This window comes from Nansenia antarctica (genome assembly GCF_963989245.1).
Source record: "Nansenia antarctica genome assembly, chromosome: 12".
Classification (NCBI taxonomy): Eukaryota; Metazoa; Chordata; class Actinopteri; order Argentiniformes; family Microstomatidae; genus Nansenia; species Nansenia antarctica.
In genome coordinates, this window is record NC_137682.1 from 25238194 (window position 1) to 25382372 (window position 144179).

Genomic DNA, 144179 nt, shown 5'->3' on the forward strand with positions numbered 1-144179 from the left:
ACATTGAGGAGCGTATTTCTTCATGAAAACGCCAGGAATTCTTCCAGGAAGCCATGGTCGTCGTTGCATGCTCTGTCCCTGGCTGCGCTTTCGGAACTGAAAACGTGTCCGAAGCACTCGCCATTGCCCTGTTGACTAATCATGGATTTGCCCATCAACGCACATCGCCTGTCACAGCCGCGCCGACCCCCCGAGGCCCGAAACTGGATCGGCCTAAAGTCGACGTAGGCGTATCGATTGAGGAATGGAACGTGTTCATCCGTCGTTGGGACGTCTTCTGCACTGGCTCAGGCATAGGAGCCGCCGAGGCCCCTTTCCAGTTGTTTCAGTGCGCTGGGCCTGAACTTGGTGACAGCCTGTTGAAAGTCAACCCCAACGCCGCTTCCGAACCTTTGCCACACCTAATTGCCGCCTTACGTTCACTAGCAGTCATCCCAGTCGCCACATGTGTCCTGCGCACCGAGCTGCTCCAGCTACGCCAGGAGCGTGATGAGACATTCCGCGCCTTCACTGCCAGAGTACGGGGGAAAGCGGAGACATGCGCCTATGTTACAGTATGTGGGTGTGGCGAGGATGTGGACTATACCGACCACATCATCCGCGACGTTCTAGTCAATGGCATCTCTGATTCGGACATTCGCCGAGAGGTACTAGGGACGCCAGACATCCTTAAAATGCCAGTGAATGACGTGGTTGCACTCGTCGAAAATAAAGAGATGGCCCGCAACGCTTTCCCGTGATCCGCCCTTTCGGCCATGTCGTCACTCCAGCGCTTGACAAAGAGTCCACAGGCGAGCCCCACCCCGACCCCAGGCCCAGCGGACGTGGCTAAACGAGCCCCGTGCCCAGAGTGTAAGAGAACCTTTAATGTCTTCACAGAGGGATCCCGCGGATGGAATACCAAGCCCCACCAGCTTTGTATCGACTGTTATAGGGCCCGCCGACGCAAGGGGCGACCGCAGCCATCTGCCAGCAGTCAACAGGCCGCCGTGGAGTCAGAACCGATCTCCCAGATCTCGTCGGTTCAGTCTGATGCCCGCCCTGGCCAACGTCGTGGGAGTCACCACCAACGCCACGCCCCCACGCCCATCAGACTTGAGCACCACATTTTCTCCAAGGGCGAATGGAGAAGGGCCAGGCTGAGAGACCATCCCCGAGCGCTGATCACTATCTCGGTTGACATGCCTGTCGGACCGAGTGCAGGCACCGGCGACCGTAGCTCGGTCAACGGGGCGAGGGTATCCGCCATCGCGGACACTGGTGCACAGTCGGACCTTTGGTCCCTAGAGGAGTTCATTGCCTGCGGATTCTCACGTGACGACCTGCGTCCCGTCCATCTCAGCATGTCGGCCGCCAACCGCTCCCCCATAGCTGTCGAAGGCGCATTCTTCGCTAGACTCTCGACAGCCTCCAGCAGCGGTGGAGTGGCGTCCTGCCGCTCCATGGTGTACGTGAGCAGCTCAGTCCGGGCCATGTACCTATCCTACGAGTCGCTGCTCAACCTCTGCCTCTTGTCTATGGACTTCCCATCAGGTGACATCGTAGGGGGGCCCAACGACGAGCGTGGGTCTTACACGCCAAACCAGCCCCTGTCCGTCAATGCTACGAGGTCCACCAACGGCGGCTGCGGCGACCCAAGTAACCCCCACAGCGCCCAGTGCTCATGTCCCCAGCGTACGGTCCCTCCGGAACGCCCTACGGCGCTACCTTTCCCTGTCACACCAGAGAACAACAGCCGGATGAAGGATTGGCTATTCGGGAGATACGCCTCATCCACATTCAACACTTGCCCTCATCGGGCGCTGCCGTGCATGGAAGGGCCACCCATTGAAATGCATGTGGACCCCGCAGCCACGCCGAGAGCATGCCACACCGCGGCCGTTGTGCCTCTACACTGGCAGCAGAGAGTCCACGATGACCTTCTCCGGGATGAGGCCCTCGGTGTCATTGAACGTGTGCCATACGGCGAACCAGTGACATGGTGCCATCGTATGGTGGTCACTCGGAAGCACAATGGCTCCCCCCGCAGGACCGTGGACCTCTCACCTCAACAAGTTCTGCCTACGTGAGACTTTCGCCATCGAGTCCCCATTCCACCTCGCACGTCGTATCCCAAAGGACACCTGGAAGACTGTCACGGACGCCTGGAATGGCTACCACAGTGTGCCCCTGCGTGAATCGGATCGTCATCTGACCACATTCATCACGCCCTTTGGCCGCTGGCGTTACACCAGGGCGCCACAAGGTTTCCTATCGTCGGGGGATGGCTACAACCGCCGTTTCGATGCGGTCCTCTCGGACTATGAGCGTAAGGAACGTTGTGTGGATGACACCATCCACTATGACACCGACCTGGAGCAGCACTGGTGGAGGACCATCGACTTCCTTACTCGTGTCGGCCGGGCAGGCATCGTGTTGAACCCGGACAAGTTCCAGTTTGCGGAGAGGAACGTCGAGTTCGCTGGCTTCAGGGTGTCGGACACTACTATCGAGCCACTCCCCAAGTACTTGGACGCTATCCGAGACTTCCCCACCCCGGACTCCACGACGGATGTCAGGAGCTGGTTCGGCCTTGTCAACCAGGTGTCGAACTATGCCCAGCTGCGCGACACGATGGCTCCATTCAAGCCATTCCTCAGCCCACGCTGTAAATTCTCATGGTCACCCGAACTGGAGGAAGCCTTCCAAACGTCCAAAAGTGCTATTGTCGGGGCTATCCGTGAGGGCGTGGAGATCTACGACATGCAGAAGCGCACCTGCCTCCGCCCTGACTGGTCCAAGCGCGGTATTGGTTACTTCCTGCTCCAACAACATTGTAGCTGCGCCTCGGGCATACCAGACTGCTGCCCGGGAGGATGGAGGATCACCCTCGCTGGTTCACGCTTCCTGTCCCCGGCCGAACAGCGCTATGCGGCCATCGAAGGAGAGGCCCTAGCCGTGGCCTGGGGTCTGGAGTAAGCACGGTACTTCACGCAGGGGAGCGACAACCTCGTCGTAGTTACAGACCATAAGCCCCTGGTGAAGATCTTTGGCGACCGTACGCTAGATGAGATAACGAACTCACGCCTGTTTAGACTCAAGCAGCGTACCCTCCCATGGCGCTTCGACATTGTGCACCTGCCTGGAAAGAGCAACTATGCCGCTGACGCAACCTCAAGACATCCGTCTCCATCAGGCTCAGCGAACGGCCTCTCACTGGGATTGCCGGGCGTGCCTGACGCCGTGGAGTCAGCACTTATGGCTTCCATCCGCGCCGATGCACAAGAGCTCGGAGCCGTCTCTTGGACCGTCCTTGCACGTGAAACAGCAAGTGATGCTTGCCTCAGCCACCTTCTGCACCTGATCGAACATGGGGACAGGGTTGATATGAACGACCCCGCCCTGGCGAGTCTATCACCAGTCTGTGAGTCCATTTACGCACAGGACGGCGTCCTGCTATATCATGACCGCGTCGTGGTCCCTCCATCCCTCCGCGACAGCGTCCTTCGACACCTCCATGCCGCCCACCAAGGGATCTCGGCAATGGGGCAACAGGCCCGTGCCATAGTCTACTGGCCAGGGATGTCAGAGGACATCCGAGCCGCCAGGTACGGATGTGCGGACTGTAACCGGAACGCTCCGTCACAAGCAGCCACGCCCCCCCTACCATCCTCGCCACCGTCCACCCCATTCGAGGCGGTGTTTGCTGACTTCTTTGACTATGGAGGTCGTCACTTCCTAGTTATCGGAGATCGACTATCGGGCTGGGTGGAGGTCCTATGCTCCACAGCAGGCACTGATATGGGAGGCTCAGCTGGGCTGGTTCGCCACCTCCGTGCGTTCTTTGGCTCCTTTGGCGTGCCGGAGGAACTTTCGAGCGACGGTGGTCCGGAGTTCACAGCAGGCCAGACACAGGACTTCCTCCGTTTGTGGGGCGTCAAACACCGTGTGTCCTCTGTTGCTTTCCCACAGTCAAACGGAAGAGCGGAAGTTGCAGTGAAGTCTGCGAAGCGCCTCCTGATGTCCAACACTGGCCCGACTGGCAGTCTCGATCATGACCGCTTTCTGCGTGCCATGATACAGTTACGCAACACGCCTGACCCCGACTGCAACCTCTCACCGGCGCAGATTATCTTCGGTCACCCCCTTCGAGGTTCGCTTTCCTTCGTCAACAGGCTTGAGAAGTTCTCGAACCCACATATCCGACCGCTCTGGCGCCAAGCATGGGCGGCAAAGGAGGATGCCCTTCGGACCCGGATGTCCCGTCCCACTGAGTCCCTGCAGGCTCACTCGAAGCCACTCCGCCCATTGGCACTTGGTGAGAGGGTGTTCCTCCAGAACCAGCAGGGCCCTAGCCCTAACAAGTGGGACAGGTCAGGGGTGGTGTTGGAGTCACGTGATCACGATCAGTATCGGGTTAAGGTTGATGGGTCTGGACGCCTGACTTTACGCAACCGGCGGTTCCTCCGTGGCTACACCCCCTATGCTCCTCAGCAGCCAGCTGCTATGTCCCCTCCACCTGCGCCCCTGGTACACCGCTCCCTACCTGTCCAACCGTGCCCGGTGGTGCCCCAGGGGATCGTCCAGCAGCTGGCGGATGGACCCTGTGGCGCGGCCCTGGGTTCCTCCTTGCCGGCGTCTGCTGGTGAGGCGGCCCCTGGCCTCGGGTCCCAGGGCGACCCTGTACCCACTGATGCCACCCCGAACGCTTCGCTTCTAGTGTCGCAGTCGCCTATGTCGCTGCCCCGTCCTACGCGGCCTAGCCGTACAAGGGAGCCACCCAAGCACTACGAGCCCGAAACAGGCCGCTGGACGCGGGACTGAGTCCGGTTACCTATTTCAGTTTATAGCTTTCCGGACTGGGGGGGATGAAGGGTATACCGCCTGTCCACTAGGTGGCAGTATCTCGTTTGCTATGCTGTCCGGCTCAGTCAGGAGTCGGCCATGTTTATTTGTTTAGTGTCAGTCAGACGTTCATGTTACGGTGGCCGTCTATCGAGCTGTCCACCTAATTCCTGTAAGTTGGTTATTCTAATGTTTCTGGTTAAGTTATATATTTACAGTTACCCTGCTTATACTTTATCTCAATTCATGCTTCTATTGTTTGTATATTTGCAGGGCGTTTTCATCTTTGTCATTAAACACTTCATTGACATTGAGGAGCGTATTTCTTCAAACACTAACAATTTAATTGATGTATGGAGGGGAATCCATGATAAACAAAGACAATACACTTGGGCTCATTGCAGAGAGAGTCGTTTTTCTATGGCCAGATTAGATAGGTTTTATTGTTTTAAACATCACTTTAGTACTGTGAAAGAGTGCAGGATAATACCTGTAGGTTTTTCTGATCATTCAATGGTAACATGCAGGGCCGCTTTAAGGGGGGGCTAGCTGGGGCGGTGGCACAGGGCCTCGCGCTTTGGAGGGCCTCGCGTGAGGCAGGCAAAAATAATAATAATTTTTAAAAAAAACGTTTTTATTTTTTTTTGTATCCTGGCTGGCGAGGCCCTCCAAAGCGCCAGGCAAGGGACCATATTATTATTTTTGCCTTTAATACATTTCTAAATGTTCACACATGTGATAATCATAGTCAATCATATATCTAAAATCTAGCATACCTATAGACTGTGAGGACAGGGAGATTCTTAGCAACAGAAAAAAAAATTAAAAAAATCCCCCTATGACACCTTGACGTTGACCTTACGTGAAACGTGAATTTTGGGCGTGCGTTGACACTTGTTGTGCATAGTGACTGCTTAGTGCGACGTACAAAATGTCGAGGGAACGAGACCGAGGAAGAAAATTTGAATCGGGTGCTGAAAAAATAAATAAAAATAAAAGAAAGGAAGGCTTCAGGGCCTCCCTTAGAGGTTCGTTCGAAAGATTTCTAAAAACAAGTGAGGCTCCCGTTAGCACCGAAGAAGCTAACGTTACTGCTAGTACTAGCAATGCTAGTAGTAGCACGGCACAGCCCCCCCTGAGAGGCAAAGATGATGTCCCGGAGGTGGAGGAGGACAACTGCTACACCGGCAGCAGTGGGGCTGCCCAGCCCCAGGTGATGATGGTCAGGAGTGGCGAAGTAGAGGATACGGAGGCGGTAGATGGAGCTACTCAGAGCAGCAGCAGCAGCAGGGCTGAGAGTGAAATTGACATGGACGCAGCCACAGGTGATGGAACGCAAGACGAGCCTACGGTGTCAGATGTCATGTATGATGATCCTGGTAATTGGCCGGTACATATGGACTCTACAGTTACAGATGTGATCATTAGAAGAGGTCCCCCAAAGATGAAACCTGGATTTAGTTATCCTAAAAATAATGAGAACAGAAACTTTAGTGAAACTTTATTTCTCCGAAAACTACCGAATGGGGTAAAAATAGAAAGAAAGTGGCTTGTGTACTCTCAAAAACGGGACATGTCTTTTTGCTTTTGCTGTAAGCTTTTCAACATAAAGGATAGGCCTACATCACAACTAGTTGATAAAGGGAGCAACGATTGGCGTAATTTAAGTGACAAGTTGAAATCACACGAAACTTCCCCAGAGCATCTTTCAAATGCGTGCAAATGGATAGAAGCAACGGAAAGACTTGAGACTAATACGGGCATAGATGCGCTGCAACAGAAGGAAATGGAGAGGGAGAAAGCGCATTGGCAGGCCGTGTTAACCCGTATTGTCGCAGCCGTTCAATATCTGGCAGAACATAATCTGGCATTTAGAGGAACCAGTAATAAGATCAACAAGGAAAACAATGGTAACTTTTTAGGCCTTATAGAAATGATAGCGAAATTAGACCCAACCATGCAAGAGCATCTCAGACGGATACAAAGTAAAGACACCCATCAACATTATCTGGGGTATAATATTCAGAACGAAATCATTGGTATCCTGGCTTCAAACGTGAAAAACTCCATCCTAAATGACACGAAGACTGCGAAGTATTTTTCGATTATTCTCGACTGCACTCCAGATATGAGCCATCAAGAGCAGACGTCGCTTGTACTGCGTTTTGTGAATATGAACTCCCTTGAGGTGAGCATCGAGGAACATTTTGTTGGTTTTATTGAGACAAGTGATCAGACTGGAAAAGGACTGACAGATTCTGTTCTCGCTGAACTGGTGCGGCTTGGTCTCGATATAAGCGACTGTAGAGGACAAGGGTACGATAATGGTTCGAATATGAAAGGACAGCAGCAAGGCGTGCAGGCTCGCATACTCCGTCTGAATCCCCGTGCCTACTTCATGCCATGCGGTTGTCACAGCCTGAATCTGATGTTGGGAGACATGGCAAAATGTTGCCCAAAAGTAATGACTTTCTTTGGTGTTGTACAACGTATATACACACTATTTGCCGCTTCAATTAATCGTTGGGAAATATTGAAAGCAAATGCTCCATCTCTCACTGTTAAACCGCTATCTGAGACGAGGTGGGAATGCCGGATAGAGAGTGTGAAAGCAATCCGCTACCAAACAAATAATATTAAGGATGCTTTGCTTGAAGTGGCAGAGAGCAGTAATGACCCTAAAGTTAAAAGTGAGGCCCTGTCCCTGGTCAACTATGAGCTGCAAAACTTTGAATTCATTCTTGCTATGGTCATATGGTATGGTATGTTGTTCGCCGTGAACACTGTGAGTAAGAGTCTTCAGTCTAAGGATATGCAGCTGGATGTAGCCCTGTCTCAGATTAAGGGACTAATTCAGTTCATGGAGAAATACAGAGAGACCGGATTTACCTCTGCAAAAATAACAGCAATTGAGATTGCTTCAGAGATGGATGTTGATGCAGTATTCAGGGAATCACGCGTGAAACGGAGAAGAGTAGATGCTCAAAATACCCCACTAACCCCAGAGCGGGTATTTGAAACAGAATATTTTATTGCAATTGTGGACCAGGCCCTCACAGCACTAAGCTCCAGATTTAAACAATTGCAACAATTCAAGGACACATTTGGATTTCTTTTTGAACTGTCAAAACTTTGCGCACTAGATGACACTGAACTGCAAAGAAAGTGTCAGGCCCTGAGCGCGTCTTTGAGTCACGGAGGATCTGCGGACATAAACGGAGAGGACCTGTTCTCCGAGCTGCGCGTCCTGCGTGAAATGGTCCCAGGGGAAACCAAGACATCACTGGAAACACTGCGCTTCCTCAAAAGGAATGATGGAACTTTCCCAAACTGTGAAGTTGCTCTAAGGATTTTACTGACCATCCCTGTCACAGTTGCGTCTGAAGAGCGCAGTTTTTCAAAGTTAAAGCTAATTAAGAACTACTTACGGACCACCATGTCCCAGGAGAGACTGTGTGGACTTGCTATCATTGCAATTGAAAAGAACGTCTTATCAAAGCTGGATTACACAGACATTATTTCGGAGTTTGCGGGAAGGAAATCGAGGAGAAGATTCTGACATAATTATGCTGCTGGTGGTGAGTAACATCTCTATTTATGTCAATAATGGCTTGTGCGTATTTAATGTTGGGTATGATGACTGCTTTATCCTAAATCCTAATCCTTTACGAGTATAAAAGGTTTGAAATGAAACAAACATGGTTGTAAACTATCTAAATAAGTAGATATTCTATTGTCTATCAGCACAGCATGTGAGCACATTTCTTGCAATATATCGGTGCGTGCGTGTCGCGCGGTTAGAATAGTAGCCTACATCATTATAAAAGGCCTCGCAAATCTGACTTTGCACAGGGCCTCGCATATCTCCCAAGCGGCCCTGGTAACATGTAATGTTTTTATTGCCAATGTAAAGCACAAGTCTGCATATTGGCATTGTAACACGGCTTTGCTTTTAGATGTGAATTTTAAGGAAACGTTTGGGGTTTTTTGGAAAGTTTTTAGAACTAGGAAAGGAGAGTTTGCATCCTTGAAACAGTGGTGGGATTGTGGAAAGTAGAGATTCGACAGCTTTGTCAACAGTACGCTCTCAGTGTTTCTTTTAACATCACCAAATCGATGAGAGATCTGGAGATTGAAATAGTGGAGATGCAAGCTTCTGCAGAGTCCACAGGAAATCGAGGGTATAATGAAGACCTCAAATTCAAAAAAGCTGTACTGGCAGACTTGTTGGGCACTAGAACACAGGGGGCGCTGGTCCGGTCACGTTTTCAGAATGTCGCGCTGATGGATTCGCCAACAAAGTTCTTTTTCAGTTTGGAAAAAAGAAATGGACAGAGCAGGTGTATCCATGCTCTCCGTTCGGATACAGGGCAGGTTCTAACTGAAGCCAGGGATATCCGGCGGAGGGCTGTTGATTTTTATGCTCACTTGTTTAAAAGTGAATATGAGGAGGATGAATCTGCGTTTGAATCTTTCTGCAGTGGTTTACCTATTGTTTCAAAGGAGAGCAATAAGGAGTTGGAGGAACCTTTGACTGCAGAGGAGGTGGATGTAGCATTGCAGAGCATGCAGGGGGGAAAGGCTCCTGGGATAGATGGGCTCCCACCAGAGTTCTATAGAGCATTCTGGAACGAATTGAAGGAGGATGTGTTGGAGGTTTTTAATGAGAGTTTTGAGGACTCATTGCTGCCTCAGAGTTGCAGGAGAGCAGTTCTAGCTCTGTTGCCCAAAAAAGGAGACCTCCAAGAAATAAAGAACTGGAGACCAGTGTCGCTTTTATGTTGCGAATATAAGTTGCTGTCTAAAGTCCTGGCCAACAGACTGAAAAAGGTGATGGACCAGGTCATCCATAGGACACAAACATACTGTGTGCCTGGCAGGTCCATTGTTGACAATGTGTCATTAATTCGAGATCTTTTGGAAGTCTCTGGTTCAGCGCGTTTTGAAGCGGGTCTGGTTTCTTTGGACCAGGAAAAGGCTTTTGATCGGGTTGAGCACCAATACCTGTGGAAAGTGTTAAAAAGGTTTGGCCTCAGCCCTGGATTTATTGCCAAGATTAAGGTGATGTATGAAGACATTGAGAGCGTGCTGAAAATTAATGGTGTTTTAAGTAAACCTTTTAAAGCAACGAGAGGTGTAAGACAGGGTTGCTCCATGTCTGGTATGCTGTATGCTTTTTCCATTGAACCTATGTTGCACAATGTTCGTTTTAACATAAATGGCCTGTTTTTACCTGATTTTAATACACATTTTATTTTATCTGCATATGCAGATGCTATTGTTGTGATCATTAAAAATCAGCAAGATGTGACGGTTTTGGGCAAAATTGTTGCAACTTTTGGAAAGTTGTCAGCTGCGAAAGTGAATTGGGCAAAAAGCAGCGAGGCTGTAGCAGTTGGGAGGTGGTCGACAGGTCTTCCTCAGTTGCCAGGAGGTTTAAGCTGGAAGAGGGGAGGATTAAAGTACCTGGGGGTTCACTTAGGTGATGATAAGACGGTACAGAGGAACTGGGAAGGAGTGGTAGAAAAGGTGGAGGGGAAGTTGAACAAGTGGAGGTGGCTGTTACCCCAAATGTCATACAGAGGGAGGGCTCTGATCATAAATAACTTAGTTGCATCAACTCTCTGGCACAAGTTAAAATGTCTAGAGCCCCCTGTTGGATTATTAAGAAATGGTTGGGTTTTTCTGGGATAACTTACATTGGGTGCAACAGAGTGTACTGTATCTGCCGAAGGTCAGGGTTTAGTGCACCTGGAGAGTAGAAAGGCAGCTTTTAGATTGCAGCATATCCAGCGGTTTTTAATAGGAGGGGACAATGTTGTATGGAAACATGTAATGAGTGCCATTTTAAGGAGAGTGGAAGGGGTGGGTTTGGATGCATCTCTGTTTTTAACTAACTGTAATTTTGCACATTGGTGTGGAATGCCTCCCTTTTATCAGAGTCTTTTTAGAGCATGGGTTTTATTCAAATGGAACAGACTGGAGCTGGAAACCTCACTGTTCTGGCTGCTAGAGGAACCTTTGATTTATGGGGCCCGGCTAGACATTCAGGACAATGGTAGACCTGGGCTTGTCCAGCGTTTGTGCTCAGTGGGGGCAGTAAAACTGAGGCATGTAGTGGATGTAGCTGGGCCCGGACTTCACAACACAGAGGCAGTGGCTTCTCTACTGGGTCTGAGGTCATCCCGGCATACCAGAGACATTTTAAATGCATGGACTGAAAAACTGAGCAGCGAGGAACAAGTCATGTTACGGGAATACTCCAGTGGAACAAAAAGTCCTGACGAGGGAGATCCGTTCCCTGAGCTGGGAATTGAAATTGACCAAACAGGACTGACAGGACCCATGTTGGGTTGTTCATATGGTGTACCTACAAACCTGTATATGTTAAATGGGAAAAATATGTACAAGTATTGTGTCAAAGCGTTGCATAAATCTCAATTGAGTGGAAGAACAGACACTGTGTGGAGAAAGAGACTGAAGGTCCAAGATAAACGTACACCAGTGTGGAGAGTGCTGTATAAGCCACCGCTAAACAAGAGGACAGGTGACCTTCAGTGGAGGATTTTGAAAGGGGCAGTAGCAGTAAATTATGTTGTTGCTAAACTAAACCCCACTGTAACAATTTGTTGGCCTTTTTGTCAAGAGCCAGAAACAATTTTTCATGTTTTTTTAGAATGCAAAAGACTTGAAGGCCTGTTCGAAACATTGAACAATGTGTTTTTGAAGTGTGGTGAAAGTTGGAGTGAAGTAGCTTTTGTGTTTGGGGCTGGTTACAAAAGACAATGCAATGAAGTGGCAAATGTTGAATTTTATTGTGGGTCAAGCCAAAATGCCATCTATAAGAGCAGGAAAATAAAAATGGAGAATGGCTTAGGTGGTGAGCTGATGCCAATGTTTAAAGCATTGGTAAGAGCCAGGGTCAGAGTGGATTTTAGATTTTACTCCCTAATGATGAATTTGTGTTTCGGTGGAGTTTTAAGGAAGTTATTTGTTGTCTTGTAGAGGAGCAGCTGTGTTTTAACATTGACTTTATGTGAAGTCTCATGTGTTTTTTGAGTGCTAAATGGTACACGTGTACACGTTCCATGTCTCTGAGGTTCTTGTTTGTTTCTGGGTGGCAGAGTGAAGGAGCTGAACGAGGCGTCCAAGGCCAAGGCAGCGGAATCTAAGAAGACAGGAGGGTTTGCTGCGGAGGAGATGGAGACCAGCAGCTCCTCTGAGGAGGTAGGGACCACGGAGCAGACCTCTGGGCAAACGGGCTGGTCTAGCTACTGGAGAAGTAGAGGGTATCGCAAATGAGGAGGAAATGGAACTTGAGGATGATAGTATCAAAATTGCCCAAAAAAGGAAAACTGAGGTCAGTCAATCTGACTCTAGAGCAAAAAAAGAGTGCCAACCAGAGCAGGAGGCAGTCAATGACAGTGGAGACTCTGACGTCAGTGATGATGCGGAGTCTCTGCCTACCACTCAGTCTCAGGCTGACAGGAGGGATGGTTATTCTTTAAGTAGAATACAACGTTTTCTACAGGATACTAAAGGCTCAAGGGCAGTTAAGGTGGAAAGTTTTTTTCCTGACGTAAAGTTATTTGTTGAGTCCGCTAAGTGGCTAATGAAGCGTAATGACATGAGCGATGAAGGTTTCTCTGATCAGGAGATTTATCGTTTAAAGAAACTTGTCCAAAAGTCAAGATCAAAAATCTTCAATGATGGTTAAGTTATCTGGTCTCTTTTTAGTATTTTATGTCCTGCAGTTTGGATATTTTCTCATGGCAGGATTTAAAATAGGTACCCTAAATCTAAATGGTGCAAGGGACGATGCAAAGAGGGCATCTCTTTATCAATTAATGGACTTAGAGTATTGATGTGATGCTTATCCAAGAGACACACAGCACTGAGGATAACACAGTGGCTTGGAAAAGAGAATGGAAGGGAGAAATAGTTTTAAGCCATAACACCAGTAATAGTGGTGGAGTGGGGATTTTATTTTCCAGTAATTTTTTTACCACAGTCATGTGAGATTGAGGAGGTTGTAAAGGGACGTCTTTTAAAAGAAAGAGTTTTATATGAGAAGGTGAAAATTGTATTTATTGTTGTTTATGCCCCAAATGTTGGTTTGGAAAGAGTGTGTCTTTTAGATTATTTGGCTGATGTTATTAAGGGTTGTGATAATGAAGAATTGTTATTTAAAGAAACACTTTAATCCCCCACACACTGGGGATTCCATTAAGGCAGCCATGGAGGAGATGCTGCTCGAATGGAAGATTAACAAAAGTAAAGTCCATGTCGTTTTAAGAGACAATGCTAAAAATATGAAGGGCATGGACCAACTTGGAGTGGCGAGTCTGGGATGCTTTGCGCACACTATGCAGCTTATCGTGCATGAGGGACTGTTGTCGCAGCGCAGCGTGAGTGACGCACTGGCTAACGGGCGGAAAATGGTAGGCCATTTCAAGCACTCGCCCTTGGCATATTCACGGCTACAGGACATACAAGTAGAACTTCATATGCCGCCTAAGCGTCTGCAGCAGGACGTTCAGACTCGGTGGAACAGCACCCACTACATGATTGAAAGCCTCATCGCGCAGAAACGGTCACTCTCGGCGTATGTGGCTGAACATGACCTGCCAGCGACGCTAACAGCAAACCAGTGGGGGCTGTTGGAGAGGACTGTCACGGTTTTGGCCCCTTTCGAGGAGATGACAAGAGAAGTGAGTGCCTCATCGGCATCACTAGCTGATGTCATCCCCATCGTGTGTGTCCTGAGACGTGTCCTCAGTCGGGAAAACGACACTGACCAGGGGATTAAAACGATGAAAAGCACCCTCCTCGACGCACTCAACAGGCGTTTTGACAACTTGGAGTCTGAACCGTTATACTCGGTTGCAACCCTGCTTGATCCACGGTACAAAGACAGGTAAGGGAATTTCTGTTAACTTTATTTAGCCTAATCTGATTCAACGTTGTGTGTGTGTGTGTGTGTGTGTGTGTGTGTGTGTGCCTCCTTTGCTGGACAGAGCCACCAGCTAACATCTAGAGGGGCCAGACGGACTCTCATGGACCTTCATCAACATCAACAACACTGGACTGGTCTGAAACTCCAGGGAAAACTGGCATGTCTTCCCACAGCTGATCACTCTGTTTCTCATTCTTTTCTAAAAAAAACACTGCACTCGATGAGGACATTGTCATATTCACAACCAAGGCCAGATTACAAGTCCTTCCTACCAGACTCAACCTCTCTATTTGGTTTCCTTCCACTCAGGTTCCTCAATGCTTGCACCACACCACAGAACAGGTTACAGAAACACTATCACACATATTGAATGGCTGTTATGTTTACAAAGGAATGTATATAGCACGTCATGACAGAATTGTGATCCTTATAGTAAAGGACATATCACTCCACTTCCCAGTTACAGTGAAAATGTATACACATGCTTGTGTCAATGCATCTATGTTCAATTTCTGTAATGACCAATGTCACTTTTCACAGCTGTCTGCTAACACACCAGATGTTGTTATTGTTAATGAAGAGTCCAGAGAGGTGTCTGTATTAGAGGTAGCATGCACCTTTGATATAAGCCTAGAGGAAGCCTTCATGACTAAGGTCATGAAATACCAGCAGCTTGTAGATACCATCTCAGAGCTAGGCTATAGGTGTACGCTATTAGTCTTTATATTTGGCAGTCTTGGACATGTGCACAGATTGGTTGTCAGAGGACTACATCTACTAGGAATGTCCAAGGGAGAAGCAAAAAGGCTCAGCAAGTATTGCTCTGTCTCTGCGATTATTGGCAGCCGCCATATATGGCGGAGACGGTGTTACTTGTACCCGTGAGTCTTGTCCTGTTGTATGTGAAAGACATTGTCCATGTCTGTTTGTGAATGCATCCCATCTGTGCCTTCAGTATTTGCGTCCCTGTATAATTCTATGTGGACATAAATAAATGATTAAAATGAGACAAGTAACTTGATTACTGAAATTATTTGACTAATATGAGCTATTTTATTATACAGGTACTTCACAAATGCAGACAGTGTGAGGCTTGCAAAGACAGCACTAATGGCAGAGGTAGGGAAGATGGAGGAAGTGTTGGAGGAGGGAACTACAGCCTCTGAGCCAGCAGACAAGACTCCACGGTTGGAGGCGACAGGCACCAGTACCAGCAGCAGCAGCCTTGGCAACATATTTGATGAAATCCTGGAGGAACGCACAGTAGGCCTACCTGATCCTGGGATAACCACAAGTGTACAAATTCAAGTGCAGACCTACCTCAGTGAGGCACCTATTCCACGGTCAGACAATCCCTTGCTTTTCTGGAAAGTCAACCAACCTCGACTGCCCTCCCTGGCAGCCACAGCAGCTACATTTCTCTGTGCTCCTTGTACAAGTGTAGAGTGAGAGGCTCTTTAGCACAGCCTCAATTATTATTGATGACAGAAGGAACAGGTTGACTGCACAGAATGCTGAAAAGCTAATCTTCCTGAAGAAGAATCTCTCCCTCATGCTTAAGTGAACAATATGTTAAATAACTTTGTTACAAAGAAACGGCATATAAGAAACGTTTGTTGTTGTTGTTGTTTTTTGTTGTTGTTTTGTTTACAATTGTCAAAGCAGCTGTTATTCTTATTTATTTGGAATACTTTACATATTTATTTGGGAAGTTATATTTAACTTATGTTTTACAGCCATTTTGTTTTTACTGTTAGTTGCTAGGCTACACTTGAAAAAAGATTTTGATTTGCCATTTGTAAGAGAAGATAAATACCTGAAGGCACTAAAATAGATATCAGACATAACCATTTTTTCTACAATGCTGAATGCTGCTGTTTAAATTGTTTTAACTTTAAACCAGTTACTGAGTACTGGTCACTGAGTACTGCAGAGTACTGTTTTTGTTGCTTTAATAAAGGCTGGCAGTCTTTAATTTAACTGTTGTTGGTGTGGACTATATACTGGGGAGGTATTTGTTATTATTCAGGGGTCAAAACATTTATACAAATATCGGATCGGTATCGCAGATACCCGAAGCCCAGGTATCGGTATTGAAAAAGTGGGATCGGGACATCCCTAGTTAGTGGTAAATGTACTGTATGTACAGACTGTTTGTTGTGGATCTCGCTTCGGCTCCACTCGCTTCCACCTCGTGTTTAGTCGTCTCGCTCCCTCGTTTGTCTCCTGTGAACTCTAGATCCTTAATTACTTGTTTATTTTCCCAGTCGTTTTATTTATTTTGTTTGTTTGTTTTCTTTCCTCCACCAGTCCACTCCTGCCTGCCTGCCTACCTGCCCTGCCTACCCTCCTGCCTGCCTATCGACTACTCCTCCTGCCTAAGCCCCTGCCTGCCCAACGACTACTCCTCCTGCCGAAGCCCCTGCCTGCCTAACGACTACTCCGCCTGCCTAAGCCCCTGCCTGCCTGCCGACTACCCCCTCCTGCCTAAAGCCCCCTGCCTGCCTGCCGACTACCCCCTCCTGCCTAAGTACCCCTGCTTACCTGCCGACTATTCCCCCCTGCCTGACCCCCGCTTGTCCTACGACCATTCTCTGCCTAGCCCCTTTTAATAAATACTATTATAATTACCCTAGCCTCTGTGTCTGTCTGTTCTGGGGTACTACGACATTTGAACACTTGATCCAGTCCGTAACACTGTTGGTCAAGGTTCTCCACAAGGAGAAGCTCAACGGGAGAGGTGACACTCTCTGGAGAGCACACTTTGGTCTCAGTGATGAGGTGAAACCAGAGTGGCGAGCACTGTACAAACCACCATTATTCAAAAGAATTGGCGATCTGCAGTGGAGGGTTTTACATGGCGTAGTGGCTATCAATGCTTTTATTTCCCTATTGAACCCTAATGTCTCACATGACTGTCCTTATTGTGCGCAAAGGGAGACAGTGTTTCACTGTTTTCTGGATTGTCCCAGGCTGTTGCCTCTGTTAGAGAGACTTTTCCAGTCTGGTGAAGAGGTGTTCTCGAAAGAGAGGTACATTTTGGGTTTCAAATACAGTAGAAAAGAAAAAAACAAGTGTCATCTGTTTAATTTCATTTTAGGGAGAGCAAAGATGGCTGTGTATCTCAGTAGGAGGAATAAGATAAAACAGGTCTCGGATCATGATGCTGTATGTCTTTTCAGAAAGATGATCAAGGCCAGACTGGGCATAGATTTTAATTATTATAGAGCTTTGAACAATTTAGATCAGTTCACCGATATATGGGCACATGAAGGAGTGTTGTGCTCTGTAATAGTAGATGAGCTGGTATTGGCAACTGAGCTGATTTGAGTTTTTGTTTTGTTGTGTTTTTAAAAATTGTTTATCAAATTGTTTGTAGTTTTTCTTGAAAGGAAGACGAGTGTTATGGACAGTTAATTGTGTAATGCTTTTTGCTGTAATGCCAGAATGATTTATAAATAAAGTGTCGTTAAAATTCTCTCTCTCTCTCTGCATGCTGGGAAGTTTGGTGAGTGTGTTTGGTGACTTTTGCAAGGTTTTCTCTTTGATCTTTTTCTTATGTAGTTTTTCAGTATATGGTATAGATCGTATATTATTTAGTTTGTGCGGGGTTGGGGTTAGGGTTTAGGTTTTTGTTAGTTTTTTTGTTTGTTAGTGCGCTAATGGCGTCTGTTAGAGCAAATGATCAATAAAGCAGCCTGTTTCGTTTCAAGATGTATAAGAAGACCATCTGGTAGGCCTACCTAAAATTACTAAATTGGGACAGCTGGGTTAGGTTGAATGTGTGTGATTAACTAGTGGAACCATTTACACGGGCCCCATATATTTCTGACTCTTGACCACTATACATTAGGCTACTGCTTATTTGTTTTAGGGTATACAGACAATTTATTTGAATATCTGGACATCCAAGCTATGTGATGTGTGTTTGTTAGGTGTGGTTTCTCTTTTTTCCTTTATTTTATTTTACTTCATTTATTTTTTACGTCCTTTTTTGTTGTTGTTGTTGTTGTTGTTGTTGTTGTTGTATGCATCTGTGGGTATATATGGATGCTGTATCATTTGATTACCTCTCTGGCTGCTCATGCATTTGTATGACCCACTATTTTATGTTTTGGAAAATGATCAATAAATAATAAATCACCCAGCAGCTCACCTGAACAATCACCACTCCCTTTAGTCTGCAGTCCCACAGTGGAGGATTCAGTTCAACAAACACACTGTGGTAGGAACATGTGCTATTGCAGTGCTGTGCTCAACCAACTGTTTGCAGAGACCAGAGTGGCTGACGGTGAGATGACTCTCTCTCCCTTTCTCTCTTCCCCCCTCTCTCTCTCCTTCTCTCTTTTTCTCTCTCCCTCTCTCTCTCCCCCTCTCTCTCTCACTCTCATTTTGGTTAATTGAAAAACAATAAACAAATATAAAATAAAAAAAAAGGAGTGGAGTGGGGTTTAATGTGGAGGGGTCAGTATTTTTTAAGCCATGGTACTAATACAAGTGCTGGGGTGGCTGTGTTGTTCGCACCTGGAATGGCTGTAAAAGTAACTTCCAGTGTTGAAATAGTAATTAATGGGTAGGGTTCAGATGGTCAGGGCTGAGATTGGTGAGGTCAGTTTTTGTTTTATTAATATTTATGCTCCCAATCAGGGCTCAGAGAGACTGGACCTTTTTAAAAAATTGAAGGACGCCTTACAGCAGTGTGGGCGGGAGGAATGCATCATTTTAGGAGGGGATTGGAACTGTACGGTGGATTTCACACTAGATAGGATCAGTGAGGAACCCCATCTACAGTCTTCCACACAGTTGTCTAGGATCATTAAACAGGCAGACTTAGTGGATGTATGGAGAATAAAGAATACACAAGTTAGACAGTACACATGGGTGAGGATAAACGATGGGATCATTAGTGCAGCTAGATTAGATGTATTTTATGTATCACGTGTTTTTAGCCCTAAATTATTGAACAGTTTTATCTACCCTGGTTGGTTTTACGGATCATCACCTCGTCACCATAGACTTTTATCTTTCCCCCAACACAAAGTGTAGTTTTTATTGGCATTTTAATGTTAAATTATTACAAGATAATGTATTTTGTGAAAAATGTAAAATGTTTTGGGAGATATGGAAGGGCAGGAAGGAAGAGTTTGACTCTTTAAGCCAGTGGTGGGAGGTAGGGAAAACAAACATCCGGGTTTTTTGTCAGCAGTACACTGCTCACTCAACCAGTAGGGTCAAGGCAGCCATTCAGACGCTAGAGCAGGAGATCAGAGACATTGAGGGTGGTCTCAGGGGGGGCTTTTATACTGCCCTCTACAGGGCGGAGGACTCCGATGCAGGAGCTTCAGCAGAGCTTCTGCAGGGGTTGCCCCAGTTGGGGAGGGAGGAGGTCTCTGCCTTGGATACCACGATCAGCCTGGAGGAGCTCACTGCTGCTGTGGGACAGTTAGCACCTGGTCGCGCTCCAGCGCATAGATGGGTTGCCTGCAGACTTTTATAAACACTTCTGGAGCTGGTTGAGGACAGACTTTTTGGAGGTACTGCAGGAATGTGTTGTGGGGGGTGTCTTACCGGTGTTCTGCCGGCGGGCAGCACTCTCTCTACTTCCCAAAAAAGGAGACTTGGCCCTGATTAAAAACTGGAGACCCGTGGCACTTTTATGCACAGATTATAAATTGCTGTCGAAGGTGTTGGCGAACAGACTAAAAGTCTATCTGGGAATACTGGTGCAGAAAGACCAGTCATATTGCATCCCGGATAGGACCGGATCCTTCAGTATATCCAGACAGATCGGACAACTAATAGAGTCCACTATTCCCTGTGGACACAACTACTGTATGGGCCCTATAATGGACAATCTGTTTTTAATGAGAGATGTTTTAGATGTGTGTAAAATGTATGATTTGGATGTTGGTGTTTTATCTCTTGATCAAGAGAAGGCCTTTGATCGTGTTGACCATGTTTTTTTATTTTCCACACTGAGGGCTTTTGGATTTGGGGAGGGTTTTTTAGCATTTATAAAATAATTGTATAAGGACGCGTCTTGTATGGTTACGGTGGGGGGCGGGCTGAGCTGTCCTATTCCTGTGGAGAGGGGGATCAGACAGGGCTGCCCCCTCTCTGGGATGTTATACTCCCTGGTAATTGAACCATTTTAAAATAAACTCAGGAATGGTCTCACAGGGCTCTCCCTACCGGGGCTACCACAGAGCCCACCCTTAGTGGTGTCAGCGTATGCTGATGATGTGAGTGTTTTTATAAAGGAGCAGAGGGACGTAGAGTTTTTAGTTGAGGTTTTAGGTTTTTATGAAAAGGCCTCCTCTGCAAAAGTAAACTGGGAGAAGAGTGAGGCCTTGCAGGTAGGACAATGGCGGGATAGGGCAGCTCCCAGTCTGCCGGGGGGTCTTAAATGGGGAAGAGCAGGTATGAGGGTTTTAGGTTTGTTTTTAGGTACGGAGGAGTTTCAGAGGCAGAACTGGGAAGGTGTTGTGGAGAAGGTGTGCACCAGATTGTCTAGGTGGAAATGGCTGTTACCACAGCTGTCATATAGGGGGAGAGTTCTGGTCGTTAACAACTTGGTCGCCTCGACCTTATGGCACAGACTGATCGTTCTAACTCCACCAAGGGGCCTAGTCGAGGAGATACAGAGGACGGTGGTGAGTTTTTTCTGGTCAGGCCAGCATTGGATTAAGGCCCCTGCATTGTACCTTCCAGTGGAGGAAGGGGGGCAGGGCCTTATAGACTGAGAATGAGCTGGCGAGATACAGCCCGTCTTCTGATGAGGAGGGCTGGTCGCCTTGGCTATGATTACCAGCTGTTCCTGCTCCAGCTTGAGCTAGTGGACCTTACTGGGCTGACGTCCTTCTATACGTCGGTCCTGCAGGCTTGGCAAGTTTTTAAGGTCCACAGAGGTACAGCAATAACACCTGGGATGTGGTTGTTTGAGGAGCCATTGCTGTATAATGCCCTCATAAGAACACCCATCTTGGCTTCTGCCAGCCTGCGGTCCAGCCTGAGGGAGGCCGGTGTTGTGAAACTGGGCCACTTGGTGACCTTATCCATACAACAGCTGGCAGAGAAAACTCACATCAGATCCGTCAGAGTACTCGAGAGGTTGGTGGAGGAGGTCTGTGCATCCCTGCCGGAGCCCCTAAGAGCATTTGCTGAAAACCGTACTTTATCTGACCAATGGGATGATGAGTGGGAGTATGTGTTTCCGCCTTTGTTTGTCTCCCCTGCTGTTGGCGAGTGGCAGGAAGGAGGGGGGCTACTGTCTTTTACAACCCCGGAGTTGGGGGAATTTGAGACGTTAAGCAACAAGGCGGTATATTACAGCTGTGTGAAGGTCTCTCACTTGGGTTCCTTGGCGGGGATCGAGGCATCGAGGTGGACTGAGTTCTTCGCTCCAGACTCTTCCCCGAAAGGCTGCTGGAGGTCCCTGTACAAGTCCCCCTGTGAAAAACGGACAGGTGACCTCCAGTGGAGGATTATACATGGGGCCATAGCCACCAATAGACATCTGGTGCACTTGAACCCAGACATAGTTGAGGACTGCCCGTTTTGCTCAGCAGGGGAGTCCTTACAGCATCTTTTTATCCAGTGTCCAAGACTGAGGGGCATTTTTAGTCAGCTGGAGGAGTTTGGGGTTGGGAACTGTTTTTTCTTTTAAACTTTTTATCTATGGTCCACGATATTCGGCGGCAAAAAGGTTTTTACATTATTAAATTATTTATCAGGAGTGGCGAAACTGGCCATATGGAAAACAAGGAAGAATTGTATCCAGGGTCAGGGGTCAGTAGACCCACTCCTGATGATGTGTGGATTGCAGGCGGCACCCCTCAGGCTGGAGTTTGTTTTTTTACCAGTTAACTGATAATTTAGATGCTTTTATGAGTATGTGGGGATATTGGGGAAGTTTTATGTTCTTTGCAACAAGGGCTGCTGGTGCTTCATTTTAAAGTTTTTTTTCTTTTCTTTTCTATATTTTGAAATGTGGTCCTTTTTTTTATTTTGATGGTTGTGCTTTTCTTATGAAGTAAATGAAATAACCTGTATGTTTTGAAAGGTGAATAAAGACAATTTTATCTCTCTCTCTCTCTCTCCAGGATCTCCCCCACCGTTTTCACTGCCCCGGGGGAACAAACACACACAGGTTAAAAAGACCAGCTGGATGATGAGCCTGACACCTGTTCGCAATCAGCCCCGTCATCCACCCGCCACCACAGTCTGGCTCCACCTGCAGGCCAGAACACGCCATGCTCCCCACAATAGCACTTTAAAACTGGGGTCATTAACTGGGGAAGGTTAATCCCCAATGCATTTTCGTATTTACGCAATGTATATCAGGCCATAATTAGGTGACTGGTAACTTCATAATATCATAGTTTAGTATATCATAATACCTATCTGTCAATCTACAACCTGTCTGTAGGTCCCGTGTCTGTCAATCTCACCCCATTGCTGCTTGTGGTTATTTGTTGATTTTGTATTCTGCTGCAATGCCAATGTTGAAGAACCTGAACCTAAGAATTTTACTGTGTACCCATAACTCAGATGTAACAAAAGCAATTCTGATTCTTCTAGTCTGGGGTACAAAGTTGTACCTGGGCTAGTGGCAGTGGAATTACCAGTGGAAAACAGACTTGGGCCAGATATCTAGGTTGCAATTTCTCTGCTCATGTCTTGTGAATTATGTGAATTATGGGGTACCAGGATCACTATGATCTCTGTTCAAACAGAGGTAGAGAGAAATGGAGAGAGAACAGACAGAGAAAAGTGGTGTGTGAAAGGGGGATGGCAAAGAGAACAGGTACAATGACTGAACAAGTGAGAAAGTGAAAGATGAGAGTATGGTCTTCTCTCCAATAAAATCAGAAGGTATGAATAGAAACATTTACACCTGGAGAGGGGAAACAGCTACGCGAGACTGCTCTTTGTGGACTTCAGCTCCGCCTTCAACACCATCCTTCCAGACAGGCTAGTGACCAAACTACTAGACCTGGGTCTATCACACTCTATATGTGCATGGATCAAGGACTTCCTGACCGACCGCCCCCAGAGGGTGCGGGTGGGCCCCCACACCTCCACAGCCCTCAGACTCAGCACTGGGTCCCCCCAGGGCTGCGTGCTAAGCCCCATCCTCTACACCTACGACTTCACCCCCGTCCACCCCAGCAACTCCATCGTAAAGTTTGCAGACGACACCACCGTGGTGGGATGCATCTCGGGGGACGGACGAGGTGGCGTACAGGGATGAGGTAGAGCAACTGAGCAAGCTGTGCAAGGTTAACAACCTGCTGCTGAACAAGTCAAAGACCCAGGAAATCATCGTAGACTTCAGGAGGAAAAAGTCCGAGATCCAGCCCCTGCTCATCGACGGAGAGAGCGTGGAGAGAGTCTCAACCCTCCGATTCCTGGGGGTGCACATGCAGGATGACCTGACCTGGAAGGACAACACAAAAGCCACCATCAAGAAGGCACAACAGCGGCTATACATCCTGAGAGTCCTCAGGAAGGAACTCAGCAAGCAGGAGATACTGGTGACCTTCTACCGCGGCGCAGTGGAGAGCATCCTCACCTACGGCATCTGCAACTGGTTCTCCAGCTGCACAACCGCGGAGAGAAATGCGCTACAGAGTCGTGAGAACAGCCCAGAAGATCACCGGCGCCCCACTCCCCTCTCTGGAAGAGCTGTACAACACACGCTGTCTCAGGAAGGCCTCCAAGATCTCCAGGGACCCAACCCACCCTGGGTACGAACACTTTACCCGGCTGCCCTCGAAAAGGCGGTTCAGGACCATGGCCGCAAGGACAAACAGACTGAAGAACAGCTTCTACCCCAGGGCCGTCCAGGCCCTGAACACAGCAAAGACCTAGGTTCTGGGCCCTGGACAGTCTGGACGGATTGATGGCAGCTGCTGGACTGAAAAAATCAGGTGTAGTGCTGAGGCACAAATATGTACATTTCAAGCCTGCAAACTGCGACACTTTAAATAAATGTGCAATAACACTATGTGCAATATGACAACCCTAGTCGTCTATCTGTACAGTATAGTATAGTGGATAGTGTACATAGCCTTTATTTATGTAAACCAGCTCCTTCCCTTCTTGTGTTTTTTTAAAGTGTTTTTTTTAACGTTTTTTTCTTTCCTAACACCAGGGGAGCCACCCCTCCTAAATTTCGTTGTTTGGTACCTGTACTGTAGCAATGACAATAAAGACCATTCATTCATTCATTTATTTTCCCCATGAGTACCATTATAGCTTTAATTAATTGGTATTGTTAAAAATGGCACTAGCATTTCTTTTCTCTCTCACTAGTGTCTCTCTCTTTTTGGCTGAAAATCCCTGTCACTCTTCACTAAGCAATGACTCTTCAGTTTAGAGGATGACATTGAATAAAGTACATGAGAAATTATAATGTGTCTTTCAAAGGAGGATTCTCCTCCTTCTCTTTGTTAGACAGTGAGACTAACTGTGTACTTAACGTAGCAAGAAAAGATCAAGTGGCATACAACTTGAATGAAATTACCACATGGCTTTGATCACTGCAATGTGTGTGTGTGTGTGTGTGTGTGTGTGTGTGTGTGTGTGTGTGTGTGTGTGCCTGTGTTAATATAAAGTCTGGGGTTCCTTTGGAAATGAAACATTTTTTTCCAAGTTTTTGCAACACCATGGAAGTTAGGTAAGTAGCTCAGGCATGTGGCACTGGCAGGTTAGGTAAGGGGAATGTTGCCAGCCCAAAGGCTGGCCAAAGCACGGGCTCACAAACATCCTGGTTTTTTGGGGAACTAACTTCACCTCTTCCATCTAGGCTTTAGATCCACACCAGGACTCCCTCCACCACCCTTCCACTGGTAAGTATCCACAGGTAGGTATCCTCATTTCCTATTGTTATTGTTTAATTTTTCAATTCCTTTCTTTTTCAAAATTCGGTTCCAGGTGAGGTGATAGATAAATGTTCTACTTTTCCTCTATTAGGTCTGTGATACAGGTAAGCATTCCGGTTCCAGGTAAGTAGTAGGTAAGTATTCTACAATCCTCTTTATTTCATATCCGATATACAGGAACATATTAACTGTAACTTCTCACACTGTTTTAAGAACATTGTTAATGTTCCTGTTGTTGAGGTGTTAAATGTAAAGAGAGCTCGCAACACTTTTGTTGTATGTAGTGTAACCATGTAACCAATGTTGTATGTAGGCCTACACCTTTAAGTTGTTGTTTTTTTACTGAAAAGGCAGCTCAATTAATATTACCTTGTAAATAACAAGAGACTTTATTTTACATTTTTATTGTAGTTTGTTTATGTTACTTTAAAAGAAGACTGCTGTCAGTCCTGTGGACTGTAAATTGTGTTCAATAAACAATATGAAAAAAGAAAACAGCCTACATCAACTTCAGTATAAACAAAATAAAAAAGCATATAGAAGAACAGTCAACAATATGAAAAAAATAAAACAGCCTACATCAACTTCAGTATAAACAAAATAAAAAAGCATATAGAAGAACAGTCCATTTTACGGATCAAGGAATTCAGTAAGGACTCTCCTAACCCTCTTTCCTTCTGTTGCAATGCAATCGGCTCTGAAATCACTCTGTGTGGCTGGCTGCTTGTCTTTGTCATGCTGAATAGCCTCGACGACTCTGCTCTCCTCCATTGTCTCCTTGGTAGCCTCACAGTAGTTATGGAGCACGAAACAGGCATATATCACAAAGGGAAGGTCGTTCAGGTTAATGTCCATAGCCCTCCTCAAAGCTCCAAATCGTGCTTTCAGTCTTCCAAATGCACATTCGATTACCATTCTTGCTCGACATAAGGACAGTCCAAAATACTGCTCTTGGACAGTGCTTCCCCCACTTGCATACTCCTTCATTAGGTAGGGAAGGAGAGGGTATGCTGGGTCCCCAAGGAGGAAAACTGGAATCGGCTCTTCATGTTCTAAAATTCGCTTTTTTGAGGAGGGGATGGTGCCATTTTTTTTAAAAGTGTGTTGAGCGTAGAATTAGCAAACATACGGGCGTCATGGACGCTACCCGGACTTCATTTCCCCTCCCCCAACCATGTGCAAAGGCAATTTGTTTGTACACAATTATTTGTGCAAACTGCTGACAGGAATAATTAATTTAAAATGTAGATATGGGTTCTGTCCCAACCTATCAATAATGTTTTTTTTAAAAAGTCAAGCAAGACTGATATCATAAAAGGCTTAAAAGAAAGAAAAAGCTCCACCGTTTACAGCACACTGTGCCTATCGGGGAGAATTGAAGAGTGAACCAGAGGAAGTTTAAATAGAAAAAGGAAGGGGAGGAGTTAAAAAAAGGGGGGGGGGGGGAATCCACACCTGAAAACCAAGTAGCGACTAATTATAGCGTGATTTTGACTAATAGAGTGATTTTGTCTAATAGAGTGATTTTGTCTAAGAGTGATTTTGTCTAATAGAGTGGGGAAATGAAATGATAATTCGAAAAAAATCAAATAATGATGTTAAGGGGTCCCAGGTCCATAAACCAAAATGTTTTACTACACTCCTATACTATCCCCAAAATAGTGTAGCTTTTCCATGATACTCCAGACCTCTGATTCCAACAGCTTAAAGAAAAGCTGTTGTCCCATAATGACCTGTGACCTAATCCTGAGCACGCTGACCATTGCAGACACGTTTATTCACCAAGCAACAAGCGTCGTTAGCAAACACTACTTGAATTATCGCGGGGTTTGATATAGAAGTGGCACTCCAGAGGCTGCCTAAAAGCTCCTGGGTCCTAAACCCGCCCACTACATATCCATCTTTAATATTGTGCACTTTTATTGTGTTCATTATTTGTCACATTTCCTCAGGGTTCACCAAGTAGTTGTAGGTAGGTTTACAGTAGTTTACTACAGGTGTGAACGTTTATTGTTTCATTGTAAGGACAGTGGAAGGACATCCCGTTTGGGGGTTGCTTTGTGGGTGGGTGGGTGGTGGGGTATGTGTATTTTTGTTTTTCCATCAATCAGGCATCTGTTTTGACTGCAGATCACTATTGTTTTTATATAACACTCTCAATTCCTAGCTATGACCCAACCTAATTTAACAGCATTGCCTAATGTTAAATTCACCACTTTTAATCGTAAAGGGCTCAATAACCCTATAAAACGTAGCAAGGTATTACATCATCTCTGCCACCTGGGTTCCCATAACGTCTTTCTACAAGAGACTCATCTTAAATCATTTAAAATTGAAGAGGGGTTGGGTAGGTCAGATTTGGGTAGGTCAGGGGTTGGGTAGGTCAAGAGGTGCGGCTATTCTGCTGTATAAATCTATTCCAATTGTACACTCAACTCACTCGGACCCTAATGGTATATTCAATATAGTTATTGGCCATATTCATAACACTCTAGCTAATGTTTATGCTCCCAACTGTGATGATGACATCTTTTTTAAACATCTTTTCTCAACAGTCCCTGATATGTCTTCACACTACTTAATATTAGGGGGAGACTTTAACTGCTGGCTTAATCCTCAGTTGGATCGTTCTTCTTCCAAAGACTGCATACTCTCGAAGTCTGCCAGGGTAATCCAGTCCTTCATGAAGGAGTTTGCTGTTTCTGATGTCTGCCGCTGTTTTTAACCCTTCTAAAAGGGAATATTCTTTTTTCCCCATGTTCATCATACCTTTACCTGTATTGACTTTTTCCTGGTCGATGACAGTCTACTTCCATCAGTGTCTGCATGTACATATGACGCTATTGTTGTATCTGATCATGCTCCAATTTCTACGAATATCTATCTTAAAGACTTACTAGTAGCAGTGGCGTAGCGGACGGGCCCGCAAGCGACGCACCGCAGGGGGGCCCCAGCCACTAGGGGGCCCCCTAACATTGGATACAAACACTTTTTTTGGGGGGGGGGGGGGGAAACTTCGAAAAATGTCATCTTTTCTTTTAGCCAATGCAGCTTCTGAGACTAACACGGGTAGGGATGCGATGAGCACTAGGTCAGGGACAAACGTCGTTGATGTACCTGTTGCTAGCAGCACCACTGTGGAGGCCAGTGTTACTACAGCTGGCATGCGAACGCGAACCGGCACGGTTCTTTGCCGGTGTGAAAGCCCTATATGAGGGGTTCAGTGTCAGTTCGCTTCGGTGCACCTTGCTGCCTGATCAGGGACGCGGGAAGGGGGGTGCTGAGGGTGCTGCAGCACCCCCTAGCGGCAGGCAGAAGGAGCTCCTCCTGCCTGAATTTAAAAAATAAAAATATTATTCAAACAATAAGTTAAAACAATATAATAACTATTGTTGCTTTTGGGAATAAAAATAAATGTGTTTTTTGTAATAAATGTAAAAATGTGTTTGTTAGTTTTAATGTTAGTGATCACATGGTCATATCTTGCTAGGGAATCTCTGAGTTCTTTAGCAAAAATGCTAAATCAGCCAGAACAATTGAAGTGGAGTTGGAAGAAGATGCTGATGCAGTTGCTTGCTTCGCTTAACAACACTCCCATTAATGCTCTACTGTCGGACGTTGTTGAGAAAGAGCAACAGACGGCCAGAAACGTATTAGAACTGATATTCAGATCCATCCGATTCTTCGGCAGCGAAGGGCTTCCAAGAGGCAATAACAATCGACATGGAATGCTGTCTGTAATAATGGTCAACATCATGTTTGTGGACATTGTGGGACACTGTGAGCTGAGTGGAAATTACTGTAAATTCCAACACATTGTTGGTAAAATATTTAACGTTACGTCGTTGTAGTGTGTGGGTGCGTGCGTGCTTAACTATTATTGCCCGTGCGTTGGGGCCCGTCGTTATGCCACTGTGTGCGTGTGAGCGAACGAGCAATCAGCGAGAGGGAGGGAGGGAGAGAAATCGTTATAATGTTTTCCCTGGCAATTTTTTTCCCTGTAGCGTATATAGACAGCACCTCAGCACCCCCAGTCAAAATACCTTCCCGCGTGCCTGTGCCTGATTGTCTGTCCCTGTGTCATTCACTCTCAACATGGATACAAGTACAATAAGCATTCTTTAGGTGGTGGTAGATTCTCTATTCGGACATTATAACCGCTATATGTGGGACTGTCGGTCCGATATTGTAAAAAAAAAAAAAAAATTTACGGAAGTAGGCCTACATGTCTCAAGTATTATCTCGGCGGTTAGTCGAGTGAAAGAAAAACAACATACAGATGATAATTCACACAATATAATACCACGAAAGCACTAAACAATAACATTCATTTGGGCAGCATCATACTCAAACTCAGGCAGAAGGTCCGGCCAGGTTCACACAGTCACAGACTGTCATGCATCATACAGGTACATCATTCAGCTGGTTATAGCGGTTTCTTTTTCTATTCTACTATTCTATTCTACTTCTGCTGTCTGCGTCTCCCTGGGTATTCCTAGACCAGATGGCAAACAGTAAAGAAATGCCACAATATACCAGGACTTAAGAAACGAGATGTCCAACAAAGGATTTGACAAACCCTGGCCTATTTTGCGCAACAAGTAGACTCTGATGCAGTGGAGACAGGGTTGCCAGATTGGCTGGTTTTTGGTGGATTTAGAAGTTTTTAGATTGGTTAGGTTGGAAATTCTCAATCCCATCTGGCAACCCTTAGCGGAGAGTCTACAGGTTGTATGTTTACAGATATCGCACTGCTCTGCACACCACACTTTGTTAAAAGAAATAAAGCTTGTACTTTTCTACTTATAATACATTCTACTGATGTGGTCTACCATTTGGTTTTAGTCATAGGCTATTGCTCTCACTTGTTTGTACCTTTTGCTAAGTCAAGCATTTAGAATGTAGAGTGCATATTGCGAAATTTCACAACGTCAATAACGCATCGGACTCTAAAAAACGCATGGTTTTTTTAACCTCCGTTGCGAAAGGGCCCCCGCCGCCACCTTGCGGGGGGGGCCCGGGATTTTGCGGTACGCCACTGACTAGTAGTGCACCATGGTGTCTTAATACATGTTTACTCTCAAATGAGGATTTTGTTAACTTTGTTTCAAGGCAAAACGCAAATGTGTCTGCTGCAGCTCCAGTGCTGAGGGAAACATTAAAGGGATAATGGAGATAATCTCCTACACAGGACATGAGAGACAACTATGAAAAGTTGGCGCAACACATCTCAACTTGAAATGTGACGGCAGCTGATGTTTGGTGCTACCAGGCGCAAAATAGAAAGTGGTCGAATCGGTTGTCAAACTATTTCTGGCCTAAAAGTCAGATTTTTTTTACAACACATGTAAAGGTCTCTAGGTACAGAGGGAGGTCGACACAGAGGAACGGTGTATTCAATTCGTTTTTATTGTCCTGGCAGATTCAGCCCCGCCACTGACGGGCTGAAGAGGTTCCTAAATAATAACTGTCACTTAAAGCAACAAGCACTACGTGCGCTCGTCCGCGCCCGTGGCTGCTCCCCCTTTCGGGCTAATCTCAGCTCTCGCCGATGCTTGCTTTAGCACTCTCTCTCTTTCTCTCTCTTTCTCTTTTTCTCTCTCTTTCTCTTTTCCTCTCTCTTTCTCTCTTCCTCTCTCAGTGGCCGCGTGTCTCTGCCTCCTACTACCGGGGGAACAAACACACACAGGTTAAATAGACCAGTAGGATAACGAGTCTGATCACTGACACCTGTCCGTAATCAGACCATCATCCCCCTCCACCAACAGTCTGGCTCCCTCTACAGGCCAGAACGCGCCATGCTCCCCACAACACAACTTTAAGTTTTGAAGTACCCACTCAATATTTTTGCAAACAGTTTTACAATAATGAAATATGTGTACTTGATCAGAAAAATAAGCTTGTTTTGGCCTGATTTCTCCCGCCTTGGGGGAGGGGGCTAATGGTTTCATTGTTTTTTTTTCATTGGTCGATCGATGTGCGTATGGCTGAACTAGGGGGAGGATTCACATACAGCATGGTCTTTGTTTACATACAGCTGTGTTTAGGCTGTTACAGCTCAACAATCTGTGGACACCGATTACGCAAAAATAAATGAAGATGCTTTGGGAACTACACTGACATATATGATAGGGCTTTCACACCGGCAAGGAACAGTTACGGTTCGCATTCGCGAACCAAGCAGTGGCGGCTGGTGCTAAACATTTTGGGTGGGGCACAGGTTATGGGGGCATGCTCCACGGGGAAGAATATCAACTTTAAAATCTGGATTTACAGTCGATTTTAGCATGAGAATAGCTCTACCCCCCTGTACAGACCTCGCCATCCCCTCTACCCCCCTGTACAGACCTCTTCATCCCCTCTACCCACCTCTACAGACCTCTTCATCCCCTCTACCCCCCTGTACAGACCTCTTCATCCCCTCTACCCACCTCTACAGACCTCTTCATCACCTCTACCCACCTCTACATCCCCTCTACCCACCTCTACAGACCTCTCCATCCCCTCTACCCCCTGTACAGACCTCTCCATCCCCTCTACCCTCCTCTACAGACCTCTTCATCCCCTCTACCCCCCTGTACATACCTCCTCATCCCCCCTACCCCCCTGTACAGACCTCTTCATCCCCTCTACCCCCCTGTACATACCTCCTCATCCCCCCTACCCCCCTGTACAGACCTCTCCATCCCCTCTACCCCCCTGTACAGACCTCTTCATCCCCTCTACCCCCCTGTACATACCTCCTCATCCCCCCTACCCCCCTGTACAGACCTCTCCATCCCCTCTACGCTCTACCCCCCTGTACAGACCTCTTCATCCCCTCTACCCCCCTGTACAGACCTCTTCATCCCCTCTACCCCCCTGTACAGACCTCTTCATCCCCCCTACCCACCTCTACAGACCTCTTCATCCCCTCTACCCCCCTGTACAGACCTCTTCATCCCCCCTACCCACCTCTACATACCTCCTCATCCCCCCTACCCCCCTGTACAGACCTCTTCATCCCCCCTACCCCCCTGTACAGACCTCTTCATCCCCTCTACCCCCCTGTACAGACCTCTTCATCCCCTCTACCCCCCTGTACAGACCTCTTTATCCCCTCTACCCCCCTGTACAGACCTCTTCATCCCCCCTACCCCCCTGTACAGACCTCTTCATCCCCTCTAGTGAGTGTGTGAGTGTGAGTGTGAGTGTGTGTGTGTGTGTGTGTGTGTGTGTGTGTGTGCGTGTGCTGAATACATAAACAAACAAGCTAAAAGACGACAATAGAAAACGTACCATGCTGACGATATTACTAAATGTTTGAAGTAGCTTTTATCTTAGCTGACTCTCTTACCTTCAGGTCGAGTTTGTGTATTCTGGCTTCGCAAAACACCAACAGTAGCAGGCTAAACACAGCCGGTGCGGAGATTGCGACCACAAACGAAGTTTGACTTCGGTAATAGGTCCAGTTGTAATATCCTCAAGTTGGGAACAAAAGATGCCTCCTTCTAATCCATTTGTTCAATTTGTTTACAGAAAGAAATCCTCCTAAATCCTCGGTTATACGATTTTCCCATTTTCCCTGCCTTTGTATAAACTTGCTTTATAATTAAATTTGGTCTGGGTGGTCCTAATTCCTTTACTGTTAATTTCTCCTGGTTGCTACGACGGCTGAACGGTGTTTCTAGCCGCCATAGCGATGGTGAAGCTAGCTCGTCTAAAGCTACGCCGGACATGACGTAAGCACGTACGATTCTTTGTGCATGTCCCAAAACTCCATAGACAATTGACCGAATGGCCTGAAGTTACCAAAATAGATTTTACATGCAAGTCTACGAGAACAGCCTAATGCAATTTCGAGTAGACTGAAAGTTGCCCCGAAAGGGGCGGGACTTGAAGCTGATTGGAACATACTCCACAGAACACTAGCTGATTGGACTATGATATACTCCACAGAACACTAGCTGATTGGACTATGATATTCAGAAGCAACACTGTCTAGAAGTCATAGAAAAAAATCTCTCTCTTCTCCCTTTGGTGGGGCATTGTCCAATTGCCCCTAATGAACCAGCCTCCCCTGGAACCAAGTCTGGAAGACCGGCGTGTTCTGACCGAAAATAAATTGGTTCGGAGCCTGAAAAGTTGGTTCCCACCGGGAACCAGAAAATAGTGGTTCTCAAGCGGGACTAAAACGTAGAACAGTCACGTCGTCAGTGGGTGTGTCATATTCTAGGCTGCAAAGACCAGCAAGAAGGAAGGAGACAAAATGTAATGTAATCTAAATCTAATCATTAGTGATAAAAAAAAATGTTTCATCATTCTCTCTATCTTCCTCACATGCTCAGCAAACACACATTTCGTAAGCCATTTCTATTGCAGTAATGGAGCAGCTGGTTAGTAAGAGAATGCGTGTAGAAAGTGTATTTTGTTTTGTTTCATAGAAAATAGTGTTTATTTCAGATACTGTAGTGGAAGATATTATCCTCAATTCCAGTGAAGTAGCTGCCATCTAGTTGTGACATTTTTGTTTATCCCACCCCTTCATCACCCATCGTTGATGTCGCGGATGGGTCTGGTTACACTGGTATGAACGCAGGCTGGTTCGCCAGACAGCACCAAGGTTCGGAGGTTTCAGAACGGGAATGGGAACGGTTCCATGGCGGTGTGAAAGCCCTATGAGTGACTCAGAAATGACTCCACAAAGAAAGTCTCTATGAACGTCAATCTTGTAAAGCAAGGTCTCTACATACTGTATCTACATAAGGCAGATAGCGCCTTTGTTAGTTAGTTAAAACCAGTGTGTTCGTGTATTTAGACCATGTCTTTATTATTTACCCACTAGCAACTAACTTTTTAGTTAATTAGCTAGCTAGCTAGCTTTGTGAGTGTGAGCTGAATACATTAGCCTACCGGTATGTGCTCACACACCGCATCAGCCAGGATAGCGGTTGAACACAGATGCAGTATCAAACGTGTCACACATCGTATCTCACACATCGTATCTCACACACCGTATCGTGCAAGATAGCGGCTAAATACAGACGCAGTACCTACAGTCTCACACGCCATATCGGGAAGAGCAGCGCTTGAATACAGTTACAGTTGCATTAATAACACTTTTATCTGTATCTTTTCATTCATTGTCTTATTAGGTTGTTAAATGTTTATCTATTCTTGCCAATTTTATTTTAAAAAATTCTTACTATCCTTTTTCTGTATTTGTTAATTCTATATGTAAAGCACTTTGAATTGCCCCTGTTGTATGAAATGTGCTATACAAATAAACTTGCCTTGCCTTCACTATCTTCCGAGTCCGAAGCGGAGCTATTCCCATGCATGTATTCATCGATGAACAAGCTCATAAATTCTCCACTGTCGATCCTTGTACCAGCAGCTGAAATTCTGTTGATCGCCTCGGCAAGTGTCTGCGAGTGATTAGACACAGTGAGTAAACAAAATGTAAACACAAAATGTCATCACTGAAGCATGCATCCTTTTCTGATACAGTGTGTGAGATTATTTGCAGTGAATTTATAGCGCTTGGATTATGGATCATAAAACTCATAACTGCTGCAGGTATAAGAAGTAAAAACATAAAATGATTAAATACAAGCTAATAGAACATAAAGGCTTTTAGCTTATTTTAAAATATTTTAGGGGTTTGGGCCTATTTGATTTCTTCAGGGATTTTGTTCCAGGAGCATGAAGCAGAGTGAATGCTGCTTTACCTTGTTTTATGTTCACTCTTGGAATGATTAGCTGATTAGTGGGAGAAAATCTGATATATATTTTGGTCCAAGACCATTTTGTGATTTGTATGTAATTAGGATATTTTTTTTTTCAATTCTCTGAGAGACTGGTAGCCAGTGTAGAGATCTCAGGATTGGTGTAATGTGTTCAAACTTCTTTGTTTTTGTTAGGACCCTAGCAGCGGCATTTTGGATGAGCTGCAATTTACGAACAGCTCCTTTAGATAGGCCTGTTAGTAGACCATTACAATAATCAAGTCTACTCGAAACAAATGCATGCATGAGTTTCTAAAGGTCTTGCTTGGACATGAAGCCTCTTATTCTTGTTATGTTTTTCAGGTGATAGTAGGCTGATTTCGTTTATGTGGCTGTTGAAGTTTAGATCGGAGTCTAGAATTACACCAAGATTTCTGACCTGTGTTTTAGTTTGAAGAGAGAGAGAGTCAAGTTTTGCACTGACTTTCGATCTTTTGTCAGGTGCACCGAATACAATTATCTCTGTTTTGTCCTTGTTTAGTTAGAGGAAGTTTTGTGTCATCCAAGCGTTTATTTGCTCAATGCAATTGTAGGGATTGTCAATGGGACTATAGTCGTTTGGGATTTTGTTCTTTTTTATGATGTGTCTCTGGTCTCACATCTCCATGGACTTCATCACTGCTGTAACGGGTTCAGTGTACAGAGGGAGCCGGACACAGTACTGATGTATATACACGGCGGGCGGAGCCCAGTTTATTTAAGCAAGAGTCTTTTCCGCAGAGCCTTGCTCAGTGGTTCGCGGCGGTGCGCTGCTCCCTGCCCGACCCTTTCGGTCGCAGCTCACTGGAGTTTTACGCCGCACCCTCTTCCGCGTTCTCTCTCTCTCGCTTTTCCTCGTGGGATTCTCTTTCTGGGGTACCACTTGGGGCGGGTGGAGGTGCGACCCCCTGGCTGGGACCGGGACCGCGGCGGGGCCCGCCGCCCCCCAGGTTGGGAGAGGGCAGGTGATTTTCGTGAGGTCGGCGGGCCGGTGGTAGGCCACCCAGGCAGAGGTCCGCGCCGGCAGGCCCCCCATGAACCTCTCTAGGGCGACCTGCTCCACCACCTCCGCCGCCGACCTCTCCTCTGGCAGCAGCCACCGCCGGGCCTGGTCTAGTAGCCGCTGGCCGTATAGAAAGGGTCTCCCGACGGCCTCCAGGGTCAGGGCGCGGAACCGGCGCCGGTGTTCCTCAGGGCTCAGTCCAAGCCGGTCCAGGATGGCCCTGACCACCATCCCGTAATCGGCTTGGCCGACCGCCGGGAGGCTATGCAGCGCCAGCTGTGCTTCCCCCGTCAGCAAAGGCCGGAGCTGGTGGGCCCACTCCTCCTCCGGCCACCCGCTGCTCCGGGCCACCCCCTCGAAGGTCTCGAGGTAGGCCTCTGGGTCATCCCCCTCCGTCATTCTCTGCAGACGGATCCGGGTCCCGCCGTCTGCCACGCCGCGGTCCCCGTTCCTCTCCTGTGCTCGGAGGAGGGCCCGGAGGTCTGCCCGATCCTCTGCTTGGGACCGCGCCAAGGTTGACGTGGTTGACGCGCTGCATCGCGGCCTGCTGCTCCTGTAACTGGGCCAGGTGGGCAGGTCAGCCCTACAGAAGGCTTCTCAGAACCAGCAGATCCAAGCCAACAGGCGACTGTTGAAATCCAGATACATTTGTGATTTATGAGACAGATGAGAGACACATTTGCTATCTTTAATATCATGTATACACACCGAGCTATGACAAGATAGTGGTCTGATCATCTCTATTGGATAACAAAAGTCAGTTGTTAATCCCAGGGTTTTTGGACTGAAGAGAATAGGTCTGGAAAACTCCAATAGCAGAGCTGTTTACAGTTGGTTAGGGGAAATAAAACCGAAACCGTGTGTGTGCATGAGAGTGCATGTGTATGTGTGTATGCACAAGTGTTTTTGTGTGCGTCCTTTGATGTGGAACTCTAAGGGCCATCTACAGGGCCATCTTCTGTGAAACAGAATTTGTGCAAGTGACAGGTGCTGAATCAGGGGCCAATTTGGCTTCTGATACCAGAGCAGCTGTATGTGTGTGTGTGTGTGTGTGTGTGTGTGTGTGTGTGTGTGTGTGTGTGTGTGTGTGTGTGTGTATGTATGTGTTGCTCTCATTAGTGATCTGTTTCAGTCTGCAGAGGAGAGTTAAAGGTCCAAGGATCAAACGCAGCCCAGACCAATCAACAGCTGCTGACTTCATCTCACCCTCCCCCCGCCCACACACACACACACACACACACACACACACACACACACACACACACACACACACACACACACACACACACACACACACACACACACACTTAAGTATACACACACGCATAAGTACACACGCACGCACAGACACACTCTCTGTTGGTGTTGCTCTGTTGCATCAGACACAACTCAATAGCTAATAACTCTGCAGGACATGAAAGGCTATTACATGAATCACTTCAGTTTTATTGAATTAACTTTATAGCTTCTATTAGCCTTCTCAAACACCAAACAACATTTAGTTTTACAAATTCATAAAGAACCTCACCCAATGATGCGGGGCTGTGTATTGTATGTCATATTGATGAAATGCTATCTCATATTAGTATATCTTTAATATTTGTATACCTTTAGCACGTTGGGCAGAACAGATTTATGTGGTCTGTAATTTCCAACCGTAAGCAGGTTTACATGAGTGATACCTCACGTACAACTCCATAAAGACACTCCAGTGATGCAATATGGTGTTTCATCATGATGACCCACAAGAAAACCCTGATTCAGCTATGCTATAGAATCTGACCATGTTTGTGTGTGTGTGTGTGTGTGTGTGAGAGAGAGAAAGAAGACCCACACTGAATTAAACAGAACAAAAAAGGCCCCTTACCCCCCTCCATGCACATACCTCTATACTGGCAAGGAAAGAAAGATGGCTGCCTCTCTCCCCCTCTGTGCCTAGTGGAAAAAGCCTATGCGTGGAAGCAGGGGGTGGTAATATTGCCATTGCACAGCATTGAATAAGCCTCTGATAGAGAGAGAAACACACACTCTGTGTGTGTGTGTGTGTGTGTGTGTGTGTGTGTGTGTGTGTGTGTGTGTATCGATTGGCCATTGTGGGGCCAATAGTGGTTTAATCACAGATGGCATGACAAATCGGTCACACTCAGCAAAACCTGTCACACCAGCAAACTCATCCTGTCATTGCCATAAGAATGATTTGAGTGACAGTTTAAGAAGAAGTGACAACAGAAGATAAGGATTATAGCACGGGCATCTTCTCTTTTTTTTCCATCTCCCCTTCTCTAATATGAATATTTTCTCTCGGTCTCTCCATGTCTTGCTGCCTTTCCTCTCCAACTCTTTCCCATACTCTCTCTTCTCTCTTTCTCTTTCTCTCTCTCTCTCTCTCTACATCTTTCTTTGTCCTACCTCTTATTCCTGTTTACCTCTTTCTCTGTCTCTCCCTCCCTCTTTAGTTCATCATTTTCATAGCCACAATCTCTTTATATCCATTTTCCTTCCACTCTCCTTTGCTATTTTCTTACCCTCCATCTTTGACTCGCTCTGCCTCTCTCCTTCCCTCTCTCTCTCTGGGCAGTATTCCAGGCAGACTGGGCTAGGCTGTCTGTAGTTGTAATTCGGGCTGACAGGACATTAATCAATAGCCTATAACATGAGCCTTTAACGTGACTGAAAACCTATTTGTAGAAAGGAGGGGAGAAAGAAAAAGTGTTGGTGCGTGTGTGTGTTTGTTTATGGGTGGGTGTGTGAGTGAGTGAGTCAGGGAGTGAGTGAGGGACTGAGTGGGTGCATATGTGCGTGTGTGTGTGTGTGTAAAATGCACATAAAATGCTGTTCATTAACAAATACCTAACCTTGTCCCCAGGCTATTGCACACAACACAGATAAGCTTGGAATATCAATCACTCAAAGTTGGCCTTAGTGGGAGTGGTCATATAATTCTATGGCAGTGACCTTATGAGTAAAGTATTTGTCATCATCTAATTTGACCACATCCCACTACTGTGAGGTGTGGCTCCAAATGGAGGCAGAACCAGGGCAGTGTGAGATTTGATCAATATACTGTATATTCTGGCTATGTCTGAGTTTTCATATGACAGTGTGTGTGAGGGTAATGTTTTCCAATTCAGGAATGTGATGTTGATAGACTTTGGCTCCAGTCAAGGCACTCTATACGCAGCTCCTCGCTCCTATTTTGAGTAAGGAGGGGTGAGTGGGGTCGAGTTGACCGATAAGGTACAGTATGATAAACAACTACGGGGAATCTATAAAGCCTTTTGTTGTGAATGCTGAAGTGCATGTGGAGCACATTTGGATAATCTCTCCTCTGTAAAGATTGGAAACAGCTGCCGCATATCCGTATTGATAGTTAATTGGAGAATTAACTTGCATTCATCTTTCTCAAGGTTGTAGAAACTTATTTTAATTGTTGGTACTAAACACAATGCAGTCGACTGGAATCCGAGAGGTTTCCCTGGACTGGGCCGATGGAGGGGGGAGACTCCAGCTGCCAGCCATATCTTTGAGCTTTGAGACCTTGTCAGTGAGCCAATTGCTGATAAGCCTCGGGGTGAGTTTGTAAAATTCAAAAATTATCCCATTAAAGAACCCAGAAAAGCAGTGCAAACAACAAGTAAATAAGCTGTAAATAAAATCTGTGTATATAATGCTAGGATTTTAGGCTGAAACATGCTAAATGGTTCATAAAGAGCTGTGGATTCACTGTAAATACAGAATGAAGGTGTTTGGAAACGTGTCATGTTACACTGCGATCTCACAAGCTGTATCGAACAGGGATACAGATGGAGTCTCTGCAATCTGACATGACATATCAGTTAGGATAGCGGTTGGATACAGATGCAGTATAATAATAACTTGTTATTGACTGAATCATAGTCATTGAAGAATATCAGGGTCAGAGGTGACGACGTGCATACTTTCCATAGACTCTCATGAAGAGTACTGTACTTGTTGAAGTCATCCTGTACTGTAAGAAGTATATTAGTGAAATAATTTCAATCCACAGTATTATTCTACAGCAAATCTACAAATCAATGAATAAATCATTATTTTTGATTCCACACAGCATTACCGTTCATTACAAAAGCATTTACCTTTTCTGTAATCTATTATATCTCTAACAAAGCTAGCTAGCTAACAAGCTAACACTTGTTTGGCTAGGGTAGTAAACACACACACACACACACACACACACACACACCATAACTTGTGTACATTCCTACACAACAAACAAAACCACTAAGTCAGCCAACAAAAACAAACAAACATACAAGCTTCTAACAAAGATAGCTAGCTAGCTAACAAGCTAACACCTGTGTGGCTAGTAAACTAGTTAACAAGCTAACACCTGTGTGGCTAGCCTAGTAAACATTCACTTACACACAGTAGTAAATAACGCGTAACTCACTACCCTCAAACATCACACTAACATTTGGCTATGGGATGTAACTCACTCTTGGTGTGTCGGCAACAAACATACAAACTTGTTTGGTTAGCCTAGTGAACACACAGCTTAGTAGCTTAGTAGCATGTAACTCACTTACCCCCCAAAAAAGCAGAAGGTGTATTGACAGACCACAGTCCTGTGAATAGTATGTTGATCGACAAAACTCTCTCTGTGGATACAGTCATTGATGGCAATGTCAACAAACAGACACACACGCACATGGCTATTTATGAGGGCGTGGTATGTGGCTGAAAGAGAAGTGATTACGCACCAACACAAATAGGAATAATACCCCCCACTCAAGTTTGCTAACAAAGTGTAGGTATTTAGTGAATGTAAAACTGTCATCGAGTGGGTTCTTCATCGCTTAAATTTTCGTCCTATGCCAAAAAACTGATTATGTTTTCCCCCAACAAGACTTGTTTGGCTCGATTGCAAGCTTTCACAATTCCCGACATGTGGACCTTTTCACCAAGCCGTGACACATATCTTCTTCAACTGCTTTCCGATTTCAATGTATGACACATCATTTGAAAGCTTACAATATGTCCTTTGAAAAATTACTCTGGCTACAGGTCGCACTTTTCACCAGTAGCTGTCACATTTAGAATATATGGGGAAGATAAAAGGTGCTGGGGATTGAAAGTATCAGGGAGTTGACCAGGGACAAGGGAAGATAGCTTGGATAGTGGTAGTTATCTAGGTCAGAGGGGTCACCAATGTTATGGAGAACCTTGAGCATAGCACCTGAGATAACTGTCAGATTAAAAATATGTGTCAATGACTCCATAATCAGGGGGGCTGGAGGAGGAGGAGAAAGAGGAAGAGGAAGGCGAGCCAATATGAGGAGCTGCAAGATAATAGCAAAAATGTCGGGTAAGATGGCAATGTTTGAATGTTGAGTCTACACCGTTCTCACTAGTGTAAAGTCAATCAGATATAATTCACAAGGAACATTCTTGTCAGTCCGTAAAAGCAATCACAGCTCTCTGTAAACCACTGTGGGGAGCATGGCGCGTTCTGGCCTGCAGAGGGAGCCAGACTGCCGTTGTGAGGGGGTTAATGAGCTGATTACGGACAGGTGTCAGTGATCAGACTCGTTATCCCACTGGTCTATTTAACCTGTGTGTGTTTGTTCCCTCGAGAGAAGGAAGGAGGCAGGAAGTACCTGCCGCTCGGAGACACACCATGAGACGCGGGAGAGAGAGGGCCAGGCAAACTGAACGAGTCCCGAAAGGGGACGCAGCGGCGCAGTTTCCAGTGCGCTGTGTTATTATTTGAAAAGACTCGCTCAGCGCGTCAGTGACGTTGCTGAGCTGTGCAAGGCAGAATACATACCTATTCTGCAACAGTTCCTCTGTGTCGACCTCCCTCTGTGCTTAGAGACCTTTACAACCACTCAGTAAGCAAAAAGGCAATGCTATTAGGGAAAAAACGTACAAATGGTCAAGCCAAACAATGATCACCACAGTAACAATAAATATCAATAACAACAAGTATTATAGAGATATAGAAAAGCAGCAGCCAACAAGTTAGATAGCATACTGTCACAATGTGTAAGACTTGTTAGCGAAACGTGGATAATGCCTGTTTGGTTTGAATATGGTTATAATAATAATAATAATAATAATTCATTACATTTATATAGCGCTTTTCCGAGGCTCAAAGACGCTGGTTACTTCCTCAATTCTGTCTCACCCCATAGAGAGAGGCATGGCCAAGGTCACCTTATATTAAATGTGAGAAAAAAATGCATCGCTCTCTCCCTCCCTCTGCCCAAGCTACTTATACTGGGCCTGAGCCAAGGGATGACGCACACGCACGCACACACACACACACACACACACACACACACACACACACACACACACACACACACACGTGTTGCCTCTGTTCCATCCAGTACCCAGGGACAGATTAGCTATGACACAGTGTTGCCCTATCACCTCTCACCTTCTGGAAAGTTCTTGGAGGGTACTGGAATCCAATTACCCAGCCAAGTGTGTGTCTTTCATCCCTCACTTCTCCAGTTATAAGCAGCTTAAGATGAGTACAGTTCAGAGTTTAACAATGAACATCAGGGTTCAAACAGTATCTACAGTTATGTGAAAAAGAAGACACTCCATGAAAACCTTTGTCTTTTTCAACATTTCTAAACATATGGATATCTGATCTTCATATTTAACAATATTGAAATCAAACAGAAAAGAAAATGTTTTAAAAATGATTTGTAAAATATAATAGAAATGCAATTTTTGTGTGAAGAAAAAGTTAGGATACCCCCACATTTATTACTACTTAAAATGCCTACAATTAGAAACAAGTGCATTTCCAGAATTTTGGAAGAGCCTGTCTTATTTAAACCTCAGTCATTTAGTTTGGTTTGCTCTTGATTGTTGAAGTGAGCGGTAACACTGTGACAATCAAAATAGCTATCTTCATCTTCTTCGGCGTATGGGTAGTTGTTTTCCTCTCCACTCCACCAGGCTCGGGGCCGAGGGGCTACCCTTTTACCACCCCGAGACCTGGTTGAGGGGCTCACCCGGGCTATATTTCTGGACACCCCTCCAGAAGCCACGTCATCGTCTCGTCATCTAATACCGACAGACCATGCATCCCGTTGGGTGGGTGGTACACCGGGCAATCCAGGATAACATGGTCTGCGGTTTGGTCCTCTGCGCCACACTCGCACGATGCATTTGGGGCCAAGCCCCATCTGTGCATTGATGAGCGGAAACGCCCGTCGCCGGTCCGGAGACGATTGAGCCTCACCCAGGATAGCCTTGGCAAGTCCATCCCGAGGGGCTCAGGGCCGGCGACTGGGATGTGGTCGCGGAGTTTGGAGGTGTTAGCCTCCCACTCCGCGCGCCACATATAATCCGCCCATCCTGCCGCACTGATATTAAGATCTCTGCATTGCTGCCTGAGATCCTGTGTGGCAGGCACAAATGGGTGTCTCGACTTGAGACGCCGGGAGGGCTCCGCTGTTATAGTGAGCCTATCATGGAGCAGATGGTTATTAAGCTCCACGGCCTGGCAGGCGAGACGTGCTGTGGCTCCCATGCGGCGGAGGCCTGTGGGCTGGATGCCTGCTAGGATGGGAAGGTTGTCCACGGGGGTAGGACGCAGGCATCCTGTCACAATGCTCCTTTGCTCTCCTATTCTGCATCCAGGGTCGGGGCGTATGCACTGATTAGGGTGACGTAGCGGATCTTGGTGGAATGTGCCATGACATGATTCTTTCACTGATGCCTCCTGGGGATTATGGAATGTTTTTGGAGCAGGCTCATCTTGACAGCAAACCCTCCTCCGTCGAGGCTCCGGGAGCCCTTTCAGAATCAAGTGTGTCCTCCTCCCTCCTCCTTCTCTTCCACGCTCGATAGAAATGGGATTGGCTTAGCGGTTATGTCCATGTTGTCTCTCTCAGATCACGTGCCTCCAACTTCTTTGAAGGCAACAGGGTCAACAGGGGTGATCGTCTGCATCGGGTAGGGACATTCCAAGTTGCTATTCTAAGTTCCTATTCTAGAACTATTCTGTTCAGGGTTCCTATTCTAGAACTATTCTATTCAGGGTTCCTATTCTAGAACTATTCTAGAACTATTCTGTTCAGGGTTCCTATTCTTGAACTATTCTCCTAAAATAAAGTAACACTTGAAATGATGAAATTAACAAAGTAGACAAAATCGTCTAGACATAGCCTAGACCAATATGCAAAGATACATCTATGGCTTTTTGTGGAAATGAACTTACCAGCGCTTGTGCGTCACTTTTCTTTTTCTTGACGAGTTGACCGTGTCCTGTGAAACGCGACTGATGACGCTTAATTTCTTTAACAAGCAAACTAGATTGGTTTGATTAGACTAGTTTACTGTACTTTAAAATACGTCCTTTTGGTCAATTTGCTGCATTACTCTCTCCACTATGCAACATTACTTCCCGTTCGCAGAAAATACTTTTGAGCCCCTCCTTCTAAACCACATTGGGTTCGGAGTGGAAAACCTCCCCCCGCACGCAGGATCTGGATGACTAGAGAATGTGTTGTTGATGATTAGACAGACGTGTGTGACGGAGAACAGCAGACAGTCTGACACGTGTGGCCAGTTGATGATGGTTACAATCATGATTGGTGATGAGCTTGTGACAATGCGCAAGGCTTCGTTTATAGGCGAGTCGATGCTCGAGTCGAATAGCTATCTGAGACCTTCAGAAAGAAGGTGGTAGATGTGTATGAGTCTGCTCACTTACTTACTTAGGCATTTAACTTCCCTAGGGAGCACAGGCCATCGATGAAACACCTCCATCCTCTCCGGTATTGTACTCTCCGATCCAGTTGTTGCCATGACAGCTCTTCTGCCTTCATCTCCTGTTCAGTGGTTCTTAGGTGGTTCGAGGTCTTCCTCTCTTCCTCCTGCCTTGTGGGTTCCATGTTAGAGCCAGCTTTGTGATTGATTTGTTTTGTCTTCTGAGTGTGTGGCCTATCCAGTTCTATTTTCTCCTCCTTATTTGGATTTCTATTGTTTCTTGTTTGGTGAGTTCCCTCAGGTTGCTGCTTGAGATGGTGTTGGGCCAGTAGATTCCCAGGAGGCATCGGAGGTTAAATGAATGTCTGTGGTTTGTTGAGTATGTTGGTGGTTGACTTCCAGGTGTCAGATCCGTAAAGTAGAGTGGATTTGTCATTTGAGTTGAAGATTTTTTGTTTGGTCTTGAGTGATAGGCTTTTTGTTTTCCAGATGTTGTTTAAGATGTTAAATGTTGTCCTTGCTTTTCCAATTCTGACTTTGACATCCTCCATCCACAGCCATTATATTCCTGAGGTATGTGAAACTAACTACATCCTCTAGCTGGTTTTGGTCCATGATTATTGGTGTGTTGTTCTTGTTGGTGTTGTGCACTACTTTGGTTCATGATGAGTTGATGTTGAGCCCAAGTGAAGCAGCTGTTATTTCTAGTTTGTGTGATGTTTCCTGCATCTGTTGGTGGGTGTGCGCTGGTAGTACCAAATCATCAGCAAAAACATCTGCTCTTCGTCAGCTGTCCGGTCAACAGTCAGTCAGGCTCCACAGGCTGCCAGTTCGGCTGTTGCTGCTTACCTGTTCCATAGTCCAATTTATGCAGAGGAGAAAGAGGAAGGATGAGAGCAAGCATCCCTGGACCACCACGCATCCCTGGACCACCACGCATCCCTGGACCAGCAAGCATCCCTGGACCACCACGCATCCCTGGACCACCACGCATCCCTGGACCACCACGCATCCCTGGACCACCACGCATCCCTGGTCCAGTCAGGACCTCAAAGGTCTCTGATATGAATCCTTCATGGAGAACTTTGCATTGCATCCCTTGGTAGGTGCTCTTGATGATGCTGATAAACTTTGGTGGGATGCCATAATACGCCATCAATTTCCACAGTATCTCCCGATCCACACTGTCAAAAGCCTTTTCAAAAATGTCATTGACATAGACAGGAGAGTTCCATTCGATGGACTGCTCCATGATAATCCTGAGGGTGGCTATTTGGTCTCCACAGGATCTACTATTGCTGATTTCCCTCGGTTTCTCATCAACCACCATCTTAAGCCTCTCCAGTAGAATGAGATTCAGCACCTTCCCTGGTGTTGAAAGCAACAGTATTCCTCTGTAGTTGTTGTACTCCCTAAGTAGTCCAGTCAGTGGTTTAACCCTAAGTAGTCAGTGGTTTAACCCAGGGTCAATTGCAATAGTAATCATGATCCCTAGGTACATCCAAATACCATATTAAAAGTCTTAGTCTTAATACTTTTTTTTTTTGGGCCATCCAATTTTCAGCGCTCCAATCCAACAGGACATTTTCTTCCTCCCAGATGATTCCTCCCCAACCACATCAGACAGGCCAACACCCTCCCAACATTTAAACCCTCAGGCCCTCAAAACCCACCTCTTCAAGCTCGCCATCACCAGTTAACCCTCTCCCCCTCCCCTTCCCATGTGTCCCCAGCACTACCTATTTACCTTTTGTTTCCTTTTATTATTACTACTCGATATTTTCAGTTTGTAAAGCGTCTTTGAGTGTCTAGAAAAGCGCTATATAAGTCTAATGTATTATTATTATTATTATTATTCTCATCAGATGGTGAAGCATGTTGGTGGAGGTTTCGATGTCTGCCTTGAGGGCTGGTATCTCGTCCGGCCCCTCTGCCTTGCCTCCTCACAAGGCCTTAACGGCCTTCTTACCTTCTGTCTTGGTGGGGGGGGGGTGGCAGTTTATCTCCAACAGGTTTGAGGCTGGTGGGATCTCTGCTGTCAGTTGAAGAGGCTGCCTGTTGAGCAGTGCTCTAAAGTGTTCCCTCTACCTCTTAAGTTGGTCTTCCTTGGTTGTGAGAAGTGTACACTGTGAGTTTTTAATGTGTACTTGTGTTTGTTTGAACTTGCCTGTGAGTTTTTTTGTGGTTAAGTAGAGTTCCTTCATAGTTTTTTTCCTGCTGCTTCCTCTGCCTGTTGTGCTAAATCCTCGCTGTACTTATTTTTGTTGCTTCTGAAACTGAGTTTGCTGCTACATATTCCTTCTGTGCTATCACCTTTTTTGTTTTACTTCTGTTTACTACCTCCTTTTCCCCCTTCTCTCGTTCACTTTATTGTACGTTTCCGTGAATAGCCAGGGTTTGTTGTTTGTCTTCCTTTGCCATACCACTTCCTCGCATGTCTCTTTCCATATGGTTTCCAGACCTCTCCATGTATCCTCCAGTGATCTTGGGGTTTCTGTTTCTTGGTTTTGTAGTATTTGTAGTGCTTGGAACTGGTTGTTTAATGTGGCTTGGTAGAGTTCTGATTTGCCTATATACTGGATTACAAGTGGAGAACATTTAAAGCAACTGTCAACATGGCCAGGTCAGGCCATCCCAGCAAGTTCAGCCCTTAAAATGTCATCACAGGACGTACAGGTAGCACTTGGCACAGTTGATGTCAAAGTACATGGATCTACCATCAGAAAGACACTACACACTGTGGTGACCCGCACGCAGGCCTGGGTAAACCTGGCCTTCAGCACCCTGGACAGCGGCCGCATAGACAGAGGGGCAGAGTAATTGACGGGGTCTACGTCCGACACACCCGGCTGGTGCGCATTACTCCATCAGGTCGAGGGCTCGTTTCGGCAATACAGAACACCTGCGACGCGAACAGGTGGAGGAGTGAAAAGCAGAGGCGGAAGCATCAGAGAGAAAGAGAGCGACTACGCGACCAGACGCGTATGGGTGAGGGCCGTGGTACGGCGGAGTATGTTAATGCCTGGTGGGGTTAATCCTTTGTCTTATTCCCCACAGTGAGGAGAGAGCCGGGAGCAAGATTGATGCGCGAGTCCGCCTACCGCTAGCGGAGCGACCAGCCCCTCTTCCCAAATACCCGTCTTAGTTCGGAAACAGGACACCGGAGTGTCCCCCCGACAGGATAACTAAGTCCACCCTTTTGCCCTAGAGGCACCTTAAGTTATACTGTTAGCCGCCAGGAGGCGAGTTTTAGTTGGACCTTTTTTGCTTTCTTCATAACTCTCTTCTTTTTACTAAATAAATGCGTCCAGTGGGCGGTTTTGTAACTTGTTACTTAGCGCTGTGTTGTCTCCTGTCTGGGTGGTGTGTTTACCGGGTCTACGTGGTGGTCACCACAACACGTTTTATTTTCATGGGAGGTGTGCAAGGAGGAAACCCTTGCAGTAAAAAAAACTAAACATCAGGGCAACACTAACGTTTGCCAGAGAACACCTAGACAAACATCCAGACTTCTGGAACAATGTGTTTTGGACAGATCAATCCAAAGTTGAATTATTTGGGCACGGTAACAGAATACATGCGCAAACCAAAGAGAGCATTTGAGCACAAGAACCTCATACCAACAGTGGAGCATGGGGGTGAACATTTTATGGTTTGGGGCTGCTTTGCTAGCCAGCTCACCAACATACAATAAATAATTAATTCATAGTGGATTCTATCAGAGTGTGCTTGAGAAAAATGTGAGACCATGGCCCAATCCTGATTCTCTTTTCTACCACTTCGGCTCGTTTTGGAGTCACTCCGAACAGAGCCACAAGCCGTAGTGGTTCCCTGGGGGAAATGGGACAACCCTTCACGACTAATACGTCACCGTAGTGTAATGAATGGGTTAATTCATAGTCAGGACGGCGCATGCGCCTTAGAGAGAGTTCATGATATACCAGTAGGTGACTGACAGGTGTCGAGAGAACCGAAGTAAACTGGTTATACCTTTGTTGAACCCAGACTCAAGTGTCTTATTATTCTATGTCCAAGTGACATTACACGTAGTATCGTAGAAAAGCATTGAGGCTCGCAATTCATTCACAACTTGAACTTGAACGCTATCAATCGATCAAACAAGTCATCAAATAAAACAGAACAATGCTTCATTATCAGACCATGACAGAATAAGCTCTAACCTGTATGAAACCTGTGCTCCAGTGGTGTAGTCTAGGTGATACGCAGGACTACGCCGTATACCCACTAGGAAAGGCAAAGGATTTCCGTATACCCACTTAAAAATGTGTGAGGATACGTAACGGTGTTTTGTGACAGAACTTTCACTTTCATTCATAAAATTCACCCCGTCTGTGTTACGAAGCGCTTGACTTTTGGACCATTGGGACTGACTATAGCGTCATATACCATCAACGGGCGGAAACATGAAATATGTCAAAATGCAGCACTATCATGCGCAGATCAGCCTTATAACATGTAATTTATATATATATATATAACAGCACAGATATATTTTTATGGCGTTACGACATCCGATGTGACAGGAACGCTGGAGAAACAGCCGCTGTTATTAATGAACTACATGTCCTTGATGAGTCTCCCACTCACTGCCCTCCATCAGAAATGGCACATCCATCAATAATATTAGGCTACATAATAACAACTGCTCGGATTAGATTGCCGGTTGTTTTGGTATAATAACAACTATAGCGTCATATACCACCAAGTGGGGGGGATTCACGCCTATCATGCTGTCAAACACCACAGGTAATAATTTATTTCAAAATAAACATGATTGTACATCTCTGAAATGTGAATCGCGCACCGATTTATTTATATTGGGAAGGCTGTGCTTGACACTTCCATGGGACTGACGCCGGGGCAGCGTCAGCCTGTTACAAACGCGCTCCGGTGTCCTGCCCGCTGTCCCAAGCGCGCTGGACTGTGGAACTTTCTATGTTAAGCACCTCGGCATAACAGCAATTTCTTTAGTTATGCTTGTTATAAAGAAAAGGTCTATAATGCATTGAAATAACATTCAATTATGTAACCCATCAACAATATTACATAATAACAACTGCTCGGATAGGATTGCGGGTTGTTTTGGTTTAATACGTGCCATAGCTGTAAATAAAACATGGACATAGGTCATGCGCGTCTATCATGCACACATCAGCCTAACGTTAGATAGATAACTTCACATTAAATATGTCTATTGAAATGACATTAAACTAAGATAATACGATGGTTATCATAATTTTTCAAGTCTTTAATTACAAGTAATTCCAGAAAAAGTAAATTACATTTCAGGCTCGCTTCCGTATTACGAGAGCGAAAAGAACATTTCTGTAGATGTTTCGCAATGCATGCCGGAAGGGAGTCTCATGGCTCCGAATCGATCGAGGGTCAAGATTTGCTCCAAATGGAGCCATGGAAAACCCTAACCCTAACCCTAACCCTAAATGAGTAATGAATTGGGACGCCACTACGGCTACACGTGAACGCGCAAAACGGAGTCGTAGGGGTGAAAACGGAGCCGGAGTGGTGAATTGGGATTCACCCCATCTGTCCAGAAATGTCCATAAATCCACCAAGGAATGGCTCAAAAGGAAGAAATGGAGAGTTCTGGAATTGCCATGTCAATGGCCGGCTCTTAATCCCATTGAGATAGTGTGCAGTGATTTGAAACGGGCTGTGCATGCAAGACACCCCTCAAACATCACACAGCTGAAAGAATTCTGCATGGAGAGGGAAAAATGTTCTCCCAGTCGATGTCAGAGACTGGTAGACAGCCATAGGGGGCAATATCAGCTATTAGGGCATACTGTAGGGTGTCCTAACTTTTTCCTCAGTAAGAATTGGCATCGTTGTTCCTTTTTTGTTAAATAAATGATGACAAAGTTACATTTTCATTGTTTTTGGTTCAATTACATCACCTTGTTTGAAAGAAGATCAAATATTGATATGTCCATATTTCTTAACTAAATATTAGATGTGTGTGCGTGTCCCGAGGCTACCGTTTCCCCGAGGGCAGTAGTTCGAACAGTTTGGATGAGAGTTTTTCACGAGACGGAAGAGACCTACCGGTGCAAACAGGTTTGATACAGGTCGAAAACAACTGTTGACTTCAGTGAATTAATCGGTCCTTCAACTGTTAGTTAGCATGGCTGATTCTGAACCAGCTATGACGGGAGAGAGTGTTGCCGATTCTGAAGATCTGTCCTTAAAGATCACAGCGGTTTGTAAAGGGATGGCTTCGGACGCCGAGCGAACTGCTGTACATCCTGAGCTGCAGTCTTTTGAGGATATTAGAAATGATCTTTTGAAACGCCGAACTCTGCTCTGCTCAAACCTGGCCGATATTGACACAACTGTGGCTGGGGAGTTGAAGCTGGACGACGAGCAGAAACAATCATATCCTTGTACTCGTGTAGAAGTGTGGACATATAGATAGTAGTTAGCTGTGACCTACATTATACAGAGGTATATTGATATGTACATTTACATTTTTTGTATTCAGTAGAAGCTTTTATCCAGTGACTCAACGTCATTGTTTTCAACACACGCTCCCGTATCCCCGACCACATGACACCAAATACGATATGGAAACACCCTCACATGAGTTTTCGTATCTTCGCCGTCTCTGCTCTCAAATTTGGTGGAGTCATGTAGCCGTTAGGTGCAAACAATATCAGATAATCGCTGTTTCAACCAAATCCAGCACCTTATTTTGTGGTTAGAAATGATTTCATAAGTGACAAGTGATTACAATATGGTTTCTTTTACTATGAGAGATAGTTATGACTATGGGACTTCATTCAACTTCAGCTGGGTGATCTCTTAGTGATTTCAGAAGGGTGGGATAGAGAGCCACAGACAGGGTTTTCCGCTGTCTTCTATGAATTCAAACTTACACTTGAATATCTAACAGAATAATGTAGACAGCTTTTGTGGAGACAGTAATGTGATCGTCTGATCTTCCAGTGTGAATGATGACCAATGTCCCCCCTCTCTCGGAACACTTATTTACTGTCGAATGAGTATGCCTGGTGGACGTCCTGAGGATATCACACTTCGACTGTTGTCAATTCCTTTGCTATTGTAATGTATAGTATAGGCCTCTCCTATCAATGTATGTGATGTTCTATTGCTAGGATGATATTTAAGCAGAAAAATATGAGCAACTCATTATCAATCATAACATATACTTTGAAGTCAGATATAACGTAATGTTAACTTGTGTTAGTTGGTCTTGTGACCACTTGTGTGTAGAGTCCACCATATCATGCCTCTCATTCTTGTGACCACTTGTGTGTAGAGTCCACCATATCATGCCTCTCATTCTTCTAATCCTTCAGTTTTTTTCCACTTCTTCATTAGCTGTTCCTCAATTTTCCTCAAATTTCAGCAACTTTTTGGATGCTAGCAAATGTAATTCTGCACACAGCTGATGATTATCACCCATTGTTCTCCTCATTATCTCTTGCATCCTGCAGTAATATTAGCCACCTAGCGATTTTAAGTTGGCTCTTGCCAAATATCTATCTTGACATTAAATTAGGTACATTATGGCTCTACATTGCAGGAAAAGGCTGTTTCATGTGTTCAAAAAATGAGGGGGGATCTTCCCTGTCCTTCCTCACGTGCCCCCTCAAAAATAATGGGTGCATAACACCCCTGTGTGTGTGAGTGTGTATAAATGTGTGTGTGTGTGAGGGTGTTTGTTTGCTAGCACGTTTTTAAGCATCCACCGACCAAAACATACATGCTCATGAAATATGTTTGAGGTTGGGACTTGAGGCTAAAAAAAGGGAGAGAGAGATGATACAGAGAGGTATTCCAGGTACAGGGGGTATTCCACCTACGTTGATTAGTATATCGGCGATTAAAATAAATGCCACGTTCAGGCAACTCGTGATTGGGTTAGCTTCAAGCCTAATTAGATTCAAGCCTCAGGTGATTCCTCGAACGAGGATCAGCCTTGTGTCATCAGTGTTCACAGAACACCGGTTTAGAAATCCTCGATATGGGCGCGTGCACGCAGACATAAAGAGTCGAACTGTCGAAATGAAGATACTACACTCCGCAGCGGTCCTACTCATTGCACAGCACTCCTACTTATTGATCTTTATGAAGATCATGTAAAATAGTGCAATACTGCCGCAATTAACAAGGCGAGGGAAATGGAGGAAGATCCTGCCAATGATAAAAGTGCTAAAAATAAGTGCTGGTCAAGTGCAACAACTCAAGTATTAATGGGGGGGTCTCAATCCATAACGCCTCCACCTCATAAATGATCCTAAAACATCACACATACACATACAATATAAAATATAAATAAGGGCGTTCCCCCTCTTTCAGTATCCCTCCCGTTCAAGTTCCCCACTTCTCCTCTCATCATTTTAATGATCCAATTGGTTCAACCCCCCAGGATCGACAGTACCTAATTTTCGAATCCACTGTCTCTCTCTGGCGAGCCTTTGTGCTCTGGACCACCTCGTACCCGACTCCAATCCCGCTATGAGCAAGTTGGTGCTCCCATGGCTCCTAAAGTGCGTGTATAGTACAGTCTGTTTATCCGTTTTCTCAATTGTATACAGGTGTTGTTTGAGTCTCTGTAAGAGGCTGTTCTTTGTCTGTCCAATATACAGTCTCCCACATGTTCCACACTGGATACTGTAAACCAGATTAGAAGACTCAGGCCCCACGGTCTGCCACACCGGTGCGCCCAGGTCAGTATACAGATTTTTTAGAAACTTCAACTGTTTGAAATGTGATTTATATTTATCTTTAACACTCCGACTTAAGGAGGCATGTACCTTCAGATTTTTATTTCTTCTATATGCTGCTATAACTTTAAAAAAAGTTTAAGGGTTCCATAACGTCCTGTACCCTTAAAAAAATGTTTTTGATGTTACAGTTTAGTCTACGAGAGGCGGGGGAGAAGGTGGAGACGAAAGGGACCAGATGTTGTGGGCCATCCTTTCTCGCCGGTCTGAATTCCTGCCTAGGGCTCCCTCTTGCCTCAGTCCTGATGTTACGGAGAAAAGTTCTCCCATAACCCCTGGATCTGAGGACCTTGAAGAGGGTCCAAGTGGCTGACTCCGCGTCCTCCTCTGCTGTGCAAATTCGCTTAAATCTAATAAGCTGCGATTTCACTATTCCCATAAAGGTATGTTTGGGGTGATAGCTGGACTTGTGCAACAGCGCATGGGTATCTGTGGGTTTAAAATATACTCTTGTGCCCAGACTATAACCCCCCTCTCCTCTCTTAATAAACACTTCTGTGTCTAAACTCGATTTTCTCAGGTTAAAGATTGAATTTCACAGTGATTGCCTGGTGATGCGTGTTCAGGACATTGATCAAAACCTGGAAGTCCTCCCTTGTGTGGCTCCAGATGCCAAAAATATCATCCAAATAACGGACATACAGTGCTGGGAGTTTCGGGCATTTGGGGAAGACAGTTCGCTCCCAATCAGCCATATAAATGTTGGCGTACTCAGGAGCGAACTTCTTCCCCATGGCCGTCCCATGTACCTGAAGAAAACATCTGGAATCAAAGATAAAATCGTTTCTGGTTAACCCTAACTCTAAAAGATGGAGAAGAGCCTCATCTGGTCTAAAAGGGTCTGGATGGTCGTTAAAAAGCTCCCGCACCGCTTTGAGCCCCAATGGGGTCTCTATATTAGTGTACAGGGAGTCAATGTCGACCGAGAAGAGCATCGAACCAGTAGGAACCTGGATGTTTTTAAGTTTCTCCACAAATTCATATGTATCTTTAATGTAACTTTCATGTGTCACGGCCAGGCTCATGACCATGACAAAAGACGGGAGACACACACACAATCTTAAAGTAATGATAAGAAATGTTTTATTATAAACTAAATGAGGCCAATAATAAGATGAGGTGTGGTAGTCAGTAAATCAGTGGTGTAATGTGAGTGTAGTGGAAAGTGGTGAGGTGAGTGTTGCATGGTGTGAAACAAGGAACAAACAAATAGAATAGAAAATAATGGTGCCTAGAAGGGGCCTCCATACTGAGGCCTGCATGGGTCTTTTATTCCCTAGATCCTGGAACCAGGTGGGGCACAATCAGCTGTCCACCAGCTGACCTGCCTTTCACTGATTGGTAACCCTGTCCAGCAGGAGTACTCTCTGCAGACAGGGAAACAGATGTTAGTAAAGGCCAGGACAATATATGGGGCCAGGGCCGTCACACCCCCTCCCATAGAAACAGGGTCCCAAAGGGAACACTGAACAGGGAAACACACCACAGTAAAATAATATATAATCACCTGTATTCAGGACCAACCACCATTACTCCAACCTCGGCAACAGGTACCTATGAAGCCATAATTAAGAGGAGCAGGAACAGTAGAAGGGTAAAAACAGGAAATTAGTTAACACAAAAACAATCTTAACAAGGGGCCCTGGACAATGCATCTGCCACTACATTGTCCTTCCCTTTTATGTGACGTATGTCCAGAGTATATGATTGTAAAAACAATGACCAGCGAATCAGTCTCTGGTTAGGGCACTTTAAAGAATTGAGAAAGATCAATGGATTGTGATCCGTGAAGACAATGGAGCGAGACCGGACATGATGTACACATCAAAATGATGGAGAGCCCAGACCAAGGCAAGGGCTTCCTTTTCAATCACTGAATAATTGAGCTGACAAGAGTTGAACTTTTTGGAAAAAAAACTAACAGGTCTGTCAATGCCAAATTCATCGATCTGTAGAAGCACCGCCCCTGCTCCCACGTGACTGGCATCGACCTGTAACTTGAAGGGTTCATCCATAAGAGGAGCAGCACAAAGAAGAGCTCTAACATTAACAAAGGCCTGTTGACATTCTGTACTCCAAACGTACATTGCGTCACCTCTCAGGAGGTTAGTAAGTGGAGTGACTACCGTTGAAAAATTGCGACAGAAGCTGCGATAATAGCCTACCAGCCCTAAGAAACGCTGCAGCTCTTTCTTAGTGGTAGGTCTGGGGTACTGCTCTATAGCCTGCACCTTAGCCTGGACCAGAGAGACTTTACCATGACCAACCACTCGACCGAGGTACCTCACCGATGCCCTGGCAAACTCACACTTTGCCTGGTTGACGGTGAGGCACGCACCAGCCAAGCGGTCGAACAAGGCACGCACACGCTGAAGATGGGTGGACCACGAGTCAGAATAGATGACGACGTCGTCTAGATATACAGCGCACCCCTCCAAACCACCTACAACCATGTTCATCAGCCGTTGGAATGTGGCTGGAGCATTTCTAAGACCGAAGGGCATGACAGTATACTCATAAAGACCAGAGGGGGTTATAAACGCAGATATTTCACGAGCCCTCTTAGATAAAGGCACCTGCCAAAATCCTTTGTCAAATTTGCTAATAAACTTAGCGGAGGCTACTTGGTCAATACAATCTTCCATCCTGGGAAGAGGATACGAATCTGGCTTTGTCACACTATTCACTTTGCGGAAGTCTGTACAAAACCGCAGTGTGTGATCAGGCTTTGGAACTGTGAGACACGGGGACGCCCAGCTGGACGAGGTAGGTACTGCAATACAAGTCTCAAGCATATACCTGATCTCGGAGTCCACGTGTTTACGTTTGTCAGGACTAACTCTATAAAAACGCTGTCTGATAGGTGAAGCATCCCCTACATCTATATCGTGTTCGATTAAGGGAGTCTGCGTGGGAGTGTCACCAAAAATGGATGGATAATCCTTAACAAGATGCAGCAGTTGGGTACGTTCAACCTCTGTTAAATGCCCCAACGAGCTCCCAAGATCACGAAGGGACTCTGAATTTGTTCAATCTTCCAGTCAACAACTCCTGGTCGGGACTGGATAGGCCATCCTCCTCAGGCTCTGCCACCACCTGAGGGGAATCCCCTACTGTACTGGCTACACACGCCGGACGAACAGGAACTGACGCCTGCTCCACAGAATCAGACACGGTCATAATACGGTTTCAATAAATTAATGTGGCAGAGCTGATTAGGCTTCCTACGCAAAGGTGTAGCAATCAGGTAATTGAGATCAGACACTTGCTTTACTACAGTAAATGGACCAGTACATTTAGCACAAAAGGGGGAATCAACCATGGGCAAGAGTGCCAGAACCTGATCACCCGGGCTAAACTTCCGTGGCTCAGTTCGGCGGTCATAAAGGCGTTTCATTTTCTTTTGTGCACTAGCTAGTTTTTCTTTTGCCAGCTCACCGGCTTCATAAAGCCTATGCTTAAAGCCGAGCACGTAACTAAGCAAGTTTTTTGGTGGTTCAGACTCTTTCCAATCATCTTGGATAACGGCCAAGGGGCCACGTACGGTGTGTCCGAACACCAGATCATTGGGACTGAAACCCGTACTTTCCTGGCTCACCTCCCTGGCGGCGAACATCATCCAAGGAAGCCCCTCCTCCCAATCTCCGTCCAGCTCAGTACAGTAGGCGCGCAACAAGGATTTCAAAGTTGCATGGAATCGCTCCAATGCGCCCTGGCTCTGCGCGTGATAGGCTGAAGCCCTGTTGTGCTTAACGCGCAGCTGTTTCAGGACCTGAGCGAACAGATGGGAAGAGAAATTAGAACCCTGGTCAGACTGGATGATTTTTGGTATGCCAAAGATTGAAATGAACTGAGTCAAGGCACGGACTACAGACTTGGTGGTGATATTGCGTAAGGGATAAGCTGCAGGATACCTGGTAGCCTGGCACATAACTGTCAGCAAATACTTAGCCCCAGTACGAGACGGAGGGAGGGGACCTACACAATTTGTCACACATGAATTTGGGATAATGGATTTAAATACAAATCTATGAATTCTGCTATTCGATAGGACTCGCTCCCACAATCGGACACGATCGGCCTTCCCGGGGGGACCTGATGTGGAACCGTCCAGGTCTCTGGATCCTTAGGGTTGGAGTTAGACATGCCAGCATGTACCAAGTCGACGTAGCACCTAACCCTAACCCTAGTTTTCCCACATGTACCGTATTCCTACATGTACCGTAACATATATATTGTAAATCGATTTGCATGAAGGCTTCGGTTAAATGTAAAAAAAATAAACATTCAATTAAATCAAGTATCGAACTGGCAACCTTCGGACCTCTAGCTGGCTGCCTTAACCTCTGCACCAAACACACCACTGTGATGATGGCAATGCAAGTTGATAGACATACCTATTATTATTTTTATTTTTTTTACTTTTTATCTATCACACTTTCAAAATATCAAGTTATCGATCACACAAAACTATTTATCTATCTATCTATCGATCACACTTCAAAATATCTAATTATCTATCACACAGTCAAACTATCTATCTCGTAAAAAGTGGGAACTAATGTTTCCTAAAAGACACTTGACGGAAATATCATTCGGGATGTAGTTTCCACCTATGAGACATTTTTGACGCACGTATTACCTAAACCAGCCTGTAAACCTACTCGCTACCAGGTTTGCTCTGAAGGATTGGTTGCATAGCAACCAAGCAGCGAATTATTTGAGCCACATTGATGGAACCGAAAACAAGCTGAAATTAGCGCCCGGATCTGATTTAAACCTGGACCAGATTTAATCGCGCTTCGTGGAATAGGGCCCATGTTCTCTCTCTCTCTTTGTCACACACAAACAAACACCCCAGTGGCGGTTCTGGGATGTTTTAAATGTTTTAACCATCCGATGCCCCTTAGCCCCACACACCACCCATTCACCCACCCACAATTACTTTTGAAATATACTGTAGTACAGTATTGTAGCGAACGGGAACTGGTAGTGTAACTCGCCCCATGCGGGAGTCGAACCCCGACCTCCCACACAACCGCCGGCCGCGCTAACCATTAGACCAAGAGAGTTAACTTCCTTGGCGGAGCTGCTAACGGGGGAACCTTATTCAGGTTCTAGGTTAGGTGTCTCCCTCTGCTCTTGTAGCGGAGAATTCCTTCCTTCCATGCGGGCGAATTTCTTCCTTCCATGCGGGAATCGAACCCCGATCTCCCGCATACCAACCGGCCGCGCTAACCACTACACCAAAACAGTTAACTCTTTTTTCTTTTCTTTTTTTTAAACGAAACAGGCTGCTTTATTGATAATTTGCTCTAACAACAGACAGACAGACAGACAGCTACATCTGTCGACGAGTTCTCTTCTGGTTGAGAGGAGACTGCACGTTCCACTTTGGCACTGAAGTCTCCTTGTCAGGGGACATCAGGTGGAGGACGTGGCTGTGATCTCTGCTCTCTGCGCTGCTGCGATCACTCATGATGCAGCTGACGCCTTCCCCGAATGTCACATCATTTATTTTAGCTTGGGGAGTGCTTATAGCCCGGTTGCCACCAGCTCCTTTGGGGATCACTGAGTCTCGGAGGCGGGTCAGGTCTGGGTTTCTGGCTGTCATGCGCCTGTTCCTCTGCTGCAGCACCAGGGAGGACAGAGGCCGCTGTCTGACAGACTGGGAGACTCTGGGGGTCAGCAGGCCTTGGTGGGTGCGGAGGGGCTGGGGCGTGAAGGACTGGACTGAGACCTTAGCCCCAGGTGCAGCCCCCCCCTCCCCCTCCTCCATGTCCAGGCACTCCTGCTCCTTGTCGTACAGCTGCAGGTTGTACTCCAGCTCTGATGCCAGCTGATCGTCCGCTGCAAATAACTCCTTCACCTCGCTACGGTAGTCCTGCATGGTCACCTGGAGGTATCCCATGAGCCCCTTCAGCACGGGCGAGCACCTCTGCTCCAGCATGCTCTTCAGGGCGATGAAGATGGGGATGTTCTCTTTGAACACCTTCTTCTGCACCTTCTTCTGGGCGGCCTGCATCACCACCTTGGCCATGGCCACCTGCTGCTCGTCCTCCGGCTCCTCGCCGCCCTCTGCTGGCCCGCTGGCAGACTGCAGCCGGATCTCCTTCAGACTGAGAACACCCAGGGTCTCCAGCAGGAGGTCCTGACCCTCCGAGTCCAGAGGGAGCTCCTCGTCCACGAAACAGGCCAGGACGGTCTGGCAGATCTTGATGGTGGTGTTAAAGCGCTGCTCTTTCTGTTATATACGGAGACAGGTTTATGACTGCCATAAAACCATAAAGTAGTCGGAGCACGGAGCTTCAGTTAGTGCGTCTTTAATTCCACTCGGTACTTCAATACAAAGACAACAACCCCGTTTCCCAACATGCATTGCACTTCCAGCTACGGCAAACAGCACAGACCAAAATACATAACATCTCCTCCCCCCTTAGAACAGACGCCCTCCCCCAACAATTACAACTGAACTTTAAACTTCAAATCTTAAGGCACAAGAACAACAATATACTGTATAGTTATATCGTTTCAAACAGTCTGTTTTCCAAACACAAACCTAACTACGAGATGAGGGTAGACTACCTCATCCCGTGACCATACCCATGGGAATTATTCTGTCCCAGTTGTTTGGGTGGTCTTAAACTTAGAGTCTATAAGTTCAGGCGTTCTGGAGGACGACGATCTCTTCCCGGGTAACGCTGCTCAACAGAATGTTCAGTCTCACTGTCCCTGTGAGGGGACTCACCGCAGGTGTAGGAACATCCATCACCGCCCCTTGTAATGGGAATTCAGGCACGGAAGTCTCCCCATCGGGTTCAGGTGCACCTGGAGGTGGTGACGGTGGGCGATGGGGTGCTCTGAACTCTGACTCGTCCGGGACATCCACCGAAGGTTGGTCTCTGGGCGATGCTGCCAGAAGTTGATCGACGTGTCTTTTCCACACTAGTCCGGCAGCAGTTTGGACAGTGTAGGAGACGGGACCAGACCGCTTGACGATGGTTGCAGGAACCCACTTGGGTCCAGTACTGTAATTTCTGGCCAGTACTGACTCATCTGGAGAGAAGGCTCTTTCTTTAGCCCGCAGCATCCTTTGTTGGATCTGCTTCTCCTGCTGATGCTGAACTACATCTTTCACTGTTGTCGGCTTTAAGAGGTCGAAGTTGGTTCGTAGATCTCTTTTGAACATCAGGGCAGCGGGTGAAACTTTAGTAGTGGCATGTGGCGTGTTGCGATAGTTTAACAGGAATCTATGCAATCTCTGATGTAGTGTTCCTTTGCCTTGAGATGTCTTTAGTGCTTTCTTCAAGGTCTGAACAAACCTTTCAGCCAAGCCGTTGGTCGCAGGATGGAACGGTGCCGATCGGATGTGTTGGATGCCATTTGCTTGTGAATGTAGTCATTTCTTGTGACACCAGTTGTGATCCATTATCAGAAACCAGCTGAAGGGAAGACCCGAAACGGCTGATGATCTCTCCAAGCTTTTCAATGGTTTTTGCAGTAGTGGTGGATTTCATAATGGCCACCTCCGGCCACTTGCTATGTGCGTCCACACACACCAGGAGCATTCGGCCCTCTACAGGCCCTGCAAAATCAATGTGTACTCGCTGCCAGGGTTCTTCGGGAAACTCCCAGGGATGCAGAGGATCTAGTTGTGGGGTATTTCTAACTTCTTGGCATGAGGAACAGGTTTTGGCCGTATTCTCGATCTCCCTGTCGACTCCTGGCCACCAGAAGTAACTTCTTGCTATCTCTTTCATCCTAACTATCCCACTGTGACCTGCATGGAGCTGTTGCAGAATGAGCTTGCGTAATGACGGCGGAATAACCACCCTCCTCCCCCAAAGTAAACAACCAGCTTGCACCGACAGTTCTGCTCTCCTGGAGAGATATGGTTGAACACTGGGGTCGCCGCTGCCTGATCTACCCCTCATCACAACGTCCATCACCACTGACAAGACAGGGTCAGTGCGAGTGGCTCTCCTCACCTGAGCAGCTGAAACTGGTGCATCATCCACCTGGCTGAAGTAAAAGATGTCTGCAGCACGCGGCTCCGGCCTAGTGACAGGAAGTGGTAACCTAGAGAGTGCATCCGCGTTGCAGTGAAGGTCAGCCTTGCGATACTTGATATCATACGAGTGTGCTGACAACAGTAATGCCCACCGTTGCATGCGACTCGCTGCGAGTGAAGGTTTCCCAGTGTGTGGCCCTAGGATGGTCGTGAGGGGTCGGTGGTCAGTCAGAAGTTCGAATCGCCTCCCATACAGGTACTGATGGAACTTGCGAACACCATAGACGATGCTCAATGCTTCCTGCTCTATCTGAGCATAGTTAGCCTCCGCTTTGTTCAATGTTCGTGATGCAAATGCTATAGGCCTCTCTCCTCCGCCTGGCATTAAGTGGGAAATGACGGCCCCCACCCCATATGGAGACGCATCGCAGGCCAACTGAATGGGAAGTGAGGGATCAAAGTGGGTCAGTGCCCCTGATGTCACTAACGTCTCTTTTGCTCTCTGAAAAGCCTCCTGGCAGGCGTCACTCCATTTCCATGTTTTGCCCTTACAAAGCAGGTCGTGCAACGGCTTGAGCATGGATGACAAGTTCGGTATGAAACGGCCATAATAATTTAGTAAGCCCAAGAACGAACGTAACTGGCTCACATTATCTGGAGGCGGGGCGTCCACGATGGCCCGAATCTGGGATGGGGCAGTGTGTAACCCTTTAGCATCAATCACATGTCCCAGATACTCAACAGATAGTTGAAAGAACTCACACTTGTCTTTGCGAACCCTGAGCCCGTAATCCTGCAGCCTCTGAAGAGCTGCATCCAAATTGCAAAGGTGTTCCTCATCCGTAGCTCCTGTGCACAGGATATCGTCCAGGTAGCACTGCACTCCAGGGAGACCATGTAGGATTTGATCCATGGCCCGTTGGAAATGCGCAGGAGCCGACGTGATTCCGAAAGGGAGCCGGCAATATCTGAAAAGCTCCTTCTGTGTGGTTACTGTGAGCAGTTCCTTAGAATCCTCATGAACGTGCATCTGCAGGTAGGCTTGGTTAAGGTCTATCTTGCTAAACTTTTGTCCATTACTCAGGCCTGCAAACAAATCGTCAATGTGGGGAAGAGGATACTGTTCTGCTGACAGCACCGGGTTCAGTGTCACTTTGAAATCTCCACAGATGCGAATTTCTCCAGTCTTCTTGGGTACGGGTACTATGGGCGTGGCCCATTCGCTGATAGCTACTGGTTCCAAGACCCCGTTCTTAACCAGGGCATCCAATTCATCTTCTACTTTCGATCGAATAGCGTACGGCACCGACCTGGCCTTCATGAACTTTGGTGTTGCTTCAGGCTTAACACTTAGTCTGACGGTGATGCCTTTCATGCTGCCTTTCATGCTGCCTAATTCGTTCCGGAAGATCTCTTCATGTTTCTTCAAGATAGCAGCTAAGTTGGTGGTAGTTTGTGATACCATTTTCACTGTGTGCCAGTTCAGCTTCATTTTCTCTAGCCACACCCGTCCTAGGATGGCCGGGTAGTCACCTCTAACAATGTAGATGGGGAGTTTCTTTACTTTGTTGTTACTCTGGACCATGACATCTGTCATTCCTGCTATGGGTACAGGTTCTCCCAGATAGGTTTTGAACCTAGTGTCAGAAGGTCGCAGTGGTAGGTGTCTCAAGACTTGTTTGTAAAACCCATCTGAGATGATGGATGCTTTTGAGCCAGTGTCAATTTGCATACTCACTGGATGCCCCTCCAACATGGGCTTGACCCAATAACCCTCTGAGTCTCCATCGACTTTCATTATCCTCAGTGTATGCACCTCCATCACTTGCTCTCCCTCCGAAGAATCACTGGACACTGTCTCTTTTTGTCTCACGGTGTGAACTTGTGTTTTCTTCCTGTTTTTCCAAGGTTCCTGTCTGCCGGCAGACTTCAAGGTTTTCTCCATGATTCTTCTGCCTTGACAGGCACGCTCTATGTGGCCCCTTTTTCCACAACTGCGACAGTCCATATCTTTACACCAGCAAGTCGTGGCGAGATGTCCCGTTCTGCCACAACGGAAACATGGCCCTTGTCCACTCTGCTTCTCTGTCTGGACGGCATGCACTCTGCCTGTTGAGTGTAGCTGTTGAGCCTCCTTTGAGGCCATCTCCATGGAGACACTGATGTTAATGGCTTTCTGTAATGTCAAGTCACTCTCAGTCAGCAGTTTCTTCTGTGCTGCGTCATTTCTTAGGCCACATACTAGTCTGTCTCTTAATGTGTCATTTAGCACTTGCCCAAATTCACAATGTTCAGACAATTTTCTCAGTGCTGCAACAAACATCGTAACAGATTCACCTTCCTCTTGATCACGTCGGTGAAATCTGAACCTTTCTGCGATTAGTAATGGTTTGGGTGAATAGTGTTGTGTCAGGACATCCACTATCTCTTGATAGGTCTTGGTCCCTGGCTTGTTAGGCTGTAGTAGGTCACGCAACAGATTAAAAGTCTTTGGACCCATTACTGACAGAAACGTGGCTACCCTTTTTTCATCAGGAATGTCATTAGCTGATAGGAATTAATCAAAACGCTCAGAGTATGCGCTCCATTGTTCCACATGTTCATCAAAAGGGCCAATATTTACAATAACTCCAGCCATCTTCCTTGTAGGCTCCTGGTTATCAGTATCACCTTCTGACAAGTCCTCTTCAGCTGATAATTCCCCTCCAGCAGACATCCATGTCAATCACAACCGACGCTGGGCACGACGTGCGGTGCCAACTAGCTGCATTAGCTTCACACTGCTAACAAGAACACAGCCACGTCCTAATTAACTCAACTCCACACACATACCGTTCGCGTGAGTTAAAACCACCTCGTCGCCAATTTGTTATATACGGAGACAGGTTTATGACTGCCATAAAACCATAAAGTAGTCGGAGCACGGAGCTTCAGTTAGTGCGTCTTTATTTCCACTCGGTACTTCAATACAAAGACAACAACCCCGTTTCCCAACATGCATTGCACTTCCAGCTACGGCAAACAGCACAGACCAAAATACATAACACTTTCCATCGGAGTTAATTCTCTTGGTCTAATGGTTAGCGCGGCCGTCGGTTATGTGGGAGGTCGGGGTTCGACTCCCGCATGGGGCGAGTTACACTACCAGTTCCCGTTCGCTACACTGGTGTCTGAAAGTTGGGATGGAAGGAAGGCCATCGGAGAGCGTGTCCACGTGAGGGACTTGACATAGTGAAGCGTGAGGGCACGCTTTCCCGAACGGTGAGGATAGTGTAACGATCCTGTATGAGGCCCCGTTAACAGCTCCTCCAAGGGAGTTAACTCTCTTGGTCTAATGGTTAGCGCGGCCGTCGGTTATGTGGGAGGTCGGGGTTCGACTCCCGCATGGGGCGAGTTACACTAGAAGATTCCCGTTCGCTACAGTACTATACAATGGATAGATCCGGTCCATTGTCTCTATTGGTCAGTTCCATGATATGCGCACAGCTAAATGGAATGTTGACACATCTTTTCATATTACTCCACGTTTGTATATATTACCATTATCGAAGTTACATTATTACAGTTTCTTAGAAACCAATAAACAACTGTTCAGCAGATGAATACACTTACAATAAAACATAGTTTCATTAAAATACGTTAATTAAAAGTTTGTCTTGTCTTTTGTGAATTCGTGCCTAACGACCCTGCTAGCTGTGCCGATATCCACGATATACCACGGCTTCTCGTTCCATAACGCTTAATTATTACACATGTAACTATCCTACACCCCTTAGCCTAGCCCTGCACACCACCACCCCACTCAGTCACACACCCACAATTAGTTTGGAGTTATAATATTCACGCTATCTTATACCTCTCAGTTCCACACATACTCAATCAAGCAACAAAGAAAATGTTTCTAACACACAAGAACCACAATTAGGCCAACTACAGTAACCACACTAGCAATGAAACTTATACAAATGGATTCAACGTGTTTTGACTGGCCCTAACTGTAGTTACTGCAATTTTTTAAATGTATTTTCTTAGAAAGGGAGAGACCCTAAACCTGGATAGTTTCTTCACAATATGAAACAGTCACCCAGAAGTCTGATTTCAGTTGTAACTCAATTTTGAACAAATGTGTAGTTACTGTAGTTTGCCTTTGTAGTCCTACTTGACCATTTTGGCTAAAAGCTAAGGCTAATGCTAATATAGCACTTTAAAACACATCAACACAGAATATAGTGTAAGCACATTATAAGTAGTGAAATGTTTTGTGTCCTACTACCCCTCATTTTCTCTGTCATTTCGTCATCTTTGTTTTATCTCTGTATTCTTTGTCCTCTTTGGGGGAGAAAATTGGACCAATGTGAATATCAAGTTTTATGATGGGTTGGGAAGACTTGATATACAGGTAAAATTGGAGAGATCAAAAGATTTGAGGACAATGACACTCAAACTAGTAGCTACAGTTACGCACACACACACACACACACACACACACACACACACACACACACACACACACACACACACACGCACTCTCTCTTTCTCACACAATGTTACACTCTGTTACAGTGCACACGCATGTGTATGTGTGTACACAGTGTGTAATTGATTGGTATTTCTGAGGTATGTCATTCTGGGGTATTGTGTGTGGATTGATGGCAAATTATTTGTATTTAATCCATTTTATATTGAGGCCATACCACTGAATACTTTCAGAATGCACTGTAACTACTAAGTAACTTGAAATGCAAATATTTCCTAACTTAGATAACCAGGTAGCTTACAGTCAAATGCAAGTACATCATATTAAAAACCAAAACATGGCAGCAACATAAAGTAGACAACACATCAACCTACAGAGATTCATCACACACATCATCCATTTACCACTTTAGTTATACGTTTTAACAAATAGGTATTAGTGCTATAGTGGTGTCATAGGGCACTCTTTCCCGGCGGAGGTTGAGTGGAGAGATTTAGATGTGAAGTGGAGGATTGCTTGTGACACCTTTTAGAACACCTGCTACCTCGCTAACACGTTTAGCATAAAGTAATCAAACTTTTCTCATTATCTCAGCAATGCTCACCAATTAGACATGATACATCAACAGCTCTGCAATTATCTACAATTACAACTCATTAAGCCGTGATTTACTTATGTTGTAATTAGCCTGGGTAGCACTTAGCGTTTCACTCAACATTGTTGCTGTTGCTAATGCTACTGATGTTGTCTGCTCAGTTGTTGCGCTTGGCTGAGCCTTGGCTGAGAGACTGATTCTGAATGTTCTTACTGTCTGTCTCTTGACACACATGTGACACTGTTTTTCAGTGTGATAATCAGGTTGTGTATTTGTGAGGCAAATGCTGTATGTACTGTAACTATGTGTGTCTACTCTATACAGTCCATGAAATACATATTCAGAAATAGAGGGGGTGTGGGGGGGGGAGCATTGTACTTGTCATAGTGGGGATGGGGAGGAGGTGGAAACGAGAACAGAGAATGAGACTGACACTAAAGATGACCACCCCCCCCCCCTCCATCACAATCTGTGAATGGGGTAATTGAGTTATTTGCTTTGAGCTTATTTAATTTCTTCCCGCATTTTACGGATTTTTTGTATCAATTGTCTCTAGCCTTTGACAGACCAAACCAAACCAATGTTCCCCCTCTTGTTTTTTGAAAAGGCAATCAGTAAAGTGTCTTGGTTTGATTAGATTCCAAACTGCCGCTTTCTATCTCTTCCTCTATTTTCTTGCTGCTTTCTTCCTCTTTTATTTTAAGTGAGAGCAGTGCATTGAGGCTTTATCTTAAATTGTTCAAAATAGATGGAATCTCTTTCCTTCCCTCCCTCCCTCCCTCTGTTTCTCTCCCTCCTTTCCCTGTCCACTTGGTAGCAACCCCCCAGAGGTCCTCACACTATCATTTGTTTTGCCTCAAGTTCCTGACAGAGAACAAGTGTCCAGCTCAAGTATTTTTCCTCATGAGTGACAAGCAGTATTTTGTAGTTGAATGGGTGAACACTGTGCACCATGCTGGATAATGGCGTTCCTAATCACCACCAGAGCCTTCATCCTGTACCTCTCTATCAACCCCCTAACACACCGGACCCTCACTGAAACCCACATATCCATCTGGATCTTTTTGCAAAGTGCAATCAATTGACACAGAAAGAAAGAAGGAAAAAAGATAGAAGGGTAGAAAGGAAGGAAGGAAGAGGAAGCGAGAATGTTCTCTGAAGCCATGCATAAGGTGACAACCAGTGACTATGCACACAGACAGCCAGGCAGACAAAACAGACAGACAGACACACACACACACACACATTGCCCCTTTACCCCAGGGGGGGTTGAAGCAGCCTAGTGCCTAATGTGTGCATGCACACATGCTTAGATGGGAACTAGTATCATGTGCAGGTACATGTATCCTGTAAGTGATGGGCCTGCACACACACACGCACGAACGCATGCACACACAGCAACATACACCACATATACCATATACTGTATGTGCCTCCATACACACCACCCTCACTGTAAGGATTCAGGAGTGTTGGAGCCAAGTGCAATGCAGCACAGAATGAATGAAACGCAGGCACGTGTAAAAATTATGTTTTTTCTTTACCGAGTATTGTAAACATCAGTTTAGTTTAGAGGTATATACAGTTATGGGCTACATACAGTTATGAGCTATGTACAGTGAGGTAGTTTATGTACAGTATCGTATGTGCAGAAGTATAAAAGAAGATATATATCAGGAGACATCAGGTAAACATCAATACTGCAAAAGTTATAGAGTGATGTAATGTATTTTTTCATCTTATAAATGTTTTAACATTGTATATATTGTATGTATTCATTTTGTATTCATTTTTCACACAGAATGTGACAGGGTGAGTTCCAGTGGGATTGTTGTGAGTCTGGCTGTCCTGTTTGTGAACACAGAGCTGTCTGGGCCTTGTGTTCGTAAACAGTTCGTTTAGGGCTCGCTGTCAGTCCCACGGGAACTTACTCCATCAGCAGACTCGTTATCAATGTTATGACTATGTTGAACATATAGCAAATGTACTATGTGAGAGTTTGGTGTCAGTCCTTGAAAGCTTCCCATTGAGAAGTTGACTGTCTGCTCGAGCTGTAAAAGATAATTTTCTTTAATAAATATTATACCTAGATGAAAGCACAGGTGGGTATACCTGCTGGGCATTGGTGCCTGTCACACCTCCGACGGTGCCAGTGGGCTGACTGCAGGGTTGTCAGCCAGGAGCCACCCTTCACTGATGTTTCGCTCCTTTAATCCCGGAACATCTCGAGGTGGTGGAGCAGTGACGTCTCCCTGCCACTCCCTGCAGCCAGCCCTAGGATCCTTCTTTCCCCCACGCCTTGTCCTTTCTTCTGAGCCAGAGCCAGAAGCTCCCTTGTTCAGCCTCCTCCGCCAGGTCTTTGAGCGCCTTTCTCAGCTTGGATCCTGTGATCCCCAGCGACCTCAGGAGCCGCTGTGTAGATGTTCCTGTGTAGCCTCTGCACCCAACTTCCACTGGATAGGTGACTGCCCTCCACCCTTCTTGCGAGCACACAGCTGCCAAGTATGTGTACTTTTCCTTCTTTCTCTCGAAGGCAGCCTCCATCCCCTCTTCCCATGGAAAGGTCAGCTCCGCCATGATGACTGTCCTCATCGGGGTGGACCAGAGTACAACATCTGGCCGAAGGGAGGTTGATGTGATCTCGTGTGGGAACTTCAGCTGTGGATCGAGGTCAGCTCATGTTACACTCTCCTCCAGGAGACAGGAGGGACCACTGCTTTGTGCTGCTGCCCTGATTTTCTCCCCCTTGCCGGACAAACTGGATCCTCTGCTGTGATGTGACTGGGCTGATCTTGTTTGATTCCAGTCTGCATGCTTCCAGAATTTCAGCTAGCTTGCGCAGCACCCGGTCGTGACGCCATCTGTACCGACCCTGCGTCAGTGCCGCCTTGCATCCAGAGAGGATGTGCCGCAAGTTTGGGTTGTTGGCGTTGCAGAGTTGGCAGGTCTACTCTGTTCCGTACCAGAGGTGCAGGTTCCGGGAACTGGGAAGGGTGTCGTAGGTGGCCCTGATCGAGAAGCTCAGCCTTGCTTGGGGCATCCTGGAATGGAATGGACTTTATTTGTCATTGCTACAGTACAGGTACCAAACAACGAAATTTAGGAGGGGTGGCTCCCCTGGTGTTAGAAAAAAAAAACATTTTAGAAAAAGCATAAAAGCATAAAATCACAAGAAGGTAAGGAGCTGGTTTACATCAATAAAGGCTATGTACACAATCCACTGTACTATACTGCACAGATAGTCAACTAGGGTTGTCATATTGCACAAAAGTATTTTTTCACGTTATTTTAAAGTGTCACAGTTTGCAGGCTTGAAAATGTACATGTTTGTGCCTCAGCACTAGCTGCCATACAATCCGTCCGGACTGTCCTGGGCCCAGAACTTAGGCCTTTTCTGTGTTCAGGGCCTTGACGGCCCTGTGGTAGAAGCAGTTCTTCAGTCTGGTTGTCTTAGCGGCCGGGGTCCTGTACCTCCTGTTCGAGGGCAGCCTGACAAAGTGTACGTGCCCAGGGTGGGTCGGGTCCCTGGAGATCTTGGAGGCCCTCCTGAGACAGCGTGTGTTGTACAGCTCCTCCACATATCCTTCCATGTGATGGCTCTGTTGATCACAGCCTCCCACGTTGTCCACCTTCCTTGCTATTGTTGGCCCACGGCTCTGATTTTGTAACACTCCTCTACCATCTTCACGACTTCAGAGATCACTAGATCTTTCCTTTCCTTCCTCGTTGCCTTGGACCACATCTTGGACACATCTTGGACACTTAGATTTAAAGCGACAGTGTTTACATTAACCAGGGATGAGCAACCATTATAGTATTGTCATACTTGTCAGCCTGCTGGTATGGGACCTGAGGATCCTGTACTTCCTGAGTCTCTTTGAAGGGTCAAACAGTCCGTGGTTGGGGTGGGAGGTGTCCTTGATGATGTTTGCCGCCCTCCATCAACACCGGGTTGCCTGGAGGGACTTGATGGAAGGGAGTTCGGTGCCAATGATGTGGTGGGCAGTTTTCACCACCCGTTGCAGGGCCTTCCAGTCGTACACATTGCAGTTGCCATACAACACTGTGATACAGTTGGTGAGGATGCTCTCAATGGTGCAGCGGTAGAAGTTGGTCAGGATCTTGGGAAACAGCTGGGCTTTCTTCAGTCTCCTCAGGAAGTAAAGGTTTTGCTGTGCATTTTTTACCAAAGAAGAGGTGTTAAGGGTCCAATAGAGGTCCTTGGAGATGTGGACAACCAGAAACTTAAAGCTGGGAACACGCTCCACCGCCATCCCGTTGATGTAGATGGGTGAGTGTTCACAGCGTCCAGTTTTTCCACAATGATCTCTTTGCTTTTGCTGGTGTTGAGGGCCAGGTTGTTGTCAGCGCACCACGCCACCAGGTGTTGGACCTCCTCCCTGTAGACCGACTCCTCGTTGTTGCTTATCAGGCCGATCACTGTGGTGTTGCCTGCGAACTTGATGATGGAGTTTGATCTGTGCATCGCTACCAGGGCCAGGGGAATCGACCTTTTTCTCCCGCATGTTCAGGCGCATGACACTGACCTGTGTGGGCTGAATTGCAACTCTTTGCAACATGGAACAAATACAATGATATTTATAATACAGTATATAATGTAATCAAGTGTATTTTCGCCGCTTGATAATATATTTGCGGTAGGTTACAATGTGCAGTGAAATGTCTTTACTTAAATATATCAGATCTGAACTTGAACGTCAGAACATACCAGCATCAAAAATTACAAAAGTTACAAGGGAGGGGGATGAGAATATCACTTGTATGTAGTGATGTAAGATTGTTAGGATGATCAAGGATTTGAATAGAAAACATTTAGCATTTCAATAGAATGGTGACTTCTAAAGATGGCAGGCAAACAGGTCAACAAATCCCGGGGGGCTACGATCAAAAACGACATATCCCCCTGCTTCCCTCTCTATTATACCCACCCAGCTACTGGGTAGGCTAGTCTTTACTCACATCCTCATCATATTCAGCCACACACTCATAAACCGCTCTGTTTGGCATAAAGCCTGGTACAAATTCATACGCCATGTCCTTCACCTGTCTTACCCCTGCCCCCATAAACACTTCATTATAAAACATCCTGTTACACTTATTTTTAAGTGGTATTTATTTTTTGGGTTCAAAAACAGGTTGATTCAACACCAACACACCTGTGTCTGTATCTGTAATCGAGAAACGGAACAAACTCCGCCCATGCTGTAAATACGTCTTGATAAAACATCCTGCTATGCATTCTCTTCTTCACACCATCAACACCCCATTTTCCACACACCCCCCATAACTGAAAATAAAGTGCTTACATTTTTTCCCCCATCCATATTGCACCTTATCATACAAATATTTCCGAACTCATTTTATACAGAAAGCTTTCTTTTTACTTTGCAAATCAACCAATATTAACCCTCCCTCCTCATAACCCGCTATCAGAGTGTTGTGCAATCAGTCCATTTTTCCCCCTCCACAAAAACCTCCCCACAGCTCTCTTTACCTCCTTTAGCATCCATTCAGGCAAATCAATAGCCCCCATGACATATATTAACGTTGACATTAACTCATTCTCCACAATCACTCTCCCTCTTAATTTCAGATCCCTGAACCTCCAAAAGTCCAATGTTTGCTTGCATGTCCATGTGATATCCCTAGCCAAAGTGCTATTTGGCCCTATAAAAACACCCAGAACCCTTATATGATTTTCTGTTATTTTAAAGGGAAAATTCCCCTTATTGACCTTGATGTATATTATTTCTGACTTATCTGTATTTACTTTTGCTCCCATTCCCATATGTTCCATAATCCGTCCAACGCTCTCTGTGTCCCTGACCGTCAACGTGGTGTCATCTGCATACTGGTGTATCAAACTGGTGCCTTGGTGGTGTGGCATCTCAACTCCCCTTCATTTCACATCCGCCTTCACTAGGCACGCCAACGGCTCTGCCTAGATGGAATACAGCAGTGCCGAAAGCGGACGACCCTGTCGTACTGACCTCTCCAAAGGGAAGCAGTCCGTCAGGCTCCCGTTCACCTTAACACAGCTTTTTGCCTTGCTATACAACAGCTTCACCCAGTTCACCATCCTATGCCCAAATGAAACCTCTCCATTGTTTGAAATAAAAAGTCATGCTCAACCCTATCGAAAGCCTTATTTAAATCTATCTAGACTAAGCAGAATCCCCCCCCTCATCGCTATTACACATACTTTCAACTACATCCCTTATCGTGCATAATGGTGTGTTATGTCCCTCCCCGGGACACTGTATGCCTGCGTTGGAGATATTATTTTATCGGTCTAAAATGATCTGAGTGCATTTAATTCCCCTTTTCTTTATATAAGATAGTTAGCACTCCTGTAGCCATTGAGTCTGGTACCTCCTGCCTAACTTCCATGCCCTTAAAAACGATCAATAATATAGGCGCCAAGTTATCCGCAAAGGTCTTATAAAACGAATTTGTAAGCCCATCTATTCCCGGGCTTTTATTAGGTTGCAATTGTTTTATAGACGTTATTATTTCTCCCAGTAAGATTTCATTATCACACGAGTTTTTCCAATGCACATATCTTGGCCTCTACATGTCCCAAAACCTGCCTCACCCTCTCTTGTTCACTGTTCTGCTTCTGAAAAAGTTGCTTATAATAATTTTCTACCACCCGTAAAAGACCCACATCTCCCACCCTCTCCCCCCTGTCATCTTCTAACTCCATAATATAGTTCCTTTGTTGTCTCTTCCTCTCTAAACCCAGAAAAAAAGGATGCACTCTTTTATCCCTCCACTGTATACTTCGCCCTGCTCTTCACCATAGCGCCCTCACATTTAAAAATGTCAAAATATTCTGCCAAGAACTGGACCTGCTCGGTGAACCTGGTCCCGTCTACAATCTCTTAATTGGGGAAGTAGCCTTCACCCTTATAATTATAGTTACGTCAATATTTCACCATCCTCTATATAAACTGGGGGGTTCATGAACAACACTACGAGTACATTTGTATTCATGTCCTTGAAGCCATGATTCTGCAGCTCTTTTGAAACCATCCACCAGTTTCTCCTTTCCGGTCGAATGACACATTGTCACTTCCTAGTTTTCCTGGCGACTTAAATCTACAGCCAACTACAGTCCTGCATGCTTCTTTTATTCCACGTGATAATTCCAACATTGTCACTTTATCTTCTCCGACAATCTCTACTCCCACCGTCAAATCCTTTCCATACATCCATACATTTACTCCGTAATCCGTCCGGAACATTGTCATTTCGAATTGCCTTGGCCGTTCCTTGGCCAGTTGCCATAATAGAGAGAGAGACAGAGACAGAGACAGAGACAGACAGAGAGACAGAGAGAGAGAGAGACAGAGACAGAGACAGAGACAGAGACAGAGACAGACAGAGTCCACAAAAGGAAAATACGTCCCCCAGCCAGCACTAGTCTGTCGGAGGAACGCACATAAACACAACACGAACTTAAATCGGAAAACAACAAATACCCATACAAATAAAACAATGAATGAAATAAACAAAACGTTTTCTCTGTCAAACAGCGGTCCTCACTCGCTCCCTCACACGGCGCTGATTCCACTCACACTGACTGAGTCTGGCGGCCATTCTGACAACCTAACTTTATATAGCTGCTATTATCTTACAGTGATAATACAGCCACAGTAGTGAATGTTCATTTATTTCAACATTTAAATAAAACAATAAGTAGGCTAGTATAAAGTACACATCTGTCAGCAATTGTTTGCCAAGCCATGATCTCCCTCGCCTTCAATTACACTCCGCTTTATTTAGCGACATTGATGAAATACTCCCCTGGTTTGATTCTGACCATTGACGTATCCTGCATGTCATCCCCCTCTCTCTCACCCAATCCTTCCTGTTGATCTCTACTGTCTCTATCCCAATGAAAGCTGAAATGCGCTAAAACATATTTAAAAAAAGAAGTGTGTGTTTGTTTATGTCCAAGTGTGTGTCTCTCTGTGTGTGTGTGATATCTAAGGGCATCTGCTTGATTAGATATGAAAAATGAGGTGTTTTTGTTTTCTGTTGGGGTGGACGAGGTCATGTTGATGTGAGGGGAAGGGTGGATGTGTGTGTGTATTTGTTGATAGGATTGTGAAAAGATGATTGATGTATCCTTTTCATCCCTGTTAAACAGGTGGATGAAAAATGTCTCACTTATCTCTTCTCTCTTCTCCTCCCGATCTTTCATTTACATTCCCCTTTTGACCTCTCCTTTCATCTCCTCCCCTTCTCTCTTCTCTTTCTACCTCAATCCCTTGTCTTCTCTTGTTTCTCCACTACACCCCCTACCTATCATTCCTCTTGCTCTGCTTTTCTCCCCTCTCAATTCCTTCTAGCCCTGTTGTCTCAGAATCAGAATCAGAATGACTTTATTCGCCAAGTAGGTTTTCACATACAAGGAATTTGCTGTGGTAGATTGGTGCAAACAGGCAACATAAGAATAATAAGAATAAGAATTAAAAAACAAGTAGTGCAACAAACGTCAAGGAGCATACATATAAAATCAAGTAAGATATACATATGAGTGAATGAATATTTACAATATACAGTGTCTACGGGGGCGGGGTAAGAGTCTGTGTCAGTGGGGGTCCCGGGCCTTGTTGATGAGTGTAACGGGGCAGGGGCAGCCCTAAAGCTTTCCAACACCCCTGCCTTCTAAGAGGATACTGTTGAGGAGCCAACCAAGGTTACCCAGACAACACCCAGAAACCAGGAACAGTCCACAATGAATCTTTATTAGAAGGAATTACAAAAGCTAATTAAAAACAGAGTCTTTAAAAACAAGTCCAATGGGATGGGGTAATCCGATGGAGTCTCGACTCGGGCTCCCCCCAGGGTTAACTCCCGGCCGTATCCCGTCGGTCAAGGACCCTAAGGTCCGGCACGTCTCTATCCCGGCGTGGCGCCAATGGTCTCGCTGAGGACAGGAGGGAGAGGGACTCAACAGGTGGTATATAGACGACAGTCACTCTCACGGTGCGCCCCTCCACTAACTCCCAGCTACGCTAGACCATAGGGTTAGCCCTCAATCTCCAAAATAATACAACTCAAAACTAAATGATCAAAGAAAACCACACAACTGTCGAGAAGACAGAAATAATAAACCACACAAATAAGGAGCTTGCGACTAGCTCGTCATAAACAACACTACTCAAAAGAATAGACACACCAAGCAAAAGCAAAATAAAGTCCACAAGGAACACTGGAGAGGCTAACCCTAGAACACTGTCTGTATAGGAGGCGAGCTAATAGTCCGGACGTTCCCGTCAACAACAGCGGGACTACAGTGGCCCACAGGCCGCGACAGATGATGAGGTAAGGCGTAAAGTCCACTTAACTCTGGGAAGGGTGCTTTGTGCCACACCCTCCCTTATCCCCAGTCAGGCGTTCTCTCGATTCCACGCGGGTCCCTCTGGTATCCAGCAGGGGTTCGTCTAGTGGTCGTCCTATCGGCACTCTGTACTCCCGTCTGGCCACTCGTTCCCGAACTGCGCTCTCCTCCTCTGCTTGCTGGCACCTTAAATAGAGAAAAGGGGAAGAGTGCCACTCCCAGTCCCCAATCACCATCAACAAGCACCAGGTGTGCACAGGAGGGGCAGCGACCACAACACCAACGGTGCGCCCGACCGAAGGGAAACAAAACACAGACGAAAAAGGTTCCGCATGCAAATGTCACCCTGTGACATGAGGCTGACTGCAGATGGAAAGAAACTGTTTTTGTGGTGAGAGGTTTTGGTCCTGATGGACCGCAGCCTCCTGCCAGAGGGGAGTGTTTCAAACAGATTGTGTCCGGGCTGAGATGGTCTCAGATGGTTGGTCAGCTGGATGCTCTCTCCAGCTATCTCTTTGTGGTTGTAATGGCACCTATCATATGTATACTGCTCAGTGCTCAGGGACAAGGCTTTTGACAGTGTGATAAAACACGCATAACTTTCTGGGTTTAGCTTTCAGAAGGGGAGAGCCGTGGGGGATATTAGCTGTAGACATACAATGTGCTCCGTAAGGAGGTGCGTGCTCTGTAAGGTAGCGATGTTTCCAGGACCTTGGACAGGAGAGAAAACATTTGTTAAACGAGGACATGAGTTCATAGGAGGTGAGGGCCAGAACATACAGGGATGAAACTAGCCAAACATTTGTGACAGCAGCTGGTGAAACCGGCAACAAGTCCCCATCGACGGACAGTTCAGACTTTTATTTTCAGAAAAATGAACAGTAGTGGTAGTAGAGTAGTGTAGTAGAGTAGTGTAGTAGAGTAGTGTAGTAGAGTAGTGGGGATTACTCACCAAATCCTTTGCATGGCAATGTTTTGCCTTGACTAGCGAGCGTGTCACAGATTTTCAACATCGCTGACATTCATTGAACATTTTCTGAATAAAGGTCTGGACATTTTGATTGGTTGGCAACATACTGTCGTTTCTGTGTGCTGTGGTTTGGATGTAGGAAACGCAGCCAAAGGATAATGGATAATGATACCAATGGGGTTGTTATTCAAACGCACAAGCTCAGGAAAGATTGTGCACATTGGACTGGGAGGATTCTGCCTAAATATAGCTCTAGTTCCTCTTACTGTCCTTTTGCTAATCTCTGTATGCAGAGAGATGGGGTAGGAGAGCTAACAAAAACATGTCATAGACACAATATGTAGCATACAAAAGTGACATTTAATATCAGATATCAGGTGTCAGAAGCCTGGCTGATATCAGTGTGTGTGGAGGTAGCATCATATACAAGGTGAACGAGAGGAGAGTGGGGCAATTTATCACTTCCTATGACATCTGGAGAGTTCGTCTGAGGGAAGGGGAGAGAAAAATAAATGCTTGAGTGAGGGACAGAGAGGGAGAATTAACATTCAAGAAGAGATTTTGGTGATGGCTGGTGAGGTGTGTGTGTGTGTGTGTGTGTGTGTGTGTGTGTGTGTGTGTGAGAGAGAGCGAGCATGTGTGTGTCATATACCTGACATCACTATGGGTCATTGCATCGCCATCATCATCATCATCATCATCATTGTCACAATCACCCCTTGATTAATGTGTGTCTCTGTGCCATTGTGTGTGTGCATGTGCATAAGCATGCGTGTGTGTTAGGTTAGGTTACCATGACTTCAGATTCTAACCAACAGGCTCACGCCGTTGGCTCACCGTCCCTTGCTCAGCTCTGACCTGCTTCTTGCTTCATACCTGCCTGTTACAACACTAGCTACTGTTAGGACCCGGGCTCTTGGCCACACCAAAAATGTAGACACACACAATAGGAAAAGGGAAAAGGGAAAAATGATTAAGAATGTGATATTTAATATAAGGGTAAAAACTAAATAAACAATTGTTCTGTTATCCAGTGGAAAGTGAGTAAATCAGTAATGTAGGTGAGTAGATGAAACGGAAAGTGTCATGAGATGGGTGTTGTACGGTGGAAAATCGAGAAACAAAAAGCCAAATCACGAAACAAAGAAAAAAAGTGCTGGGTAGAGAGGAGCTCCACACAGAGGGACTCGTTATAATTCTTTATTCTAATGGCTCTCCCGCCCCCGCTCACCAGGTAGTCTACCTGCTTAAAGACACAAAACAAGGGTAAGACACACAAGCTCGCCCTAACAGACCAAGCCAGAGAGCTGTCACACTACCAATACTTAAACACATTCAACTTTCTGTGTCTGCTTCTCCTCCTTTTTGTCATTGTCTCTCATTAACACTAGAACAGCCGTGCCTTTTTACCTACTAAAAGAGTCGCCTCTTTACAATGCTAAGCTGCTATTTACACACAACAACCACTAGTTGGCCGCTTGTAAATTAGCCTGCTTCCTACACAGAAAAACTGCAAAATAGCTTTATATACTAGATTATCCTTATGTGATTTTGAAAATGTAAGTATACTGGGTGGTAGAACGCACACATCTAATAAAAGTCATGAAAGGAGGGTCCTGACATTTGATCGAGTGCAAAGATATAACATTTTTCTTTACTCACAGGATGCATATATATGCATATATATGTGTTAATGTAGGAACAACATGTAGTCTTTAGCATGTATTTTGTGTATCTGTGCGTGCACATAATCACTGTGTATGTACCAGTGTTAAATAAGTCAACAAAAATACTGTTGAAAATATGTTTCAAACACCTATTCTTCAGTGTCTAAAGACAATGCGATAACTGACTAAATAGACTACATTTTTACATTTTGGTTGACACAAGACAAAATTATCTCTATGACTAAACGGACAACAGTTCTCTTTCAGTCAACTCAGTTCGACTCCTCACTATGGGACACACTCTGTGTACCTGTTCACTGAAGACCCCTATACAATCATGCCTGCAGGCAGTTAGCCCAGTCTACTACCTCTGTCCTAAATATAGGACCTAGCAAGCAAACCCATGCTATCCTCTCTCTTATCCACTATTAACTTACTGACTAGCATACTGTAGTGTGTTCTCACTAGCCTCAATTTAAAGGGTCCATCTGCACAATTATTTTCACTGCAATGGGAATTGCTATGACATATGACAGTTCAAATGCTATGACATGCTATGACATATGACAGTTGACAGTTCAAATGACAGTTCAACATAATATGACAGTTCAAAATAGTGTCTCCCCCACTCTCTCTCCATTTGCTCAATGCAAACTACTTCTAACTGGAACAATGAATCTTAGAAAACAAACAAATAGAACTGGATAAACGTATTGAAGAACGATCAAGTATAGTATATTATAAAAAGAAAGCAAATCGCATGAAAAATGGTAATAGCATTCTTCAGGACTGTTTTGAGACATTGACAGTGTTCGCAGAGGATAGCAGTGACGTAAACGAGTGATATGTATTTAGTGATCCTAAAACTGTTATTTGTTATATTGAGTGGGCTCTTCAACGCCAAAGCTTTTCGGTCATTTGTGCGACTTGATTGCCGCCATGCAGACCTTTTCACCAGACCATCTCACATAGTGTTTAATATATTTCTGTCTAGGCTATCATGTATTACTCTTATAATAATAAACAGTGTAATGTTGACATCATTTTGTATGACTAATGCAGACAATTATCCATAGCACACCACAGCCAGAGTTTGCTCATAAATGAGGTAATAAACTGGACACCAGCAGAATAAGTTAATGACCGAATCGTTTATATTTTTCTGCTGTTTAAGTTGCTGAGCAATTAAAAAACAATGTACTGAGATCAATTGACATTACATTTTCTTTCACTCAGGTTTCCTGACTTGAACCCCATCAAGCTTGTCTGACATGCAATAAAAGAGTACATCAGAAGGGAGGCGAAAGCAATAGTGGAGCGGCTTAGCACAAGAATTGTGCACTTTTTGAAGAAAGCATGACATTTCTACCATAGTTAGTACATACCATAAGGTTTATTTATATATAGACACGGTGGATTGGCGGCCATCTTGAATTTGACCTCTCCCGGGCCTCTGGGGTCAAATCTGACTTCCCTCCACGTCTGAAAATAAACCTGGTATGTACGTACTAACTATGGTAGAAATGTCATGCTTTCTTCAAAAAGTGCACAATTTCTCATAATATGAGAGCGTGCCGCTGTACTACAAGAACATTATGGACATTACTACATTTTGGGAAGAGAAACTGACAAAAGCGGCCTGCAAAAAGTCCATCGATCACTTCATGGAAGGTTCTGCCAGTGCTTATCGAGGAAGGTAGTCTGTAGTGTATCTGTAGTGTGATCAAGAACAGAATTCAGCACGAACTGGGCGATAGTCCAGATGTCCAGTGACTCATGATACAACTTGTATGTGGACCCCGGTGTGTAAGCAGGCATTGGCTTTGTCCTTTACAAGTATTTTAGATATCTCTTAGATGTGCTTTATGCTGATTATCTCAGCTTAATGTTTAATGTATCAGATTTTCAGTTTTCAACAGTCGTTAATCATGCGCTGTCCTCTTTCTGCTTATCTGGCCCCTCAAAACTAAACTGCAGTTCCTGAAATGTTCCAGGCTTCGTCTACTCCACCCTATATCCTGTCCTTGCGGCCATATTTGTATTGTATTTATTATTTATATTGTTTTGTATTGTTAGTGTTGTGAAACATTTTGCAAATATTATATTAATGTGTAAAAAGTGTTATAATAAAATACAAAATACATTTGATTGATTGATATAAAACTGCAAAAGACTATCATGTTTCTGAGTGAATTTTTTTGTCTTCTCTAGGCCACTGATGATCTATTCTGAGAAGAAGAATGAAGATAATCAAGTTGGACAGTATTTTTTTTAAAGCAATCAATCAATTTCTGTAAATCACACAATAAAACTTGCCAATCAAATGCACTTGAATAGAGGCACACATATGAGTATTATCTATTTAATCCGGTAACATTTCCCCCGCTTCACTAAGCTGTTGTGTGTCACTGCACATATGAGAGCATGTGTGAGGTCGACAACAAAGACGTACGAGAGTAGATAAGGATATTTGAAAAACACAGATTGATTAAGATAACTTATTATTCATATCCCTGTATTTCATGATTTGATCTGCTATCTAATAAATTCTGTTATATGCCAAATATAGATATTCGTAATCTGTGTAAGGAAGTAATCTGTCTTTCAAGATGACTGTCTGTACATATACGTATCTTAATATCCTATCCTATATACGTATATATATATATATATATATACAGTGATGCTTGAAAGTTGTGAAATCATAGATTTTTTTTGTTTGTACCATCAAATCTTTATTTAATCAGAATCTTTAATTAATCAGTCTTTTTTATCTGACATAAAAGGTTTATATTTAACAATTCCATATGTTGGTTTAGAGGGAATCATGCGTGTAGTAGGAAAACTAAATTATAAATAAATTAGTGCAGGTGCAAAGATAAGTGAACCCCAAGTTACCTTCAATTGGTTAATTCAAGCAGGTAAGTTGAATCAGGAAGGTAAATAATTGGATACCAAATGAACCAGTTGAAGGACAGATCTTTAGGAAAGAATTCGGGTAAGACTCTGATAAATAGAGATAAGAAACCTGGTCAGTTTTGTTTTATCCATACAGGTAAATGCAAAACACACCATGCCGAGAGGAAAGGAGATCTCAGAGGACATCAGGAAGAGGTTAGTGAGAGCACATCAGTCTGCGGAAGGCTGTATAAGATTTGAACTCCATTAGTCCACTGTGAGGCAAATCATTTACAAAGGGAGAGCATTTAACATGACAGCAACTCGGCCTAGAAGTGGACACGCTTCCAAAATATCCCCAAGAGCCACAAGAAAAATAACAAATCAGGTAAAAACCAACCCAAGCATAATATTTAGACATTTGCAGACCTCCCTTGCTGCATCTCAGGTAACAGTGCATGCTTCAACAATAAGAAGAATACTGAATCAAAATGGCATTCGTGGGAGGGTTGCTAGGAAGAAGCTTCTGCTGTCAGAAAATAACCAAACTGCCCTTCTTAACTTTGCCGGAGACCATCTGGACATGCCTGAAGGTTTCTGGAAGTCCATTCTCTGGACAGATGAGTACAAAATTGACCTTTTTGGTCACAATCAAATCCACTATTGTGATGGACCGAGCAAGTATAGGCACGAGGACACAGGGAAAATGTGAAAATTAAGGTTTTTTTTATTTACCCAAAAATAATACAGGGTTAACAAAAACCAACAGTGGGTTACAAAGGAAAATGAATAACATAATGGACGGGCCCAAATTAACGGATAACTGAACAGAACAAGAACAGAACACCAGCCTCCTGACACTGATGACCTCAAGGTATATATAGACCTGGTCAGGTACATTTAAATCATGCAGGGAATCAATTAATTAAACTAATACATAAATGAACAACTATACTCAAACAATTCAACACAAGCAATAAAGTTATGCAACACACATTTATGCCATTTGAATGACTTGCATACATAATGCCAATGTTAAACAAATAATATAAACAGTTAAACTAAACCAATCCTTCCCCTGTAGTCTCCCGGGAGATGGCACAGTCCACCACCCCCACCCTCTGTATTTAGCAGGGTCCAAAATGGCCGCTCAATCCTTGCCTCGAGCCCAGAGGAGGTGGCGGACGACTCCCTGTGAGACACATGGACCATGGAGGAGAAAGACAGAATTTAGCAGTATGTGATCAATACTGTCAATAAAGGACTGAACATGTGTGAAACAAAACCAAGGTCTGTTTGTTATGGGGTGGTGGTGATGTGTACTGAAACGTAAATGTTAAACTAACTGAATGAACAAAGGAAAGGTGTGTTGTAAGTGTGTTTGCTACTGACACCATGTGCGGCGATTTGGTGCAGCCGTCACAACTATGTTTGGCAAAAAATGCAACACTGTCTACCACCAAAATAACCTTATCCCAACAGTCAAACATGGTGGTGAGAATATCATGATCTGGGGCTGCTTTTCCTCCTCTGGACCTGGCTGACTCCACATCATTAAGGGATCATTATGCTACACAATGTAACATTATGCTACAAATATCAATCTTATTCACTGAATCGAATTCAGCATAATATATGTAGCACATGTAGGCTATAGCCTAGGCAATATCTATATCTGTCTGTCTGTCTGTCTGGCTATCTATCTATATAACCAGTCTAGAGTGGTCCCTCATGCGTACTGTCTCAACAGTGTAATTTCAACACTTGATTATAATGTCTATTTCCGATTGACGCAACAATCAGTTATTTCACATAAGCCTATGTCTTTAGAACTGTATGTCCTCAATGTGAGCATGTTATTTTTTACGGAGAAGTTTACATAAGTAGTAATAGCTTGACACAGTCCTCATCCAAATCGGAAAATGTAGGCTAAGGCTACATTATTCCTAGCTCTGGGGAAAGACTGAACTTGGCTAATTGCGCAGCCTAATTGAGCCAATTCTCGGCATACAGAAACCATAATGTAAATGAGTTTACAATTCACAATGCATCTCATTACGGGTGAGCTCACTAGTGATCATAATAATTGACTAAAACAGAAGATGAAAATAATCTGATGGTGGTTTATTATGTGCTCGCTGCTAGGATGATTTTTGTTTGGGCTGTCACACATTATGTTCAACTTCTGGAAAGCGTTTTAGTCAATTATTATGATCACTAGTTTATTTTATTATGTAGACTTTAAGATATGCACAGAAGTAGCAACAGCATAACACACTTCTCATCAGAATTGGAGCATAAAAGTAGGCTAAAGCTACACATTATTCATGGCTCTAGGGAAAGTGAGCTAACAAGCAGTCTAATTGAACCAATTCTCGGCTGACAAAAATCATAATACAAATTAGAGAATAGTGATTAGCCTACAGTTTACAATTCATCACATCACCAATGTGCTCACCAGCTATCGAAATAACTGACTTTCCAAAACGATGGCTATTGACTTGTTTGTGCACGCTGAAATGTTTGTAATTCCGCATCCAACCAAATGGAACAGGTAGCACCTGAAACCAATCATCTCTAGGTAAGTCAGGACCTTAGAGGTGACATCTACTAATCAGCCCTAGGTGAGGCAGGACCTTAAGCGGGGTACACACATAAGGATTTTCAAAATCTTAACCGAAATCTTATCTGAGACAGACCCCACACATGAAGAAACAAAATCTTGGATTAAACAGCCTTGATCGTATTGTGTGTGGTGTGCGCCGATTTCCCCATTTCAGCACCCCACAGACAAGATTTTCGTTATGACAGACTCCAGACTCTCTAGAGTCTCGTTCCCCAAGCCAGAAATCTCGCGTGAACCCATCCTTTTAATATTGCCTTTAAATGACAAAATAATTAAATTAAGATTATAGAATGATTAAAGCACTTTGAGCCGCAACGTTTGCAGGAAAAGCGCTATACAAATAAAGTTATTATTATTATTATTATTATTATCTAACGTAGTACCCTGACTGACCTGTACGAGACAACCATGTGCGACAGGGCAAATAAAGTGCCGAATAACGAAAAGAAGAAGTCAGCTTGCTTCTTGATTGGCTACATTCCATCCACGTTATAGTTGGACTCGCGAACAGGGTTGCCAGATGGAAAGGACATTTTCCACCCTAACCACAGTCTTAAACCGCTAATTCCACCAAACAATCTGGCAACCCTATGATTTCTGGTCGTAAGTATTGAACACATTTGACATTTACGATTGCCGGCCACGCCCATTTTCCGAGCAGTTTGTCGGGAGAGATTGACTCTTAACACACCTCACACCACAGGATTTTGTTATAGGAAAATGTTAAGAGCCATCTGATCGGGCGTTTTCTGTCGTTTTCAGCCATCCGAAAATCGGGCCAAAATCGGCCAGAAAATCCTTATGTGTGTCCCCCGCTTTAGAGGGGAAATCTACCAATCAGCCCTAGGTGAGGCAGGACCTTGGAGGTGAAATCTACCAATCAGCCCTAGGTGAGGCAGGACCTTGGAGGTGAAATCTACCAATCAGCCCTAGGTGAGGCAGGACCTTAGAGGGGAAATCTTGGCTGACATGACGATTTAAAAGACCGGGGTACACACGATTACTCTTCACATCTCGTCCACTCTGGAGTTGGTTATGCTGTCCTGGCATTCTGAAGGTGGTTTGAATCAGAGCGATCACGCTTTCTCCCCACAGGAGGAAGGAAGACGTGAGGGTCTAACCTGACCTAGGTGGTGCGACTAGCAGATATCTCCTTTGAACTTTGAACTTTGAAAGCTTAAATGTTGGAAATAAAATGTTATTTAACTGTAACTCCTTCTTTAGCCACTCTTATTTTCGCAGCATCTATTTTAGTCATAAGGTCTTGATCTTAACAAACTGGTTTCATGTCTCTTCTCCCCCGTTAACGAACCTGAGTGCTTAGTTTAGTCCTGAGGCCCTCCCGTTGTGTAACAAAAAGGTGGCATTGTGCCGCAGTATATTCACCAACTTATTAGCCGCAGCCATTCGGGCTTTGAGTACCTTATGCCACAAAAAGATACAATTAGATGACTCTCCCTCTTCACTGTTCAAGTCTTCTGTAAAGTTTTTGTTCTGAGTTTCCCAACATAGGAGTGAACCATCTACTCACCTCATTTCTCGAAAGACCAGGTCACATCTAAGCGACCAAGTGACACCAGCGATTTTACTTGTTCAGTCGCAGCAGAACTGATTCTATGGAACGTCTTCAGCCTATCAGGAAACAGCATTCATGTTCCCATGGCAACGGACATTCAATGAACGGCCTCACCAACTCCTCCAGATGATGAAATTGACCGGGAAACAGGCGAGGGAAATTGGCGAAAGCCAGGTAGATCTCCCCTTTCCAATTCTTTGCATAAATTGGCAAAGGCACCCTGTCTCTGCCGCTTCAATAGCCAAAACCAGCTCCATATTCGTTGTCTCCTAGCTCTTCGTTATTTATTGATCGTTTAAACCGCAATCGCTGCTAGTATAACGCTGGTCCTGTCAGCCATGTTTTTGCAGAGTAAACACAACGACTTGCGTCGTTGTTATGGAAACGGTCGTTAACGTCTCCTTGGTCGTCGGTTCCAGGTGGTTCCACAGTTTTTTCTCTGCGACGTTCTAAACATTCTAAGACAGACTTCTAGAACTGCGTTGCAAAGTGCCGCTTAAGATGTGACCTGGTCTTAAGGTGTTCTTGGTCTGACAGGTGTTCTTTGGTCTGACAGGTGTTCTTTGGTCTGACAGATGTTCTTTGGTCTGACAGATGTTCTTTGGTCTGACAGATGTTCTTTGGTCTGACAGATGTTCTTTGGTCTGACAGGTGTTATTTGGTCTGACAGGTGTTCTTTGGTCTGACAGGTGTTCTTTGGTCTGACAGATGTTCTTTGGTCTGACAGATGTTCTTTGGTCTGACAGATGTTCTTTGGTCTGACAGATGTTCTTTGGTCTGACATATGTTCTTTGGTCTGACAGATGTTATTTGGTCTGACAGGTGTTCTTTGGTCTGACAGATGTTCTTTGGTCTGACAGATGTTCTTTGGTCTGACAGATGTTCTTTGGTCTGACAGATGTTCATGTGACCCCCAGAATGCATCGAATGATGGCAAATGTAAACAAATATGGATGAGCACACAGACTGTAATTAGTATCATTTGTTTATTATGATAACCTTTAATATATGTTTTTTTATACACAAATCGGAATACATGATTTGTCACCAATATTTGAAAACGTGAATAGTACCGTAAATAAAGAAATGATTACCAAACATAGGCAATGTTTTTATTGATACATTGGCAAGTGACAAAATCAATGACACACTCGCTAGTCAAGCCAAAACATTGCAAAGGTGAGTAATCCCCACTACTCTACACTAACTAGGTATTAGTGTGTCATTGATTTTCAACAACGTGGAACATCTGAATAAAAGTCTGAACATTTGGTTGGTTGCCGACTTGTTCCCGCTTTCACCAGGCGGAAATGTTTAAGCGGTAATTTGACATGAATAAGAGAGTTATCTTTGATAATACATTATGAATGAATGGTCTTTATTTGTCATTGCTACAGTACAGGTACCAAACAACGACATTTAGGAGGGGTGGCTCCCCTGGTGTTAGGAAGGGGAAAAAAAAAACACTTAAAAAAAAATCACAAGAAGGGAAGGAGCTGGTTTACATAAATAAAGGCTATGTACACTATCCACTGTACTATACTGTACAGATAGACGACTAGGGTTGTCATATTGCACAGTAGTGTTATTTCACATTTATTTAAAGTGTCGCAGTTTGCAGGCTTGAAATGTACATGTTTGTGCCTCAGCACTACACCTGATTTTTTCAGTCCAGCAGCTGCCATCAATCCGTCCAGACTGTCCAAGGCCCAGAACCTAGGTATTTGCTGTGTTCAGGGCCTGAACGGCCCTGTGGTAGAAGCTGTTCTTCAGTCTGTTTGTCCTTGCGCCCAAGGTCCTGAACCGCCTTTTCGAGGGCAGCCTGGTAAAGTGTTCGTACCCAGGGTGGGTCGGGTCCCTGGAGATCTTGGAGGCCTTCCTGAGACAGCGTGTGTTGTACAGCTCTTCCAGAGAGGGGAGGGGGGCGCCGGTGATCTTCTGTGCTGTTCTCACGACTCTCTGTAGCGCATTTCTGTAGCGCATTAGTGGTAATGCAGTGGTTCATTAGTTCAGGCCGACATTGCAGCGGTGGTTTACCCCAAAAAGTATGAAGTGCTGCTGAAAGGCACATGACGAGTGAGAAAGATGTTTGAAAAGGGAATGGTTTGCCTTATCAGACAGATTGGAAAATCAAGTTTATTATAGCAGCTCATGAATTGCAGAGATGAAGAGTGAAAATGGTTTAAATATCAGGTTATTTTAATGAGGACCAAGGAATAGGACCAACTCCTATATACTCTCCTACCATCATCACACATTCTCTCACAGCACAGGGAAGCATTTTAGCGCAATCTGACATGAATAAGTGAATCGGCTTGAATTATGCATCATACTGATTACAGAATGCAGTTTATGCAAGACAGGAGTAAGGAGTTTCAGTGGGATTGAGACTGGATAGAAAAGTATCATACGGTTATGGTTAGGGTTAAAGTAGGACGTACAAAGTATATTTATTTTATTTTATTTTTTTTGTGGTTGCTGCCTAATATTATACCATCTATTATGGAATTTATGTAGCAGTGTCCACGAAATTGCATATTGATGAACTCATAGAGGTATAATGTTTTATTACGCACATTTCAGCAGGAGGCTACATACAGTATAGAGCACACTCACAAAGAAAAGACTGCAGTTCGTGCCAATAAGTTTCCGCTCTGGCATCTTGAACGTGTTTCACATGATTGTAATGAGAGATTTTATGAATCAATCAAAATGTTTTACATGTCATGTGCAATGACGACAATAAAGCAAATTATATTTTCACTGTATCCAACGAGCCATTTGTAGTTGTCTTTGTTGCCCCTGTCCATCCTGTCATGTATCATAGTTGGCTACAAATGAATGCATTTCATATAGTTGTCATATCATTGCTGTTGCCTTGGACAGTGGTTGATATGTGTGACATTCATGATCTGTAGGCTACACATTTTTATTCAGATCTTGTGTGTGCATGCTTGAGCTCCACGTACTAGCTCAAATCATTTCCCATTAACAGAAGCGTGACAATCTAGCCACTAGACAGTCTTTTAGAGATACAATTCGAATACTGAGCACAATCCACTCCTCCCCTAGAACAGTAAAGTTCTTATTTTAACTAATTCTGTTTTTACAAGATTGACATGCAAACATTGATTTTACTGTAACCAAAATGTTGCATATTTTAGACAATGGCATATAAACATTCTTGATTGATTCATGAAAGCTCTAATTTCAATCATGTAAAATATGTAAAAGTTAATTAGTAGGTAATTTTGCGGACACACATATTCCATGTCTGACATAATTGTATGAATTGTCCATGAAGACATGATTTGTTCTAAATTAAGGTGAACCAAGAACATAATTTCATATTTGTCCGACCAGACAATAATTTGTCTTTTTCCAAATTGAAACAACAACTACTGTTCAAGTAATTCATTAGACGGCAATGTTTGTAAACATACTGTATCCCATTGCAAGCATATCCATGATTCCACCTGGTGGTTGTTTTTGGTGAATTCATTGAAATTCATTGTCACACCGGTGGCCACCTTTTACACTCGGGTCTACTGTAGGCATCAGGATTTGCGGTCTCAGAGGGATTGAGACATGGGAAAAGTAGATAACTCTGAACTGAGAAGAAAGGTTCTGACAGAAAGGCACCGACAAGACTCTGATGTGCATTGTGCATATAACATTGAAATACCCCTACACCAGGGGGCTCGTGGGCCATTGCTGGCCCATCACCAATAATATTTGGCCCAGCAGATAATTTTGAGAATCCACTTCTTTTTTTCTTTTTTTTTTACAATATCGGACCGACAGTCCCACATATAGCGCCTATAATGTCCGAATAGAGAATCGACCTCCACCTGAATAATGCTTATTGTACTTTTATCCATGTTGAGAGTGAATGACACAGGGACAGACACAATTAGGCAGCGAAGCGCACTGACGCTGAACCCCTCATGGTGAATCATAAGTAGGTGGACAACGCGTGGTGCTGAAATAGCCGACATGCGGTGTGTGGTTTGAAAGAAATAACACGAGCTCAGTAAACCATTCAAACGTAATGTTTCCGTATATGTGACTGCAACACACATATGAACAGTAACAAAGCAAATTCTGTTTAATTTTCTGAAAAACATTGACAACAAAATCGGCGCAAACAAAAAGCAGAATCCGCTTGATCTTGGAGGGCGAGGGGTGGTGGTGCATAGGCCTACTATACGCTCCTGAAACGACAGAGCAAACACGCTATTAGGGATAATAAATACAATGAGCCATTCATTCAAAATATACAAAATACAATTAGGTTATTAAATACAATAACGACAGGCTTGGTACCCACTTAATGTGAAAAGTGGCATCTCCCATCGGTTTTTGCCGATATCTTGCTTGATATCTGGTGATATGGACGTCACCTTAATCCGCAGGCAGTTCTCAAGGTTTTATGCATCAATCGATTCCTCTCGTGCGTCTTTATCACATTCATTGACGAAAAGGACGACTCGCATGTATAGAAAGGGAACATTGTGAGCACGTAAAATGTGAGTCTCACAACGGCTTTGCATTGATGAAACCAGGTAGGATGAACGTATAGTTCGCTGTCCATTCCTCTTTAAATGACCTGTTTTCACCGTCAACTTTCCTCTTTAGACCTTTGGAGAGTGACATTATGTTTCTCTTGCTAGCTAGCAGGTTAAATGTTTAGCTAACTTCACCCGGCACGCAAACAACCAATCCAATAATAATGTGACCTTGTAAGTCTGGGAGGAGGGGGGAATAATTATCACAATAAAACTATGTTAAATAATTATTAGAATAAGTTAGGCTGCGCTACATCGTCAGTCCACACATTTATTATTCAAAAATATGGAAAAGGATGAAACTACGTTTCAACGTCACGAATCACAACACAAACTCGCTAGTCAAGCCAAAATACTGCAGCGAAATGGATTGGACTCCTACCTAGTTAACTAGAACACTACTTTACATTGTTAGCAGGCTCACAAAACAAGCTGTGTTAGTTGACTAGCGATGTGTACATTTTTCGAAAGAAAAGTCAAAGCATTAGAATGTGTCACATTTTTTAACAATCAATTACTGAAATTAGCCTTTGATTATGTTCGGGCCCGCCATCTAGTGGCTAAATGTTTTGGGGGCCCAAGGCCAAACTTAGTTGCCGACCCCTGCCCTACACCATCTCCTACTCATTGGTAACAATGGCCAGGGTGCGACCCACTTCAGGTTTTCACCACCGAGCATATTTGGGTGGGGTGAAGCGGGGGAAATCGTTCCTATATCATTTGTATGATGATTCCAAACTGAAACCAATGTCAATTTCAAGCTCAATGACAATTCATCTCCGATGTTTGGAATGTCGCATGCAGCCACAAAGCAAATGTCCACATTTTTGCTCCGATCCATCTGATACGTGTTATTATGTAATTTACAAGAATGTTAACTGAATCTAATTTGAATCGTGTCCGCTTCTCTTCTCAATATCATTAGTAGAAGATGATGAATTCACTCAAACAGAATCTCACCTTCCCCCCATCACTGCCCCACATTGTCGGCTAGATCACTGCCTAGAGGGAATTTGGGGGGTTTATAGAGATTACTTACAGCATAAATGTAGAGGGCTTTCAACATGCATTATGAATATATTTCTAGTCTTTGGCAGTTTTTAGTTATAGCCCCTTAACATTTGAATTAGTTTCAGGTTTTAATGAAAAGTCTATATCTACTGGTGTTACATTTAAATGTTTACATTTTTACACCTTAAACATTATTCCAAAGCGACTTACAATTGATACATTTGACTAAGCAAATAAATAATCAATTCACCAGTCGTAGCAGGAAGAGTAATCTAGCTCAGGGCAGGGGCCATTGGCAGTTGTCGTGATAGAAAGATGTTTTGTTTTGTTTATTTTTTTGGGACACTGGAGAAACAGTACAAGTAGGGAAGTACAAATCTTAGGAGACACAGTATAGGGGGAAGCAGGTGTCTCAGGAGACACAGTGGGTAGAGGGTAGTAGATGTCACTGAGGAGGAGCAGTTAAGATGTAACCTGAAGAGATGGGTCTTCAGTCTCCGACGGAAGCTGGGGAGTGACTCTGCAGTACTGACAGCTGTGGGAAGCTCATTCCACCAGCGGGGAGCGAGTGTAGTGAAGAGACGTGAACGGGTAGCGTGACTGCCGCATTGGTGGAGAGGTGGTGGGGCCAGTCGGCCAGCAGAGGTTGAGGAGTGGTGGTAGTGGTGGTCTAGTGGATAGTGAGTTGGACTTGTGATCGGAAGGTTGTGAGTTCAAATCCCGCCTGAAGCCACACCACTACTAGTGTGCCCTTGGGTAAGGCACTTAGCCCTCAGTTACTCCAGGGGGAATGTCCCTGTAATTCGTAATTGTAAGTCGCTTTGGATAAAAGCGTCTGCTAAATGGCAAAATTATTAATTATAAAATTAGGAGTGGAGTGAACGGGCTGAAGTTTGGGGGGTGACCATTGCCTGCAGGTAGGCAGGGGCCGTCCCTTTTGCTTCCTGGTAGGCAAGCACCAGGGTCTTGAATCTGATGCGAGCTGCTATCGGGAGCCAGTGCAGGGAAGGAGGGGAGAAAATACATACGTGAGAAAATGTATATATCCTTCTGATGTTGTCGAGGAAGAATCTGCAGGAGCGTGCTGTCGCTGCGATGTTCCGCACAGGATAGGCGGTTGTCCAGGATCACTCCAAGGTTCTTGGCTGTCTGGGAGGGGGTTACAGTAGAGTTCTCCACTGTGATGGAGAAGTCTTGAAGAGGGCAGGCTTTCCCAGGGATGAAGAGTAGCTCAGTCTTGTTAAGGTTGAGCTTGAGATGTTGGGCTGACATCCATGTAGATATGTATAAAAATGGTTGCAATTCCTAAACATTTCATACAATATCTTTGTTCAACCCCTTGAATTAAAGCTGAAAGTCTGCACTTCAATTGCATCTCGGTTGTTTTGTTTCAAATCCCATTGTGGTGGCATACAGAGCCAAAATTATGAAAATTGTGTCACTGTCCAAATATTTCCGGACCTAACTGTATAAGGGTCTTCAACAAATAGGTACACAGTGTGCGTGTCCCATAGTGAGGGGTCTCCCTCATCTCCATTAGAGAACCTGGGTTACTGTACATTCAACATCTTGGAGAGATGTGTTATTTATTTGGTCTAATCAAAAGCATTTTTACATTAGCAGAAAGACTAACTAAAGACGTTCTCATTGCAGTGCTGCAGTGCTGTCATTGGTGGAAAGTAAATAGCATGCCCTGGCCATTCGCTAGTCGCGACCACCCCATTTCGGCCTAGTAAAATCTCCATTAAGGCCAAATTCAATCATTGATGCAAACAGGCACATGATTGCTCCTGGCAGAAAACTGTCAGTTTGGCAGAAAAGACAGTCAGTGAATCTTTGCATATGAGAGGGGTGGTTTGAACAGGATGCTGTGCAGAATCACTGATCTACAAATCACCTGCTGTAAATACAGTAATTAGTGACTGATCCTCTCAATCAGTGCTTGTTTTTGGATCGATTTTTACAGTTAACACTAGAAGCGCCACGGTGAGCAATTTCTTTTATATATCTTTGCACTCGATCAAATTTCAGGACCATCCTTTCATGACTCTTTGTGGATATGTGCGTTCGTCCACTCAGTACATGGATGTATTAGCCTACATTTGCTGAATAATTCACTGCGTGAATGTTGCAGGGATTGGTAATGGTATGACCAATGAGTCGTCCACAAGAAGCACTTTGAAGCGCATATATATGAATATAAATATGAATTCACAGAAACACCGAAATGTTCATCAAGCATTTGAATAGAAACACGCAGATCGTGTTTGACAAATAAACTTATCTGAATTCTCTGCTTGTCCTGATGACAGTTATTTATTTAGGCTACATGACAATAAACATGAGACAGTAAACGTGCAGTAAATATGTGTCATGACACAATATGACACAAGTGCATTTATTGCCATTCCCGAGCATGGCACGCTGTTGTATCTGCGTCTGATGGAGCCTTTCCTAGGCAGAGGAATACATGTCATGACAGATGATTACTTCACCTCGTTGCCACTGTTAAACACTCTTTTGGCCAACAAAAACACCAACACTCTTTGACAGGGCATGATGTAAACGTGTAAAAATAACCTTGCTGAGTGGATTCACTATGACAGCTGGTAAAAGGCAAAACACGCGCGCGCACACACACACACACACACACACACACACACACACACACACACACACACACACACTATTGTAAAAAGGCATGTGACAGCCATCAGCCTTGAGGATATATCAGCTCTGACATTCCATATCCACACTGCCAGAGAGAGGACAGGAGAGGACAGTAGTGTATCTTAACCTCAGCTGCCCTTCCATCAATACTACACACATCCTCTCATCCTACAGTCATAACATTAATTGCTCCATCTATTTCTCACTTTCCATATACTGTATGTGTTATTAGTCATACTCATGCGATATGTCATTTATCATATTAAACATATTCTGGATAATTTTGCTTATCATGTCTGAAATATTTTTCTCATTCAAAAACTAATTGACAACCTAATCTGTGTGCACAGTTTGGGAATCCGTGACCACGGTTTAGCTGCAGTTGTGATCTTTTCTCTTCTCAGCTCAGGTTCCTGACTTGGGGTTAATCTGAGGACAGGGAGGAAATGAACCTGAGTAGAAACATTCTAAAGGGTTCTAATCTAATGCTGGAAAGTTTTTTTTCTGTTTTTGCATCTGTTGCCTTCTGCTTTTGGATGTGTTCCCATGTGTATGCCAACCTTTTTTTGTTGCTCCCTCTCTTCCCTCTTCGCAAGTCTGACACTTGATGAGAAGTGATCTTGGCATCTTTTGATACCTGAAATTGTGTGTGTGTGTGTGTGTGTGTGTGTGTGTGTGTGTGTGTGTGTGTGTGTGTGTGTGTGTGAGAGTGTGTGTGTCTCCTGCAATGGAGAGGGTTTCATGCCTTTCTAAGTGGGCAACCTGCAGCGAATCACACGCCTGAATTCAGATGCTCATTTGCATTCTAATACACAACTGGTTTGTGCTCGTGTGTGTGTGTGTGTGTGTGTGTGTGAGTGAGAGTGTGTGTGTGTGTGTGTGTGTGTGTGTGTGTGTATGTGTATGTGTGTGCGGATGGTTGTTTGTGTCACAAAATGTCAGCTTGCAAATTGGTTTCTCGCCTTCAGGCTAACGGAGTTGACAAATGTTTATTGAAAAGCATAAACAAGACTGGAACCCCTCCCACCTCTGAATCTATTCTACCACTGTTTCTGATTCTCCTGCTTTGAATGGCATTGTTCACCAAACCACTTATCTGTAAGAGTAATACCCCAAATCAGACAACAAATGAATGTATTCTATTATGAATGTTATGTGGTAAACACCTTGAAAGCTCATAGTTATGTTACCATTGGAAACACATGTGAATGCTAATTGAAAAAACAACAATGAAATATTACATTAAGTTATTAGTTAGCATTTTTCTTTTGATCATAAATGGTTACTACGCACAACAGCTGGCATTGTTTGTTGAAGATGTGGCCCCTAGATAAGCAAAATCACAGGAAATGTAAGAAGAATCTTGACTACAAGGCATATTTGTGTGTGTGTGTGTGTGTGTGTGTGTGTGTGTGTGTGTGTGTGTGTGTGTGTGTGTTCTACAGTGGATGACTGAAGAATGCTCACTATAATTAAGAAAAAAAAAATGTCTCATAGAACCGAAACACTCGTCAGGTGTAAGGCGTGAATGTGTCCAAGGCTAACATCTGCAGAATACACTACCAGCCAAATACAGAGGCTTCTGCAAGGTGCCAAACACAAGTTATCCAAAAAAAGTGTTTTAGCGGTTTGCTAAAAAAGTACCTAAAAAGCAGAGCCCTGGAAAAATATATTATGGACAGATAAGACAAATATGATTGTGTACTGGGTATCTTCTCTGGTGATGCTCTGCAGGCCTATACTGCAGCCATCTTTGGTTGTTGTTTGTTTTGTCTTTTTGCCTAACATCTTATCATCAGGAAATTAAATGCATGTTCAAATGGATTTAAATCTGAGGATTGACTTGATCAGTCAATAGCTTTCCACTTTTTATCCTGAAACCTGAAAAGGTCTTAGTTGCAATGGCAGTATGTTTGGTGTATGTATGATGAATTAATTAATGCATTTGGAGGCATTTGCTTGTACAAAAGCAGAATAGATATTTCTGTGCACTTCAGAATACATTCTGCTGCTGCCATGAGCAGGCACATCATCAATTAAGGCAAGTATTGGTATGCTGTCAATCATTTGCAGAATGTGTTCTCCAAACGTTCCTTATGCAATCACTCTGGTACACAATCATATTTGTCCTTATTCTTGTCCGGAAACAAGGCATAGGCTTTGGCTAGGCGTACAAATTAGCCATCTCACTGGGCCTCATTCAAAGAACTTAGAAACAAATGCACTTCCCTTGTAAGAAAAAATAAATCTGACTATTATATAAATTTGGTCTCTAGCACATATTCAAATCCCTACATTTTGGAAGGTAGTAAACTCCAATAATAGCAATTCCTCTGCTTCTATGCCTTCTCAGGTCAAGTTTGATGATCGTTTAGTTTCTGATTGTAGTGAGATTTGGCCACATTTTTGAAGATGAGGACCTTGGATTCCCTCCTGTTAATGTTTATTCTCTGCCAACAGGATATGCTACCTCTAATCTTCTTCTCCGGTTTACCTTTGGCACTGTTTCTATTAGTGCAGTGTTTAGAGCCCTTCAAGACATTGATTTTAAGAAATGTATCGGTGCAGATAACCTGGATCCATACTTTCTTAAACTCTCTGCCCTCTTAATTGCTGAGCATTTGACTCATATTTTTTAATATCAAAAAGTCCAGGGTTTTTACCAGTATCAAAAGGTGTTCCACAGGGCTCTGATTTTAGGTCCTTTTTAGGTTATTTTTACTATTTATATTAATGATAGTGTATCCTCTGTTAGAGGCTGTCAAATGAATCTTTATGCTGATGAAACCATCTTGCATTGTGTTGCTCACTCTGTAAAACGTGCTATGGAGAACTTACAGCTCTCTTTTAATGCATTACAAGATTCACTTATCAAACTGAAGTTGGTACTTAATGGTAACAAAACCAAATGTATGTTGTTTTCAAAAGCCAGAGATATTGATTATAGTAGTCTTACTTTAACTACTGTAAATGGTATAAGTATTGACAGTTACAGAACATAAATATCTTGGGATCTGGCTGGATGAGAAATTCACATTTAAGTGAATTTCACTTACTTACTATCAGATGACCTGCCATACTCAGCAAGCCATCCAGGGAAGCAGTAGAAGAGGACATGAACATCCTGTCTTCATACCTGAAGAATTAACAATGCTCAGTGTTGATAAGACCGTATCAACAATGTTCCACCTCTCCAACAAGGAATCCACCTGGGAATATAACATCATGGTTGACAATGCCCGGCTACAGTTCCAGCCCTCCCCGACATATCTCGGTGTGAAGCTTGACAGAACACTGTCATTCAAACAACACCTGGACAGTGTAAAGCAAAGACAACCGCCCGTGCCGCACTGATACGCCGTCTAGCCGGTACTACCACCACAAAGACACTGCTCATTTCCACGAGGCACTGGTGTTCCACCGCTAAGTACTGTGACCCGGTCTGGAGCCGTAGCCCCCATGTCAAGAAGCTGGACGCCGCCCTCAACACCGCCTTAGGGGCTGTCTCCTGTCTCCAACAAACCATCTGCCTGTCCTCCCTGGAACCCTGCTCCAGCAGAGGTCAGACGGGAAGCAGCCACGCTGGCCCTCGCTTGGAAGGCACAGATGAGTGAATCCCACCTCCTCCACAAGATCGCCACAGAGACACCACAGTGCATGCATCTCAAGTCTCGGCGGCCTTTTGCCACACATGCCCAAGAATTGCTCCGTACAACACCAGGGACACCTCCAAGGCTTCCTGGGTCAAGGCAAGCTGGAGGGACCAGTGGAAGGCAGCAGAACCATCTAGGCTTCACCACTACATCAAAGACCCCACAGATGTTCTGGGCCAGCACCTCCCCCGTAAGCAGTGGACAACCCTCAACCGCCTGAGGACAGGTGTGGGACGCTTCGGTGCAGCAATGCAGAAGTGGGGCCTCACAGACAGTGCCCACTGCGAATGCGGCGATCCATTACAGACTGTGGAGCATGTGATTACCAGCTGCCCCAAATACCGGCCACCGAATGGCGATGGTGGTCTAATTGACCTGGACGAAGACACGCTTGCTGCTACGGAGCTGAAGGTCTAAGGACACATGACACGAGAAGAAGAGGTTCATCAAAATTAGAATCAAAGTTCACGAGCTGCACCCCGCCTCTGGAACTCTCTCCCTCAACCACTCAGAGACTCACCCTCACTCTCCACTTTTAAATCCCACCTCAAAACCTACCTGTTCTCCCATGCTTACAACCTCCCCTACCCCTAACCATCTCCTCTAAACCTGCCACCCCCCATTCGTTAACTCTGTGTTCTATGTGCCCATGTTATCTGTTGCTTGTTGTTTCTGTGTTTTCCGTTTCTCCCATATTGTCAGCGTCTTTGAGCCTCGGAAAAGTGCTATATAAATGTAATTAATTATTATTCAAAGTTATTTAGTACATTTAAGTCAATCAGATGAATCACCAGCACTACAAATAATAATAAACTTAAATTAAGTAATATCTGACTGGACAGTGTTTATTTTAGCTGAATGGTGAAACCAACATGTACACACATGTAATGCATTAACCCCTTACCTAAAAGGTGATCATCTATAGTTTAACCTCACAGTTTGATTTCAAAAAGAAGAACAAATGCTTCACTGTCCCATTATTAACAAAGGGCACTGTATATATAAACATGAAGGCGATAATTCCACCTAGCAGTCAGGCCAAGGTAAGACTATTACTATAATGCTCAAACCAATCTCACACACAACACAGCCCACAAATAACAATATGTCTCTGGTTGTAGAAAAAGGCCATTATGGGAGGAACATATTGTTTGCTCTAGGGCTATGCAAACCAATTACAAACACATCTGGGATAAAAACCCATCTAAAAAGGACTTTTGAGTGAGTGAGTGAGTGAGTAAGGGAGTGAATGCGTGCGTCACGTGAGACCAGGCTTTTCCTCACAGCGTATATATAGGTTTGCCTGAACCAGGGGCCTCATTTATAAAAAAGTACTTGAACGTCGTCTTTGACTTGCACGTAAGCACATTTTCTAAACGGACGTAAGCATTATTTATAAAACGGGCTGCGCTTGTTTAAAATTGCGTACGTACTAAAGTCTTTAAATACCAAACATACTTGAAATTGAACGCAGGTGAATGATCTTTGTATTTACGCCCTGTGATAGCGGCTCAATTATAGCGGCTGAATTAATCCAAGCGAGCGGGAGAGGGCAGAGAAGGGTGGCTTTTCGGTAAATTGCATTTGTAACGTTTGATCATGACAACCAGTACTCAAGTTGTAAAAGAAAATCAGGGGGGGATAGTGGATTTTATCATATGGGGACAATTTTTGCATCCCCACAGCGTCAGTGTCAGTGACTTGCTAAAAATGTAATTGCATTTGTGTGTGCCCCCTCGCCCACAGTATTTCACTCAATATGCGCAAAACTAAATGTTGAAATAGCAGTAATACCACGTTCATTGATAAAATGACATAAGGGATGGAAAGGGGGGATGGCAGTTTTAGAAGGGGGATGATTTTGATTTTTTATTTCAGGGGGGATGCCATCCCCCCTCAACTCGAGTGCTGATGACAACTAACCAGGCAAATGCTTATACTGTAATAATATAATGGTCTTATTCTTATCAGGTGACATTGAAAACATGGCTGCTCACTCCCTTTGCGAATCCCCAGACACCGGAGGAAAATCCAGTATAATTTAGCGCATGGCCGGGCAAGGTCCGTTGTGGAGCGCACTATAGGCATGTTGAAGGGGGGATGGCGTTGCCTTGACAGCTCCGGAGGGATATAAAGGAAGACTGAAATACAATCATAAACATCAGTTCCCTTTAAATCTTGAATTAAACTCATTTTCTCGGCTGATAACAACATTGTTAATTTTATTACGAGCCACGTTCACTTTGCATGCATTACAGTAGGCAATGCGGCTCACATGCCTGTAATAACTCTGCATAACCAGTAGGTAATGTGCGTACGTCAAGTCAAAACCTGATGTAGAGCTACAATCGTTTCCACGGTCAAATCGACTCACATTGAAATTGTATAAATCACTACTTTGACGTGTTTTTCTACGTACGACACGGGTAAGATCAAATTTGATCCAAAGTACTTTCTATAAATGAGGCCCCAGAAGTGGAGAGAGGAGAGGCAAGAAAGTGAATACAAGGGCAAAAGAGTAAAAACAGAGAGAGAAAGAGACACAGACAGACAGAAGATGGCACTGGTGCTTTGCTGTTAGAGAGACATTGCTGGGAACGAGACCTGCATTGTGTTAACAGCTCACTAAACACATGAACCGTCATTCAACCTCCACTGTGTTTCCAAGCCAAGGTCAGTTGACCATGATCGACTTGATCAACAGCCGTACTGAGCCTTTATTTAAGGTTATGGTGAAGATATTTCCACCCACACACAGTTAATGAACACCTATTTTTCCATGGCAAAAGGAATCACTGACTAAATAGACCCCACATTTCTTTTTTCATTTTGGTTGATTAAAACAAGATGAGACAAAATTGTCTCTGTGACTAAAATTGGACTAAATGGACAAGTGTTTGGGGAGAAATATAGGTGTTATTTGCTTGGTCAAATCAAAAGCATGCATGAAAGAATTGCAAAGTGGCAATGTTGTAATTAAAGGGAAATGAATACCAGGCCCAGTTCATTTGCAAGTCATGACCATTGCTATCTCTGCCCAGCAAACTTTCACCAATGTGGCCCGCACCCGCACTTGCTATAAGTAGAAAAAGAGGATACTTTTCATGTTGATTCAACAAGGTCAAATGCAAAATCTCCATGGGAGAAGACAACCTTTTAACCCACAAACTGCCAGGGAAAGATACCAAGACAGTCAGTCAATCTTTTTTGATCTTTGCAATCTTTGCATTTGAGAGGGGCAGTTCGTTTGAGCAATGTTCTGCACAGAATCTCACCTTCTCACCCTCATCTTCACCTGCGGTAAAAAAATAAGCACTGATTGTGTGATCAATATCAGTGAATCTGCACAGTGCCTTGCTGAGGCTGAACCTCTCAAACGCAGAGCTTGTTTTTGGATTGATTAGGCCTACTGCCCTTTATACGCCATGTCCTGAGGTGTGACTTTTAATCTGCTGCAATCCATTATTCTGCTCATTTGGTTGTTGGAAAGAGAATCATGGGATAGGAAGTTATTTTGAAAAATAGGACGAGCTAAAAAAAAAGTAGGACAAGCTACTCTATATGTTTGTGCACATGCAAGTCAGTGATGTTAACTATGGGTTAATGAGGCAATACATATGAGATGTAACTAAAACATTAGTATGTTGAAATTACATTAGGTTGACTAAAACGGGCCGTATTTGACTATAACTAGACTAAATGACACTAATATGACAAAAAATGTCAATGTCAAATGGCTAAGACAAGACTTTAGGTTGAGGTTTCCAAAATTAACATTTACACATTCACACATGTACACACACACATGTACACACGTGCACACACACACACACACACACACACACACACACACACACAATGCAATCTGTTACTGTAACTTCCTCCTGTGGTAGTGTGTGAGTTATTGAGTGTAATGGGTGTACTACTTAGGCAGAGCACTCAATAGCATGACTCAGAGACACAAACTTTAATCCCAAAAAATCTTTACTTTCAAAAAAGTTACACAGGTAGGCAGTCAGTGGGTAAGCAGATAATCCAGTAAGGGGTTGGCAAGGCAGGGTTCGGTACACAGGTAATCAATAAGAATGCAGGCATATAATCCATCAGGAAGAAGGCAAAAGGCAACGTCAACAAAACAAGTAACCCCCCCAACCTACCCCAGACCAACCCAAGACCTTTCCTCAGGCCTGTACCCCTCCCAGTCCATGAACCCAACAACGAACTGCCAGGAGCCGCTTAACCGTATATACCGGTCCTCCATCAATGACCTGGCGGGTTGGGAGGGGACTTGATGCAGGAACCAGTGGACTCTCCATCACCGGCTTGACCGTGGCCACATGGAAGGCAGGTTACACCTTCAGGGATCTGGTACGTCTGAGCCGCACAGCAACAGGGTTAATAATTTTGTAGATGGGGAAGGGACCCACAAACCGTGGAGCCAGCTTGCTGGACTCCACTCGTAGGGCAAGGTCCTGAGTGGACAGCCATACCTTCTGCCCAGGCCGGTAAGTGGGGGCAGAGGTTCGCCATCCTCTTATACCGGGCCGAGATTCTAAGGACACCTGCCATAAGGAGCACCTACCTCCAGTTGCAGTAATGATGTCAAACAAATACTTAGGCAGAGGCAATACTGACCTCCATCTCCAGGTCCGAAAACAACAGTGGATGGTACCCGTAGGCTTACTGGAATGGGGACAGACCAGAAGCAGACCCCTGCACAGTCTTGTGGGAATACTCGACTCAGACGAGGTGCTTGCTCCAGGAGGCTGGGTTCTGGGACACGAGTCTCAAGTTTCAAGTTGTATTGTTACGTCACATTACAGTGTAAGAGAGTAAAATTCGGTTCCTGAATGAGTTACACAGCTAAATGTGTGGGTAGCGTCCCAAAAAAATGTGGCAAAATCCCCTGCAATATTCTTCTGTTGGTAACTAGCAAGGCCATTTCTCCCTCATAGTAACTCAGGATTTATTGCATTCTCTCTCCAAAATTATTATTATTATTTGTTGTTGGAAGAGTTGGTTTTCGAGGAGGCGCTGGAGAACCTGGTGGACGTCCTGGACATGACTCCCCTCATCCTGGGGGGAAGATGAGGATATCATCCTGGTAAACAAAGACAAACTGGGTCAACATGTTTCGGAGAACATCATTCACCAGAGCCTGGAACACAGCTGGAGCATTAGGTCCAACAGGCATAACCAGGTATCCATAGTGACCACTAGGAGTAGCCAATCAGGCCGGGGTAGACAATCACAACAGGTGGGAAACACAGTAGGGCAGGTAGTGAGGTGTCTGACACGAGAGACAAGTTGAGTAACACAACAATGAACAGGAAACACTACATGAATAACATAAAACCCCAAATACTCGCATGTCACCCCTCTCCTTCGCACCCTGCACTGGCTCCCGATAGCAGCTCGCATCAGATTCAAGACCCTGGTGCTTGCATACCAGGCAGCTAAAGGGACAGCCCCTGCCTACCTGAAGAAAATGGTAACCCCCCAAACCCCTGCCCGCTCACTCCGCTCCTCCACCTCGGCTGGCCGACTGGCCCCACCTCCTCTACACAGCAGTCGGGCTGCCCGATCACGGCTCTTCACAACACTGGCTCCCCGCTGGTGGAATGAGCTCCCCACGGCTGTCAGAACGGCAGAGTCACTACCCATCTTCCGTCGTAGACTGAAGACCCATCTCTTCAGGTTACATCTTAACTGCTCCTCCTGAGAAATCTTCTGACCCTCACCACTACGTCTCCTAAAGACACCCTCTTTCCCCTCTACTGTGTCCCTAAGAACTTCTATTGCCCCCCTTGTAGTGTTTCTCAGTTTCTCCAGTAAAAAAATAAATAAAATAAAAAATAAATATGGTTTTAGTAGAAGGCGATAGGGAGAAGGTTTTTCCTTCTATCAGTGGCCCCGGGCCCGAGCTAGATTACTCTTCCTGCAACGAATGGTGGATTGCTGATTCACATGCTTAGTATTCAAATGTATTGATTGTAAGTCGCTTTGGAATAAGGCGTCTGCTAAATGCCAAAAATGTAAATGTAAATGTAAAACAAAGACCAACAAAAACAAAGGAACAGGATGAGACGTTACATTGAGGCCCTGAGGTTGAGATACCTGTCTTCAAAGCTCCAGACAGGGAGAGTACCTCTCTCCATTCGTTGTTTTATTCCTTCATTTATTCAATCACTTCATTATTTATTTCTGACATTGACCCTGCAATGCAGAGGCTGCAAAATCTCCTCAACCTCCCACAACCCCAAATCCTCCCTTTCTCTTTATACCCCTCTGCAGCCCTTTTCTCTCTTGCAGTCTCCCCCTGACTCCACCACTCTCTTTCTATCTCCTCACTCTCTTTCCCTTTCTACCTTTAGCTGTTTCTCCCTCGAACCCCCCTCTCTCTTTCTCTCTTACCTTTGTCTCTTTCTCGTCTCCTTCCATCTCTCTTTCTCAGGAATCTCTTCCTTTCCCTGTTCTTTCTCCAACCCCCACCATCTCTCTCCCCGTCTCTTCTCCTATACCCTAAGTCTCTCTCTCTTCCCTCTTTTCTACCCATCCTCCTCGCCTGACTCATTACAGTATCTCTGCCACCCACAGATCGCTGCCAGCATCTCCAAAACCTTGTCCCTAAATTAAACTCAAGGGATATGTTTATGTGTGGTGTGTATCTACATGTGTGTATGTGGGCACTGTATGTGTGTATCTTTGGAGGTGTTTCAGTTCCCATCTCTGCATTTTTGGTGTGTGTGTGTGTGTGGGGGGGGGGGGGTGTTTGTGCGTGTGTGTGTGTGTGTGTGTGTGTTGGTTTGCTGATGAGTGAACACTCAAGTCTCTGTCTGACTGCTGCAGCAGCAACAAAAATGTATTTCTGTTAATACGTTTTGTGTCCTGCTTTTTACATAAATATTTGACCAGCGATCCGTTTCCTTTGACATATTGTATTATGTGGTAGATTTGAGGTCAAAGGACACTGCTAATAACCTGACAACATGTCAGAAGCTGGAGGTCATCAGGTGCACTCTCTCACCAGAGGTTTAAAGTAGAGATTATCAGCTTTTATTTGAGGGTATTTGTGTACATGTTGTTTTCACCATTTAGAAATTACAACTCTTTATACTGTATTTATAGTCCCGCTAGTTCAGAGCACCAAAAGTAATGGGACAATTGGCTTGACAGATGTTTCTGGTAAGTCAGGTGTGTTCCATCACATCATTTGTAAATGGACTGCACGTATGTCAAAGTTCTTTACAATGGCCTCTCATTCACCCATTCACACACACATTCACACACCAATGGCGGCAAGCTACCATGCAAGCCGCCGGCCCGCACATTGGGAGAGAATTGCCTCCCTGACTATCCACTTACCAGCCTGCTCCTCGCCTGTCTGACTACCTGCTTACCTGCCTGTTCCCCCGCCTGCCTGCCTACCCACCTGCCTACCCCGTCAGCTCACTTTTGGAAGCTAATACACACCCTTTGTTTTGAACTCTTACCTGCTCTCTTGTGTCTGCTTTTGGGTCCCATCCCTGGTCGTGACAGTAAGGGAGAGAGGGTCCGCTGGTTGCGGTGGGTAGTAACAGTATGGGAGTTTTAGTGGGAGGGGATGGATTTGAGGGGAAGGGAGAAGGATACAAAGTGACGGTCAGACACCGGAGCAAGATCGGGTGAAGACAAGGTCAAGATCTGGTGAAGACAAGGTCAAGATCTGGGGCCTCATTTATAGAAAGTACTTAGATACAATTTTTATCTTACCCGTGTCGTACGTAAAAAAACACATCAACGTAGTGATTTATACAATTCCAACGTGAGTCGATTTGACCGTGGAAACGATCGTAGCTCTACGTTGAGTATTGACCTTGCGTACGCACATTACCTACTGGTTATGCAGAGTTATTACAGGCATGTGAGCCGCACTGCCTACTGTAATTCATGCAAGTGGCTCGTAATAAAATGAACGATGTTGTTATCAGCAGAGAAAAATAGTTTAATTCAAGATTTAAAGGGAACTGATGTTTATGATTGTATTTCAGTCTTTCTTTATATCCCTCCGGGGCTGTCTATCTCCCCTTCAACATGCCTAGTGCGCTCCACAACGGACCTTGCCCGGCCACACGCTAAATTATACTGGATTTTCTCTGGTGTCTGGGAGTTCACAAAGGGAGTTAGCAGCCATGTTTTCAATGTCACTTGATAAGAATAAGACCATTATATTATTACAGTATAAGCAGCACTCGCCCCTGAAATAAAAACAGTCAAAATCGTCCCCCTTCTAAAACGGCCATCCCCTCTTTCCATACTTTGTCATTTTATCAATGAACATGGTATTACTGCTATTCCAAGGTGCGATGGGGCACACACACATGCAATGACATTTTTACAAGTTACTGTCACTGAAGTCACTGACGCTGAGGGGATGCTAAAATTGTCCTCATATATGCTAAAATCCACCACCTCCCCTGATTTTCTTTTACAACTTGAGTACTGAGTTTAAGCATTTGCCTGGTTAGTTGTCATGATCAAACGTTACAAATGCAACGTACCGAGAAGCCACCCTTCGCTGCCCTCTCCCGCTTCCAGACGAACGCCTACCCTATATTATAGCACTTGGCTTAATTCAGCCACTATAATTTAGCCGCTATCACAGGGCGTTAATACAAACCTCATTCACCTGCATTCATTTTACCTGCGTTGGTATTTATAGAAGGAAGCACGTACGCAATTTTAAACAATCTCAGCCCGTTTTATAAATAATGCTTACGTCCGTTTAGAAAAATGTGCTTACGTGAAAGTCAAAGATGACGTTCAAGTACTTTTTTATAAATGAGGCCCCTGGTGTAGACAAGGTCAGGATCTGGTGAAGACAAGGTCAAGGCTTATGAGTCGGAGGAGAGTGAGAACGGGTACGATCAAAAGAGGAGAGAAGCTTAAGAAAGCCAGAAGACTGAAACTGTGTGCAGTCCTCAGGGAAGAAGCTGACAAGGTCACCCATCTCATCTAGGAAGTCACCAAGCAGATCTGGTGGGTGATAGTTAAGAACAATGTGAAGTTTGACTTGGAAAGTAACACAAACACAATGTAATTCAAATGAGGATATGGAAAGATGTGATAGAGAAAGAACATGGATGTCGACTTAGGTGAGATGAGGAGCCCTATGCCACCTCATCTCTAGAGGGTCTAGGTGTTAGAAAAAGGACTAAGCAGTGGGGAGGGCTGCTGGAGTAGTCGTGTTCTCTGGTGTGAGTCTCATTGAGATCCAGGAAGTGGAGGGATTCAAGGGAGGCAAATGTTGCGACAGCCTCCGCTTTCCTGACTGCTGACTGACCTGAGGTCAAGACTCCAGATTTGATTGGTTGCTGTGGCCAGGTGGGGTATATATTCTATGCAGTGGTTAAGGCCCTGTCCACACCTATAAGTTTTTTTGATAAACGTAGATTTATATATTCGTTTTGGGGAGTTCGTCCAGACGCAAACGAGTTTTTGCCCCATGAAAACGAAGATTTTTCAAAACGCCTGCCAGAGTGAAGATTTTTTAAAACGCTGTATATTTTTGACGTTTGGACGAGATAGACAGAGTTTTTTGTATTCGTTACGTCGTCATGCGTGTAGATTTCTATGATCATGCGCACTGCAGCTGTTTGCTGTTCCCTCCAACGTCATATCCTGGCACCAGTAACTACTTTGTTTACAACAGGCAACGTCGCTCGAGGCTACACAAGCGAGGAAAATGGATGTGAACAAAGTGCTTCTAGTTCTTTCACTGTTGACTGGACTTTTAACGAGAACATTGAATGACAGAGGCGTCTGATTGGCCAGCGGGGCTATGAGGTTAAAATTATATCGCCGACTACTGGAGTGGAATGCTCAATGACAGCGTTTATATTGCTTTTAAACATGCTGGTGTGGACGGTCATATTTTTATATACGAAAAACGTTTATCAAAAAAACGTATTGGTGTAGACATAGCCATAGTCTACGTGACTTTCATTCATAAAATTCACCCCGTCTGTGTTACGAAGCACTTGACTTTTGGACCATTGGGACTGACTATAGCGTCATATACCATCAACGGGAGGAGATGCGACATGAAATATGTCAAAATGCAGCACTACCATGCACAGATCAGCCGTATAACATGTCATTTAGATATATAACGTTAGACAGGGAGCGCAGATGTATTTTTATGGCGTTCAGAAATTAACGATAAGGCTGGGAGGGAAAAATCACAGTATACCCACTAGAAAAAAAACAAGACTACACCACTGATTCTACCCGACAGAAAGAAGAAATAACAGGGATGATAGAAGACACATTACGAAAGCAAAAGTTAGGATTCTGAAGCAAAAACTAGGTATAGCTAGCACTGCTATACAATACCAAAAGCAAACATTCAGTCATGTGGTCCCTCTCTGTGTCCTTGCTCTATGGACTCCCACAGATAGACTCCCATGTCTTTGTGCACCCAATGTCTTTGTACACAGAGACTGAAAAGATGAGGCTGGTACTATAGCTGGTAACTGTCAGATCACTGAGACTTCCAAGTGCATTTCACAAATTGTGGATTGCCTAGCAGAGGTGTAATCCCCTGGTACGCCTTACCAGCAGTTCTACAGACAGTAATGACCCACAAACTATCAATCGAGACCTTCAAATACAGTCAGATGATCAATTAAAGCTATTCAACCAAAACTAACCAGATATTACCAATAAACTAATATGTGTATGATGATGATGATGATGGGGTGACCTTTTTCCACATCAATCCATTATCTACTTCCCCTTGTCTTGTTTCAGATGCCTTTGTCCTGTACAGAAAATTGCAGACACTACAATATTTTTCAACTCAGAGTTGAGCAATTATACAACCTTCTTAGGCTGTTGAACTCAAAGTAGCAGGTCAGTCTGGAAAACCGATTTCCTTAAAGCACACCTTAAAGCACACCTACACACACACACACACACACACACACACACACACACACACACACACACACACACACACACACATTTGAATAAAACCAATAAGCGTTACATCAAAGAACCTAAAATATAACAAAAGTCATACAGATAAGACAACTAGACTAAACTAAATATTACTAGATGATATCTGAAGTGTGAGTCGGGACAGGTATTTTAACAGTTTTGTGGAAAAGGCTTCCTCCATGTAAAAACCTAATGAACAGCCTACTTCTGATATGGTCACCTCTCCGTGGCTTTTATCATTAACAGTGTATTTTTTAAAAATGAAAAAATAAAATAAATGCCATAATATCGGAATGCTTGTGAATTTTAACTGTTGGTGGTGACGCCTGATAAACTTCACTAGCAATTTAAGGTTAACAATGCGGCCAAGCCTGTCAATTTAAAGTTCTTTGTGTGCATGGTAGACATTAAGGATATGTGCCATTGACTCCACATTCAAAGTTCTCCTCTGTGTCAGCGGCCCATGGGACCTTCTGTCTCTTCATGTCCGGGAAACGGGGAGCTTAAGAAAGCACGCACACATGCACACGCACGCACGCACGCACGCACACACACACACACACACACACACACACACACACACACACACACACACACACACACAGTATACACCAGTGGTTCAACCAGGACACAGAGAGTGAGGCTCCTTCAGTCCATTATTAGTTCAACATAAACCCTCTCTGGCATAGAGGAGTAATCATCCAACTATCAACTAACTCTTTTGTTTACTCCATTATTTTCTGCTTCAGGATGTCCTTGGGTCAAACAAAGGTGAGAGAATGGGGAGAGGGAGAGAGAAGGTCTCAATGGACCTGAAGAAAGGAAGGGGTCGTTCTTTTGTGGGATTACTAATTTTTCCTGGTCTGTCCTGTGTGTGTGAGAGTGAGTGAGAGTGAGAGTGAGAGTGAGAGTGGATGTCTTCCCTCTGATTCCTCCTGGACCCCATGACTAGCTCAGTGGTGACAGCAGTGTAGATTGGTACAAAAGGTACACAGCTAGGCCTACAGTGTATTAGAGGTGCATCTCTCTCTCACCCTCTGTCTCTCCTTCATTCCACCACCAAGGACATGATGACAGTCTATGTGTGATTAACTATGCTGCAGCACAGTCCCATTGTGTCACAGAAGAAACAAAAGAACAAGGGGAAGAGTGGAGGACAGGGGGAAGGAGGAGAGGAAGAGTAATTAAGAACATCAGAAAAGTTCTGATCAAAAAGCACAAGCTGATCAAGGGAGGTGAAGTTGACTTCAAACAAAAGTAGCACTCCTCCCCTCTCTCCCTCCCTCCTCCCCTCCCTCCCTCTCTCTCTCTCTCTCCCTCCACCCCTCCCTCCCTCTCTCTCCCTCCCTCCCTCTCTCCCTCCCTCCACCCCTCCCTCCCTCTCTCTCCCTCCCTCCACCCCTCCCTCCCTCTCTCTCTCCCTCCCTCCACCCCTCCCTCCCTCTCTCTCTCCCTCCCTCCACCCCTCCCTCTCTCTCTCCCTCCCTCCACCCCTCCCTCCCTCCCTCTCTCCCTCCCTCCCTCTCTCCACCCCTCCCTCCCTCTCTCTCTCTCCCTCCCTCCACCCCTCCCTCCCTCTCTCTCTCCCTCCCTCTACCCCTCCCTCCTTCTCTCTCTCCCTCCCTCCACCCCTCCCTCCCTCTCTCCTCCCCTCCCCCCATGGGCCCAGATCATCTTACGCTGCTCCTCATGCCGGCCCCTTCTCCTCTCCTTCTCTTCCCTCTCTCCTTTCCTCCTTCCCCCATCCACTCATCCTCCCTCAAGGCTTGTGGTGTAGCTCCCTCCTCACCACCATCCTCTCATCGTCCTATCCTCTCCCCCCCCTCCCCTCCCTCCTCCTTCCCGAAGGCCCATGGCTCCCTCTCTCTGTGTGATGAAAGGAGGGGTAAATGAAGGAGTGCATGTTAATTTGGGCGGCCAGTCCCAATGAGCTTTAATCAGGGTGGGGAATCACAAGTTGAGCCAGAGACAGAAATAAGGAGGGAAAGACAGTGAGGAGGTGGGAAAAGAGGAGAGAGAGGAGAGGGAAACAGACATAGAGAAGGGGGATACGGTTTTGAAAGTGGTATTTGATCTTTCTCAAATTGTAGTCTAAACTACTGCATGCTTCATTGTTAGCCAGTCTCTCTCAGTCATGCAGCATGGGGGCTCCTATTGACTGTGAGAGTAACTTTATTGTCAACTGAGACACTTTCTCCTCCTCTCTTCCCCACTTCAAGTAATCAATCGAAAGCAAAAACAAAAACATGGGGTGTCCATGGATGGATTTCGGCTCAGAGTGGTTTCTCTCCACACGCACACATATTCAGCAACACCACGGATGAAAAAAGATCAATGACAAAAGAGACAAAGACAGAGGTGAAAACTCCCACCAAAATAGCAACAACTTTTGTTGCTACCAGTGATTTCTTGCCATGTCACAGATACCTGTTTTGTCACTCTGCTCCAATTACACTCTTTGGGCTCAAAATTGCATCTGCAACAATTGGTCAAGTTTTGGCAATGTCAGCCATCTTACCTTACATTTAGTAAGTGAACCAACTATACACCTGCCACCGTAAGTACAATCTTAGATAAGAACGTGAATGTGCTGACAGTCACATTTTCTTTTTTCCAGGTAACTTAGTGTAGAGTGGTAGATGGTGGACATGTCTGAGGAGGAGGAGCCCCGGTGTAGAGATGGTTTAGTCTACGGTGGAAGATAACAAGTGACACTGTCATCCTGACAGAGGTGGGAAGCTCATTCCACCACTGAGGCGACAAGACAGACAACCACTATGTCCTCATAAAGGTAGAGGTACCAATCTACAAGCAGAGCTGGAAGAGTGGAGAGTTCTGGCCAGTGTTTCGGGACCGTTGTTTTAAGATAGGGAGGGGCTGTTCCCTTTACTGCCATGTAGGAGAGCACCATGGTCTTGAGTCTGATGTGAGCTGCTACTGGGAGCCAGTGATGGGTGTAGAGGAGGGGGGTGACATGGGAGAATTTGAGGAGATTGCAAAACTATACAGGCTGCAGAATTCTGGATGAGCTGCGGCCCGTGATGACATGAGGACTGATGACGGAGGCGAGAAGTCCGGTGAGTGTAAGTGAGTTGCAGTAGTCTAGGTGGGAGATGACAGGTGCCTGGACAAAGACATGTACTGCTTCTCTCATGAGGAACGGGTGTATCCTTCAAATGTCTATTTCTAATAGGTTCAATGAGAAATAAACCAATCATAGTTTTGAATACTGCATCTAGCTTGTCCATGAAATGCAATGCAATACAGTTTTCTCAAAATCATTGTTAAAATCAAGTTACGATAAAAGTAATGCAGTAGAGTATTCTTAGTTGTAAGGTGTATTTTGCTCTACTCAGCACTATTTGTTGAATCAAATTGGGGCCCTGTCTCTTTCTCAATCTCTCTCTCCCCCTCTGTGTTTCTGAGTGGATCAAAGGTTTGACATTACAGATTATGCCCTGGGTCTGAGAAGGTGACTGATTTCCCCAGTCAACTACAGTTGTCAACCACACAGAGAAATAATTAACTGGCATAACGGTGACTTCCTCCAGGACCTCCTCTTGCTATATTATCTAGAGTATATTGGACTGACAGATTAATGGTTGACATGGTTAACACATATCTCGCTGTGATATTGTTACTACTCAAGCTGCATGCCCGCCCCAGCATATGCGGCCACGTATCGCTGTAGATCACGATGTCGTCGAGGTAGGCCGCCGCATATGCAGCGTGCGGCCGCAGGATACGATCCATGAGCCGCTGGAACGTAGCCGGGGCCCCGAACAACCCGAACGGCAGCGCGGTGAATTGGTACAGATCGTGCGGGGTGGAGAACGCTGTTTTATCGCGGGACCCTGGCGACAGCGGAATCTGCCAGTATCCCTTCGTACAGTCCAGGGTCGTATAAAATGTAGCCGTGCCAAGCCGGTCCAGGAGCTCGTCGACCCAGGGCATTGGATAGGCATCGAATTTAGACACTGCGTTCACCTGTCGGTAGTCCACACAGAACCGTACAGCCCCATCTCGCTTGGTCACAAGCACGATAGGGCTGCACCAGTCACTGTGGGACTCTTCTACCACGCCTCCCCGGTCAGCAGGGGCCGGAGCTGGTGGGCCCACTCGTCCTCTGGCCACCCGCTGCTCCGGGCCACCCCCTCGAACGTCTCGAGGTAAGCCTCCGGGTCGTCCCCCTCCGTCATCCGCTGCATGCGGATTCGGGTTCCACCGCCTGCCACGCCGTGGTCCCCGTTCCCCTCCCAGCCACGGATGAGGGCTCGGAGGTCTGCCCGGTCCTCGGCCTGGGCGCGAGCCATGTCCACGAGCGCCTCGTGGCTGCCCTGCTGCATAGCCGCCTGCTGCTCTTGTAGCTGCGCCAGGTGGGCCAGGATATGCCCCAGGGGCGACTCCATGCCCCCACCCGCCCGTCGTTTTGGTGTGGTGATGTCGGTGCTGGGTCGGCCTCTCCTCTGTGCCTCACGTCGGGTGCCACTGTAACGGGTTTGGTCACAGAGGGAGACGGACAATAGGACTGGCGGGTATAAGAACGGGCGGAGCCCAGTTTATTTCATATACATTGGCTGATAAATGTCTCTTTCCGCTGAGCCTCGCTCAGGGGAGTATTTCTCTGCACTCGCTGCTCTCGCCCAACTCTTTCGGTCGCGGCTGGTTTGCAGTGCTTTCCGTTCTCCGTTCCGTACTCCTTCGCTCTCTCTCTCCTCCACCTACTGAACTCCCGGGGGAAACAAAGTAACACATTAAGATTAATCAGCCGGTGCCAATCACGTCCCCATCCCCTTCACCAACCGTCCTGTGGCTCCCCCTGCAGGTCGAACGCGCCATGCTCCCCACACTGCATTAAAGAGGCAATCTGGGATTGGTACATACAGTACAATTTTGTAGATTTTAAAATGAATGATACTGTATATAGCCAGTAGTAGACACAGTTTAAACATTTAAAATGTACTGTAGGACCAATGTACCAGTCCCAGAGAAAAATAGAAATAATAAATGCCAGTGACAGTAACTAAATTCCATCTAAAATAATTTCTGGATTAGGTTAGGTTACATAGTGTAGTAAATGTCTGCACATCACAGAGTGCTTCATCACCAATGAATGGGCTAATTGCTTGTACCTTCTGACTCACCTATAGGACTCTGTTTGGGACTCTCAAAAAGACGTTAAAAGAGTGCCAGGAGCGTGGAACAACTGTTAACAGGGGGAGGGGAGCTGAAGCAGACATACTGACTGTTCACGCAGACAGACATACTGACTGTTCCCCCAGACATACTGACTGTTCACCCAGACAGACATACTGACTGTTCACCCAGACAGACATACTGACTGTTCCCCAGACTCATGTTCACACGCTTTATGAGCCATGTTGGACAGTGCAGCAAAAAGCAAAGACCCCGGGGGTGGGTCTTAAAGACCCCGGGGAGGGTCTTAAAGACTGGTGAGTGAAGTGCTAATGTGTGCTAATGTCTAGGCCTGATCTGTCTTGTCTGTATATCATATTTTAAAACTACAGCCACAGTGAGGTGGGGTAACACAGGGGGTAACGTTGTTGGGGGTGCGGGTGTAGGCGTCTACTCTAGTGTGCTTAAATCTCCCTTGAGTGTGGTGTTCAAGTTTGTCATGCCCTGAGTTGGCCAGACTTTGTTATGCGATTCATCGCCTAAGCCCCAGTAGCATGTGGCTCACCATACAGCCAATTGTATGGCTCTTTGGAGCGTTCTGCGTTTGACGTATTGCATGCCCTAAACATTGTTGTAGCCTACTGATGCTTTGCCTGATTATAGAAATAGCTGAACTATGGCCCGCGGTGGCGTAGCGGTCTAAGCACTAGCCACTAGTGCAAGCTGCCCACCGGGGACTGGGATCGAATCCCGGTCTCGCCAGATCCGGATATGGCCGAGGCACACAGGGAGCGGCATATTGAGCGGCCGCTCCAGAGGGCGGTATAGGAATATTTCCGGACAAGGATCCGTCGCGCAACACCGCCCCCGGGGTGCCGGAATAACGGTGCTGGGCTCGAGGAGCCAGTCAGCTAGTCTGCCTGGCGATCTCCTCTGGGGCTGCCGGCCACGGGGTCGTGCGGCGGATCCTACGCAATAGGCAGGGGATAATTGGATGCTAGGTTGGGTTCAATTGGATACCAAATTGGGTGAAAAAGGGATAACATCTTTTTTTTTTTTTTAAGAAATAGCTGAACTAGCTAAGGAATCCCTTTATCAATGCACACTGTCCTATGAAATGTCCATTAATAAATGTATGGCTTTTTTCTACTACGGCGTGGTTGTGTGATATTGTTCTCAGGTGTCTGGCCCCAGACAGGACAGGTCTAACCCACACTGAAAAGGTTTTTCTTTTACAGTATTTTAGTTGTTTACAATTAAAATACTTCAAAGGAAGCAAGAAGTAGCGTTTTTGCTCATCACAATTTCTCAAGCCAGCAGACTACAGGGTTGACTGGGCCTGAAGCTCACATCTTTGATTGAAACAGTTCGTCTTGGGATCCTTTCCTTCCTAGGTTCAATGTTTTTTTTCTCGAGCTGTAATGCTGATCAGTTTGCTAGCTGGCCACAGTGTCTCTTAGGTGGAGTTATGCAGCAGTTCATTTACAGTTGGATGCTTTTACATTTTTGATTAGTTACTTTGAAGCTACCCCATGGGCATTTATATTGTGTCACAGTCAAGAGAGACAGACAAAGTCAGACAAACAACCATAGTATTGTTTTGGAAGTTGTCAAAAATAACAATTATTATTAGTTTTAGACAGTGTATTAGTCATTATGTGATAGTTATTTTTCAATGTTGACTCAAGGTTGTTATTTCATAATCACCATCCACTCACATGTGTTTTTTATGTTCCCTAACCTGTCTAATATTGATGGAATGTCAACAAAAATGGATACAACAATTTTTTTTTTGCAATCTGTTGTAGTTTTCCCCCCATAGTTCACTCATCTATGCAATTGTGTCATTGATATGATGGCAGTTTGCTAGCTGATATGATGGCATCCTTAAAATGAGAATGACATTTGACCTTTGAATTAACTTTACTCACTTTTTGATGCGTCCTTACTTTGGATTCAAATGAATAACCTTTTGTAAGACAGGTCGTAATAGTTCAGACTTTTTTGTCTATATAATAACATTTTTCTTCTTTTAAAAATTACCCATATCCGATACCGGTACTTACACTTGCTTAACACATGAAACAACCCGCATGCGTACATGAGGGTTTGGTTACCGGAAACAAAAGTAAACAGACAGCCGGCACTTGCAATGGACGCAAACAAGAAATTATAATCCAAGCCATTGCTTTCCGAAGTATGTCTAGAGGTCCGCAAAATATTGCACACATTTTAAGGTGGCGAAGAAAGAGCTGAGCCCTTAACGCCTGGGCGTATGCGACAACGAGTGCTGTGAGTGAGTCAAACTAACGTCAAACGTCATCACAATGCGACGCAATTTCAACAATGTGTGAATCGCAATTACAAGGAATATCCGACCTGTCCACATAGATCACAGTCGAAATGACATATCAGATCTGAGAATATCAGATTCAATGTGCTTTTTTACTGCTTACAAATTCATGTTACATATCCGATCTGTGCCACATGTGAGCAAGAAATCGGAATGATGTCACTTCTACCTGGCAGTGGAAATGTGCCTTAATGTCTGATGAACTGGTCTGGTGAAGTACGCAGAAGACCACGCCATTGTCCTCCCTGGTCGGCATCCTGGTCACAGTAACTTGAGTGCAAAGTTGCTGCCAACTAATGACACCAAAGCCTTTGTTTGGCGTCTCTACAAAGATGCTGTGGAAAAGCTTTGTATGTGTAAACATTGTGTATAAGACTCCCCAAGTGTAATGGACTATAGAAAAGTTAAATGCTATTGTAAAACTGTGTATGTCTTTGCAGGGCAGTGTGTTGTTGGTCCGGGCAGATTCTGAATGCTGTGGAAGTCATTGCTTCCTCAGATAACAAATGGTAAATGGACTGCACTTATATAGCACCTTTTTTGCTGCTCCAAAGCTGCTCCAAAGCGCTTTACAACGGCCTCTCATTCACCCATTCACACACACATTCACACACCAATGGCGGCAAGCTACCATGCAAGGCGCTGGCCCACTCACTGGGAGCAATTTGGGGTTCAGTGTCTTGCCCAAGGACACTTCGACATGTGACCAGCCGGGGCTCGAACCGCCGATCTGCCAACCTTGTGATCTTTAGACGGCGGCTCTACCTCCTGCGCCACAGCCGCCCCATAACAAGCACGAAATCCCGGACAGATCTGTGCTGACAGTGCCAGAGGAGTAACTACCAGCTGCGTTGAAGTGCCAATCTGCCGGACAAGGTAAAATCAGCCAAGCTAAAAAAGCAGGAACAGCATCTCGACCTTGTGGCGAGGGAGCGGTCATTCTACCAGGTCTTGAATGCTGCCTGTGCCAAGACCTGTCAGGATCTGGATCTGTTTCTAGGCCTCTCCAGACCTGCAAGCAGGGTGGACTGGTCAAGCAGTGCTTCAGGAAGACCAGAGTGGACACTTTGTCAGACATGGCTGGAGTCGTGAATCACAGCTTTCCTGTGAAACAAGTAAACATCCCCTAGCTTGTAGGACTGGAGGATGGCACAGTGCTTGTTCGAAAGTGGCAAATGATACTGGCAAAAGCACCTGAGTGGCTACTTCCGAAAGCTCCCACATATGAAGAGTTACCAGCATTTCAGGTATTTATCATTATATTAGCAATTCTATTTTATGAACATAGTATTATTTCGTAAAAATGATGTGTTGGTAACAGAGGCCAATCATTCTAAATGTCTTGCTGTCTTGTCTCTATTTTATTACAGCTTTGATGCCCAGAGACTTGGTGGGATTGTGGCCACTGCACATTGTGATGCAGAACCAGTGGAGTGATGTCATCCCCCCATACATGGTCTTCCTGTGCAAGCCCCACCTGGACAGGACATGGTCAGGCAGAATTATCTTTTTGAGAAGATCAGAGAATTCTGTTCTGATGAGGCACGAAACATCACATGCCCTCCACCAAAGTCCCACTACACCCTTTATGGACTATAATGATGATTGCAAACACACAGACACAACATTATACATTTGTACTATTCTGTTATTGTATTGCTCAATTGTATCTTGCCTCATTGTTTCCTTTTATAAATATTACCATTTAGTTTTCTCTTGCTGCTGCGATGTCGGCTGGAACTGAAGTCATAAGAATGTTACTCTTTTGTACTTATGATGGGATGTAATACAATCATTATTATTATTATTTAGCAATTTAAATATGGCAGCCCTGCAAGTTTGGTTCCTGAGGTTAGCTGACAGATGGGGGTGTAATGGGGGAGTGGTTGTCCTGGAGGAGTGGTTAGGGGTGGAGTTAACCAGCTATTGTTCCCACCCATTACCTGCCTGTGAAAAGTGTGAAACTTTTGAAAGTAATTTTCTCTGTTATTTGATTTGAGGTGTACCAACAGTCAAATATTAAAATTGTCTTTCAGATGTCAATGTATGACACATCATTTGAAAGCTTAGCCTTTCGTAATCTGTCACACATCTGTGCGTTGCCATACATTGGCCAGAGCACTGTTATTTAGTATTTCAGTTAGTCTACACTCTAACTATTGATGTAATTGACCCAGTTGTGTGCTATTACATCCTGAGAATTCCCTTATCCTCAAAGTGTGATGAAAATGTATGAGTATACACTATTTAACCTTGCCCATTACTAAAATGTATCTATTTTTGTTTGATAATTTACATGATATAACAACCAACCACCAACCAACATGTGACTATTTAACAACCACAAAAAAATGTATTCCAATCCGACATTGCAAAAGCTACAGAGCTCCAGCGTTTGCATTTTGACACTTAAAACTGTTCAGAATAATACTCTCACAATCGTTGTACATCAGTTTGGTTCATTTGACTGTTGCACAACTGCAAGAAATTTACAATACACATTGTACGAATATGAAACTGTTAAGGACAGGAGAGCATTTTCACTTAATGCATTTTTCCACTGATGGCATCAGTGGGTGCAGCATTGGTCCTCAGCGTGTGTGTGTGGGCACGGGTGCATTTGTGTGTGTGTGTGTGTGTGTGTGTGTGTGTGTGTGTGTGTGTGTGTGTGTGTGTGTGTACTGTATATATGGTTCTCTGTGTCTGTCTTCTGTTTGTATTTGTGTGGAGGAGAAGGTCAATCCATAGATTATGGCTTTCTGAACAGCAAGCCTGCTGAGTGGGAGCAGAACTTTGCCTAGAGTACATTTCTCACACAACACACAACACGTTGAATAGTTCCTAGGATTGGCAGGATCAATGTCATCACGCACACACACGCCACGCATGCAACATGCTGAGAGTTATGGTAATGATCTATCAGTTGGTTTGTGAATGAATACAGTGAAAAGTGATACTAAATTGTCAATTTTACTGTAATGATGTTATGTACTAAATTGCTTTCAATTGCTTCTAAATTACTTTAATCATGTATACGGTTGCATAAGTACTAGGGTACTTACAACAGATATTTGAGTGCTCATTTTCAAAAAAATATCCGTCTCTTTAAATTAGTTTTATGCTCTGCGCTTATTGACGGTCTTGACCTTCGACTCAACACACATGCACCTTTACATGCACGGTACCTGTACTATATCAATGACAATAAAGACCATTCATTCATTCATACACAACCATATGCACCTTTATACCACCATATGCACCTTTACACAACCATACACTTTTGCAGACACCTTTTTTTTTTTTGCTTCCTTCATGAGTTGAGTTTACTCAATGACAGCCATGGTGATAATTAACTACCAGTGTCTATCAGTCAATGTGATCTATCCTTGATCTATTCCTTTGCGGAGCCAATTACCTGTGGGTTGTATTTAGTCAGGGCAGGGCCTTCATGTGCAAGAATATCTGATCACAGAGGTACATTGAGCCAAAGACTGTCCAATCCAATTCATGTCCACTAAAACTGTCGGGCTTGATCAAGAAAGAGAACATGGGTCCATACTTCTGAAAGTCCCCAAATTGTGTTGTCAATGCCAAGCTCTCTCATGTATTTGCATATTTCAGCAGTGCTCATACTGTGCTGTGAGGACAGCTCCCTGACATGTTTGAAGTAGCAGAAAGTGGAGGTAGCAACATCACTTGAAAAGATTGCTAGCTTGCCAACATAAGCCGTCCATGTGTCAAACATGTCCAAAACAGTTTGCCTTGCACCTTGCAGTCGCAGATCGAGCTTGTTGAGGTGTCTCGTAATATCTGTGAGAACTTAAGTTTCACAACTCACTTCTCATCCTTGAGTTCTGGGTAGTCTTGGCCTTTTTCAACCAAGAAGGCTTTGATGGTATCAAAACAAGCTGACAAACTGCTCCAAAAAACCTTTCCACAGCTGAGTGGAGAATCTGTGTATGTGCAGTCCATTGAGTGCATTTCCTCAAGCAGGGAATGGAGCTGTCGGTGTATCAAAGCAGATTGCTTAACTATGAAGTTAATAACCTTTACCACCGTAGCCATAACCTCATTAAGAGCTGACATCTTTGCACAGAGGTTTTCTTTGTGTATTATGCAGTGGAGTCTCATGATGGGGTGACCGACTTTTTCCCCAATTAATCTGACAGCACCCCACTGTTTCCCGACCATGGCGGGGGCACCATCTGTTGTCACTGCAAAAATCTTCCTTATGTCAATCCCTCTCTCCTCAAAATGTTCCATAAACACCTTGGCTATGTCCTCACCTTTTGTTGTGTCAGACATTGGCTTTAAGCAGCAGAGCCTGTCCTCTTACAGTCGAACCACAGTATGTTGCCTTGACTCCCAAACGTCCTATGTCATTCACGTTCACGCTCTGGTCAAGTGCAATGCTTAAATACCAAAGCATCTTTTAACCCAACTGTTTGCTGCGCTCTGACATTTTCTGCCATTTCTTTGATATGTGGCTCAACACTTCTAGCTGACGTGGGAATAGCTTTTATTCTTGATTTGATTGTCTCTGTTTGGTGAGTCTTCAAACAGAACCTCTGAGCTACAGAGAAAAGGCTCTGGCTTTCCACGTTTCGCAATGCAATGGCTTGCTTCAGTCACATGGCTTTTAGCAGTGGCAAAGACTTTGAGGGTATTGGCTTGCTTCCCATAACTGGACAAATAACTGTTTCATAATCAAACATAACTGTTCGATGGAGTCTGCCTGATCTCAAAATGGCAGCATTATTCAAAATAAAGTACACACAGCACGGCCCTTCTGACAAACAAAACAAAAATCTTCTGTCCATGAGGGCTGACATGCCTGATCCTTACTTTAGCTTTCTTAGCTAGCTGGGTTGCCATCATCTACCGACCCTGAAACGATGCACTGCGATTCCTGTGGGAAATGTCAGAGGGAAGCCGTACCGCCAATCAAACTAAATAAGACAGGCCATGCAAAAGCCAATAGCTGTTCAAGAGGTGATTTGCCATGCAACTGAGAGGGCACATGAACATTTCTTAAAATGTCTCGCACGCACTTATCGCCAGTTTGCCAATGATTACGCTGCCGTGTGCCACCATTCATGGTGGCTAAGGTTGCCGACCACTGCACTAGAGGGTAGACACTGGCCCCCCGCTGGTGGAATGAGCTTCCCACGGCTGTCAGAACTGCAGAGTCACTCCCCATCTTCCGTCGGAGACTGAAGACCCATCTCTTCAGGCTACACCTTAACTGCTCGTCCTGAGACATCTACTACCCCCCAGTACTGTGTCTCCTGAGACACCTGCTTTCCCCTATACTGTGTCTCCTAAAATGTCTACTTCCCCCCTTGTACTGTGTCTCAGTGTGATTCAGATTCAGATTCAGACAACTTTATTTATCCCACTGGGGGCAATTCATTTGTAGCTTACTCCTCATTCAGACACCAACAACATACAACATTACAATGTCATGTCAAGCACAGTTCAGTAAATAGACAACTAGGTCATTAAAGTGGTGCAGTGTGACACTCCACTCAGCTGGTCAGCACAGGGGTGCAGGGTGACACTCCACTCAGCTGGTCAGCACAGTGGTGCAGGGTGACACTCCACTCAGCTGGTCAGTACAGTGGTGCAGGGTGACACTCCACTCAGCTGGTCAGTACAGTGGTGCAGGGTGACACTCCACTCAGCTGGTCAGCACAGTGGTGCAGGGTGACACTCCACTCAGCTGGTCAGCACAGTGGTGCAGGGTGACACTCCACTCAGCTGGTCAGTACAGTGGTGCAGGGTGACACTCCACTCAGCTGGTCAGTACAGTGGTGCAGGGTGACACTCCACTCAGCTGGTCAGCACAGTGGTGCAGGGTGACACTCCACTCAGCTGGTCAGTACAGTGGTGCAGGGCGACACTCCACTCAGCTGGTCAGCACAGTGGTGCAGGGTGACACTCCACTCAGCTGGTCATTAAAGTGGTGCAGTGTGACACTCCACTCAGCTGGTCAGTACAGTGGTGCAGGGTGACACTCCACTCAGCTGGTCAGCACAGTGGTGCAGGGTGACACTCCACTCAGCTGGTCATTAAAGTGGTGCAGGGTGACACTCCACTCAGCTGGTCAGTACAGTGGTGCAGGGTGACACTCCACTCAGCTGGTCAGTACAGTGGTGCAGGGTGACACTCCACTCAGCTGGTCAGTACAGTGGTGCAGGGTGACACTCCACTCAGCTGGTCAGCACAGTGGTGCAGGGTGACACTCCACTCAGCTGGTCAGTACAGTGGTGCAGGGTGACACTCCACTCAGCTGGTCAGTACAGTGGTGCAGGGTGACACTCCACTCAGCTGGTCAGTACAGTGGTGCAGGGTGACACTCCACTCAGCTAGTCAGCACAGTGGTGCAGGGTGACACTCCACTCAGCTGGTCAGCACAGTGGTGCAGGGTGACACTCCACTCAGCTGGTCAGCACAGTGGTGCAGGGTGACACTCTACTCAGCTAGTCAGCACAGTGGTGCAGGGTGACACTCCACTCAGCTGGTCAGCACAGTGGTGCAGGGTGACACTCCACTCAGCTGGTCAGTACAGTGGTGCAGGGTGACACTCTACTCAGCTGGTCAGCACAGTGGTGCAGGGTGACACTCCACTCAGCTGGTCAGTACAGTGGTGCAGGGTGACACTCCACTCAGCTGGTCAGCACAGTGGTGCAGGGTGACACTCCACTCAGCTGGTCAGTACAGTGGTGCAGGGTGACACTCCACTCAGCTGGTCAGCACAGTGGTGCAGGGTGACACTCCACTCAGCTGGTCAGTACAGTGGTGCAGGGTGACACTCCACTCAGCTGGTCAGCACAGTGGTGCAGGGTGACACTCCACTCAGCTGGTCAGTACAGTGGTGCAGGGTGACACTCCACTCAGCTGGTCAGCACAGTGGTGCAGGGTGACACTCCACTCAGCTGGTCAGTACAGTGGTGCAGGGTGAACACTCCACTCAGCTGGTCAGCACAGTGGTGCAGGGTGACACTCTACTCAGCTGGTCAGTACAGTGGTGCAGGGTGACACTCCACTCAGCTGGTCAGCACAGTGGTGCAGGGTGACACTCCACTCAGCTGGTCAGCACAGTGGTGCAGGGTGACACTCCACTCAGCTGGTCAGCACAGTGGTGCAGGGTGAACACTCCACTCAGCTGGTCAGTACAGTGGTGCAGGGTGACACTCCACTCAGCTGGTCAGCACAGTGGTGCAGGGTGACACTCCACTCAGCTGGTCAGCACAGTGGTGCAGGGTGACACTCCACTCAGCTGGTCAGTACAGTGGTGCAGGGTGACACTCCACTCAGCTGGTCAGCACAGTGGTGCAGGGTGACACTCCACTCAGCTGGTCAGTACAGGGGTGCAGGGTGAACACTCTACTCAGCTGGTCAGTACAGTGGTGCAGGGTGACACTCTACTCAGCTAGTCAGCACAGTGGTGCAGGGTGACACTCCACTCAGCTGGTCAGCACAGTGGTGCAGGGTGACACTCCACTCAGCTGGTCAGCACAGTGGTGCAGGGTGACACTCCACTCAGCTGGTCAGCACAGTGGTGCAGGGTGACACTCCACTCAGCTGGTCAGTACAGTGGTGCAGGGTGACACTCCACTCAGCTGGTCAGTACAGGGGTGCAGGGTGAACACTCTACTCAGCTGGTCAGTACAGTGGTGCAGGGTGACACTCTACTCAGCTAGTCAGCACAGTGGTGCAGGGTGACACTCCACTCAGCTGGTCAGCACAGTGGTGCAGGGTGACACTCCACTCAGCTGGTCAGCACAGTGGTGCAGGGTGACACTCCACTCAGCTGGTCAGCACAGTGGTGCAGGGTGACACTCTACTCAGCTGGTCAGTACAGTGGTGCAGGGTGACACTCCACTCAGCTGGTCAGCACAGTGGTGCAGGGTGACACTCTACTCAGCTGGTCAGTACAGTGGTGCAGGGTGACACTCCACTCAGCTGGTCAGCACAGGGGTGCAGGGTGACACTCCACTCAGCTGGTCAGCACAGGGGTGCAGGGTGACACTCCACTCAGCTGGTCAGCACAGTGGTGCAGGGTGACACTCCACTCAGCTGGTCAGTACAGTGGTGCAGGGTGACACTCCACTCAGCTGGTCAGTACAGTGGTGCAGGCCAGGGTGAACACTCTACTCAGCTGGTCAGCACAGTGGTGCAGGGTGAACACTCCACTCAGCTGGTCAGTACAGTGGTGCAGGGTGAACACTCTACTCAGCTGGTCAGCACAGTGGTGCAGGGTGACACTCCACTCAGCTAGTCAGCACAGTGGTGCAGGGTGAACACTCTACTCAGCTGGTCAGTACAGGGGTGCAGGGTGCGCCCACATATAGAATCAGGCCCAGGAGCTTTCCTCACCTTAATCTTTCTTTTTTTTTTCATTTCATTTATTTATTTTTGCACATGAGATTGTCATACGTCATACATTTGTATGTGTCCTATACAATTAATTAATTTCCCCATGGGCAAAAAAGGAGCAGGAAGAAGAAAAATCTTATAATTACCTGCCCCCTATTCATCATCAACAAAAATTACACTTGATGGTCGGCGCACAACCAGAATTTGCACAAAATAATTTATATATTACAAAACAATGAAACCTACCAAGACCAACAAAGAAACAAACAATGAGCAAATGAACAATAAAAAGAAAAAAAAGGAGAAAAGAAAGAAAAAGATCTCACTTAGTATTCTTTTTCTTCACATTGATAATCACTACATTTCTTATTTTTGTATATTTTTTTGAATTGACAAATATTACTACTACTACTACTACCTTCTTGAGTAGTGCAGTGATCGAACCCTCAGAAATCACTATGTCAAGGGAATCTTTACATATTCTCAATGAAGTCAGACCTTTCAAATCGTGAGAAAAAGGAATTAAAGGTGTTAGGCAAATCAGTGCTGTCTACTCCTTTAATAAGATAATAAGAATGGATTTGTTTGTCCCTGTGTTTGTGTTTGTGTTGATGGAGGCCATAATGCTTTGCCATGCAGCTCTAAGGTCTCCACTGCTGTACTGAGCTTCAATGTTGCTTTTATACTTTAGCTTGTTCTTCTTAATAGCCCTACGGACTTCTCTAGAGGCAGCACCTATACAGTATGCCAGTTTCTTTTTGTTGTTTTCCTTAGTTATCCAAGGTTTATTGTTTGGGTAAACTATTTAAATACAAATAAATAAAAAATATATTTCACGACAACTGCATGGCTTGAGCTAGATTACTCTTCCTGCTACCACCGGTGAATTGATGATTCACTAGCTTAGTCAAATGTAGCGATTGTAAGTCGCTTTGGAATAAGGCGTCTGCTTAATGCCAAAAATGTAATGTAAAATGGCTGTGGATAAATAATAACCACCCGATTTTTCATAATTAGCCAATGAAGAGGCAGGACGATACTGTATTGGGTTTATTTAGAGCAGCAAGGCAGAATTAGGCCGATCACAAACAAAAGGGACACATACCAGATCTTTTGGCACTGTCCCTAAGTGCACCGTCTAGCAGTACGCACAGACACACACTCACATATTTACATAACAGCCAGCTCACACAAATAGTTTCATAAGCACCAACCATGTCATACATACAAGCAGTTAAGATTAGCAAAGCAGAACTGATCATATCCTTAAACTCAAGAGATATGTTGCCCAGACACATGATGGTACACTGAAGATATCTGTATAACTGTGTCTAAAGGGAGACAAGGCTGGTGTTGTAAAGAAAAGTGGATACTTAATCATATGTTTTTGTTGTTTTTTCCACTCAGATTTCAATGTATGACACATCATTTGAAAGCTTACAATCTACCTTTTCATAATCGGGAACAAACTGCTTCTCTGTTCCTCCAGTATAAAAAAAAAAAAAAGGGTTTAGAAGAAGGTTTCTCCTATCAGTGGCCCCGGGCCTGAGCTAGATTACTCTTCCTGCCACGAATGGTGGACTGATGATTCACATGCTTAGCATTCAAATGTATTGATTGTAAGTCGCTTTGGAATAAGGCGTCTGCTAAATGCCAAAAATGTAAATGTAAATGAAAAATGACGTTGCCAGACTTGGGGATCTTTTCATCAGACCCTGTCACATGTGTTCTAGGGGCAGACCTAGGGAGTGGGGAAGTAGTAATACTGGCTAAGCTCCCTCAGGAGAACGACTACACTGCTGCACTCTTAGAGGCTCCCTGCAGTAGGGAGGGATTCCAGACCAGAGACATCTTCTCTGTAGCAGTCCTCCTAATTCAACTCAGTCCTACCCCTCTGTTGTGCGTGTGCACGTGTAGGGTAGGGGTGTCCCAATTCTTGTTGGCATGTAGGGGTTGGGCCAAGTGGTAGGGCTACATAGCCCTCCAAACAGAGTTTTTTTCAGATGCACACTCCAAACTGAGGGTTAAAAATGAGTTGAAATCTCCCAGAATGCCTTGCGATTCATCGGCAACAAACACTAGCAACAAAGGAAAGCCACAAATGTAAATATTTTCTTTGTTTAATAAAGATTTTAAAAAAGATATCTTAGATTACTGTAATTTCAATGTATTATAGACTTTTTCTTTATAATAAGCATAACAAAAAAAAAAAATTATGCCGATGTGTCTAGCTAGCTATCTAACGTTACAACAATGTTTTAAGGCTGATTCGTGCATGACAGTCCCGCATTTTGACATATGTGACACCAGCCAGTGTTTTCATCAACCAGATGCAACCATCATTTGTTGCCTATGTCAGTTTTTTACATATTCTGAAAATACAGATTGTAAACTTTCAAATGATGGGTCATACATAGAACTCGGAAGGAAATTGAAGACAACACACATATTTAAATGTTGGTACACCTCAAACACAGAATGGGAGAAAAGTGACTAATGAAACCGCAGCTACAAACGCTGCTAACAGCTTGCGGCATATCGCTACGAATGTCAAACTGCATTTTTACAACATCACAACATGCTGATAGCCATGCTAAAAACACATAACTACACATAATTAGATGATCACACAGTCCTTGCTTTTGAGCACATCCCAAAATGAAAGTATGTACAAGTAAACCCCTTACCAGTAGCCTATGGCAAATGGGAATAGTGAATCCAATCCACAAATTATGAACATTTAGTGATCGTTAAATTGTTTATTATATGAGTCTGCGACTGGTTTAGCCCTAGACTGGATTGCGTCACATTTCCATGTCGCATTTCCCCCCTTCGATGGCATGACGCCTGAAATGTAAGTAAAGTCCAGCCACAAAGTTTGTTACCTTGTTACCGTTCCTCTAATATCAGTGCAGACTGGCAAGGTAGGAGCACGGATTGCTAGCCTACAGAGCACCGCTATTCTGTCATGAACTGGCCTGGTAATGAAGCATTGTTCTTTTTTATTTCATGACTTGTTTGATTGATTGATAGCGTGAAACTTATGTAGTTCACAAATCGCGAGCGTCCGTGTTTTTCTATGATACTACTGATGACGTATCAGGGTCTTGAAGGGTTATCCCATTTCATAGGGGAATATTTTACCCACCCAGGGGCAACCCGCAAAGCGAATGGCACTCGAAAATGAGGGGTAGGGGTAAAAAAGGGAAATGGGATTGGGTCAAGAGGTCCTTCTCTAGAAGAGAACTGTGGTGCCTCACTCACTCACAAATTGTTAATATGCAACCTACAATATATTAGTTAAAAGAAAAAATATTTTAGCATGTAAGGCGTAAGCAAAATGAAGAAAGACATCCAAACATATCTCGCACAAACAAGCAGGCACAGATGATGGCAGCAATCAAGGCGGTTCATGCAATAAAAACAATACAAAAGGGACAAGGGAAAGGAAAATGGTCACAGCAACCATATTGAAAGCACATACAAGACATACATGCAGGCGGGTAGCAGAGATGGAGGGGCAGCATCAATGATTATGTCACATATAACACACACATCACATCTGACCGAGATTAATGTGTGCAGTTATAGTTATCAGACAGCCATGTTTTAATGTGTGTTGTAAAGGTGGAGTAGGTAAGTATATCTTTGATATGGGTGGGTAGTAAATTCCAGTTTTGTATTGCTTTAACAGAAAATTATAGTTGGCCAAATGTGCTTTTCCTAAATGGCACTAGAAAGTCACCTTGTGTGGCGCTTCTGGTGATCTGACTGCTATTGTTACGTTGGGTTATGAATAAGTTAAGAGGAGGAGAAGCAGCATCTTCCCAGCTCAGAAGTGTAGGGTTATTTAGGATGATACTGAGCTGTTAGGCTCATGGTCCAGAACTTTGAGGGTTTGCTTGTAAAGAGTTGCTAGTGGCTTTAGTGATGAGCTGTTAAGTTTGTCCCCAGCTTGTCAGACAGTGATGATCCTCTACATGCCTGACTTGCCATTTGAGAACCTCCGTCTCCAGCAGAGTGCATAGCTCACAGTAGGGAGGTGTCAAGAACGGCAGTCAGTCTGTCAATTAATCCAAAGCACAGGGGGCAAACTTTGAGAACCTGCCTTCCACAATGCACAACCTCATCCAATCAGGCAGGCACTCACGGATGCAAAAATAACAGTTTTAGGATCACTAAATACCTATAATCTGTCAGCAAACGTTCCTACTTTTGGGTTTGGGGGGCGTTTTCCGGTGGTGTGGGAGGCTTTGTTTTATTGGCTGTTGGGCCAATGTTGGTCTCTGTTTGTTCACGGATGGAGGCTGATGTCGCAATCTATATATAGAACTATCAACAGTGGAGAATTTATGGATTTGGGATTGGGACTGGGATTACATACATGTTGGCATTAACTCGGATTCGGAATCTGAAGATGACGAAGACGGGATTTCAGACATAGATCTTGACCTCAACGTACGTGAATGCCAGGTATGCCAAACATTTTAGTTTGTTAGCTAGCTAGCTCGCTTTGTGTTTTTGCAAAACAACCCCTCTTGTACAGTTTAATCTAAATCAGTTTAAATTAAATGTTGAATTGGATCTGTAATTATTAAACAATACTTGTGTAATAATGTATTATCATAAATAATAATGTGAACAGTAGGACAAATTATGATTGATTCTGTTGTCGATGCAGTCTGACAAAGATATTATATACTATAATTATCTATGGTCTGGTAGAGTGAAGAGTACAGTGGCAGTTCATAAGAGTGAAGAGTTTCTAATTATTATGGCGTGTTCATTGCGCAGAAATTCACTGGGTGAAATTTATTTTTTCCACCGTTCTGTCAGGGCATTTCACTGACCATTTATAGGCAACTATGGTCATTAAAAGGGTGGGACAAGACGCTCGTTCACGTGCGCACATTTTTGAGTAGATTGTGATTTATAAAGGGAAACAGGCGTGGGACTTGCCTGGTGTGCGTAAACGTTCTTGTTTGTCTACGTACGAAAGTTTTTTACGCCAGTTCTACACACAGCTTTATAAATGAGGCCCCATGTGTGGTTGTGGCCACTGGACATTGTGATGCATATCCAATGGCGTGTCAGCTGCTGCGCAACACTGATGTCCATCCTCCCATACATGGTCTTCCTGTGCAAGCCACACCTGGATGGGACATGGCCAGGACAAGCCACACCTGGATGGGACATGGCCAGGACATGGCTATCTTTTGGAGAAGATCAGAGAATTCTGTTCTGATGAGGCACGAAACATCACATGCCCTCCACCAAAGTCCCACTAGATGCATTATGGACTATAATGATGAATGCATACACACGGACACAACATTATTATTTTTTACTATTCTATGATTGTATGATTGTTGCTCAATTGTATCTTGCCTTATTTTCCTTTTATAAAATACTGACATTTTGTTTTCTCTTGCTTCTGCAATGTCGGCTGGAACTGAAGCCGTAATAATTTTACTCTCACTTGTATAATGGGGACATAATAATCTTATGGCAATAAAAAATCATGAATCTTGAATTATTATTAGCATTTAGCAATTTAAACATGTCAGCCCTACACGTTTGTTTCCTGAGGGTTAGTGTAATGGGGGAGTGGTTGGGGGTGGAGTTAACCAGCTATTGTTCCCACTATTACCTGCCTGTAAAAAGCGTAAATACTTTGAAGGGGTTTTTCTCTGTTAGATGATTTGACATGTACCAACATTCAAATATGCATATCTTCTTCAACGTCTTCAATCTTTTCAGATTTCAATATATGACTCATCATTTGAAAGCTTACAATCTGCCCTTTCGTAATCTGTCAAAAACTGGAAAATGATCTTGCCCTCCTTGAGGCCTTTTTCGCCAGACCCTGTTAAAAACCTCTTACTTTATTTTCTAGGACCCAATAGTCAGATGTGTTGGGACCAGATAGTCAGATAGAGAGGAGGTCACTGAACATTGGGGGAGAGAGAGCAGTGTTGGTTTTCTTTCTACTTTTCACTGAAGACTTCTAAAGCCATTGAAGATCTCCATGGAAGAATAGAAGATACCAGTTAGTTTATCAAGCTTAGCATTCTCCTTTGCAGTAACTTTCCATTAGAGCGGACTAACTGCTACCCAACCCTCATAGTCATTCATGGTAATAGCTGTTGAGAGTATCCTACTGAATCCTGGAACTGAAGAGGCAAAAACTGATTATATCCCTGAGAACGAGGACCTTTAAATGATGTAAATAATTGAAATCAATGAGCAAGTAAGGCAAGGCAAGTTTATATGTATAGCACATTTCAAACAACAGGCAATTCAAAGTGCTTTACATATAGCATACAAAAATACAGAAAAAGAAGGTTAGTAATAACATAAAAATAAAAATGACATGAATAGATACACAAGTGTTATTGCTGCAATTTTATTCAAGGGCTACTCTTCCTGATATTCCTGAGATCGCAGTGTAAAATGACATGTTTGACACTGCATCTGTATTCAACCTCTATCCTGGCCGATACAGTGTGTGAGATCGCAGTGTACAAATTACAAATTTAGCCTATATTTGCAGCAAATGTATAGTGCTTGGATTATGGATCATACAACTCATAACTGCTGCAGGTATAAGTAAAAAGATAAAATGATTAAAAAAAAAAGATCTCTCATTGGGAGCAATTTGGGGTTCAGTGTCTTGCCCAAGGACATCTCAACACGTGGCCAGCCGGGGATTGAACCGCCGACATTGCGATCATTAGACGCTGGGTCTACCTCCTGAGCATTTCATCTTCTTCTTCTTTCGTGTAATGTCAGAGGTCCAACTCGGTGTCGTGTAGCCATGCCCGCATCTCTGGTTCTAAGTCGAAGAGGCTGGCTTCCGAGGGTGGTCTATATAAGGGGCAGATGGTGATTATATGGTCGGCAGTCTGCTCAGGGTCCCCGCACTCGCATGCCGCACTGTCCGCCAGGCCCCACGCCTTCATTTATGTTTTAAAGCGACCGACACCAGTTCGTAGACAGTTCAGTGTGGAGCATTTCATGTGATAGAATAGGTGAACTTCCTCTACGGCAGCAAATTGTGTCTTTCCTTTTCTCTTCCCCCCAGCCCCTCCATCTCACTCAGATGTTTGACACATTGTCCTGTTTTTAGACAATAATGTATTACAGTATCTTCTGTCTTCTGAAAGCCTAAACTTGCTGAATAAACATGTAACCAGATTAGTGAAATGTAGCTATTATAGATGCTTGATGACACATACATCTCCAATGTGACACATTTTCATTTGTAAATGTTAATTTTCTTGGGTAGTTCCCGCTGATCTTTTCTCTGTTGTGTGTGATTCTGTCCCTCTTGAGATTGTGGGAGATGGAGTGAGGTAGTTGTTTGTTTTATTTGTTCTTTCTTCTTCCCTTCTGCTTCACCAGGAACAGGCCAGAGTCGGTTGCTAATCAGCAGCGTTGAGATTAACTCCTCTGAAAACCCAACAGACAAAAGCCAGAGATGTATCTCCTCCGTATGGACACGGCAGGACTCCTTCCCTCGCTTCTCATTTGTACGGAGAAGTGAGGGAACATATAACAAAGGAGTAAGCATCCCTTTGTTGGGATTAGGAGGGTAGAAAGGGATCTTGTCTTTGAGGCACAGTGTTTGTGTTTCCACATCTAATTGAATAAGTCTTTGTGGCATGAGATAGTGTGTGAGTGTGTGTGTGTGTGTGTGTGTGTGTGTGTGTGTGTGTCTGTATGTGTACTACAGGGCCTGTGATCTTTAGACCAGATAATGACAGACACTAGGATGATAGATCTATTACTGGATTAATCATAAGCCTGAGGAGGTATGTGCTCCAGGTAAAGTTGGGGATCTGTGTGTGTGTGTGTGTGTGTGGTTATCTGTGTGTGTGTGTGTGTGTGTGTGTGGTTATCTGTGTGTATGTAACAGGGTTAGATTTGAATGTCTTCCCATCTAATTGAATAACAAACCTTTATCTTGAGATATCACAGGATTCTCCACGTTTCGGTATTTTGTCCTGTGAATCGGAAAATAACATTTCCCCCTGACCTCGTTAGATGAGCGGGCTGTGAGGAGGATTTTGATGATAGAATGTGTGTGCGTGCACGCGTGCGTGTGTGTATTTAATATTTCAAGGATAGATCAATCTGTAAGAGGTATAGAATACAAAAATACATTTCATGCATCTTCCTCTCTCTTTGTATGCTTAGGCGATCATCATGAGAAATGGTCCTCAATGCTTCATATCACAAATCTCTCTTTCCCCCTCTCCTCCATGTTTGTTTGTCTAAACACCTCACATTCACAGGGTGAAAGCATGAGAGAGAGAGAGAGAGAGAGAGAGAGAGAGAGAGAGAGAGAGAGAGAGAGAGAGAGAGAGAGAGAGAGAGAGAGAGAGAGAGTTTATGGCATCAGCACCTCTCTCTTCTTTCTCATCAACGAAGATCAATGGAATCCGACCCCACCTGTTCACCTGATCCTCACAGATATTGGCTGTTTCTAACTGACTACTTCACCACACTGACTCATATTGGCAACATTTCACCTCAGCTTGTGTAAAGATCTATTTTTAGTTCTGTCCTGTGATACACCCACACACAATCATAAACATAAACACACACACACACACATACATGCTAGCTTTTGCCCTGCTCTGAGACCTGTGTTGTGCTGTGTGATGCAAATGTCTTATGACACTCTCTGCAGATATGCAAAATAGAACAGGACTCGCTGCGGACACACACAAGCACACGCATGCACACACGCGCGCGCACGCACACACACACACACACACACACACACACACACACACACACACACACACACAAGCATGCATGCACGCACACACACACACACACACACACGCACACGCAAACAGTGTGTAGAAGAGGTCTGATCCCTGATCAGAAGGCTGATCCTTGCAATGCAAACTTCACTGGTTTGAGTCGGCAATTTGACAAAAAAAAGCCTTCAGTGGTTTTTGGTTACTAATTCTTGCTGCTAATGCTAATGTTTACTATAATACCTTCCTCTGACAACTTGCCCTTACCGGAAGCACTCAAAATGACTGCCTAATACTGCCTAACTGCCTTGCAAGTCTTTGTTAATGCAGTGTTTTGAGGTCACGTTGCACGCACAAACACACACACACACACACAAACCTGTTACCGGGTAAAGACTGCTCTCCTCCAATTCCACTCAAGCTCTGTCTCTGCTTTCCTATAGACAGACATGATGCATACTTACAGTACCTGCATAAGTAATGGGACAGTGAAGCACTTTTCTTTTGGCTTTATATTCCAAAGTTTTGATAACACGTTTTATACATAGTCTCCCTATTTCAGGGCACCAAAAGTAATGAGAACATTGGCTTGACAGTGGTTTCTGGTTCGTCAGGTGTGTTCCCTCACATCATTTGTGCAGGCATAAGAGAGATGTCAATGTCTAGTATTGATTATAGACTTTGCATTTGCCTTTGGAGTCTGCTAGTCTGCTATTGATGTCTGTCACTATGACAACCGAAGAGGTGTCAATGAACGTCAAGGAAGCCATTATCAGGCTGAAAATTCATAAGCATAGACAAACCCTTACGCTTGCGAAAATCAACAGTTTGGAACATCATTAAAAAGGAAAAAAGTCACAGGTGAGCTCAGAAATCGCAAATGGGCTGGTAGGTCACGGATGACTTCTGCAGAGGATGACCAAAGAATGCTCACCATGATTCAAAACGAAAACAAAAAAAGACTTCTATCAGCAGTATACCTCACCAAACAAACTACAGAGACTTCACGGCAACGTGCAAACCACCAGTTATCCTCAAAAAGAATAAAGGACAACCCTGTGAACAGATAAGAAATGTACGTTTAAGTAATTGAGGATACATATTCATTATTCTGTATTCAATATGGACATTTTCTAGCTAATTGGGACTAAGCTCAGGCCTGTTAGCCTCAAGTACCATGTCCGTCTACCGGCGCATACTCGCAGGAGGAGGTCCAGAGACAGTGGTACATACTCGCAGGAGGAGGTCCAGAGACAGTGGTACATACTCGCAGGAGGAGGTCCAGAGACAGTGGTACATACTCGCAGGAGGAGGTCCAGAGACAGTGGTACATACTCGCAGGAGGAGGTCCAGAGACAGTGGTACATACTCGCAGGAGGAGGTCCAGAGACAGTGGTACATACTCGCAGGAGGAGGTCCAGAGACAGTGTGTGTGAGACTTTGTGTGCAGTGTCCTCCTTTTAGGTGTTATGGAAATAGCCACCCTGTCAAGCACTGATCATGATATTTACGGCTGTATCTAGCTTTGTTTCTAAGGTGATGTTATGGACTCTCTCTAACACACTGATGTGCTCAGGACAATGTGTACAGTTATACATCTGTAGGCTATACAGTAGTGTAGTAATATGTCCATAATATTTGTTGGATCTCAATCATCGTAAATTCATTCAACTGTTAGAGGACACTGATGCAGAGCATGGTGACTTACTTTACCATTCAAACGTTCACTGGTTAAGTCAAGGGAGAGTATTTAAGCGGGTGTGGGATTTGAGAGAGGAGATTGGTATGTTCATGGACAGTGTAGGTAAAGCTGAGGATTTCTCCGAACTGCATGGTCCGAGCGGACAGAACCAGGAATAGCGGTAAGAACAAAGGAGGCGGGATCGCTGTGTTTGTTAATTCCAAGTGGTGCAAGCCAGGCCATATCACAATCAAAGAGCAAGTCTGCACTCCAGACATAGAACTGTTGGCGCTAGGTTTGAGGCCAGATCTCTGTCCGAGAGAGTTTTCCCATGTTGTGGCAGTGACTGTTTACATTCCCCCAAGCGCGACCCCGGCGCGCGCAAATGACGTCATCCATTCCTGCATCGCGGGGATACAGACTGCACACCCAAACGCATTTGTCATTGTGAATGGGGACTTCAACCACGTAAATATGGAAAAGACATTGACGGATTTTACCCAGTATGTCACATGTAAAACAAGGGAGAACAAAATACTAGACAAACTATATGCCAATGTGAAGGGAGCTTACACATCCACTGCCCTCCCGCCACTAGGGGCATCCGATCACAACATGGTCTGGATGGAACCAACATACACCCCTATCATAAAAAGGCTGCCTATCACCACCAGGACTGTCCAGCAATGGTCAGAAGACGTGGAGGAGGAGCTGAGGGCGTGTTTTGAAACAACCGACTGGGGGATGTTCCAGAGAGTCCACGGGGAGGACATAGATGGTCTGCTAGACTGTGTCACAGACTATATCAAGTTCTGCGAGGAGAGCATCGTCCCCATTAAAAAGGTACGGTGCTTTCCTAACAACAAGCCGTGGATAAATGGGAACATCAAGAACCTTCTGAAAAGGAAGAGGAGGCTGTTTAAGGCAGGGGACACTGAGGGAGCCAGGGCCGCTCAGAAGGAGGTGAAGAAGGAGCTGAGAGCAGCCAAAGAGGAATACAGGAGGAAATTGGAGGGCGGGCTAGTGGCCCACAGCTCCAAGGAGGTGTGGAAGGGTTTCAAGAAGATCACGGGCCACAAGCAGCCACATACTGTGGTGGAGGGGACCCGAGAGCAGGCGGATGACCTGAACTGCTTCTTTAACAGGTTTGACCAACCATCCCCCTGTCATCCCCCACAGCCCCCGACCCTCTCCTCCCCTCTCCAATGTACCGCACCCCTGGCAACAGTAGCCCCCACTCCCCCTGACCCCCTCACACCCCAGCAGCAATTGCCTCCCCTTACCAACACCAGGAGCCAGGGAGCATGCTTCACACCTGGAGACACCGGTACTCACAGCTTTATAACATCTGAGCAGGTGAGAAGGCAGCTCTCCAGGGTGAATGTGAACAAGTCCAGAGGTCCAGACAACATCAACCCCAGGGTTCTGAAGGTGTGTGCTGGAGAGCTGGCGGACACATTCCAACATCTCTTCAATCTATCTCTAAGACTGAGGAGGGTGCCACAGCTCTGGAAGACCTCTTGCATCGTCCCAGTGCCAAAGAAGGGACGGCCCAGCACCCCAAACGACTACAGACCTGTCGCCCTGACACCACAGGTCATGAAGATCCTGGAGAGGCTAGTGCTGCAACACCTTAAGCCCCAGGTGAAGGACTTCCTGGACCCCCGGCAGTTTGCATACCAGGAGAGCATGGGGGTGGAGGATGCCATCATTTACATGCTGCACAGGGCCTACACACACCTGGAGAGGCCACAGAGCATGGTGAGGACCATGTTCTTCGACTTCTCCAGTGCATTTAACACTATCAAGCCATCACTGCTGGCTGACAAACTAGCAGTGATGTGTGTGGAGGACTCCCTGACGGCTTGGATCCACAACTACCTCACAGACAGGCGTCAGTATGTGAGACTGCAGGGCTGTCAGTCTGAGGTGGTGGTGTGCAACACCGGTGCCCCCCAGGGAACTGTTCTGTCACCCTTTCTCTTCACCCTCTATACCTCCGACTTCCAGTTTAGCTCCGACCAGTGCCACCTGCAGAAGTTTTCTGATGACTCCTCTATCGTCGGTTACATCACAGACGACAGGGATGAGGAGTACAGGGCCCTGGTGGAGAGCTTTGTGCAGTGGTGCGACACCAACTACCTTTTGCTTAACACCAGCAAAACAAAGGAGTTGGTGGTGGATTTTAGGAGGAAGAGAAGGACCCCAGCCCCCATCACCATCAAGGGGGTGGAAGTCGAGAGGGTGGACTCCTACAGGTACCTGGGAGTACAAATTAATAACAAACTGGACTGGACTGACAACACCGAGGCTCTTCTCAGGAAAGGGCAGAGCAGACTGTTTTTCCTGAGAAGGCTGAGGTCTTTCGGTGTCTGCAACAAGCTGCTGCGAATGTTTTATCAGTCGGTGGTTGCCAGCGTTCTGTTCTTCGCCGTGGCCTGCTGGGGTGGAAACATCTGTGCCAGGGATGCTGCGAAGCTAAACAAACTGGTGAAGAAGGCCAGCTCTGTGGTGGGGACCGGGCTGGACAGCCTAGAGGTGGTGGCAGAACAGAGGATGGGGAAAAAACTGGCGGCCATGCTGGCCAATCCCTCCCACCCGATGTACTGCGAGCTGGCGGGGATGAGGAGCAAGTTCAGCCACAGATTTGTTCTCCCCCGTCAAAGTACAAAAAGATTTGGACAGTCCTTTGTTCCAGCTGCACTCCGACTCTACAACCAGGCCCTGCAGGGTGGGGGAGACCTGGAGCTGGAACTTTGGAACTTGGAACTTTTTACTTATTGAGCCTTCACTGTTTTATGTATTTTATTGAATGTTTTCTGTCTGCCCTAACTGAGCTGTTTGACAACAACATTTCCCCATTGGGGACAATAAAGGTTTTCAATCAATCAATCAATGATGAGGGCTGGCTGCGTGACTTTACGGTTTGAATTTGTTTTGCTTGGAACTTTTTTGCGGGGATTGCAACATTAAGACCCAAATGTACCTTCATAGAGGGTGAGCTTTTCTCTGCTAGAGAACCAGTTTTGGTGCAAGTATAGTTTTCAAATGATTGAAGCTTTTAGGAGAGGTTCAATGCTTTGATATTTAATAGTCTCAACTACCCATATGTATCTACATTATGCATCATTTTGTTTCGTTTACTATTCCAAGTAAACTAAACTTTTAGTACATTTTTTATTGAAATTGATGGTAGTAAATTCATGCATATTCTTTGGGATGTGAATACCAAGTATGCCTACTGCTCCATCAGCCAATTGTATTGGCAAACTGTATGGTAATGGAAATGTTCCATCTTTCAGTGATCTATACATAGTGCAGTACATTTTTCATGATTTGGTTTTAATCCAGAGAGACTAGAGAAATCGATCATTATTATTGGATCTGATTTTTGTTGCTAGTATTTCGATGGCCATAACACACACACATGGTGACAACAGACAACAATGTTTAACACCTCAACAGTTCAATACTCTCAGAGAAGTATCCATTATTAATTATAGCTGGTGTTGTTATACATAACTTGAATCCATTTTATAAGGGTTTCACCAAAATTAAACAAGTGAAGGCATTGTAAATTAAATCTAGGCCTAGTTTCTCTGATATTTCATAATGTTCTATTATTTCAAGTAATTGTCTTATGTTATGAAGAAATTCTGTCGAATAATGCCCAGTAAGACCTTCTTGATTCTGCACGCTATACATTTTGCCAGTCGTTTTTCACTGCAACATTGTAGGGAAAGGGACCTCCTGTTTAGACTGGGTCTTTATACTGACCACCCAGCGAGATCAGACAACTTGATTGTGTATCGGATAGTTTGCAGTTCTTGTAGTTCAAACTTGCCAGTAATGGATCTTTCAATAGCTCAAACAAAGTTTGATATACTTATATTGGTATGCCATCAAGACCAGGGGTTTTTCCTGTCTGAAAAGATCCAATTGCCTTAAGAAGTTCATCTTCTGTAATTTGACTGTGACATATTTTTTTTGTACTGATGATCATTTAAAAGTATCTTTAGGAAAGAAGTCATTGCAATGATGATCATTGAGAGGAGATACTGAAAGGATACTGAAAAGAAAACATATGTGGCAGGGTCTGATGAAAAAGTCCCCAAGTAGGGCAAGGTCAGACTGTAAGCTTTCAAATGGTGTGTCATACATTGGAATTTAAGAAAAGTTGAATAAGTTATGCATATTTGAATGTTGATACCCCCCAAATCAATGAACAGAGACATGTTTTACTATCCAGGGTTCACTTAATCTACTTGAACCTTAAGAATGTCATTTCCTACACAGAAAAACTGCAGAATAGCTTCATACTAGCTTATCCTGGTGTGATTTTGAAAATGTAAGGATACTGGGTGGTAGAACGCACAGATCTAGGAAAAGTCAGTAAGCTTTTACTCACATGGCTGATTAAGTGTTAACCAGTAGCTGCAAAAAGAGGGCCTTAAACCATTCCCACACAAAAACCAGGGTATGAATTGAGATGATTTTGAAATCTGTGTTTCAGTGCCTAAAAAACCTCAGGGTTACTCCGGACAGGGCCTGTGACATCGCCATAGCGTCAGGGCCTGTGACATTGCCATAGCCTGTGCAGTCTTGCACAACATTGCCACCCTACGCAGTGAGAGTCTGGCCAGAATGTTGCTGGAGGAGCAATGGGAAGACATCGACCCTGACATCAACCCTGACATCGACCCTGCCCTTGAGGAATCCATAGATGGAAGAACTGTGTGGGACCTTTATGAAGATACACTTTTCAGTTAATTCCCATTTTATTGATGCGCATTGTTTTGGAGTTAACCATTTTCTTTATAAGCCTAGCATTTATCACTTAAGAAAAAAAGTGTGCCAAAGTTATTTTGAAGTTATTTATTCATTCACTAATTTTCAAGCTGTGGAGACAAAAAAAAACAATGAAATACAGTCAAACCATATTCTTCTGCTGTGTTTACATCATTCTCCTCCCAGTCTCTTTATCTCTAACTGTACCTACCTAATTCAACTTTTTCAATAATCAATGTCCAGTTTCTGACCTTTTTATGCCAATAAGAATAGTCAAAGGGTAGCTGACTATGTAGGTGGTCATAGCAATATGAATAGTTACTTACTTCATTCCTTGCTGAAGTAGTTGTCGTTCCAGTCATGTCCTGCTTCAAGGTGTATGGTTTTACATAATTTGAAGAATGCAGACACAAAAACATTTCACATTTGGTCTTGCCTCTGGCATTTCTGTGACTGCAGAATATACTAGAATATAGTCTCCTCATCAAGGGCCCTAGACATGCTGGCTCCATTTCCATGAACATAAAAAAATCACTGCAGTTAAAGCAAACAAACAAAGAATTGCATAAGATGCAGTGTTTTTACAAAATAAGGACTACTCACACATAGGTAAGGTAAGCCTTGGACATCTTGAGTTTGGGGATCTAGTAGGCTTATTGTGTCTGAGACTGATACCAGTTGAGGAAAAGTAGTAGATAATACCTTTTACATATTTCTCCGGTGCACCTTAGGAGAATGATGTCTGATGAGTCCCCCCCCCCCTCTATTTCCTCTCAAAGGGCGGTTGTAGCTCAACAGTCGCTCCTCAGGTAGAGATCCCCCACCGGTAGTAGTGGCATCTGGGGTTTTTGGTGGCTGAAATGGTACATATTTACTGATCAACAGCTGTTTTGACAAATACATTTCAGATTTCATAATAGGCTACTTACCACTCTGGAAAATGTTTTTGTATGTCATTTTGTTGTTTGTTGTTTGTAGTTGTTGTTTGTAACTGCCTTGTTAATGGAGGCAGTATTGGCCTTTTTGGTGATGACTTCATAAAGATCCATCAGCACCATCGTCCCGCCACTAAGGAGAACACCATCAGCACCATTGTCCCACCACTAAGAAGAACACCATCAGCACCATTGTCCCACCACTAAGAAGAACTCCATCAGCACCATTGTCCCACCACTAAGAAGAACTCCATCAGCACCATTGTCCCACCACTAAGAAGAACTCCATCAGCACCATTGTCCCACCACTAAGAAGAACACCATCAGCACCATTGTCCCACCACTAAGAAGAACTCCATCAGCACCATTGTCCCACCACTAAGAAGAACACCATCAGCACCATTGTCCCACCACTAAGAAGAACACCATCAGCACCGTTGTCCCACCACTAAGAAGAACACCATTCCTGTTTGTCCTTCTTTTATTCAACAATCAACTGTTCTGGGCAGCTTATGTACTCTGTGCGTGCTTAATGCAAGCTTGTTTACACCTTGTTTGAGTTCATGTTGACAAGACACGGCTAAATTGTTTTAATGGAATGGCTTAAGCCTTAAGTCACAGTCGACGTTAATTCCAAGTTAGTTAGTTCTGGACGGCCTTTTGTGCTCTCATCTGGGCAACAGTCAGCCTGCTCCCAGGTGAATGGCCAACCAGGACCTGGAGACGACCCTGAGGTGTCTGGTATCCTCCAGCATGACGGCCTGGAGCAGCCACCTACTGTGGGTTGAGCATGTCTCCCTTCCAGTGTCACCTCGGGTACCAGACCCCACTGTTCCCGGAGCAGGAGCCTGAGGTGGAGGTGCCAGCCGTGCAGAGGTTCATTGCTTGTTGCCACAGGACCTGAAGGAGAGCCTGGTCAGCCCTGCTAATACATGGAAAACTAGCCATGAAATTGAAAACAACAAACTGGATGAGATAGCAGAGCTAGAACATTTCATTGATCCTTGTAATGACATGCTGAGTCAAAAAACTAAATGCCTGAGACAAGCAGTATCCTCCAGTGAAACAGAGAAGGCGAGGTCTACCAAACACACCAACAACACAGACATTATGGAAGAACATTTCCCAAGCACATTTAAAATTAAAAAAAATACAAGAAACTATTGGCAAGCATGAAACAAATCAAACAAAAAGAAACTGCTCCCAGGGTAATGGCTGATATAGAATCACTTAAGGTCGTGGTAGAGTATAACAACACTGAAGGACAGAGCAGTGTGGGCCATGCTGACCATGCTCCATTTTTATACAGTTTATTATCATTTTAAATATTTGGCAGTTGCTTTTAACCAAAACGACTTAGAGGATCGAGATTACGGGGACCCCCAGGAGTAATTTAGGGCTTAAGTGCCTTACTCAATTTGAATGTTGGTACACCTCAAATCAACTAGAGAGAAAATGGCTTTCAAAGTTTTCACTCTTTTCACAGGCAGGTAATGGGTGGGAAACACAGCTGGTTAACTCCACCCCAACCATTCCAGAAAACAAGAGAAAACTAAATGGCAATATGTGTAAAAGGAAACAATAAGTTATACTATATATACTATATATGTATGTGCAATACAATAATAGAATAGTAAAAAATAATAACGTTGTGTCCGTGCGTATGCATTTATTATAATAGTCCATAATGCATCTAGTGGGACTTTGGTGGAGGGCATGTGATGTTTCATGAACAGAATTCTTCAATTCTTTGTCTAAAAGTTTGACATCGTTTTTTTTAAATCATTCTCTCTATCTTTCTCACACACACACACACACACACACACACACACACACACACACACACACACACACACACACACACACACACACACACACACACACACACACACACACACACACACACAATCCCTTTTGCTTCTTCACACAGCCTGGGGAATATATCCACTGAGCTTTCATATACAGTATATGGAAAGTAATGATTTAGCTAGATGCATTAATGATATATACAGCACTACATTTCTGGTGTACAGTGGTGTGCAAAAATGTGGGCAGCCCTAGACAACCCCATACAAAACAATCACAAATCCATTTATTTACTACAGAAAAGAGCTATACGAATTATAAACAGAGCTGCCTATCAAGAACCAACTAACAAATTATTCATAAACACCTATGATCTCAATTTAAAGAATTGGTGGACTTCAAAATGGCACAAGTAATGTATAAAGTAAAAAATAAGATGCTTCCAGACTGTATCCAGAGACTGTTTCAAGTTAGACAGAGTAATTACGAACTCAGAGGAATATGTATGTTTATGAAAACAAAGATTAGAACAAATGCAAAACAAAGATGCAAAACAGTTAAAGGAGTTAACTTATGGAATACTTTTGAAAAGGAAATGAAAATGTGTAGTACACTAAAAGGATTAAAAAAAAATAAAAAAAATAAGATGATTAACAAGTATAAAACAGAGGTATAAATATAGTTTTTGTTTGGTATTCTTGAACTTTTTGTTAACATGCGTAAGTAAAATGTTGTTTATAAATGTTTCTATGTCTTGATTATGCACTCATAAGGGGAAAACCACTAATGTAAAAAGGTTTGGCGCATTAATATAGTTTTTTGTTTGGTACTTTTGTTTGGTTTTCTGTTAAGATGCGTAAGTGAAATGTTGTTTATTAAAGTTTCAATGTTTTGATTATGTACTCATGGGGAAAAACCATACATGTAACAAGGGTAGGCGCAATAAGCCATGGCTTCAGCCTACACCTTTTTGGTCCTGGTGTTACGCATTGTGACTATTGTGTAAATTTGTTATATCTGTATTATGAATTGTATAAGGGACCAAAATAAACATTCTCAATCAATCAATCAATCAAAATGCTTTTTACAATGAATATCTAAGTAAAAAGAAGCAAACCTAGCTTCTAAATGGTACAAAGTTAAACATGACCCATTTCATCACATTTTAAAGCAAGATTATTTTTTATTTTTAACTTTTTACAGTTTCAAAATAATAAAACAAGGAAAAAGGCCTTGTGCAAAAGTTTGGGAACCCTGTCAGCTAGTACTTTGTACTAGGCAACTATAGCAGCTTGCAAACGCTTCCTGTAGCCAGCTAAGAGTCTTTCAATTCTTGTTTTGGGAATTTTCCCCCATTCATCCTGGCAGAACACCTCTAGCCCAGAAATATTCTTCGGCCTTCTTGCATACACGGCATGTTTGAGATCTCAGATTTTCAATAATATTCAAGTCTGGGGACTGTGATGGCCATTCCAAAACCTTCATCCGTCTTTCCTGGAGGTACATCATGGTTGATTTTGAGGTATGCTTCGGGTCATTGTCTTGCTGGAATACCCAACCTCTCTTAAATTTCTGGACTAACCTTCGAACATTAGCCTCTAGAATGTCTTGATATTTGGTGGAATCCATTCTTCCTTCCAACCGAACAATATTGCCTGTGCCCCCAGCTGCTTCACAACACCAAAGCATAATGGATCCACCTCCATGCTTAACAGTTGGCAAGGTGTTCTTCTCTACAAATGCTTCACCATTTTTTCAGTGCTCTAGCTGGAATGGAAGGTGTTGGAAACATCTGATGTCATTTTGCATGCACATGACCAAGAGACACATGATAGACACCAACACACTGTCATGACAAGGCTAGCAGAAAGCAGACTGACACTAAACCCAGAATAATGGCAGTGTAACATGGACAGATTGGACAGGCTATAACAGAATAATGACAGTGTAACATGGACAGATTGGACTGGCTATAACATTTTCCGTCAGGATAGGCCCTCTAAGGGAGGGGGGGTTGCTATGTCTCTCTCCCTGTTGCTGGCTGTTCTAGACCACCTTCTGCTCCTGCCTGCTCTCAGTGAACTAATTGCCCCTCACTCTTCCTCTGAGTTTGTGCTGTTGGGTGACCTAAACTGCTCAACCCTCCCCATTCTGTACAATTCTGTACACTAAAACTCAACACCTTCTTCTCGTTACCCTATTTTAAAAACTCATTACGAGATATAGTCTCTGATCACTGCACCTGCTTTTAAAATAACCTCCCCCTAGTCCCTGCGGTTTTTATATACTGCATGTGTTGTAATGTTGTATTTGTATTTTGTTAGGATGTTTTT